The sequence below is a fragment of the Myotis nattereri genome, assembly GCF_964212035.1.
Source record: "Myotis nattereri genome assembly, chromosome: 6".
Taxonomy (NCBI): domain Eukaryota; kingdom Metazoa; phylum Chordata; class Mammalia; order Chiroptera; family Vespertilionidae; genus Myotis; species Myotis nattereri.
The window spans coordinates 13734725-13873556 of record NC_138081.1 but is presented as its reverse complement, the minus strand read 5'-3'; the positions used below and the strand labels follow the sequence as shown (position 1 = coordinate 13873556).

At 53.2% G+C, this 138832-nt stretch overlaps 6 protein-coding genes and 2 pseudogenes across 8 annotated transcripts; 6 read left to right on the top strand and 2 right to left on the bottom strand.

The window, feature by feature from the left end:
* The first annotated feature begins 56174 nt into the window (after window positions 1-56174).
* LOC308521794 (triggering receptor expressed on myeloid cells 1-like) lies at window positions 56175-63581 on the top strand. Its single transcript, XM_081094899.1, has 4 exons — window positions 56175-56247; window positions 57782-58138; window positions 59581-59749; window positions 62878-63581. The coding sequence occupies exons 1-4, from the start codon at window positions 56199-56201 to the stop codon at window positions 62981-62983; spliced, it is 681 nt and encodes a 226-aa protein (XP_080951025.1). The 5' UTR covers window positions 56175-56198; the 3' UTR covers window positions 62984-63581.
* Window positions 63582-64013: 432 nt separating this feature from the next.
* Window positions 64014-64410, bottom strand: LOC308521793 (histone H3.3A-like; annotated as a pseudogene). The gene has a single exon. The product of its transcript is annotated as a histone H3.3A-like (transcript).
* A 4793-nt stretch (window positions 64411-69203) lies between these two features.
* Window positions 69204-90787, top strand: TREM1 (triggering receptor expressed on myeloid cells 1; the record flags this gene model as incomplete). The annotated part of the gene is made up of 4 exons (XM_081093615.1): window positions 69204-69355; window positions 70504-70848; window positions 90273-90401; window positions 90741-90787. The coding sequence occupies exons 1-4, from the start codon at window positions 69277-69279 to the stop codon at window positions 90785-90787; spliced, it is 600 nt and encodes a 199-aa protein (XP_080949741.1). The 5' UTR covers window positions 69204-69276.
* Window positions 90788-104733: 13946 nt separating this feature from the next.
* LOC308521828 (natural cytotoxicity triggering receptor 2-like) lies at window positions 104734-108406 on the top strand. The gene is made up of 4 exons (XM_081094940.1): window positions 104734-104978; window positions 105177-105505; window positions 107611-107739; window positions 108079-108406. Exons 1-3 carry the CDS (start codon window positions 104921-104923, stop codon window positions 107647-107649), a joined length of 426 nt encoding a protein of 141 aa, XP_080951066.1. The 5' UTR covers window positions 104734-104920; the 3' UTR covers window positions 107650-107739; window positions 108079-108406.
* Window positions 108407-113410: 5004 nt separating this feature from the next.
* Window positions 113411-115965, top strand: LOC308521773 (natural cytotoxicity triggering receptor 2-like). Its single transcript, XM_081094879.1, has 4 exons — window positions 113411-113553; window positions 113752-114081; window positions 115127-115321; window positions 115662-115965. The coding sequence occupies exons 1-4, from the start codon at window positions 113496-113498 to the stop codon at window positions 115706-115708; spliced, it is 630 nt and encodes a 209-aa protein (XP_080951005.1). The 5' UTR covers window positions 113411-113495; the 3' UTR covers window positions 115709-115965.
* A 5981-nt stretch (window positions 115966-121946) lies between these two features.
* On the bottom strand, window positions 121947-123233 carry LOC308521712 (flotillin-1-like; annotated as a pseudogene). Its single transcript has one exon. The product of its transcript is annotated as a flotillin-1-like (transcript).
* Window positions 123234-123622: 389 nt separating this feature from the next.
* Window positions 123623-125961, top strand: LOC308521689 (natural cytotoxicity triggering receptor 2-like). Its single transcript, XM_081094767.1, has 4 exons — window positions 123623-123761; window positions 123953-124282; window positions 125313-125507; window positions 125832-125961. Exons 1-4 carry the CDS (start codon window positions 123704-123706, stop codon window positions 125876-125878), a joined length of 630 nt encoding a protein of 209 aa, XP_080950893.1. The 5' UTR covers window positions 123623-123703; the 3' UTR covers window positions 125879-125961.
* A 5776-nt stretch (window positions 125962-131737) lies between these two features.
* Window positions 131738-135984, top strand: LOC308521664 (natural cytotoxicity triggering receptor 2-like). The gene is made up of 4 exons (XM_081094740.1): window positions 131738-132030; window positions 132229-132558; window positions 134718-134846; window positions 135187-135984. Exons 1-4 carry the CDS (start codon window positions 131973-131975, stop codon window positions 135231-135233), a joined length of 564 nt encoding a protein of 187 aa, XP_080950866.1. The 5' UTR covers window positions 131738-131972; the 3' UTR covers window positions 135234-135984.
* The last annotated feature ends 2848 nt before the right edge of the window (window positions 135985-138832 follow it).

The following is a 138832-nucleotide window of genomic DNA, read 5'->3' as shown; positions in this document are numbered from 1 at the left end:
GTGTTATTTCCCTATTTGGTATAACCTTCATTCCCACCATTTAAATTTTTTTTTTTTTTTTTTTTTAGGATTTTTACTTCATTCTTCTGTTCTGAAATTTTACATATTGTACCCTAGCATGGGTCTTTTCTCCATTAATTATGCTGGATCCTCAATGGGCCTTTTAAAATCTGGCAACTCATATCTTTTAATAGAGGACAGTTGATCTCTGAGGCAGTATTCTGGTTAGCTATTGCTATGTCACAAACCACCCCCAAACTTACTGACCTAAACTCACAATAGTTATTTTATAACCTCCCATGGATCTGGGAAAAGCTCAGCAAGGTGATTTTCTCTCATGAGACTATAGTCAGATGGCAGCTGGAGCTGGGACAGAAGGGACTGGAGCAGCTGGGAGTTACTAGGCATCTCTTTCTCCTCAGGGTGTCCTATGTGACCTCTCCTCATGGCTCAGTTTGGGCTTCCTCACAGCATGGCAGCCTTAGGCAGTCACGTGACTGGTTACATGGTGGCTCAGAGTTCCAGGGCAATTTTCCTGGCAAGCAAAGCAGGAGCACTGCCTTTAATGACCTCGCTTTAGAAGTCGCCTTACACTATACTATACGGAGGAATAGTCTCAGAAGTCTTTCCAGATTCAAGAGTAAATGAGTTAGATACCATCTCCTGATGGGGGCATGGCCAAGTTCTAGAAAAGTGTATGGGTCAAGAGATGTTGCAGCCATCTTTGGAAAATGCGATCTGCTAAAACGTCCTCTCCCTTTCAGTTCTTTCATTATTTTTCTCCTAGTAGTCAGTTTTGTTCCTCTGGATAAATCCTTTACTTTTCTTATCTATTTTGGCTTATTATCTCTCACTTTATCTTTTTGTTCTACTTTCTAGGAGATTTCATCGACTTTATTGTCAACCCTGCTACTGCCTTTTACACTTTCGCAACCATTTTTAACTTGCTCTCTGTTCCTTTTTATTTTTTAAAACATTGCATCCTGTTTTTTTTTGTTTCATGGATGTAATATCTTGTTATCTTTCCGAGGCTATGAATTATCATTTGAAAAAAAATAGTTCTGTTTTCTACAATTTTCTATTTTCTCTGAGTTCTCCCCTTCTTTTATTTTTTTATTGTTTGAGTCTTTCCTTAAATATGTAATTACTCTTGGATGTTTCTGATTGGAAGAGCATGGGTGGCTTGTGGACTGGTGTGATTTGATCAGGTGGCCAGCTGGCTGTTTTTGTTTTATTTTTAAATGTAGTTCTATTGATTTCATAGATGAAGGGGGGGGGGGGAGAGCGAGAGCGAGAGCGAGAGCGAGAGAGAGAGAGAGAGAGAAATATAGAAACATATAATGAGAGAGAATCATTGACTGGCTACCTCCTGCATGCCCCACACTGGGGATTGAGCCCACAACCTGGGATGTGCTCTGACCTCCTGGTTCATAGGTTGACACTCAACCACTGAGCTATGCGGCTGTTTTTATTGGTAGTTCCTAATGCCAGTGTTGGTAGGAGAAGTCTTCTCCCATCTCCTGTGTGGGAGTCCTGTGCCAGTGTCTGGAGCTGAATGGGAAAGGGTCTAGGGCAGTGATGGTGAACCTTTTGAACTCGGCGTGTCAGCATTTTGAAAAACCCTAACTTAACTCTGGTGCCATGTCACATATAGAAATTTTTTGATATTTGCAACCATAGTAAAACAAAGACTTATATTTTTGATATTTATTTTATATATTTAAATGCCATTTAACAAAGAAAACTCAACCAAAAAATGAGTTCGCGTGTCACCTCTGACACGCGTGTCATAGGTTCGCCATCACTGGTCTAGGGAGTTCCTTACCATGTGGATTCAGCTTTGGGTTTCCTGGGCTGCTGAATGTTCCCTTTTTGGAGCCTCTCTGGTTCACTTGTTGCATAATTCCATAACCATAACCCCAGACAAGTGTAGGTCTCCTGCAGGGTTCGGGAGGTGCAACTGGCTGGGTGTAGTGGGTAGATGGGTCCCAAGAGTGGTCTCACTGCTCTTTTCTTTATACAGGGTTTCAAACAATCTCCATGTCTAGCCCTCTGCCTGACTTTGGCTTTCTGCGGTACCTGGTGTCTGCCATTTCTGACTCCTTCCTAGGCTTTCTGTAACCAATGGGTTTTCTTCTCCCTGATACCTCCTGCAGGGCTTGACTTTCCTCCTCTTCACGATGTCATGTGCCATTCTGCCATCTGCTTTCTTTCTTATTGTGCTTCAGGGATTGTGATGCCTTCTAATTCTATTGGAAGTGAGTTGTGCTTCTGTTTCTTGCTTTAAGATAGGCCCCAAGCGTAGAAAGGCCCCACATCTGGCTTAATGCTCTGCCATCACCATCTTGGAGTTTGTACTTAATTTTGAACAGGGTCCCTACATTTTCATTTTGTACTGGGCCCTGAGAATGGTGTAGACAGTTCTGTCCGCTGTTGATCTCCTGATCCATCTTTCATGCTCTTCAAGTGACTATTTTGAAATGGTTGTGCTCTTGCTCAAGAGATTTCAATGGCCCCCAAATCATCAGGATAAAGTCCAACCTCCCAGCATTGTATGCAATGTATGCAAGCCTCGTGGACACCCAAACGGACCACCATGGGGCCCACAGCCCAGTGACTCAACACAGGGTTCTATGGGTCTTATTAGTGACAACACCTTTGTGACATCATAGTAGGGACAGGGGCCTTCAATGCTTTATACTGAATGGCCTCCCATGGACTCAAAAAGATACCATAAAAGGTAGGAAAACAGAATTCCCCCCCTCTCTCCCCAATTACATCTTTCCTTTCCCCCCAGGACTTTCTTGCATTTCAGTTCCCAGGCCAAACTGTACCAAAGAGTGAGTTTGATTCCCCACTAGAGGTGTGTGTTGGGAGAGGATGTTGGGGGTGTTCTAATCCTCCAGCCACGTGCTCGCTTTGGCAGCACTTCTACTAATCCTTCAGCCTGAAGGAATCAGACTTCTTCTCCTTGTCCTTCACTCTCCATTCCCTTTCCTGGAAAGTCCTCTGGCTCACTGATATTCCTAGCCACCAGCTCCCTTACCCCCAGCGCCCTCTCTCTTTCTCTCTCTCCCCCCCCCCCACCCTTTAGAGAAAATGAAGAGATTCCCTGTTGTAGAATCCATCTCTAAGTCCTCATAAAGAGGCAAAGTGTGTATTGTATTAGGGCAGGGGAGCTCTACCCTTGTATTTCTTTCCTTCTGAGTCTCTTTTCAATTGGTGTACATTTCCTCCGTTTTAGGAAAGACTGGCACCCTAAGGAATCCAGAAGGGAGGCGGAGGAAAGCCTGGGGGCTCTGCTCTCTCGCTCATCCAGGAGTGAGCCCTGCTTCGCTGCATCCCATGCCCCTGAGCTCTGCCTCTGTGGATGCAGCCTGAGGACCAAGGCAGTGCTGCACCCCCGGCCCCTTCCCGCCTCCCGTCCTTCCTCTCAGATGCTCCCCAGCTTGCCGCCAGGGAAGAGGCATCCGTCTACTCCAGGGATTGTCTTCAGGGCTCAATCCTCCCAGAGTTCATCAGAGCCCAAGGCCAAGGCCATGTCCCCGCTGCTACCTCAGGGCAAGTCGAGAGCTTCCTGCAATGCCCTGCCACTACGCACGCTGGTGCCCATGGGTGTGTGGCCTCAGGGGTTTCTTTACCCATTTTCCAAGTCCTTGCTGGAGAAACCCCTGCCCTCCCATATCCCACGGGGAGGGAGCCGGTCCCCCAGGCTGGGGGCCATGTCCCCGGTGACACCACTTGTGGAAAGTGATAAACCCCAGCCCTTTCTACCATTCATGTTTAAGTAAAAATGTGTCTAGTCAGTGATGGTTCTCCTCTTGTGTCTCCTGCAAACAGGGCAAGGTAAGGGTCTGCTTTAACTGGGAACATGTTGTTCTCCTTTCAGTTGGACTTTCCAGGGTCCTGGTCTTAGGACCAAGGGTCTTGATGGTCTTTCAGGCATGGCTGCCTGTAACCCTGTGTATGGGGCTACTGTGACCCTTGGGTTTTTTCTTTCTTTCTTTTTTTTTTAAAAAAATATATTTTTATTGATTTCAGAGAGGAAGGGAGAGGGAGAGAGAGAGAGAAACATCAATGATGAGAGAGAGTCAGTGATCGGCTGCCTCCTGCAGGCCCCACACTGGGGATCGAGCCTGCAACCCGGGCATGTGCCCTTGACCAGAATTGAACCTGGGACCCTGCAGTCTGCAGGCCGATGCTTTAGCCACTGACCCAAACCAGCAAGGGCTGGTTTTTTTTCTATAGTGTCCAGTCCCAGTGGGCCATGGAGTCAGATCCACTTGAGTTCTATTTCCATAAACCTGATGGAATTCTGATTGGAGTTATACTGAGTTGGTAGATAGGTTTGTTGGGAACTAATATCATTAAATTATGGGTCTTCCCATTTGTGAACATGGCCTTTCTCTCAATTTATTTAGGTCTTTAAATTCTGTCAATAAGGCCTTGTAGTTTCAGTGCTGAGTTCTTGCACAGTTTTCATTCGATTTATTCCTGGACATTAGATAGTTTTGCTGCTCTTGTAAGTTGTATTTTTATAAGGAATTTTTAATTACTGGTGATGGGGTAGCATGGGAAGGGGAGCCTCTGCAAAACCTACCCTTCAGCTTTTATAAAAACACCTTCTTTGAGATAGAATTCACATACTATACAATTCACCCACTTAAAGGGGACAATTCAATGGCTTTCAGTAGATTCACAGATATGTGTAACCATCATTACAATCAACTTTAGAACATTTTATCACCTCAAAGGAAACCCCATACCCTTTAGCTATTACCAACCTACCATATTGCTTTTTATAATTATATTTTCTATTTTTTGTTGCTGGTATAGAGAGATGCAGCTTATCTGAGTGTATCACTTACATTCAGTGACTTGGCTAAACACATATTATTCTAGCAGTATGCAGATTCGTTGGGATTTTCTTTGTACAATGTCATGTCATCAATAAACAATATTTCGAGTTTCCCCATTCCAATCCGCGAGACTTCCCTTTCTTTTCTTGCCCAAGTGTCCGGGCTAAGATGGCTCATGGAGTATTGAGTAGAAATGCTGGGAGAGGACACCTGTATCTGGTCCTCATGTCAAGGAGGAAGCGTTCATTACCTCATCACTAAGTCTGATGCTTGCAGTGGGGTTTCGCTTGTTTGTAGTCTTTATCCAATCAAGGAAGTTCCCTAGAAGTTACTTAGCGTTTTCTGTCATGAATTGGCTATATCTTGCCATCCTGAGTCCAAATCCTGAGTCTTCCACTTGTTGGTCAGTCTGCTTTGGGGAAGTCACTTACCTTCTTTGAACCCGTTTCTCCATCTTAAATTGGGGGAAGGAATTTCTATTGTAGTTTCTTATGAAATTGAGGAGATTTATAAAGAACACCCGACCCCTAGTAGATGCTCCCTTTAATGTCTGGTGTAGCATTATACCTTGTCTTATTGATCCCCCCCCCCCCCCCCCCCCCGTATATAGTATATGCCCATGAGGGCTTGCTTTGCTCTGCGGTTCCCTGCTGCAGCCCTAGTGTTTAGAACGTGCCTGGCATATAGCCATTGCTTCAGGAAAGACATTTTTAGGTTAATCAAAGTTAAATCCCTCTTTTCCAGAACTCTATGGCTATGAAGCATGGTTTTAGGGCCTAGAATTATACTTGCCGCTGGAGAATCACATAATTCTCTTGGGCACTTCTGAAGTTCAGTGCCAACTTTCCTTTTGACTTTTAAAAAGTGTCATATTTTCCCCTTCTCAATTATTTAATCAATATCTGTCACCCTTGATGCTGGGCATCGAGAACAGAGTCCTAGGGTAGATTCTGCATTCCCAGCTGCACTGCGTGAAGGTGGACAGGTGCCTCCTCCTCTGAGCCCCGGAGTCCTTGGGGGTTCCCTCTGTTATGGCTTCAAGGCAGACATGATGCTCATGGCCTCGCAAATCTCCAAACCCAAGTGATTTCTGTATAGTAAACTGAACCGTAAAGGTAACTTGTGTGTGATGCTGAAGACACAGACAAAATGTTTTTCATTCCTTCTTATGTTTTATTTTGACGGCTTCTGTTGTGAAAGAAAGTTAAAATTCCACATCAGCTTTGTATGAGAATCCGATCTGCTTTATCCAAGTGTCTCTTGAGAGCAGCAAAAATCCAGGTCCAGCCCTAGCCGGTTTGGCTCAGTGGATAGAGCGTCAGCCTGGGGACTGAAGGGTCCCAGGTTCAGTTCCGGTCAAGGCCACATGCCTGTGTTGTGGGCTCAATTCCCAATAGGGGGCATGCAGGAGACAGCGGATCGATGATTCTCTGTCATCATTGATGTTTCTGTCTCTCTCTCCCTCTCCTTTCCTCTCTGAAATCAATGAAAATATATTTTAAAAAATTCCAGGTCCAGGATGAGCCTCCTAACCCGTAGTAAGTTCTGAAATTGAGGTGAATGAGGGGCGTGCAGCCTGAGACATGAAGACGGAAACAGGGACCCTCTGGGCAACCCCCAATGCCGCCCCTGCTCAGTTCCCATCAGGGCTTCCAGAACTCACCATCCTCTCTCCTGGAGAGCCTGGCCTTCGCCACCAAGTCCTCGCTGTCCCCCAGATCAAGGTTTTTGAACCGTGGCACCATGACATTTTGGACTGGATAGTTCTCTGTTTGTGGCGCTGCCCTGTGCATTGTAGGACGATTAGCAACATGTCTGACCTCCACCCACTAGATCTTAGCAGCACCGCCAGCCCGGCCCGAGTTGTGACAGCCAGAAGGGTCTCCAGACATAGCCGAGTGTCCCCTGGAGGGGAGCAGCCTCTGGCTGAGAACCCTGGCTCCAAATGGTCTCCTAAAGCCCCCTTTCCATCAGCCTCTCCCAGACCACATAGTCCCTCCCTCGGCAGGCCCTTCCCGCAGCTCCCAGCTCACACTCATCTTCCTCTGAAGGTGAGCGGCCCAGGCTGCCACACACAGGTGAGAATAGTGTCTAACATCCGTGGAGCACTTACCCTGTGCTGTTGCAAGGGCGATCTGATGCAATCTTCACAACAGCCCTGTGAGTAAATGCATATGTGGTCCTCTCCATATTTCAGAAACTAGGGCCCAGAGAGGTGAAGTCGCCTGTCTGAGGTCACACAGCTGGCAAGTGGTGGGTCTGGGATGAAAATCCAGGCTGGCTGTCTGGCTCACAGGCTCATAAACCACTCACTCACCCACTGGACGTTTCCTCAAGTGTTTCCTCCCAAACTCAACTGCAAACCCTTGAAGGGCAGAGACTCAAGTGCATTTATGGATGATCCATGGTGCTGAGTACAGGGCCGGAGGACCGAATATGACTTTAGTTATTGATTTCCTGCCAAAATTGAGTTCGGGACATGAGAATGTGTGAGTCTGTGCATGAAATTGAGAACTGGGGAGAAGGAATTTCCAAGCGGAGGCTTAAATATAATATATACCCACGAAATGCATTTAACGTAGGTGTGTGTCTCAATGAATTTTCACAAACGGAGCACACCTCTGTAACCAGATTAAAAATCAGAAGATCACCCTGGGCCCAGAAACCTCCCTCCCTTCCAGTCCCCCTCTCTTGAAGAAACCACCATCTCGCCTTCCAAGGGTATGAATTCATTTTGCTTGTTTGTGTACTTTTACTCAATGGGACCGTGGAGTATGTCGTTCTTGGTGGCTGGCTGCTTCTGCCCGACACTGTGAGCATCATCCGTGCTGCTGGCGCAGCAATGGTTCATGCTTTCTCTTTCCTCTGTAATATTCCGTGGTGTGACGCTAGCGCAGGTCGTTTACCCATTCCACTGCTAAGGGACATCGGGGAGTTCCCGGTTTGGGGCTCCTGTGCAGGGCTCCGCTGTGGAGGGGGCAAGGGGGATGGAGGTATGGCCTCCTTGGAATTTTCCAGATGACCATGCCTACCCAAGGAACCTTCTTTATAGGAGAATAACGTCAGAGATGAGAGGGCCCGTACAGATCTCAGGTCCAAGGCTTTCATTATGCACCGGGAGAAACTGAGGCTCAGAGACAAGGTGGTGGGGTTCTAGCTTGGCCTAGAAGCCAAGTTTCTGGGCGCTGGACCCCCATTTTGCTTTCTGAATACCTGAAGAGAGGTGCTCATCTGGAAGGTGAGGGGGTGGAGCTTGGTGCAGCCGGGACCCACCAGGACTATATAAAGCCGAGAGCTGAGAGTGTGTGGGGGAGGTGGGACTGGGGAGCTGTCTTGCTCCCTACATTTTCCTTGAGTCTGGGCTGAAGCCAAGGAAAACACAAGCCTGGCCGCTCCTCCCACCAGGGGAAGTCAAAGTGAGGGGCTTTACAATTAGAGTCTGGAAAATCTTCCACCTCACATCCCCCTCCCCCAGTCCAGGGGAAAGTGGGGGGTAGGGGGGGACCTGCTGGCAGTAGGGACAGGAGTTCCAAGGTCTGGAAACAAGATGGGCTTCCCCCTCAAGGGGCTCACAATCTTTGGTAAAACCAGACAGACCTTGGGCGCAGAGCTAACCCCCATTTATTACGCACTGAAATTCCATCCACCAGGAACCTGGAGGGAGCCTCGAGCCAACCTCCAGCGGAAACAGCAAAGCCCGCGACTGCCAGCTCCAGCCCGGGTCCTCACCTGGTGCCTCCGACCCACCCCGGCTCTGCGGCCCTCCAACTTCCGCCTCCCGGTCTCCGCCCACCGTCCACATCCTCCGCCCGAAATTAAGCTTCCTTCTGAGCGAAGCGGCGTGCTGAAGCCAACTTCCCTGACTTCACACCCCCGCCGCAGGCCTCCAGGTCCCCACCGGGTAGGCGAGACCTAAGAGGAGGACAAAAGAGGGGTTCCTTCCTTTGCAAACTCTTGGGGACACCCCCTCTTCCCTCCCCAGCCAGCTGCCTTTCCGCCCCGGCTCCCGCGCCGGGCTGGGGCGCCAACGAGATCTGATCAAAATGCATTGCCAAGTTGTTAAGGTATTTGAATTAAAAAAAAAAAAAAAACCTCCCAAGAAAGAAAGTATTTGATGGCTAATAATCTCATTTCAATATAATGGGACCTTCTTCTGCAGAGAGCAAGACAGGTTAAGAGATATAATTATGACTTTGCAAACTCTCTCCCAAACGCGGGAGACGCGCTGACAGGTCTGCGCGCGGCTGCGCTCGGCTCGGCTCGGGGAGGCGCTTTGTCTGCGGGGCCGTTAAAGAGCCGCGGTCCCTTTCCCCCCTCGGCCTACTCCGCGCAATTTAACTGTCAGCCGCGTCTTCGCCCCCGGGTCGGGGTGCGGGGAGGAGGGGGCGGCGGGAGGCGGGGTGGGGGTGGAGGAAGGAGGGGAGCGAGGGGCTGACCTGTCAAGCGCTGCCCGGGAACTTGGAGCTGGGCTTTCAAACCTGCTCCCTCGGGGCCTCTTTAAAGTCAAGTCTGCGGGCCGGCCGGGCGGGAGCGATGCCAGGGAAGGGGGACGGCTTCGGGCGGCGCAGGCTCATCGCCCGTCTCCAAAGTGGCCCTTTTCGAAGGAACCAAAAGGACGCATTCTTTCTTGGCCGAACTGCTCGGTGTCCGCGGGCGGAAAGGAGTTAGGAAGCTGGGAGGGATGGCGGGTGCGGTTCATGTCGACACCCCCTCCCTTACCCTCTAAGCAAACTCCCCTTCCCCTTTCACTACAATGGGGAAAAAATACCCGCTCGAAATCCAGATGGGGAGTCCTCGAGGAAAGAAGAATGTTCTCGGGTCCACATTTCGCCCCTGCACGAAAGTGTGAGACGGAATCCCGAGTGCGGGGTGTATACGTGTGTGCGTGCGGGTAGGAGGTGGAGGCCCGCGAGCAGTCCCCGCACACTTGACGCTTCCCGATGGCTGCTCGGGCCGGGACTTGGGGAAAATCAAGACCGGGAGCTCGAGAGGTGTTTGAGCTGCCGCAGCCAACCAGCCGCGCCCCGCCGCGGCGTGGGGGGACCCCGTCGCCCTCCGACTTGGAAATGCGGGCGAGTGTGTGGTTCGCGAGTGCGCACGTGTGTCAGCGCCGCTCAGGGAGGCCGCTTGGCCGCCTAGAGAGGGGGATGCAGGCACCGGGGGTAAAGGCAGCCAGAAGTCCGTGGGGCCCCGACATCACTGGTCCCCGAGTCTACGAAACAGCAGGAAGCGTTCTCGGGCACCCCCTTCTCCCGCCCCCTCCCCCGGCCCTGGGCGCAGCCCAGCTTTGAAATGAAGGAATTCGGAGGAAGCGGGTGCGCGCTGCTCCTCTCCAGTCCTCCAGGCCCCGAAAGCCCGGGCCCGCTGATGGCGGCCTGGAGGGTGCCTGCCTCGTGTCCCGAGAGGAGTGGCGCCCCGTGAATCCCTGGGTCACCCTCGCCCGGGGGGCCGCCAAGTCGGAGGCTCGGCGACCTCCTCGCCGAGTCGTGAGGCCACAGTGCCCGGCACGGGATTCCTTCTGAGTCCCGCGCCCGGCCCCGGGGACTGTTGGAGACACCTTCCCGCGTCCCCACGTACTCCCTGAAGCCATTCGCGCAGCAATACAGATGAAGGTTAGCTGTGTGTGGACTTCACGCCCAGACGCGCGCCCTCCAAGTGGTACTTGGATGCGAGCGGGTCATCCTCACGCGTCCGTCGGCTCCCCCTGGCGGCCCGGTACGCAGGGTCTTCCAGGCGAAGGACCGGGGAAACCTGGCTCCGGGAGAGGAACTTTGCTCACCGGCGGGTCATCCCGGCGGGGCACCCGCTGCAGCAGACGCTACCCCTGCAGCTTCGCCGGGCCCGCGGCGGCCTATCTCTGAAAACAGACCCCCGTCCCGAGTCACTCACTGGACAACAGTTTGCTAGGCGGGTTTCGGACACTCCTGCCCATTTTTTTTTTCCCCTCTCTCTTGGTGTTTAATGATCCCAGGACCAAGGCCTGGCGCGCGGCCTCCCCTGGGGAACGTGGCTGACAGGAGCCATGTGGCCGCGAGGAAGCGGGACTGGAGGGGGGGTTGCTGCCCGGGTGGCGGGTCCGAGTGGGGCCGGAGCCGAGCCCTGGGGGAGGGCAGTTTGGAGAGCCTAGGACGGCGTGCAGGGGTCCTGGCCCGGTGGGGGTCGCCGGGGAAGGCGGGCGCGAGGCGGGCGCGCCGCCGTCGGGGTCAGGGGCGAAGGGGCAGGCGGAGGACAGCGCGCGGGGAGCCGGCGCGGCGGCTCGGGTTACCCGGGCCCGGCCCTCCCACCCGCAGCTCGGGCGCGGAGGCCCGGCCGACTCGGCCGTCCCCCGCTGTTTGCATTTCTCTGGCAGGCGGCGGGGCTCGGGTTGAAAGAAATCGCCTCCATTTGGAACGTTGTTTATTTTTCTTAACTAGCCCGCGCCGACAGACGACCCTAGAGCGCGGCGGCCGGACCCGCCGAGCCCTCGCTGGGAAGGGGTCAGGGCTGGGGTCGGCCCGGCGAGAGGGAATGCGCCCAGGCCCCCCCGCGGCCGGGCTGGGGGAAGGGTCGCGGCGGGGCCCAGAAGGACTTTCCTCCTCGTAGGAAAACAGACTTTCTCCGGTCGCGGTTACCTTAGCTTTGACCGTGAGAGAGGCGGGCGGCGAATGGTTAAGTTTTGTGCTTAGGCGCCGGTCGGCCTGGGATTTCAGTTCCGCTTTCTCCCCCCCGCCCCCCCCTTTTTTTTTAAAAAAAAAACAAACTCCATGATCTTCAGCAAGTAGTCTTTGTGACTCAGTTTCCCCGATTCTCAAATGGGTACAACGCGGTGCTTAGTTCTTTGGGTTGTGGTAAGGACTCAATGAGACCGTTCACATAACCCCTGAGCGGGGGGCCTGGAATTTGCCGAGAGCTCGGGGGCGGCGGGTCTTTGGGGGGCTGTGGGTGGTTGATGGTGCTGGGGCCACGCGCCGGGGAGGGGGGGTAGGAGCAGCCAGCAAGTGGGCGGCCGACCGGGGAAAGGCTGGAGCTAGAGGCCCACGACTCAGGCTCTGGGGAGAGGTGCGGGCTAGGGAGAGTTCTGAGCGTTTTGACGTGAAATGAATAAAATGCAAATGATATTCAAAGCAAGATGCTAATGAGGATCTATTCTTTGAGCGTCCGCAGCCCCGCCAGCGCCCGGAACGGCGGCGGAGCCGGAGTGGAGGCTGGGACCGCGGGGTCCGGCGGCCCCGGCTCGGGGCCGGGTGTGAGTGTGAGAGTGAGTGTGAGTGAGTGTGAGTGTGTGCGCCGCGGCGCGCGCCTGCTCCGGAATGTGCGTCGCCGGCCCCGGGCGTGCTCGCGCCGTCATGAAAATGAGGTCAGGGAAGGTCGTTCCACTCTGCAGCATAAATCAAGGAGGAAAGGAGAATGGATGTGAGAGACAGTCCCTGGAGACCGCCCCGAGAGGCAGCGCAGGGCGGCGGGAGGGGGAAGTTCTGCGGCGAACAGGCGAGCAGCGGGCCCTGGCGGGTCCCCTAGCCGAGCCGCGGCGCCCCAGACCCGGACGGGATCGCTCCCCAAATCCTCCAGGCTTCCAACACGGCCCCCGCACCCACTTACATGTGCCCGGGCTATGAGTTCTTTGTGTGAACAGTGAAGATCCTTGCATCTGGCCTCTTCAGGAGCATGTAAGTGCCCAGGCGCACACGCCAGTTGCACACGTAATTGCACACTTGTTACTCGTGTTCAAAACCGCGGGGACTCGCGGAGGAGCCCCCGTCCGCGTCGTGCAGGAGCGGGCTGCTCTCCGCTCTTCTCCTGCCGCGAGTCTGCCCTCCGCGAGCGTCGTTTCTCCGCGGAGTCCCTCCCCGGGCTCGCCAACACCCACTCCCGCGGTCGTCGGACCCCTCTTGTCCTTCACCTTCTGCAGCGGAACGCGGTGCTTCAGGCCGGTGCTTCCCTGCGCGTGTCCTGTGACTCCAGCCGCGAACCCAGCCTCCGAGGCTGAACTCAGGCACAAGTCCCCGACTGGACTGCCCGGCGCTCAGAGGACGAGGGACCGGGTGCCGCAGCCCAGGACAGGGATGGAGAAGGACAGGGGCATTTCTCCGCTCCTGGCATCTTGGCGACTCCAGGCTCAGCGGGCAGGGGGCGTGCAGAGGGCCCGCCGCCCCCTCGAGCCCGTGGCGCTTTGCTGGCGGCTGCACCAGGGCTGCCTACGGCTCCCAGAACGGGGAGAGCAGGAGGAGGGTGGATAGCGCCTGCGGCCTGCATTTGGGCCCAGATCAGATACGTTTCCCACCACCTTCTCTTTATGACAGTGAAAAAAGAGATGATGCCTGAAGCCCCGAGCCGTGGGCACCACGGCGGCGCACGATAATATACGGAATTACAGGGACGAAGACCTGTCGCCACCAGTCCCTCCTGAGCCGCTGCATTTTGTAGGTGAAGCCATGAATTCATCCAACAAATGCTCAGTGAGCTCCTCCTAAGTGGCAGAGAAACAGGAGACACGGAGCCTGGCCCTGGGCACTCACATTCTCCCCGGGCTGGAGACACCCACCAGGAAACGCAGGCGCACACTGTGATGTCTAGCCCTTGTGCTGTGAGAGTTCAGGTTAAACTGCTTAGAGGGCCTCTGGAAGGAGGCCGAAGGAAGTAAGGGAATGACCGTGCAAACTTCTGGGGGGACAGGGCCCCCGGCGAGGGAGCTGGCAGTCAGTGGTGGAGATGGTGGTGGTGGTGTGTGTGTGTGGGGGGGGGGGGCGGGCAGCCTGACAGGGACCCGAGAGGAAGGCGGTACCTGGAGGTCAAGCCCAGCTCGGGTGGGGGGAGTTTGGGATTGAGCACTAGGTGTGATTGGGAAGCCACGGGAGAATTTTTTTTTTTAAAAGGGACTAACACAACTTGATTTGTGTGTGTTTTTTTAAATGATAAACAAAGACAGAATTTAACACGTTTGTCCTGGTTTCCAGGTTTGTGAGTTTCTTAACCCAGATCTCCAGTGTGTCCACAGTGTCAAACAAGCAGGCGCAGGCAGGACTGCCCAGCAGGGGCGCAGGAGATGAGGGTCAGAACGGGACAGAGGGCAGGCGCTCTGACTCTGCCAGTTCAGGAACCTGGGTGAGGGGGTGGACTCCTGGACCCCCAGCCTCGGGGTCTCAGGCGTGTCCACCTCCTGGCTCCCCACCCCACCTGTTGCTTTTGCCCTGCCTATCCTGGGCCTTTCCCGAGTGTGGAGACAGAGGCAAGAAGACTCCGAAAGGGAAGATCCAGTCTCTCTCCAACACCCCAAATCTGTTGCTTCGAATCCTTTCCCACAAATTAAATCTGGTTGCAGGCTCAGCTGGCATCGCGATCCCACACCGCCCACCAGAGGCCAAGGAAGATACTGCAGCCCGGTCGGTACAAGCTGCAGAAGCGAACCAAGGACGGCAGGGGGCGCAGGGAGAGGCTTACCGATGGCTTGCCAGGTGCCAGGTGCCAGGTGCTGTGCAAGGCCCTTCACTTGCTTTAATCATCAGAGTAACTGCGGGAGAGAGCACAGCCATTTCCCTCGTTATACAGACAAGGGAACTGGGGCCAAGGGAGGCAGTGCATTTGTCTAAGAACATATAGCTAGTAAGAGGCAGAGGGATTTACTCTCACACTCTCTCTTGAAGATGGAAACATTGGCTTCCATTCTAGGAAGCTCTGCCCCGCTCTGGCCCTGAAGACTCATCTAGAAAATGTTCTCAGCGCTAAGCTTCCAGACTTGTCTCTGGGAATGTTTCAAGGTCCTTTCTCCTCGCCCCATTTGAGCCCATTTCAGATGGGCCCATGGTCTGCAGGGTGAGACGAGTTCTGCTCTGGTCTGTCCTGCATGCGGCATGCTCCGCGGGGGGTGGGTGGTGAGTGTGTGTGTGTGGGGGGGGGGGGAGGGGGGGAGATGGGGAAGTTTTTCAGGGGTTTCTGTCCCCTCTCCGAGGTTCAGGCTGGTCGAGAAACCTCACTCCTGGGAGTGAAGTACTCTGAGTGGGGCGCTCCCGCAGCCCCAGGTTGCACGGAAGAAGGGAAGGCCTGGGGTGACTGCACAGCCCACCTCAGTGCTTCGCCCCCTTCGTTACTCCCAAGGTCGGGAGACCCCTGCTTGGCAGGGCTTCTCTCTTTTCCAAACACGGGACTGTTCAACCTGGTTTTGCACTTGCAGCCCTTTGTGTGGCAGAGGACTCCTGGGTGGGACAGGCTGCCAGCGCGGAGCCGGGACTGTTCGCCATCCTCTGCTGCCCCCTAGTGGGCTAGGGTGTGGCTGCCACGGCCAGCCTCCCCGTCTTCTCACCTTTCTTCCCTGGACAAAGAAGGGTCCTGCCTAAACCGGTTTGGCTCAGTGGATAGAGCGTCGGCCTGCGGACTGAAAGGTCCCAGGTTCGATTCCGGTCAAGGGCATGTACCTGGGTTGCGGGCACATCCCCAATAGGAGATGTGCAGGAGGCAGCTGATCCATGTTTCTAACTCTCTCTATCTCTCTCCCTTCCTCTCCGTAAAAATCAATAAAATATATATATTAAAAAAAAAAAAAAGAAGGGTCCCTCTCAGAGGCCAGATTTAATAAGAGCCTGTCATGAACATGGCTCATGAACATGGCCGTGTGAGGAGTGGGACGCCCCCTCCCACTTCATATCTGAGGAGTAAGACACAAAACAACTCTACAACCTTTTACACTTTTAAATACTTACAGATGCATAGGAGTTAGTACAGAGAAGTAGGGGTTCCCTTGCTGGCATGTGTAGGCTCTTATAGCCGAGGTTGCAGTCAAGCTAGAGAACGAGTTAGTATCCCCCCGACCCCCCGACCCCCCAGATCTCCCTCATGCTTCCACTTTACAGTCACACCCGCCCCCGCATTCTCACCCAGCGACACTCTCCAATGTGTTTCCCATTTTTGTAATTTTGTCATTCTGAGAATGTTATATAATGGAATTATACGGCATGTGACTGTGAGAATGCCTTTTTTTAGTTTTTTTTCCCCAAAATTTCACAAAATATTGAGATTAATCCAAGTTGTTGCGCGTATCCATCGTTCTTTCCTTTTTACTGCTGAGTAGTATCCATGATGTACCACAGTTTGTTTAACTCTTCCTCTGTTGAGGGACATCTGGGTTGTTTCCAGTTTTTGAGTATTAAAAACGGAGTCGCACCCAGCCGGTGTGGCTCAGTGGTTGAGCGTCGGATTCTCAGTCAGGGCACATGCTTGGGTTGTGGGCTCAATCCCCAGTAGGGGGCGCCAGGAGGCAGCCAGTCAATGATTCTCATCATTAATGTTTCTATCTCTTCCTCTCCCTTCCTTTCTGAAATCAATAAGCATATATCTTTTTAAAAAGTCCTGGCTGGTGTTTCTCAGTGGTTCCAGTGTTACTCTACCCCAGGACATACCCCCCGCCCCCCCCCCAAACAAACAAACAAATAAAAAAAAAAAACAATAAACCAAACCAAAGGGTTTTGGTTCAATTCTTGGTCAAGGGCAAGTACCTGGGTTGCAGGTTCCCTGTCCAGGTAAGGTGTGTGCAAGAGGCAACCAACTGATGTCTCTCTCCTCTCCCCTCCTACTCCTTCCCTCCCTTCCACTCTCTCTAAAAATAAAAGTAAAAATCAATGGAAAAAATATCCTTGGGTGAGGATTAACAACAACAAAAAAATGAAGTTTCCATGGACAGTCATGTATCGGTTTTTAATGTAGAAGTAATTTTTTACTTCTCTAGGACAAATGCCTAAGAGTGCAATTGTTTCTATGACAAATATATCTCTAGTTAAATGAACTATTTTCCAGAATGGCTTAGCATTTACTAGTATAGTCCCACCAGCAATGTTTTTGGTTTTTTTGTTATTCCTCACCCAAGGATATTTTTTTCCATTGAATTGTACAGGCAGTGGAAGGGAGGGGGGCAGAGAGAGAGTGGGGTGGGGTGGGGAAAAACATCCATGTGAGAGAGACACACATTGAACACACATTGTTGCCTCCTGAACGAGGCCTGACTGGGGTCGGAATCGAACCTGTGATCCAGTTACATGCCCTTGACTGGGAATTGAACCCGAGACTCTTGGGTCTTTGGGCTGATGCTCTAACCAGCGGTTCTCAGCCTGTGGGTCGTGACCCCTTTGGCGGTCGAACGACCCTTTCACAGGGGTCGCCTAAGACCATCCTGCATATCAGATATTTACATTACGATTCATAACAGTAGCAACATTACAGTTATGAAGTAGCAATGAAAATAATTTTATGGTTGGGTCACAACATGAGGAACTGTATTTAAAGGGCCAGAAGGTTGAGAACCACTGTGCACACTGGCCAGGACCCACCAGCAATGGTTGAGAAACCCCGTTTCTCTGCATCCTCATCAGCATTTGGTTTTGTCACTATTTTTAATGTTGGCTATTCTGATAGGTGTGTACTAATAGCTCATCATGGTTTTAATTTTCATTTCTCTAATGGCTAGTGATGTTGAACATTTTTTTCATGTGCTTAGTTGCCATTGTGGTGAAATGTTTGCTCATGTCTTTTGCCCACTTTTGAGCTGAATTAGTATTTTTCACTGTTGAGGTTTTTATTTTTAATAAATATATTTTTATTGATTTCAGAGAGAAAGGGGGAAGAAGAGATAGAAATATCAATGATGAGAGAGAATCATTGATCCACTGCCTCCTGCCCGCCCCCTACTGGGGGTTGAGCCCGCGACCCAGGCATGTGCCCTTGACCAGAATAGAATCTGGGACCCTTCAGTCCGCGCTTTATCCACTGAGCCAGACCGGCTAGGGCTTCACTGTTGAGTTTTGAGAGTTTTTTTATATATCGGAGATATGAGTCCTTTGTCAGATAAACGGTTTGCAAATATTTTCTACCAGTCTGTATCTTGTCTTAATATCTATCTATCTATATATATATATATATATATATTTTTTTTTTCTTACTGCTTTTCAGAGAGAGTGGAAGGGAGGGAAGGAAGAAGAGATAGATAGAGAGAGAGAGAGAGAGAGAGAGAGAGAGAGAGAGAGAGAGAGAGAGAAAGAAACATAGATGTAAAAGAGACACATGGATTGTTGCCTCTCCCACGTGCCCCCTGGGGAATGATCCTGCAACCCAGGTACATGCCCTTGACTAGGAATCGAACCCTCAACCCTTCAGTGCTAGGTGATGCTCTACCATTGAGCCACACGGGCCAGAGCCCGAGACAGAAACTTTTCGACAGTAACCTCTCTGCTCCAGCCACACGCCACTGGAAACCCAGGCCCTCCCCTCACCGGCGGCGCTGAGCCAGAGCCCAGCCACACGCTGGCGCACACCTAGAGCCGCCGGTATGTGCAGCCTGATGTATGCACAGGGGAGCCAGCGAGCTGTGCGACCCTCTGTATTGCGAAGGCCGCTTTGTGGCGGGTCTGGAGCCGCACCCCAGCGTCTCCGAGGTAGGACTGGGGTTCTTCCCCGTTCCTGGCCTGTGGTGGAAACAGATTTCCAAGTTGCATGAGCACGTGAAATGCTGCGACACATACGCCTTTATATGCCTCTTTGTGCACATGCACTGAATGTCGTGGGCACCAGGAATGATGGAATTGTTTGCAGGAAGCGGGTGCACATTGAACATTTTGACAAATCCGAGCAAACTGATTTCCTAAAAGGATGCGCTGCTGCCAACAGCTGGAGGCTGCCAGGTTTGCCGCTGGGATGACCAGCCTTTCAGATGCTTATTAATTTAATGGATGAAAACGATCCCTCCCATTGTTTTCATTAGCATTTTCCCGCGGCTCCCCTCCTCTGTGTGTGATTTTTCCACGGTGTTTCCTTGGGTTCTGCAGTTCCTGTCTTTTTCTATGGGGTTGTGACCCTTTCCTTATTGACGCCACGAGTTCTCTATGCGCTCCACTCCGGGCGTTAATCTTTGTATAACCTGTAGCATTGTCCTATGCTGTCGCAGTGTATCGCATATCCGTTATCATCCGTAAGAACTGGTTCTTTAAGCAGAAGCCCCCCAGTCTCTTTCTCCCGGCTTCTGTGTGGGGAGCTGTGTGCACGGGGAGCCAGGTAGGGTGACAGTGAAGCAGGACCAGGGTCGCCTGGGAGAGGAGGACAGGGCCTTGCTTTGTGCCTGGGTCCGGGGACTGGCAGGTCCAGAGACTTGCTGAGGCCCCTCTGCCCTTCTCCCTGGGGCAGGAGCCCGGAGTGCAGGCCTGCGGTCAGGGGCTCCCCCTGGCCTCCACCTCTTCTTGGTCCTCCTCCCCAACCCTCATGGGGCACTGCAGGCCTGGGGGAGGGCTGTTAGCAGCACCGGCAGGAGGGAAGGTCCTCCCAGCCCATCTGCCCCTCTCCTGGGGCTCCTGGGGCTCCTGAGGCTCAGGGCTCATTGCCGGGGGAGGGGCTAAGGTCCTTGGGAAATGGGTGATTCCTCAGGGCTCCCAGCGCCTCTCAGAAGGAGGGACTGAGGACAGGGCCTCCTGTGAGAAAGGGGAGGTGTGGGTGATGGCTCCATGGAAACAGAGTAGCCAAGTGGAGCCAGGAGGGCCCCTCCCCCAGGCGCATGGAAGGCCTCTGGGCCCTGAGAGGCCCCAGCTCTGCCCCCACGGGGGACCCAGGAGCTGGTCTGGGCTCCCAGAGCCTCGCTCCCATCTTCCCCATCCAGTGGGTGGGCAGACAGGGGAGAAGCTCGGAAGTCCAGGGAGGAAACCGTGCAAGGCTGCTGCTCTTGCTCCTCTCCGCACACCGTCTCCCATTTCCCGGGCCTGGCGTTACCCCTCCCCCAGAAGGACGGCTAAGGATAGCTGACAAAGCCACAGGGTCACTCTGACCCCAACCACAGTCCTTAGCCCCATTCGACCCCGTAAGCCGTGCACCCAGGTCTAGCTGGTGGGCCAGTGACGGGTTCCACCCCGGGAGGTGTGGGTGCTGAGGGGCGAGGGGAGGGGAATTGGCGGTGCAGGGAGGGTACAGGGCAGAGGGCAGCGGGGAGAGGAGCGCTGGGGTCAGAGCTGCCTGTACAGGCCTCGAGGGGCCGCCTACAACGGTGCCCAGTGAGGGAACTGGGGATAGGAAAGGGTGATGATGGGGGAAACGGAGGACAAGGTTGAGAAACTGGTCTCTTGGCAGAGCTTTAGAGCTTGAAGGAACTCAGGAAACAATGTACACTCACATAACGTCAGTGTCCCCGAGGCTTGTTTGTAAACACCTTGGTCCGCACAGCGTGGGGGTCATATCCATCTCCCCACTCGCCAGGAGGCAGGCCCAGGGAAGGCCAGTGGCCGCTGGAAGTAGTGGTGGCTGTGTGGTGTCCGGGCCCCTGAGTTCCGTCAGGGTTTCGTGTCCTGCCTGCAGTCAGAGCGGGGAACCAGGAGGGCGGGCAGGGGCAGCTGCACCCAGACCAGAGGCAGCCCCTGCCCATCGCCTCACACACCAGGTTGGTGGGCACAGCCTCCCCACAAGGAGGGGGCTGCCTGGGCCACTGCGGGCCAGAGAGTGGTGTGGGTGAGGGCACGTGTTTTGGGCCCAGGTGGGTCAGTTTCGTCGCCCTGATCCTCTCCCGTGTGTCCCTCTGCTGTCCACGGGGAAGAGGAGCTTGCCTCTTGTAGATTCCCAAGTCCACCCTCTGCCCCACGGTTCCCTGTCCCTCCAGCCGAGATCAGCGCGGAGTCCTCTTTCTACTACCCTCACTCCTCTAAAGCCAAGCACCTGCCAGTGGCCCCACCTGGAGGGTGTTTTACGAATACATCGTCCTACTTAATCCAGGTAGCTTGGCATGTGGATAAGATCATCTGTTTGGACCAACGAGGAGAGTGTGTTCTCCAGGATCCTGTAGCCAGTGGGTGGGCAGGAAAGGGAATCCTGGCGGGAGTGGCGGAGAGTTTGGCGACACTGCCCCCTGCGGCAGGTGTGGGGAGTGGGAGATGGGCCTGATGAAGGTGGGGATGGGGTGGGGGGGGAGTTGCGAGTAGCTGAGCTCTCCAGGCCCAGAGTTGAGGGTGCTGCCTGCAGTTGCTCCCCGTGGCTGTTGTGAATGTGGAAGGAAGGGAGACATGGCAGACAGGGCCACTGAACACCCAGGAGCTGCGCCTGGCGGCTTTGAACACCCTTAGCCTCTCCAGAGAGCACGGATGCTGGAATCAGATCCAGGGCAGAGGATGTTGTGGGGAGCCGGCTCGGCCGTGGCATACTCAGCCCCAGGGCGCCTTATGTGCCATGCCAGCTCAGCTTGGTTCAGTGACCCTGAGTGGGGGGGTGAAAGGATTGAGAAAAGACAGACAAGAGAATGGAAGCTGGGTCTCGGTGGGACGCTGCTCCCTGATGAGGAGACAGCGCCAGCGCCCACAAGCCATGTCTTTATTTTATAGCAGATGCCACGAGGCAAAGCAGGGGCGTGATCACATTGTTTACAGCATTCTCGTGAGCTCCAACCTCACTCAACTACATGCACCTGAACTCTAGCACAAGGCACGTGGGGTTACATGTTCAGACCATAGGTTCAAGTTTACAACCACAGCCATTAGCTATGATTGTGCTGGGGGGGCCCTGCCCTCCAGCTGGGACTTGCATGTGGCAATGAGAGGAACTTGTCCTTTCATTAGTCCGAGGCTTGAACCTGGCCAGAACACTGTAGCTGTGCCCCACAAGGATGAACGTGGGGAAACAACGGGATGTGACTCAGGAGGTTCCCAAAGGCACTGGGACCTCCCCCCCTCACGTGGGTGGCTACTCGGGGCAGCCGGCTCCCGTGTGTGAAGAAAGGCCCACCTGGCTAGGAACTGAGGCCTTGGTCCAACCGCATTCATGAGCTGTCCTGGAAGTGGCCCCGCAGTCAAGCCTCAGGGGCCCGTGCTTCTTGCTGACAACGTCCTGTGGATTCTGCGAGGGAGACTGAGGCAGGAGCACCCAGGCCAGAGGTCCCCTGGGCCCTCCCGGAGCTGGAAGATGGTGCAATGCGTTTCGTTTGTTGTTTCAAGCTGCTCTTTGGCAGCATCAAACAAGTTAGGAGAAAACCACCTTTTTAATGAATGAATGAATGAATTTTTTTGCTGGAAGCGAAGGGAAGAAAGCATTTCAAGAAGGAGGGAGTGACAGATCACACTCAGTGTGTCCCTCTCCCCAGTCTGATGGCATGTGCCCTGGATTTAGCGGTGTGGGAGTCACCGGGGAGTGACAGATGTTTGGGGAGTGGCGTAAACCAAGGCCGGCCTGGAGAGGGTTCAAGAGAGACTGGAAAGAGAGCTATTGGAGGCTGTGAGTGTGTCCGGTCCTTCCCTGGGCTTTGCTGCAAGTGGAGCAGTAGCTGGAGGTGCTATGGGGGCAAGAGGAGGTTTTACTCTATCACAGCCCACTTACCTTCTGGTGGCCACAGCACGTAGGAGAGGGGACCTATGATGCGGGAGAGAGGGGAGAGCTTCTGCAGCAATTTCCTGTGTAGACAAGAGAGGGCGGGACTTGGGGCCGAGCTGGAGAGGTGGCCTGAGATGAGAGCAGGGAGGTGACAGGAAGAAACAGTCCGTGGGGGTACACAGGTGCGATGACTGGCAGGTGTGGTTGGACCTTTCTCAGGTTCCCTTTTTGTCCTTGAGTTAGATGCAAGGACAGCGGCTGGGCATGAGGGGAGCGGAGGAGCATTGGGTTTGAGGGCCCGGAGGATGGTGGGAAATGGAGGTTTAGAAGGGGGTTCCTGTGTTTCCAGTAAGACAGCTCAGCATGTCCCGCCCCCCCCCCCCTCCCTGATCCAGCTTCCCTGGGCACTGGGCAGAGTGAGTGGAAAGCCGGGTTCAGCCCGGGCTGGCGTTTTGCCAGGGGGGTTTCAGGAAAGGGGAGCGGGGACATTGAGACTATGAGCCTAAGAGGGATTATAAGGCCGGATCATGGAAGCCGAGAGAAAGGAAAGCACGAGTGGGGCTGGGGGACAGGTAGGGTGGCAGGACTGGGGGATCCCGGACCCCAGTGGCGTGGAAGGGGTACAATGTCCAGGTTAATGTGATGGAGCTGGAGAGTTAGGTGATGGTGGAAGGTGCATATCTCAGAGTTGAGACTGAGGAAAGGAAGCCACTATTCTCTTTTATTTCCAAATTAATCCTCACCCGAGGACATTTTGTTCCATTGATTTTTAGAGAGCGGAAAGGGGGGTGGGGTGGGGGGGGGGATAAACATCTATGTGAGAGAGACACATTGATTGGTTGTGTCTCATTCAGGCCCCCACCAGGGCTGGGGATCAAATCTGCAACCCAGGTACATGCCCTTGACTGGGAATAGAACCCGTGACTCCATTGCACAGGCCAATGTTCTAACCAGTGCGCAACACTGGCCAGGGTGAAGCCACACTTTTTGCTAAGCATCTGAATGGGCGGCTGAGGCAGGGATGAGGATGAGATTGTTGGGAGAGAGAAGGTCAAGGAACTGAGAGGCCAAGAATTTGGAAGGATTACCTATGAGCCTGCACGGGCCCAAGTTCGCCAAGGGTCCAGCAGGAGAGTGAGGGTGAGCATGAGCCAGGGGCCAAGCCCGGCAGAAGGAGAAGGAGAGGAGCGCTCCAGGCCGTGTGGGATCTGCGGCCACGATGGGTCCTCCCGGGACAGTCTCAGGCAGGAAATCCAGTGGCGGGCTGCTTCCCGGAGGGCAGGAAAACAGGAAGTGGCAACGAGGCATCAGGAAGAGGACTCCAACCCCACCCTCAGGCCTAGGGGCGGGAGATGGACAGAGCAAAAGCCGCCACTTGCCAGAACAGAGCGAGCAGTGTTCTCAGAGCCCAGGCAGGTTCCAGTGCGGGAGGCGATGGTAGAGAAGCTGAGTGGAGGGTGGGTGCTGCTCACTCCGCTTCAGGGCGCAGAGAGCAAAGATTTCGGGATTCAGGGAGAGTGGGACCTGGGGCTAAGGGAATGGATGTGTAAGGTCTGACTGAGATAGGGTTCTGGGGAGAGAGAGGGCCTGGGAACACTGGGCATGCTGGAGCGGCTAGAGTGAGCTGGAATAATGAAGAGGCTGGTCTGGGGGTCTCCATGCCGATCCTGGGGTGAAGGGGGAGCCAGGAGTCTTTGCAGCAGCAAGTGGAGATGGGAGGTCTCTCTCACGCCCCGCCATGGTGGTGGGCCTGGGAGGGGTGGTTGAGGGAACACTGCGGGTTCCTCCCTCCTCCCACTGTGGAGGTGTGGAAACTGTGGGGAAGGGGCTGTAAGGGGGTAAAAATGGTGGAGTCCATCAGGGTAAAGAGAAAGCCCCATAGCAGTGTCCAGGCTGGGTAACAGCTGGATGGCTTAATGGGCCATAGGAGAGGGGGTGGGAGAAATCAGACGGATGGTTTCACTGTAGAACCCAGAAAGCCTGGGATGGGGGGCCGGGGTATCTCAGAAGGCGGAATAGAAGTGGGGCCTGGAAACCTGGGATAGGCTGGAAGGCTGCTTAAGAAGCAGTTAACTCAGAGGCTCTCTGCCTCCAGAGGCTGAGTGGGCTGGCTGCCTCATGCTTTCCTTCTGGCCTCACTCACTGCCCTGCAGGGACCTGAGCTCAGTCTTTGATGAGGTGAATCACAGAGACACTGCTCAGGGCACTGGGCAGGACTGGAGGAGAGTGTGCTACATTTGGGGGGGCGTGGCAGTGAGTGCAAGCAGGCAGAGGGGGTGAGTGAGTGCAAGCAGGCACTAGGAGGGGTGAGTGAGTGCAAGCAGGCAGAGGGGGTGAGTGAGTGCAAGCAGGCACTAGGAGGGGGTGAGTGAGTGCAAGCAGGCAGTGGGGGTGAGTGAGTGCAAGCAGGCAGAGGGGGGTGAGTGAGTGCAAGCAGGCAGAGGGGGTGAGTGAGTGCAAGCAGGCAGTGGGGGTGAGTGAGTGCAAGCAGGCAGAGGGGGGTGAGTGAGTGCAAGCAGCCAGAGGGGGGTGAGTGAGTGCAAGCAGGCAGAAGGGGTGAGTGAGTGGAAGCAGGCAGAAGGGGTGAGTGAGTGGAAGCAGGCAGTGAGGGTGAGTGAGTGGAAGCAGGCAGAGGGGGTGAGTGAGTGCAAGCAGGCAGAGGGGGTGAGTGAGTGCAAGCAGGCAGAAAGGGTGAGTGAGTGCAAGCAGGCAGTGGGGGTGAGTGAGTGGAAGCAGGCAGAGGGGGTGAGTGAGTGCAAGCAGGCAGAGGGGGTGAGTGAGTGCAAGCAGGCAGAGGGGGTGAGTGAGTGCAAGCAGGCAGAGGGGGGTGAGTGAGTGCAAGCAGGCAGAGGGGGTGAGTGAGTGGTGAGTGAGTGGAAGCAGGCAGAGGGGGTGAGTGAGTGGAAGCAGGCAGAGGGGGTGAGTGAGTGAGTGCAAGCAGGCAGAGGGGGTGAGTGAGTGGTGAGTGAGTGGAAGCAGGCAGAGGGGGTGAGTGATTGTAAGCAGGCAGAGGGGGGTGAGTGAGTGCAAGCAGGCAGAGGGGGTGAGTGAGTGGTGAGTGAGTGGAAGCAGGCAGAGGGGGTGAGTGAGTGGAAGCAGGCAGAGGGGGTGAGTGAGTGAGTGCAAGCAGGCAGAGGGGGTGAGTGAGTGGTGAGTGAGTGGAAGCAGGCAGAGGGGGTGAGTGATTGTAAGCAGGCAGAGGGGGGTGAGTGAGTGGAAGCAGGCAGAGGGGGTGAGTGAGTGGTGAGTGAGTGGAAGCAGGCAGAGGGGGTGAGTGAGTGGAAGCAGGCAGAGGGGGTGAGTGAGTGGTGAGTGAGTGGAAGCAGGCAGAAGGGGTGAGTGAGTGGAAGCAGGCAGTGAGGGTGAGTGAGTGGAAGCAGGCAGAGGGGGTGAGTGAGTGCAAGCAGGCAGAGGGGGTGAGTGAGTGCAAGCAGGCAGAAAGGGTGAGTGAGTGCAAGCAGGCAGTGGGGGTGAGTGAGTGCAAGCAGGCAGAGGGGGTGAGTGAGTGCAAGCAGGCAGAGGGGGTGAGTGAGTGCAAGCAGGCAGAGGGGGTGAGTGAGTGCAAACAGGCAGAGGGGGGTGAGTGAGTGCAAGCAGGCAGAGGGGGTGAGTGAGTGGTGAGTGAGTGGAAGCAGGCAGAGGGGGTGAGTGAGTGGAAGCAGGCAGAGGGGGTGAGTGAGTGAGTGCAAGCAGGCAGAGGGGGTGAGTGAGTGGTGAGTGAGTGGAAGCAGGCAGAGGGGGTGAGTGATTGTAAGCAGGCAGAGGGGGGTGAGTGAGTGCAAGCAGGCAGAGGGGGTGAGTGAGTGGTGAGTGAGTGGAAGCAGGCAGAGGGGGTGAGTGAGTGGAAGCAGGCAGAGGGGGTGAGTGAGTGAGTGCAAGCAGGCAGAGGGGGTGAGTGAGTGGTGAGTGAGTGGAAGCAGGCAGAGGGGGGTGAGTGAGTGTAAGCAGGCAGAGGGGGTGAGTGAGTGAGTATAAGCAGGCAGAGGGGGTGAGTGAGTGAGTGCAAGCAGGCAGTGGGGGTGAGTGAGTGCAAGCAGGCGCTAGGAGGGGTGAGTGAGTGCAAGCAGGCACTAGGAGGGGTGAGTGAGTGCAAGCAGGCACTAGGAGGGGTGAGTGAGTGCAAGCAGGCAGAGGGGGGTGAGTGAGTGAGTGAGTGCAAGCAGGCACCAGGCAGTGGGGCCCCTTTGCTATAGTTGGTGCCAAGAGCCCTGGCATCCTGCCTTCTACTCCCAGGAGAACCGAAAAGAGCCATTTTTGGAGAAACTGAGCACAAAGAGGAAAAAGGAAACTGTTTCTCTTCGTGCATTTGGGCGGCTCTATGTAACAATGTACCCCTGAGACCGGGTGGCTTAAACAGCAAACATTTCTTCCCACAGTCTGGAGGCTGGATGTCCAAGACCAAGGCACGGGCAGCCCGTGTGTGGCAAGGGCTCTTCCTGGCCCATATCGGGCTGTCCTCTTGCTGTGTCCTCACGTGAGCCAGGAGCTGGACTGCTCCCTGGGGTCTATTTTTAAAGGGTACTAATCCCATGCACCTCCCAAAGGGCGCCCCCCCCCCCCCCTCCCAGCACCTGCAGTGTGGGGGTAGGGTTTCACCATGTGAATTTTGGGTCCACAGATTTGTCCACTGGGCGGTGCTGGCCCAGCATGTGAGCAGGTAGTGGGCCCGGGCTGGAGAGGAGGCCTGGGCTGGAGAGGAGGCCTGGGCTGGAGAGGAGGCCTGGGCTGGAGAGGAAGCCTGGGCTGCGAAGTCCTCAGCGTGCAGTGGGCGGCCGAGGCTGCTGGGGGAGTTCTGGGAGGCTCCATGCTTTTCTTCACAGGGATGCAGAGTTCAGAGGTCAGGGGTGTTCCTGGGGGTTGGGGAGACTGGCCATCCTTGGATCCCAAGGCTCAGCAGGAAACACCCCCAGGGGCCTGGGGTCTGGGCTGAGCTGGGCGCACATGTCAGCTCTTCAGGCCTTGAGGTGGGAGTGGGGAGAAATGAATGAAGTCACCCAAGTCCACTTTGACCCCAGTACCCTCTCCCTAGGCTTGTGCTCCTCCAGCCAGCCTGCTCCCCAATGCCCTAGTCCTGCCCCCTCCTCCAGCCTGCTCCCCAATGCCCTGGTCCTGCCCCAGCCTGCTCCCCAATGCCCTGGTCCTGCCCCCTCCAGCCTGCTCCCCAATGCCCTGGTCCTGCCCCCTCCTCCAGCCTGCTCCCCAGTGCCCTGGTCCTGCCCCCTCCTCCAGCCTGCTCCCCAATGCCCTGGTCCTGCCCCCTCCTCCAGCCTGCTCCCCAATGCCCTGGTCCTGCCCCCTCCTCCAGCCTGCTCCCCAATGCCCTGGTCCTGCCCCCTCCTCCAGCCTGCTCCCCAGTGCCCTGGTCCTGCGCCCTCCTCCAGCCTGCTCCCCAATGCCCTGGTCCTGCCCCCTCCTCCAGCCTGCTCCCCAATGCCCTGGTCCTGCCCCCTCCAGCCTGCTCCCCAATGCTCTGGTCCTGCCCCCTCCAGCCTGCTCCCCAATGCCCTGGTCCTGCCCCCTCCAGCCTGCTCCCCAATGCCCTGGTCCTGCCCCCTCCAGCCTGCTCCCCAATGCCCTGGTCCTGCCCCCTCCTCCAGCCTGCTCCCCAGTGCCCTGGTCCTGCCCCCTCCTCCAGCCTGCTCCCCACTGCCCTGGTCCTGCCCCCTCCTCCAGCCTGCTCCCCACTGCCCTGGTCCTGCTGCCCATTTCCAGATCCTTTTCACTCATTTGTGGTCCCTGCACCCTCCACCAGCCCCTTCTACATTTTTCTGCTGTGTTCCCTTCTCCCATGATCTGTGACTCTCTACCTCCTGTGTAACATCCCCCCCCACCCCCCTCTCTTTCATCCTGGGCTGGTGGCTCTGGGTAGGTGTTCCTGGAAGGGCAGGCGGTGGGGGGACTTCCTGTAAGGTCAGTGACAGAGGTGGGCCTGTGATGAACACGAAAGACGCCTGCATTCAGAGCAGGTTAATTTGGACAGTCTGTCAATTACAATTTTCCTGCTTCTGCGATCTCTGGCTGAGCCCCCCGCCGGCCCTCTGTCCAGGGACACAGCAGTTTCCTGCTTCATTTTCTCCAAATTCAACCCAAACCCCACTCGCCCGGCCAGCAGGGCTGACAGTGCCAGGCTCTTGGCCAGGAGAAGCCCACAGGGCATGGGGCAGGGCACCGGAGGCTGGAGTAGGGAGTGGAGTTTTGTTTCCTGGGACAGAGGGACAGAAAGGGGAGGGGACTGGGCTGGGTGGCAGGCTCTGTCTGTGGGCCCCTGAACCAGGCCTGCATGGATGAGGTCCCACCCTGGACTCGCTGTGAAGGGGTGGCGATGGTAGAAGAAGCCCTGGGGACCACTGGCTCTCCCAGTGGGGGGCACACAGTTCTGGGTCTGTGACAGCCCAGATCCTGAGGAGCCCAGCAGTCTGCGTGGAGGAGGGGCTGCTGGGAAAGAGAAGGGGCCTTGGTTAGTGGGCAGCACAGCCCCCAGAAAAGCTGGAACAGGGAACTGGGGGGACTGGGGACAGCAGCCATCAGCTTGGGGAGAACTAATTTGGGGTGGGGAGTGGGCGGTGACGTCTCCTGGCTCCGGATTAGACAGCCCCACAGCTCAGGCTCTATCTGGTCCTGTGGGGGTATCACTGGGTCCAGGGGGAGCACTCGAATAGGAGTCTGGAGGCCTGGGCCTCCCTCCAAGCCTTTCTACGGCTTTGCACGGCCCTGTCTACCTCTGAGGCCCCTCTAGTGTGGACACAGTCCCAGTCCTTAAGCCTCTCTCTTCTCTGATGTCCATGCCGTGTCTCACACGCCCGCCCAGGGCTGTTTGGGAGTGGGACCCCTTGCGGGAATTTCAGGGGCTGCTTCCACAGCCCTGTCCCTTTGTTCTGTGGTGGGGCTAGGGCCGGCTGTAGGAATTCACTCACCTCCGCAAGGCGTGGGTAAATACCTCCCCGGGCGCCTCTTGATCTGGAGACTTGGTGAGCTGCCTGCCCAGTAAGACCCAAACCCACCTGTGCTCAGAGCCCGTGGTGGAGGCTCTTGAGAGTAAAGACTAAAGAGAGGAAATGGGTGCTGGGGGCGGGTGGCAGTCCCAGGAGGGAAAGAAGCGGTGTGCGCCCCAAGGCTGTGATGGGAAGTGGGGACTCTCAGTGTCCTCAGCTAGGTCTGCGCCCCTACCCGGGGCTCTACCCGGGGCCGTGAGGGGAGCACTGTCCCCTAATGTTGGGAAAAGAGAGGGGTAAGGGCTGGGAGATGCCTGCAGGAGAGGGTACCTGGGAGCCGGGGCCACCCTGGGAGGTCTCCTCTGGAGAGAGCCCCAGGCCATGGGGATGTGGACAGGATCCTGTCCCCCAGGAGCCCTCTGAATGAAGACCAGGAGCCACCCACCTGGCCAGCCTGGAGGAGGTCCTAGGGACACGTGGGGAAATTCTAGTCCTGAGCTATGGGCTGATCCTGGTCCACAGATTGTAACTGCCTACAACAAGGCACTAGAGGAATTGGGATTAGGGATTTAGAAACTTTCACATCAATTTGACATTGCCTCATGGTCCAAGAGCGTGGTTAGTAAACTCGTTTTGTCTAGTTGAACAGGGTGCAGACCAGTTGGGTGTTGTCAGATGTCATGGGGAGCTGCATATGGAGCAAGCTTTGTCCTAGCCACACACAGTAGGACTGTATTCCAGCACGTGACACGACTTTAAGGTTACTTAGTCAACTATAACCCCAAAGTGTAGAAACACCTGGGAAATTTATTTTTATAATTTGTTAGCTTGACAGTCATTTATTTTTCCAACCCAACCTGTTCTTTTTTGTAAATTTAGAGTTTAACATGATTAGCCAATTCAAGTACTAATTCACAGACAGCAATGATAGCAAAAGAAAAGTCATGAACTTTTCATCAAGAAAAGACATGTCTTTTCTGAACATAGCAGTGATAAGCCAAGCGATGACAGTGGGATTGATTTCAAAGAAATGTTTCCTTCTGAAATTGTTCCAAAGATTTGTACTGGTTTTATATAACCACTAGAAGCCCGGTGCATGAAATTCATGCATGAGTAGGGTCCCTAGGCCTGGCCGGAGATCGGGGCCCATCTGTGGGGTGAACGGCAGGGTGATGTGGGGCGGGGGGGTGCGGAGCCCGGCTGGCACCCACCTTGGCTAACCTGGGTCCTGCGGGCTGGGGGCAGCTCCTGCGTTGAGCTTCTGCCCCCTGGTGGTCAGTGTGCATCACAGAGACCAGTTGTTCTGCAGGACATTCCACTGTTCAGTCGATTTGCATATTAGGCTTTTATTACATAGGACGTATTCTCTGCCCAGCTGGCATGGTTCAGTAGCTGAGCATCGACCTATGAACCAGGAGGTCACAGTTCAATTCCTGGTCAGGGCACATGCCCGGGTTGCAGGCTGGATCCCCAGTGTGGGGCGTGGAGGAGACAGCCAACCAATGATTCTCTTTCATCATTGATGTTTCTATCTCTCTCTCCCTTTCCTTTTCTCTCTGAAGTTAATATATATATATATGGAACAGAGGTTCCCAACGTGGGGCACATGCCCCACAGGGGGGCAATTTGATTTTTAAGGGGGGCAATTAGAGAATGAGTTATTAACAGTGAATTTGTTGCATTTCTTATGGTTCTAGGTGCCTAATATACAGTATATAAATATATATTGTGACATATTTATGAATTTCAGTTCTCTATTATATGTTTTGAAACTTCATTTGCTATTTTTCATATTACTTCATATCATTATTTATTTTTTTAAAATATATTTTATTGATTTTCTACAGAGAGGAAGGGAGAGGAATAGAGAGCTAGAAACATCGATGAAAGAGAAACATCGATCAGCTGCCTCCTGCACACCCCCCAGTGGGGATGTGGCCGCAACCCAGGTACCTGCCCTTGACGGAATCGAACCTGGGACCTCTCAGTCCGCAGGCCGACGCTCTATCCACCGAGCCAAACCGGTTTTGGCTACTTCATATTATTATTTTAAACAATTTCTTAGTGATTTCTTCCTCAGTACTTCACGTCCCTTTGTTCTTTTATTTTTCTCTTTCATGGATGCTGTGTTGTTTGGAAGCTTGTTTAGACCTAGTTAATGGCCTTTTAGGCTTCCTCCACGTGAGTAGGAGTTCACTTTTTGAATAATGAGAATTATATGTCGGGGGGGGGGGGGGAGGGGGGCGGGGAACATCAGGGTTTTAGAGATGCTTAGGTGGGGCGTGGCCAAGAAGGGGTTGGCAACCACTGCTGTAGATGCTGGGAAGCTCAGCGAGAAAACAGGACCCCAGGCTCTGGGCTGGTGGCTCAGGTGGCAAAGGATTGTGGGTTTGATTCCGAGTCAGGGCACATACCGAGGTTTCGGGTTCCATCCCCAGTCGAGGTGCATATGGGAGGCAACTGATCGATGTTTTGAGTGATGTTTCTCTCTCATGTCGATGTTTCTCTCTCCCCTCCTTCCTCTCTTTCCAAAAATCAATAAAACACACACACACACACACACACACACACACACATCTTCAGGTGAGGATAAGAAAAAGAAAAGAAAAGAAAGCAGGACCTTGGTCCTATAGCTACAAGGAACTGAATTCTCTGCCCGAGACCTGAATGAGCAAGAAATGAATTCTCCCTAAGAGCGTCCAGAAAGGAACGCAGCCTGCTGACGCCTGGGTTAGTCCACTGAGGCCCCCACTGAACGTCTGATCCACAGAACGGCGAGGACGTACCCAGCATTGCTTTTGGCCAGGGCAATTGTGGTCTTTTGTTATGGCAGCTCTAGGAAACGATGACTCTCATAGGATGTGTCTTGTAGTTATAAATAATGGTGAGGACCAGCCCCATGAGCTATTGCTGAGATGCAAACACATCATAAAAACAAGGGGTGTTTACATACAAAAAGCCATAAAAACACAAGTTCAAAACTCTCTTTTTGGAAATAAAAGCAGATTGGGTTAAACAGCTTGAGAGTGGTCGGTATTTCACATATAAACTCGAGTGTTCCGTGGGCTTCTTGTGAAGTAGCCCTTTGTGTTTTAAGACTAAAAATTGATCTATAATTGCCAAAACATGATTGAAAGACTATAGCAGTGTCTTTGGCCTCACAAAGCTGGTTAATTTGTGGCAAAGAAGAAAGCCTAAATGTCATTTTCCATGGCCTCTTAGCCTGATGTATTTGGGAATTGGCTAATGGTGTGGAAGTCCTAGAAAGAGAAAGCTGGCAAAGAATTTTTCATGGTAACTTGAGACATGCACATATATTGCTAGCAGCTATTCCTTTACTAGATGTGCTTTTGTTGTTGTTGTTAATTCTCACCTGAGGATATTTTCCCATTCCTATTTTTTAGAGTAGAAAGGAGGGGGAAGAGAGAGAAATATCGATGTGAGAGAGATACATCAATCGGTCGTCTTCCACATGGGCCGCTACTGGGGCCAGGGATCGAGCCTACATCCCAGGAATGTGCCCTTGACCAGAGTTGAACTTTTCAGTCTGCAGTCCGACTCTTTATGTGTAATTTGAACATGATGATATATAGGAATTCCTCTGTATCTTTTAGCTTCATTGGCAAAAACACAACTAGCACTGGAATGTATAAAACCACGAAGAGCTGTTATCCACAGGTGGTCTGGGTGCAAGTTTTACGTGGGAGCATGTTCTGAAGGCTGCAGCTGCTCTAGTGGACATTCTGGTCTAGTCCTTCAGATCAGGGAGCGCTGGGTACTGCCTCCTTCCCCGAGAACGTTTTGCTATGAAAAATACATCAGCTGAACTACATAGCGTGCCTACCAGTGTGGAAAATGATGAATTACACAGAGATGAATGTGCTGGATTTGAAATTATTCTCTTTATTATGTGATCATATGGCAACACCATCAACAGTTGCTGTTACATGCCAATTTGCAATGATTCCTCAAGGGAAAGTTCCGTGGAGAATGCTTGATCTACGGAAAGAACTCCTAATGTTTTGGCAAGAGGGGGACCAGTTTAGCAGAGATGTGAGTTGCACAGTGAGACTTGTTTATATTATAGCCTTGATGTTAGTATTTCTATGCAAGGAAAGAATGCAGCATGTTTTCCAATGTTCAATAAAATGGAAGGGCAAAAGCAAATGTTAGAAGCTTAGAAGAATAGTTTATAGAAGTTGTTATGACATGTTCTTAATTTATCAACAATTATTACCAAAATAGGCGGGTCTTGGTATTGTATATCTCCAAAAGGACTCATAAAAATTAATAATTTAATAAAATGTTTTGAATTTTCTTTTCTGTCAAAAGAGGATCATGCACAAGAAATCCATAGATCCAGAATCCACTTTTTCACACAAAGACAATTTAAATATAACTATGATCTCATAGGATAACTAGCTATTGGTGGAGGATCGAAGATGCATTTAGAAAATACAGCATCGTTTGCTTCCTTTTGTAAAAGTTAAAAATAAAAATATGGAGCATGTTGAAATTGCATTAAAATTCCTTCTTGTATTTCTGTCAGCATCACTCTGTGAGATCAGTTTTCTACTATGAGTGTTATTAAAACAACACATCAGAACAGTTTCTGTATACATTCCCCCTGAGAGTTATGGTGTCATTAATGTCACTCAGAGTAGGTAAGTTAATGAGCAAGAAGAATGTTCATTGGCTACATTAAAATCTTTAACTGTGGAGATACAGGGTATTTGTTCCAAGTGTAAATACTGGCATTTAATAAGCACACTTTCACTCTTGCTTCTAAATTTTGTTTAGTTATGACTGAGGAACAACTAAGCCACTATATTTATCACTTACAGCAAGCATGTCAAACTCAAAGGCTACCATGGGCCAAATACACAACGTTAAGTTTATGTGGGCCAAAAAAACCCCCAAAGCATCAATTTTCATAGAAATGTAGATTTATTTTGATAGAGACATGCTGAATTCAAAGGGCTGAAATAAATGAGTAATCGTTACCATAAAATAATAGAACATTTTAATAAAAATTAATATTTCTTTAACATTAACCTACCAGACATTGAATAACTGCACAAATTAATAAGTGTAACACAAATAAACCTATTTTTCTTGTTCTCCAAAAGCAAAATAGTTCCTATTGCACACACTAAACAAGTCAGACCAAGACTAATGATGTGGCAATCACCTGCTAAAATATTCGCTGCTGGTATTAGTGGAGAGAAATGGTGCGCCTGCGCGTAGGCACGTAAGGGAAATGAATGCAACACGATTATAGTCATCAGTCATTAGGGAACGTTGTAGTTTGTCATTAATAATTATGTATAACAGGATATTGTAAAAATTAAATTATGAAATTTTTATTAAAACGTTTCTTATATACCGTTACATTGTCTGGGCTGCAAAAATATTCATTGTGGGCCGCATGTGGCCTTCAGGCTGCGAGTTTGACATGCTTGACTTACAGGCGGACTTTCTATGAGCAATGCGTGTAGTTTTTATAATTTAAAAATTTCCCCTGTGTTTGGTTTATTCTGATTGTATTTGTTGAAATGTAATTTTATGTATGTCTGTTTTTTTGTTGATCTAGTAATTTTTTTTGTATTTTACCAAAAAATAGTTGTTGATAGATTGGAGATTTTTTCCTAAAACAAAGGCCCTCCAGCCCCAATTGGTTTGGCTCAGTGGATAGAGCATTGGCCTGTGGACTGAAGGGTTGTGGGTTCAATTCCGGTCAAGGGCACATACCTTGTGTGGGAGGCAATGGCAACCAATTCGTCTCTCTTGCATCTATGTTCTCTCTCTCTCTCTCTCTCTCTCTCTCTCTCTCTCTCTCCCTCTCCCTTCCACTCTTTCTAAAAATCAATGGAAAAAATATCCTTGGGTGAGGATTAACAAAAATAAAAATAAAGCAAAGGTCCTCCACCTTTGTTTTATTCCACTCAGACTGCTCTAAGTACCACAGACTGGACAGCTTATAAACAACAGAATTTTATTCCTCCCAGTTCTGGAGGCTGGAACCTGAGATCAGGATGCCAGCATGGTGGGGTTTGGGTGAGGGCCCTCTTCCAGGTTGTAAACTCACTTGGTGGAAAGAGGATAAGGTCTCAGCGTCTCTTTTATAAGGGCACTAATTCCATTCCTAAGGGCCCCACCCGCATGACATAATCATCTTCTAGAGGCCCCCCTCCTAACACCATCACATTTGGGGTTAGGATTTCAACATATGACTTTGGGGAAGACTCAAACATGCAGTCCATTGCAACCACAGATACTTTGAGAAGCTCTGATTTAGGCTAAGGTAGGCAAGTTGGAGGATCAGCGAGTGACCACTTTAGGCTTTGGGGCCATATGGTCTCTGTCACAGCTACTCAGCTCTGCTGTGGTAGCATGAAAATAGTCGTAGATAATATGTAAACAAATGGGTGTGGCTGTGTTCCTAAAAAACTATACTTACAGACTGAAATTTTAATTACCTGTAATTTCCATCTGTCACAAATTTTTTCTTTCAATTCCCCCCCGCCCCCCATCATTTAAAAACCATCTTTAACTTTCAGATTATAGTTTGCTGACCAGTGATCTGGACCTGGAGGACAGGACAGACCAACATGATATCCACATGGTGGGGGTGGATTTTGGCCAGTGGACACACAGTTACTAAGCACATCCTATGTGCCAGACACTATGTGCCATTTCCAAAGATGCTGGGCAGTCTTGGGCTTCTCTCTGGACATGTCATACAAGCTGAGACCGAGCAGCAGCCCAGCTGATCTTTTTGAGCACCTTTGAGGAGGCTTGTAAATCACTGAGACAGTGTGTGTGTGTGTGTGTGTGTGTGTGTGTGTGTGTGTGTGTGATGTGTGTGTGTGAGATGTGTGTGTATGATGTGTGTGTGTGACGTGTGTGTGTGTGACGTGTGTGTGTGATGTGTGGTGTGTGTGTGTGTGACGCATGTGTGTGTGTGTGACGTGTGATGTGTGTGTGTGACGTGTGTGTGTGTGTGTGTGTGTGTGTGTGATGTGTGGTGTGTGTGTGCACGTACACATGGAGGCCCCTGGGCACATGTTCCCAGCAGCCTTCCCAGGAGGCCAGGAGGGGGGTGGGGGGGGTGAGGGAGGCTTCATTGACTAAGAAACCAGGAGCCACCAAAGGGAGCGAGGGGACCCCAGGAAAGGGCTCACCTGGAGACACCGCTAGATAGAAGTCTGCGGCATTAGAGGCAGCGTTGCGGGAGGGCGGTGGGTTCTGCACCACTCGTGCCCTGTGTCTTCCGCCTCCGGTGAGTCACGTGACCGTGAAGAAACTGGTGCCAGGCTGTGCCAGTTTGAGAGTGAGAATCCTGTGGGGTCTGGAGCTGGTGACTAGGCGGAAGCTCCTGAACCCTGGCCCGCCTTTCTCCGTGTGGGGCCAGGCCTTGGTGGGCGCTGGCACCGCAGAGGGCATCTGCAGCTGCGGGGCGTGATGGTGCCCATGAGCCGGAGGGCACGCGGCAGGGCAGGGCCACGCTTGCCTGTGCCCCACTGTCCCAATAGTCCCCACACCCCTGTCCCCCTCTCCGTGCCCTTCCCTCTCTCCTCACCGGGAGCAGCAGCGCTGGGAGGGGGCTCCCCAGGCCATAGGCCCTTTCTGTGTGCTGGGGGCAGGGGCATGGGGGCTGGCTGGGGAGGGGGAGACTGAGGAGGGCCGATTCTGCGGGCAGAGGGGAGGGGCCCTCCCGCTGCAGCTGCAAATGTTCCCCCACATCCCACCTGGTTCAGGGTTCAGGATCTGGAAGAGGGGCCGCCCACAAATGGAAGAGACAAGACAAGAAATAATTTGGAAATATGGGGGGCCAGGCGGGCAAGCCCAACTCAAGGGGAAGGACTTCCACCGGTGCCCAGGCCTCGCCAGCCTTTTATTCAACTTTGGATACACATAAAGCCCTTAGGCAGGCAGGCAATTGCGGTAGCGGACAGACTATCTTAAAGGTCAGTAAATATCGGAAGGATTTACTCTGAGACGATTTGATCAGGAAATAGCTTGAGCCCCCATTGTCTGGACTAGACAATCGGTGCTTAACTCTGGCCCTTGCCGTGGGTTCAAGGTTCACCAGCCTTCCGGGCTCCTTGTTTGCACTTCTCTGCTAGTGAAGACGATGGGCGGCTTCCCGCAGCAGTGGTGGGTCTGGCCTGCTGGTGGCACCCGGCTCCAGGGGGGTGGGGGTCTACAGGCCTCTGTGCCCAGCTGCCTGGCCCCCACCAAGACCTGCCCTGGGGGAGGAGCAGAGAGGCCAGGAGGAAACTGTGCCCAAGCAGTGGGCGGCCCGCTCTTTCTCTTCTCACCCTCTGTGCACCTTCCCTGCTTGCAGGGCCCTCCCTGGCTCTGCCCCTCCCAGGGAAAGTCGTGTGGAAGGCGGGTGACACGTTCAGGGCACTAGAGGTCTGAGGGAGAGCCCTGAGCCCCGCAGCCCCAGGAGGAGTCAGGAACTTCACGCCCAGGCCCGTGGGTGGGTCCGGGACTGTTTCCCCCTGCGGAGGTTTTGTGGGTGCTGGAGAGGAGAGGAGGCAGACATTCAGTCCCAGGAAGGAAGTGGCAAAGGAGGGGCAGAGGGGAGCTTAGAGCACAGAGAGCAGGGTCCTCGGAGGGGCTGGGGGAGGGATGGATGGGTGGGTGGGCGGGAAGGGGGTGCAGGGGCCTGGACGGGGCATCACCACTGCACCCTCAGCTCCCACCACCTGCGGACACTGGAGGAATATCTGTGCAGTCACCACATACACAGATGTGGCCATTACATCCTTCTTTAGTGAGTGCTGTACTTTTCAGATTTATTTTTCTAAAAGATGCAATTTGCAAAGACAAAGATATTTTAGATATATATATATATGTCCAATAATATATTTTATATACTTAATAAAATATAGTACTCAATAAATACAGTATTTTAAAGTATGTATTTAATAAATATATTTTTACATTTAATAAATATGCACTGAGTGGCCAGATTATTACGACCACCCCATCAGTACTCATTGACACTTCCAAAAATACTGAATATTGAAAACTTCCTAAGCAAATACTCTCAAGGTTTTATTATTTTAATTGTTATTTGCATAACTAATTCACTTCATTGTACTGATGCGGTGGTCATAATAATCTGGCCCAGCTGTGGGCAAACTACAGCCCGCGGGCCAGATCCGGCCCGTTTGAAATGAATAAAACTAAAAAAAAAAAAAAAAGACCGTACCCTTTTATGTAATGATGTCTACTTTGAATTTATATTAGTTCACACAAACACTCCATCCATGCTTTTGTTCCGGCCCTCCAGTCCAGTTTAAGAACCCATTGTGGCCCTCGAGTCAAAAAGTTTGCCCACCCTCTGGCCACTCAGTGTATATTTTCATGTATTTAGAGAGAAAATTGGGGGCTGTGTGTAATTCCAGCAGCAGCCACCAGGGGCCAGCCAGTCTACCGCCGCAGCGGGGGCTCTGTGTGGGTTAGGCTGAGAAGGAAATTTGGAGCCGTCAAGGGGGCTTGGTTGCAAGTCCACTGCTCTGCACCTAACCCCCCGCACCTTAGAGTCCTCCTCCTCCAGATCGCCTCCTGCTTCCAGTTCATAAGCCCAGGCGTCCGCGCCATCAGCTCTGGTTTCCTCTGGCTTCCATCCGTGTCGTCCTCTCCCTTCAGGCTGCTCCACCTCACACCACATCTGTGTGTCTGTCCCCACCTGGTCCCCTCCCCACTCTCAGCCTCTTCCCCTCGGCGTTTCTGCAGAGGGCTCCCGGTTTATTCCTCCTGGGCAATCCTGACATTCCACACCCCCTCTCAGAAGCCTGCCGGGACTGCCACGCCACAGGGAATTCATTCCAGCCTCCTCGAGGCCAGGCCTGGTGTGCTGTCCCATCTCTGCCACCTCCGGCTCATATTCGCCTCTGCAAACCCAGCGAAAACCCCACTGTCTTGAAAAGGCAGGTGGGGTGTGTTCCCGCCAGTGCGTGGATTTTAGCAGCTGCGCATCCTCACGTCTGGGTGCGAAAGGGTCAGGGCCGCTGGCATTTCTCCCTTCCTGCCCCCAATCTTTGTAAAAGGCAGAAAACAAATTTCAAAAGAAGCTAAATCCAAGTTAAATGAGAGAACTGACCAGCAACAGAGGTAGGGTTTGAGTTCTTAAAAATTAATATGAGGGTGGGGGAATAGGACATGTTTAAGGGTAGAAATGTGCAGCAAGCAGTGGTAAGCCGTAGAGATCTAATGCCAGCACAGTGAAGGTGGACAGTATTGTACCACACTTGCTAAGAGACCAGGACTTCATTATTCGAACCGCTAAACAGAAATGATAATTACATAACGTGCCAGAGATGCTAATTATAGCTACAATGGCAATTGTAACAATATAGAAATGTATCCAAGTCACATGTCACACACCTTAAATACACAATGTTACATGTCAGATATATTTCAATAAAAAAGGAAGGTCAGAGAAATTAGTATGTCAGAAGCAGAAAGCTCAGCAGCCCAAACGACAAGCAGGAGAATATGCCTGCGGTCCCGTTGTTCATTAACACTCTTTGACAATCGAATAGCCCATGCGTTTGAGGAAAATTAACAGTGTGATGGTAACGATTTAACACAAGCACATAGAACGCCCGAATTTAGAATTGATGGCAATAATTCATGGAATGGGAGAGAAACTTTAAATAATGGCAATAAATGCCCTCAGAGGTATTTACAAAGACATTGCACCGTCTTACTAACCAGGCCTCTACAAACTAAAGCACGTTGCGCTAATATTTTAATTCATTAATTTGACAGATATTTCAGAGGACTGCTCACACCCAGTTGGTGAGGATGTGGGGAAGCAGGTGCTGTTGCAGGTTCACGGTGGGAATAGAACTGTTCGGCAAAATGAAGGCGAATCGGAAGAAGCCTGTAAGGTTTCGTGTGTGCATCGTCTGAAGCGCTGATTCCACTTCTAGGAACAGCTCTGGTACCTGGGAAATACACACACAGGCACAAGCGGGCTGGACAGAGACGCTCAGCGCCAGTGTTGTCATTGCAGCCCCTGTGGAGAGCTTAGCCAAGCTGCTCCACGGTATCACTGCCTTGGCACGCATGGCGTTTGGCTGGGTGGCTTTGCGGGACCTTCATCAGACATCGCCCCCTCATGCAGGCGCACGGCACAGGTAACCGGCAAACGTAAGTTCCCCATCTGACTTCCCCACCGCCCTTGTGATCAAGTCCCCCGCCTCCCAGGGCCCTCCTCCTACCACAGCCCGGCTCTTTGGGGTTTGAATGGACCCTCTGGCCTTAGCCTGGGAACCCCGAAGCGCTGCACCCACATGTGGCCCCAAGTCTGACCCGCTCTGTGCCTTGCCTGACCTCCCGGGTGACTACATTTTAAACATGATATTATGTTAGAAAGCATTTTCAATGGCAAGGGAGGTAGGATGGGGACATGGGCAACACGCAGACGACCCCGCAGCCTGTGGCCCCTGAGCCAGCACTGGAGGGGCGTGGTGACAGCCCCCGGTGCGGATGGCAGCGTGGTTTCCCTGTGCCCTGCAGAGCGGAGGGGCTTGTCTGACAGTCTGTGAAGAAGGTACAAGCTGAACAAAAGCACCGGGGAATCAGGGAGGACTCGCTGCTCAGGGTAAGCCCGTGGGGAGGGGCTTTAGACAAACTGGCGGCCAGGAAAGTGGTCAGGACTAGAGCCCCGATGGCTGGTGCGGGGCTGGTGAAGGGCGTGGCCAGTGTCTGCCGGGGCTGCACCTGCAGAGAGGACCCCACCGTGGGCAGAGGACATCGCCAGCCCTGCCCAGGCCCCGAGAAATCTCCCAAGATCCTCACACACCCTCCGACCTGAGCCGGGCTGGTCCAGACCCCTGCAGGACCACCCTGTGCTGTCCAGTCCCTGAGTGGGAGGAGGCTGGTCTGCCACAGACGCCCGTCATTGCTGTTTTGGGGTCCGAGGTGGGGCTGCCTCCAGGCGCTCATCCTGGGGACTCCAGGGCAGGCCAGGGCCAGGGCGGCTAAAGTGCATTCATTTACGTCAGCTCACCAAGGCCCAGGCACCGAGCCACTGAGCACACATATGGAGCCAGCAGACTTGCGGCTTAACTCCATCACCAGCAAAACAAGGAAGACAGGCCCTAGCCGGCTTGGCTCAGTGGATAGAGCGTCAGCCTGCAGACTGAAGGGTCCCAGGTTCGATTCCGGCCAAGGGCACATGCCTGGGTGGCGGGCTTGACCCCTAGTAGGGGACGGGCAGGAGGCAGCTGATCAATGATTCTCTCTCATCAGTGATGATTCTATCTCTCTCTCCGTCTTCCTTCCTGTCTGAAATCAATAAAAATATACTTAAAAAATATGGGGAAGACAGTATATCTCTCACCAAATCATTGTGAGGATTGAATGCAATAATGTATGGAACAGCTTGGTGCTTAATAAATATTAGCTATTATTAAAAGTCAAGGAATTTTGGCTTTTCATTTCTGAAAAACACTTATTTCTGATCTATTATGGGAGGTACCGCACCTCGAACGTTTATGGTCCCAAAAGGGTCCCATCATTTTAAAAATAGCAGTTAGGCAGCCAGTCAGGCATGTCAGAGGCTTCTCTCCTCGGGTCCTGGACTTGTCCCCACAGTGGGGTGGAGGGGTATCCCCTGGGGGTACCTCACACTCATATCTACGCGCCCCGATTTCAGACTTCACGGCATCTAAGTTGTAAAACCTTGCTGTGAGGGACCTGGGCCCTCGAGGCACACACCCTATTTTGGGTCCGAACCTGCCTCTTTGGGACTCTGAAATGTCCGACAGATTACTACACTTCTAAGAGTCTCAGCTCCCTCCTTTCTTGAATATATAGAAGTGGATCCCTGCTAGCATTATCCTGGGAGAAAGTGAGCAAGGCCTAAACATTTACAGAAGTGTCTGCTTCATGGCATCTCCCCATTAATGCCTGTCATCATTAGTAACCAACATCCACAACCTCAATCTGCTTGGCTTTGAATTATATATATATGTGTGGACGTGAAATAGCTGTACAGAAAGGTTCCAAAAGAAAATAAAAGACATGTAATTTTTTGGTGAAGGAGAGCTTTCAAATCATGATCCCAAAGCCAGAAATTGTACAGGGAAAAATGGTAGGTTATACCACATGCAAATGAAACCGGGATGTTGTAAAAAGACATGATAACATTTAAAAGCAAATCACCATTATGAACGAACGTTTCCTCCCTACTTAGCAGATAAAGGGTTATTAGACTTCATATAAAAATAAATATTAATAAGGTAAAATGAATATTTCATTAGAAAAAGGGGCGAAGGCTAGGCGCAGGTAATTTTCTAAAGGAGAAATACAAATGAACAGTGTTAATAAAATATATTCAAAGGGATAGAATTGAAATAAATGCAACACCACTCTTCTCACCAGATTGACAAGAGTTAAAACAAATGACGGTAACCAGGGTTGGGGGAATTTTAAGGAAAAGGCAATTACATATTCTGCGAGGCAAAAATAATTGATACCGCCTTTCTGAAAGTCAGAGGGTTGGGATTCATCAAAACCCACTTTATAAAGAATCATCTTTGACTCAACAATGCTCAACCTAGGAATTGACAGAAGGTACATGGCTGTTGCAGTATTATTTTGTTTTAAAATTTCATCAAAACAATGCACATGTCTATCTTCAAAACGTCTAGGTTACAAAACTCATATTAATAAAAATGTAGCAGGTTTGTGCTCCAACACTCTACACCCCCCCCCCCCCGAACCCGGAACCCGGTGAGGCATTTCCGGGTTTATTCTTATAGCGACACTTTCCTGTTTTACAGTGTTAGTATTATCCGTTACATGTGTGCTGTGGAGGCCAGAGTGCTTTTCTTGCCCATCACTCTCATGCCTGCCCCTTCCCCCTGCCTTTATTCTCCCCAAGCTATTGACTCGATGGGAGAGAAGGTGTAATATGCCTACTTTACAGACCCCCATGAGTGCTGGCTCCCAGGGAGAGCGAGGAGGCCTGCCCAGGCACTGGGCTCCTGCAGGGCCCGGGGAGGATGGGACCCAGGCCCCCGTCCTCCAGGATCAGAGATTGTCCGGGCTCCTCTGTCTGTCTCTGCATCATTTGGTCGCTACAAACCACCGTGTCCTTTGACCTTCAAATGCAGGCCGTGGGCCATGTCCACCAGCGCAGCTGGTTGCCCAGACTTGAGGCTGGTCCCAGGCGGCTCCCATAGCTAGCCCTCAGGTGTGCACGCGGACATATGGACACACACACGCACGCACACACACGCACTTACAGATCTTCATCGCCTCCAGCAGAGACCCACCTGCACACCCAGGATCCCGGCTGAGGGGGCCCCCGACCCCCCCGGGAGGGGCAGCGCCTCAGCCTCCAGAGCTCCACCCCAGGACCTGGCTTCCCTGTAGCCCCGAGGGGAGGGGTGGGGCGAGGAGGAGGATGGCGGCACCTGGTGAGGAGGAGAGAGTGTAAGCAGCCAGGAAGGACTGGGGTGGGGAAGAGAAGGCGCGGCACAGTCAGTGAACGCACATCACCTCTGCCCGGCCGTGTGGCTCAGTGGTTGAGCGTCGACCCATGAACTGAGCATAGTAACCTCCGTCTTGTATAAAAACTGCTGTTTGAAATTCTCTGCTGTTGTTAGATAGTCCCTTGTTCTGTAAGCTCTGTCATTTTTAGACAGTCTCCTATTCTATAAAATAAGTGTTTTAGTTTGAATAATAGAAAAAGGTGAAAACTTAACTGTCTGACCTTGCAAGCTAGCCATCTAACGTAACGGAGTAATACTGATGATAATTCCCATATTCATATGCCAAATGTTTGTTCTTTATGTACCCAAGATTACACACTGTCTGTAACAATAACTCACACAGAGCTCTTTGAAAAATCTGCAGACAAAGAAGCTCCAAAGGTATAAATATGGGAAACGTCCTGTGTGACTTTGCTCAGAGATTTGGAAGAGACACCTCCCTCTGGGCCACGTGCAATAAACGACTACTAATTAATTGGCTCATTAAGGCGTCTTGTATCACACTCGCTGATTTACGATACAACAGAACGAGGACGTCACGGTTTGACTCCTGGTCAGGGCAAGACCCCAGGGCCCAGGGGCATCCTGCTTCCTGCTCCACTGAGATGCAGGGCCTCTGAGGGAAAGGCCATCCCTCTGCCACTGGAAGACACCTCCCAGCACCTGAAGCCACTGCTGTGGCGTCACCTCCACCCCCAAAGCTGAGGACCCCCAGACTGCCTTCTCTAAGTCCATGTCCTCAGAGCTCGGGCCACCACCTGCGGGACTCTCCCTGGGCATCTGGGCCGCCCTTCTCCCCCCCAGCTCCCCCCCAGGACCAAACCCATCTGGCAGGCCCCCTCCCCTCCCCTCCCCTCCAGGGTTTCCTGCTTCTTGTCAGCCCACAAATCCACAGGTGGTCAGCTTTGGTTCCTCTTTCTCTCATTAAAGGAACTACCATTAGTTCATACCATATAAACACGTAACATTTTGTATTTCTAAAAACGGCATAAATTTAGGATATGGCAATGTGGGAAAAATATTTCCACCCTAAATGGCAGATGAAAGCTGTAGTACATAAACATCTCTCTCTCTCTCTTTTTTGATAAATAAGAATCAGGCAAACATTTCAAAAAGGGCAGAGGATATGAACAAGTAATTCATTACAGAATAAAGAACAAACAATATGTATGAACACGTGTTCAAAATGGCTGATAATCAAAGAGATGTGAAATGAAGTGAGACCCCGAGCTTGGCCCATCAGTTCAAAGAAGATTAAAATAAATGATAATCATATTCCGAGGTGCGGAAGTGTGGGGAAAGGGGGTTCTGGGGACTTGTGGGAAGGACATAATTGATGGCCTCTTCCCGGGGGCAATGTAGTGATGAATTAAAAGGCAGAAGTAATTTATTCATCATCTCACCACCATGGACATTGGGGTTGCTTCTAATTTTTTGGCTGTTGTGAAGAAGGCTGCTGTGCACATTTTTTTTTTTAAAAGAGAGAAAATTAGAGAAGAAAGACTACAGCGTAAAAGTAATAGAAAATCTGTGTGTGTGTGTGTGTGTGTGTGTGTGTTGCTGAGTGTTGGATTTTGCTATGGAGTTTCTCAGCTTTGGTACTAGTGACGCCTCGAGCCAGATGATTCTCTGTGGCAGGGTGTCCTGGGCACTGTAGAACCTGCAGCAGCACCCTGGCTTCCACCTGCTATGCCATCAGCCCCTCCCCCTCGGGTATGACAACCCCAAATTTCTCTAGACCTTGTCGAAGTTCTTCTAGAGGGAAAACCACCCCCAGCTGAGAACCACTGATCTAGAGCAATCAGGCGAAAGCCTCTGCGCTTTTTGAAGGACCCCCAGCTCTCGGCATCTGTAGCACTTTTCTCATGAACTGGTCATCTCTCTCCCTCCACCCCCAACCCCGCCCCAGAAATGAGTCCTTTAACATTCTGTCTGGGTGGGGAGAGGGCCGGAGCCTCGCTGCGAATATGCTCGAATCCCAGTTGCTGCTGTGGTAAGTCAGCCTTGGCAGGAATAACAACTTTTAGAAAATCTCCCGGAATGCAGAGAGAAAGAGTAATTTAATTTAAAAGTGGTCTACAAAACAGTGAGGAGTGGGGAGGCGGCAAACGCACTCGCCTCATTCTGAAGGGCAGGCCAGAGGAATGAGAGTAGAATGACTGCGGGTGGCCGAGGAGGAAACTCCCTTGGAAGGAAGGAAAGTGTGTGCTGATGGAAGAACTGACTGCTCCCCAGACAGAGTCAGGGGAGGAGATCTGTATCCATGGGGGCAGGCTCGTTTCTGCGGGAGGAACTCAGTGACCTCAGCGACAAGAGCTTACTTCTCTTCCGCGCTGTCTGCCCACGTCCGCCCGGCAGACTTGCAGGGCGCTGTCCTTCCAGGGCGGCCCTCCGTCTCATGGCCTCTCCAAGTCACCAAGGGCTGCCACAGCAGCGGAAAGGGTGCTTCCAGAGGCCTTAGTACAAACTAAATCTTAATTTCAGTGGTTTCAGCGTTTTCTGCTGCTGCACTAAATGTTAGAAGACAACAAATTAGCCTCTCTTGAGAAGGGGCGGGGGCGGGGGGAAGGAGAGAAAAAGATATTTTGATTCAGTAATTAGATGCCTAATTAAATTGTCTTAATTTAGTAAAGACAATCCAAAGAGTTTTCACATGAAAGAACCTATGGTAGCTTTCTTTAAAAAATATAGATAGAAAATTTACTTCAATTCACTGAGGTAAAGTAAAAAAAGTGAGCCCTGGCCAGTTTAGCTCAGTGGATAGAGCGTCAGCCTGCGGACTGGAGGGTCCGGGGTTCCTTTCCAGTCACAGGCTTGATCCCAGTCAAGGACACAGACCTTGGTTGAAGCCTCCATCCTCAGCCCTGGTCAGGGGGCGTGTGGGAGGCAACCAATCGATGTGCCTCTAGCACAGCAATGCTTTTCTCTCTCTGTCTCTCCCTCTCCCTTTCACTCTCTCCAAAAGTCAATGGAAAAATATCTTTGAGTGAGGATTAATAAAAACACAGAAGCAACATGCAACTTTCAACAATAAAGAATTAAAAAATAAATTTTATTCCCTCAAGAGAAACAAACACACACACACACACACACACACACACACACATAATCAGAAACCAGCTGTCTCTTTATTTACTCATTTACTTACTTATTTATTTTTGTCTTTCATTTCTCTGCTGCTCCCATTCTTCCTCCCTCGCCCCCTCCTTCTCTCTCACTCTTATTTCTGGGAGAGGTCCTCGACTGCATCCTCCAGTCCTTCCAAGGAAATTTTAGCTTCTGCTCTCACATGCACAGATGTTTAAATCCGCCCGGGCTGCTTTGCTTCTCTGAATGTCTCCTGGAAAAGCTTTTCCTGTTTTTATTCGTGGCTCCCGAGGTGGCTCCGGTTTCTTCCAAGTTGCTTCCTCACTTCTGCTCGGTGTCTTTCTTGCCTCTTTTACTTGCGAGCTTTCCCTCGGATACACAGGAGGTTAGCTGGTCAGATTCTGAAGATCGCTGGGTGCTGGGAGCCACGGGGGTCTGTGTGCTGGGAGCCCTGGGAGGCCCGCGTCCTCTGCTGTTCGCTGCGGAAACACCCTGTGATGTCGTCCAGGCTCCCCGCTCTGGCTGCTCGGATTCCCAGGAAGGCTGTCCAGTCTCTTGTCTGGAGGAAGGTCTGGCTGCCAACTTTCTGAGAAGAGGGCGGGGGGCTTCCCAGCCGCAGTGCTCACTCCTCAGGCCACCCCACCCTCAGCCACTCCTCTTGCCCAGAACCCCCTTTGTAACCGCTCCAGGGGTCACTCCCAGCCCCTTATCCAAGGCGAGGAGAGGCCAGCCATCGCCTGCAGCCAGTGGGCCTGGGATCCCTGCTTCTTAAGGGCTTCCTACCACCTCTGCGTACCGGACGCCCCCATGGCCCCTCCGCGGCCTCCGCCACGTTGGGCATCCTGCAGAGTAAATATGCTTCCATTCCTATGTGCCTCAGTTTCCAACAAGGATTCGGTTTTCTCAGTTCTGCTAAGCCATTTCCCACGTGTTCGTATCCTTTTCAGCTCCCTCCATTTGCTCTCTTTTATCTTCTAGTTCCCTTCATCTCTGAGTTGTTCCCATTTTGAGGGTTGCAGGGGAGAGCAACAATAAGGGTGTGTCCCATCGGCTGTCCTTACGGGCGAGTCTGCATGTTGGTCGTGGGCCACTGGGCCTGTGGTCATAAATCAATGGGCTCCTAGCCTCTTGTCATCGGTTCCTCGTGGGGGTGGAGTCCGTGCTGGTTGGGTCACAGAAATGGCAAGGGCAGGCTGTCTCTATTTTTCATTTCCTGGTCTAAGTTGTATAAATCAGGGACTATCTATACTTTGAAAATTCTTTTGGGCCTGGGATTGCCTATCCCTCCCCAGATTCCATGATAACGATATGTTTGGATTTTGATTAAAAAAAAAAATTATTGATTTCAGAGAGGAAGGAAGAGGGAGAGAGATACAGAAACATCAGTGATGAGAAAGAATCATTGATCGGCTGCCTCCTGCACGCCCCCAACTGGGGATCGAGCCCACAACCCAGGCATGTGCCCTTGGCTGGAATTGAGCCTGGGACCCTTCAGTCCACAGGCCGACGCTCTATCCACTGAGCCAAACTGGCTAGGGCCGGATTTTGATTTTTAAGTGGTGGTCTATCACGTGTCAAAGCGCAGGTCCTCGGATGCCCGGTATCAGACGGAGAAGATGTGAGAAGTCGCAGGCAAATACAGTCAGAGAGACTTTACTGCAGAACACGTAGGCATTGCTGACAAGGCGCCATCGGATGGACCTGTTCTTCAAAGCAGCCTCGCAAAGCGGCCGCGGGGCTGCCCGAAACCTTGCTAATGCTGCCCATCGGCCTTTCCCGTTTTTGCCCATCCCATGGGCTCAGATTATATTTCGTCGTTGTTTGATTTTGCATCGTTTCTGTTTTGAGGAAGAATGGTCCTCGTTTTTGAACATTGACAGACTATTTGCATTGCTTTTCCCCGTGACCTGTTTCTTCATGTCCTTTGTGCTTTATTTTTTTTAAATCAGGTTATTGGGCCCCAGCTGGTTTGGCTCAGTGGATAGAGCATCAGCCTGCAGACTGAAGGGTCCTGGGTTCGACTCCAGCCAAGAGCACATGCTCACGTTGAGGGCTCGATTCCCAGTGTGGGGCGTGCAGGAGGCAGCCAACCAATGATTCTCTCTCATCATCGATGTTTCTATCTCTCTCTCCCTCTCCCTTCCTCTCTGAAATCAATAAAAAGGAAATAAAAAAGTATTCTCTAAAAAGAAAAAAAAATCAGGTTATTGGCCTTTTTCTTGCTGATCTCTTTGAAGTTCAAGTGGTTTCAAATGACGAAGTAATGCCAAGAGACACGCTTCAGGGAGATGGGGTGGGAACTGTGGGATCAGCTTCCGGAGGCTCCGACGTGGGTCTGCTGAGAGCTGACAAGGGGGTACACGGCAGGAAGGGACAGGAGGGCGCAGGGCGTTAGGCCGACACAGAACTGCTGGTCTTGGCGGAAACGGGGTGTGGGAGAGGAGGGAGAGGACCAGGAACCTCAGCTGACGCCAGCAGTGGCTGGGGCCCGTGCAGAGAGAGGGGGGGGCCCCTGGAGGAGGGAGGTCCGGGCTGAAGGGGGGGGGGTCTGGGAAGTCCTGGGCCATGAGCCCTGAGCCCTCAGTGCTGGGGGCAGGGAAGCCCCTCTGGCCGCAGATGGTGACTTGCCGGGTGTGTGTGTGTGTGTGGGGGGGGGGCAGTGAAAGATGGAGCAGGACAATCAGGGCCACGTAGGGCCGAGTGCGGGGTGTGAGTCCCTTAAGAATGGAATGACTGGTGACTGGTGAAGCGCCTCCAAGCCTGGGAAGAGGAGCCGATGACAAGCTTTGATACCCTTTCGGATGCTCTAGGGCAGCGGTTCTCAACCTGTGGGTCGCGACCCCTTTGGCGGTCGAACGACCCTTTCACAGGGGTCGCCTAAGACCATCCTGCACATCAGATATTTACATGACGATTCATAACAGTAGCAACATTACAGTTATGAAGTAGCAACGAAAATAATTTTATGGTTGGGTCACAACATGAGGAACTGTGTTTAAATGGCCAGAAGGTTGAGAACCACTGCTCTAGGATCTGAAAGGAAAGAGAGAGAGGCCTGGTCCTACTCCCACCACCACCAGGATGTAAGTTCAAGGCTAGGACATTCCTTTAGACAGAACCACAGCTCCCAGGAGTGTGGATTCCTCAGACCAACAGCATTTCATGAAACATGTTATATAAAATATGTTACATAAGGCCAAGTTCTTATTTTACGAAAATATTACTTCCATTTTCTATGGCCATCATTTTCATGAAAGAAAAGGGATTATTTTTGCACCTGTTATTATTTTTTTAAAAAAATATATCTTTTCTTTTATTTCAGAGAGGAGCGGAGAGGGAAAGAGAGATAGAAACATCAATGGTGAGAGAAAATCATTGATTGGCTGCCTCCTGCACGCCCCCTACTGGGGATCAAGCCCGCAACCTGGGCATGTGCCCTTGACTGGAATCGAACCTTGGACCCTTTAGTCCGCAGGATGATGCTCTATCCACTGAACCAAACCAGCTAGGGCTGTACCTGTTATTCTTTAAATGAAATTTATTGGGGTGACATTGGTTAATAAGATTATGTAGGTTTCAAGTGTACATTTCTATGACACATGGTCTGTATACTGTGTTGTATGTCCACCACTCAAGTCAAATCTCCTGTCAGCATATATTGGACTCCCTTTATCCTTTACTGCCTCCCTCTCCCATGCCCCCTGGAAACCACCATACTGTTGTCTGTGACTATGAGCTTTTGTTTGTTTTGTTCGTTCACTTGTTGCTTTCAGTTTTACATCCCACATATGAGTGGAATCATGATTCTTAGCTTTTTCTGACTTATTTCACTTCACATGATATTCATGTTGTTGCAAATGCAGTATTTCATCCTTTGTTATGGCTGAGCGGCATCTATACCATTGTATCTATACCATAGCTCCTTTTATCTGATCATCTATTGAAGACACTTTGGTTGTTTCCATGTCTTGGCCACTGTGAATAAGGCTGCAATGAACGTAAGGGTGCATATATTTCTATGAACCAATGTTTTGAAGTTTTTCAGTTAGATACCCAGAAGAGGGATTGCTGGGTCATGTGGTAACTCTATTCTTAAGTTTTTGAGGAGCCTGCATACTGTTTCCCCTAGTGGCTGTGCCAGTTTCCATTCCCACCAGTAGCGAACGAGGGTTCTTTTCTCTCCACAACCTCTCCAGCACTTGTTATTGCCTGTCTTGTTGATAAGAGCCATTCTAACAGGTGCGAGGTGGTATCTCATTGTAGTTTTGATTTGCTTTTCCCTAATAGCTAGAGAAGTTGAGTATCGAAGAAAAGGGATTTTGAAGTTGTGAATGTGGCCTTGGATTATGAGCATAAGAACAATTGGGTGATGGCAGCCTATTGAGCTGGAAGAAGCCCGAGACTGAGAACTTTGTGGAGCACAGACTCACCCACCCCTTCGTCAGTCTAGCTCTGGGTTTCACACAAGATGGAAATAAACTATAGCTATGATAAGCGCTGTTATTCATAGTTTTTCTATTCTTTATAGCTGAGCCTAATCCTAAGGAACACAGCAGAGTTTTGTTGGGTTTACCATTTTAGTCCAACAGTTAATTTTCCTAAGCATTTTGGTGACACTATTCTACTACCTTCCAGGTTGCACTGTTGTAGTTGAAAAGTCTGCTGTCCAAAGTTCTTCCTAAGTGATGGCTGCTTCCTCTCTGTTCTGCAATTTCTTTTCCAGATGCGGAGACGAGGGTTTCTTTCTGTTTCTGTTGGCGGGTTTATGATAACCTGCTCTTGTGGCTTGATGACTTTCCATTGCTCTGAAAAATTCTCAGCCATTCCTCACACACGGCCTCTCACATTCAGTGCATGCCTAGGATTTTGAAAGCTCAAGGGAGTTCTGCTCTCATCTGACCGAGAAGGAAAAGCCAGGCAAACTTTTCCTGAACCTACAAGAGAGCTGAACTTGTAAGGCAACCAAGTGCACTTGAGATCTGAGCACTGGCTCACCTCTTCACAGAAAGGGAGGAAGAGACGCAGCATGCCAAACACGGTGGGATGGCTGGCGCTCCAGCAGTCATCTGGGCCACACGATGACAGAAGTGGGAAGCCGTGAACTGGGATGGTGGGATGGGGAGTAGGAACCAAGTCCCGATGATGAACCGATAGCCCTGAAATGCCTATCTCTGAACTTTTTTAGTGAGAAATAATAAACTACTATTTTGAGTAAGCCACTCTGATTTTTTAAAATATATTTTATTGATTTTTTACAGAGAGGAAGGGAGAGGGATAGAGAGTTAGAAACATCGATGAGGAAGAAACATCGATCAGCTGCCTCCTGCACATCTCCCACTGGGGATGTGCCCGCAACCCAGGTACATGCCCCTGACCGGAATCGAACCTGGGACCCTTCAGTCCGCAGGCCGACGCTCTATCCACTGAGCCAAACCGGTTAGGGCTGATTTTTGTTATATTTAGCCAACTAATTCTAACTGATGAGAGCCAGGCATACACTCATGTATAGAGGATCCTCTTGTCCCTGGGACCTTCCTAGAACATAAAGCCTGTATGTAAACCAAGATTCAGCTAGACCAAAGGGCAATCTTGTGCTTCCATGGGTAGACCCTCTTTAAAAATAATAGCTGCTATAAAATTAAAAAATTATTCCAGGCTAAAATTACTTTAGTGTGAAAGATACTAGCAGGATAAAATATATTACCTTTCGAGAATTGAGGGGTGAGGATAAGGAGTCTAAAAACTAACGGCCTCTTAGAATGCCACCCCCACACCCCCACTTGATTAGGAGTATGAAGTGACAGAAGCTCATCCAAAGATAAACCAGGTATATTGCTCCCTCTAGTGGTCAGTTTAGCGACCTGAGCGTTCTGCTTTTTCTTGGGGACAAAAAACAAATAAAAAGTAAAAAACCAACAAAAAAGGAAAAAAACAACAACAGCAAAAGACTGCGTTTGGACATTTATAACTTATTTTTAAAACTATTTTTCTTTAAAAAGTGACTTTGTGTTCCTTCCATTTGATAATAGTGCAGTTACGGTGGAATGAATGGCAGTTCTTTCATACAAGGCTAATGGTTTCTGTTATAATTATTTTATAAAAAATTTAAAAGTTGCCCTTGTATAAACGGTGTCTACATAAATTGGCTTTTGTAATTCATATAAAAATGAAAATTGTGTGTTTATTGTATAAGTGATTGGTGTCTATATTAATTGGTTTTTGTAATCCATCTAAAATTGAAAATCAGTGCTATCATTCCACTTGGGTCTTTTTTCAAGTATAATATTTCTATAATAATTCTTCATATAATTGAGTGGATTATTGATCATACCCTAGTCATATTTTATAAGATTATTAATAAACTTTAGATTAATGCAATACTGGGGCAATAAATATCTCTAAATATTTTTTCAAATATATGCATTTTTATTGATTTCAGAGAGGAAGAGAGAGGAGAGATAGAAACATCAATGATGAGAGAGAATCATTGATTGGCTGCCTTCTGCATGCTCCTACTGGGGATTAAGTCGAACCGGAGCATGTACCCTGACTGGGAATCAAACCTTGACCTCTTGGTTCATAGGTCGATGCTCAACCACTGAGCCACACCAGCCAGGCAGATCTTAGCAACTTTCAAACATTGTTACCTATAGTTGCCATGGTGTACTGAAAGTTTTTAAAAATATATACATTTTAGCCTCATTTATGTCCCATTATTCCATGTTATACTTCAAGAACATCTCTTATTTCACCCAGCTGGTGTGGCTCAGTAGTTGAGCATTGACCTATGTATGAACCAGGAGGTCACGGTTAGATTCCCTGTCAGGGCACATGCTCAGCTTGTGGACTCGATCCCCAGTAGGGGGCGTGCAGGAGGCAGTAGATCAATGATTCTCTCTAATCATTGATGTTTCTATCTCTCTCCCTCTCCCTTCCTCTCTAAAATCAATTTTTAAAAATTTAACAAAGAGAAAAGAACATCTTTTATTTCCAGATTATTTGCAGGTTGCATTTCTATGACTTGTCCTCCACTCTACTTCTGAGCTCTTCAAAATGTCTTTATTCATTTTTCATTTGGGAGCATTTCTTTTTTTTTTTTTAATATATTTTTTATTGATTTTTTACAGAGAGGAAGGGAGAGAGAGAGTTAGAAACATCGACAAGAGAGAAACATCGACCAGCTGCCTCCTGCACATCTCCCACTGGGGATATGCCCGCAACCCAGGCACATGCCCCTGACTGGAATCGAACCCGGGACCCTTCAGTCCGCAGGCTGACGCTCTATCCACTGAGCCAAACCGGTCTCGGCTGGGAATCTTTTTTTTTTTTCTTTATTTTTTTTAATTTTTTTTTAAATTAAATCTTTATTGTTCAGATTATTACATTTGTTCCTCTTTTTTCCCCCCATAACTCCCCTCCTCCCAGTTCCCGCCCCACCCTCCGCCCTCACTCCCCACCCACTGTCCTCATCCATAGGTGCACGATTTTTGTCCAGTCTCTTCCCGCATCTCCGACACCCCTTTCCCCCCCAAGAATAGTCAGTCCATTCCCTTTCTATGTCCCTCATTCTATTATAATCACCAGTTCATTCTGTTCATCGGATTATTTATTCACTTGATTCTTAGATTCACTTGTTGATAGATGCATATTTGTTGTTCATAATTTGTATCTTTACCTTTTTCTTCCTCTTCCTCTTCTTAAAGGATACCTTTCAGCATTTCATATAATCCTGATTTGGTGGTGATGAACTCCTTTAGCTTTTCCTTATCTGTGAAGCTCTTTATCTGACCTTCAATTCTGAATGATAGCTTTGCTGGATAAAGTAATCTTGGTTGTAGGTTCTTGCTATTCATCACTTTGAATATTTCTTGCCACTCCCTTCTGGCCTGCAAAGTTTCTGTTGAGAAATCAGCTGACAGTCGTATGGGTATTCCCTTGTAGGTAACTGAGTTTCTTTCTCTTGCTGTTTTTAAGATTCTCTCTTTATCTTTTGCTCTTGGCATTTTAATTATGATGTGTCTTGGTGTGGTCCTCTTTGGATTCCTTTTGTTTGGGGTTCTCCGCGCTTCTTGGACCTGTAAGTCCATTTCTTTCACCAGGTGAGGGAAGTTTTCTGTCATTATTTCTTCAAATAGGTTTTCAATATCTTGCTCTCTCTCATCTTCTGGCACCCCTATAATTCTGATGTTGGTACGCCTGAAGCTGTCCCAGAGGCTTTTGGGAGCATTTCTGATGTGAATCTTCTCTCTACTCATTAGAGTTTTCACACCACCAAAGCTGTCATCTATTGCTTCTAGAATGGAACCTACCGAGTTTCCCCCCTTTTTTCATCACTGTAATGACATAGCACCCTGTTTTCTTTCTTTCTTCCCTTTGAAATCTAAGTCTATTCTTTTTTTAAAAAAATATATATTTTATTGATTTTTTACAGAGAGGAAGGGAGAGGGATAGAGAGTTAGAAACATCGATGAGAGAGAAGCATTGATCAGCTGCCTCCTGCACACCTCCCACTGGGTGTGTGCCCGCAACCAAGGTACATGCCCTTGACCGGAATCGAACCACTGAGCCAAACCGGTCAGGGCCTAAGTCTATTCTTATTTGATGGTGGCTATATCCTCTCAACGTGTGTCTGGGTTTCCTATACCATGGCCATGTCTAGTACAGAATGCTGAGGGCAAGTGCCAGGTGTGGGCCAGTCTAGTGATGAAGAGGGCATATCAGAAAAAGCCAAGGGTCCTAGTCAGCGTGGCTCAGTGGATAGAGTGTCGGCCTGCGGACTGAAGGATCACAGGTTCGATTCAGGTCAAGGGCATATGCCTGGGTTGTGGGCTCTATCCCCAGTAGGGGGCGTGCAGGAGGCAGCCGATCAATGATTCTCTCTCATCATTGATGTTTCTATCTCTCACACTCCCTCTCCCTTCCTCTCTGAAATCAATTAAAAAAAAAAGCCACGGGAAACAGGGTGGGGTGAATAGGGACAGGATGTAGACACACTGTGTGTGAGGTACCTCACTGCGCACTTTCCCCATGGACCTAATTTAGTCCTCAGACAGCCCCTAGCAATATGGTATCGAGACTCAACTCGTCCGCGGTGTGCCTGGCCCTCTCACTTCTGAGGACTGGATGGGATGGAGAGTGGGCCTTAGAGAGCAAGGTGGCTCTCTCATCCACTGATAACGTTCACACCTCATTTTTGTTCACACAAAAATATTATTCTCATGACAATTTCATGAGATAGTTGAAAAGGTCATTGTCATTATCCCCAGAGAACAGGAAGCTGGGGTTTGGATAAGCTCAGTTAAGACTGGAGCCCTGGTTCTGGACTCTTGCGTTGTCTCTGACGTCTGGAGCCGAGGCAACCAGTGATGGAAACAACAGATGCAGAACCTCCCAGCAGCAGCATCATATCCTGTTGTGCAACTTTCGAGAGCCATTAGGTCAGACTGTCACCTTATAGCTGTCCCAGGAGCCACGCTGGCAGTTGGAGTTGGTGCCCATGAAGGATGAGGAAGGCCAGGCTCTGGGGGCTGCTGTGGACGTCCTTCATCTTAGGTAAGGCGAGGAAGAGGAGGGAGCAGGTGAGGCCTCTGCCAGGAGCCCGGGAGATCCCAGCATGAGAAAGGTTTCCCTTTTCTTTTAAGTCTCCAGGAGCTATGACCGCCCAAGTTAGAGCTGACCAGTAGTCATGTCAGGCTGGCTTTGGCTACACAAATTTAGCAGAATCAGGGGTGATAATCCAGGTGGGCAGGTGGAGTTTGGCTTTCATGAACCAGTGCATTTCATGTTTTTCAAAAGGAGAACTGGGAGAAGAGGGTTGTGTACTTGCCATGCCCTATGGCGAAGGCTTGGGGTTAACTAAAAGCTCCTAGTAGCTTCTGTGTCCAGGGAACAGAGTCACCAGGCACCCATTCACACTTGGGCTGGGACTGCTGATTGAAACTAGTGTCAGTGGAACCCAAGGGATCTCAACCTTGGTATTATTGACACTTTGGATCGGATGATTCTTTGTTCACGGGACTGTTTTGTGCATTGTAGGATGTTTAGCAGTATCTCTGGCCCCTACCAAAATGTCTCCAGGCATTGCCCAATGTCTCCAGGGGGCGCAAAACTGCCCCTGGTAGAAATATAGCAATTGAAGTTCCATATCCCACTGACCTGTCAACTTTAGCAAGAAAGAGCATTCTTCTCAACAGTTACAGTAGTCTCAGGGAGAATTCTAATTGGCTCAGCTCCAGTCACGTGCCCATTCCTAAACCAATCAGAGTGGCCAGGGTGATGAGATTCTCTGATTGGCTAAGCCTGTGTCGTGTTCCATCCTTGAGCATGTGGGCAGCCCCAGGAGTAAAGCCACATAGGATCGGTCCCCTGAGAGAGAGGTGCTTTGCTACCCAAGGAAGGCGCAGAGGAATACCAGCCAGTCAGATACCTATGTCCGCCATGTCCTCAAGATGGTTCCCTCGCTGTTTATTCAATAGTTTCTCGAACTGATCTCTTTTCCTGACTTAGATGAAGTTCCTCTAGCTGTTGGGAGGAGTCCATCTCTGCTAGTAGAGTGTCCACGCATCCACTCTTCACTCTGTTTGTCTTTCTCTATAATCTTTCCCTCCCATCATGCCCTCGTCATGCATGGTCTTAGCACGTGTCCCATGTTCTGTCTTTAATCAGGTATTTCTTCCTCTCAAAAACAATCTATAATAATAAAAGCATAATATGCTAATTAGACCGGACGTCCTTCCAGACCTCCTTCCTTCCGGACAAAGCTGCAGGTGGTGGGGGCGGGGGCCGAGGCAGAGGAGGCAGAAGCCCCCGGCCGCTGTGGCAGTGGCCTTTGCACGAATTCCGTGCATCGGGCCTCTAGTCATTCATAAAAGACCATTTGCAAGAACCATCTGCAGTCTAGCTGGTGTAGTTAAAAAACAAACAATCAAACAGAAGCTACTCACAGTGAAAGTTGCCTCTTTGCTGGAGGCCATACGGATCTTGTCTGAAAGAAATGGGTGGTTGAACAAGAAAAAGAGGCGGTTCCTCTCGTTCTTCCCAAAGAGAGGACAACTTACAGAGCCTGCCTCTGATTCCCTGCTCACAGAGCTCCAAGGTGCGCCCAGATCAGAGGAGATAAAGTATACTCAGACGGAGGGCCAGAGCCTGAGTGAGAGCTGTCCCTTCAATGTGATGAAGTACTTCAGCGTCCGGAAGGCGTGGCAGAGGCTGGGCGACAGAGGGGAGATCCAGACACTGGCCATAACAGACAGGGTCTCCGGGCTGAGCTCCAAAGTCCATGTGGACAGGTGCTCCCTAGAAGACATCCCCACTGAAGGCATACTGCATGTCCATATGACCGACCTGCGAGTGGAGGACTCGGGACTGTATCAGTGTGTGATCTACCAGCCTCCCAAAGCCCCCGTCCTGTTGCACCATCCCATACGCCTGGTGGTGACAAAGGGTGAGTGGCCTGGGGCTGGGAGGTGGAGCGGGAGAGCCAGGCTGGGTGGGGGCAGGGGCTGTGGTGATGGCACCTGCAGGGCTGTGGCCCAGGGTTTCCAGCAGCCTGTCTTTCTCCCAGAAGTTCCAGGTCTGTCATTTGAGGTCCCCGTGAGGCATTTGGTCCAACAGTGAGAAAGGGTTTCTATGTATAGGATTCCTCTTGGGTTGCAGAGTCTAATTTGGGGTGCTCTTATAGGAAGAGGGGTACAGTGAAAGGTGAGTGGTAGACTTGGGATAATTTTGTCTCTTATTTTTAAAAAATATTTTTATTTTTATTTATTTCAGAGAGAAAGGGAGAGGGAGAGAGTGATAGAAACATCAATGATGAGAATCACTGATCAGCTGCCTCCTGCATGTCCCCTACTGGGGATCAAGCCCACAACCCAGGCATGTGCCCTTGACCGGAATTGAACCCAGGACCCTTCAGTCCGCAGGCCAACACTCTATCCACTGAGCCAAACCAGCTAGAGCTTGTCTCATTCTTTAGAATTCATGTAGTTGGGACCCGCTCTCCCCCTCCTAAAGGTGCATTTGGTGGCCCTCCTGTGTGCGTACAAAGCAGTGCTTCTTAGACCTCCTTGTGGGCACAGATCACCCGGGATCTTATTTCAAATACAGAGGATTCGACAGGTCTAGGGTGGGACCTAGATTCTGTATCTCTGATCTGCTTAGAGATGATGCTGATGTGAGGTCCATGGCTCCCATTGTGGGTAGCAAGGCTCCTGGGCTCACTTTGCACCCCCTTTCACGGACAACACTATCTCACTGAGTAGCAGTGGCTGTTCACTTACCTGTCTCCCCTATTTATCTCTGAGCAGTGTGAGGGAGGAGCCTGCGCCTGGCTCAGGTCTGTATCCCCAGCAACTAATGTAGTCTGGTTAATGCAGTGCGGGGCACACAGTAGGTCTGCAATAGGTGTTGATCTGATGAATTAAGGAAGGAAGAGGAAAGAGAGACAGGTTCAAGTTCCCAGCACCTGGGGAAGCCTAAGCCCAGGGAAGACAGGTAACGTGTGAGATACATTAATGAACAATGACTTGTGAAGCAATAGGCCGCAGGTATAGGTGAGTGCAAGGCAGAGGGAATGGTGAGAGCTGGAGGAGTCAAGGATTATTCTTGAAGAAGGTGGGGGCATATGGATTGGTGAAGAGTAGCAGGCAAGTGCATTTCCAATGACAGGAACAGAAAAGTCCTTCCTCCTTCTCTTTCGTCCTCCCTTCCTTCTTTTTTTTCCGGTCTCTGACCCAGGCTGACCCTACACATTAAAAAAAAATCTTAGCAAAAGAAAACCTTGTGTCATGAATGTCAAAGTTCATTTCCCTCCTCAGATCCATTTACCCTATGACCCATCCGTCCGTCCGTCCGTCCGTCCGTCCATCCATCCAATGTGTCTTCTTGCAGATCCTGCCCAGGATTTGGCTCAGAGGTCCACTCTTCCTCCTGTTACCACCAAGGCCCGGGTCAAGACTCATACCAACCCCAGTCCTGTGACCCAGCTCCTGCCCATGTCGACTGCCGGCCTCGGAGTCAACCCCACACACGGGATGGATGTCCTCAATGTGGAGCCCAGGTCTCTCCGCGGGGGATGGGTGGCTGGCTTGGACCCCTAGCCCTTTGATTCCCAGTTCCTGTCCTGAGGGGATGTGGGGAGTGAGGGAAGGGGAGGTGAAGCCCAGGAGATCTGAGTCACTTCCATCTGGTCGGACTTCCCAGGGAGGAGGGAGGTGGAGCTGGAGGGAGGAGGAGGCTCTGGTGAGGCTGCATCTCCCCGTTCACCCTCGCTTTCCTGGGGAGCCAGAGGAGGGAGGGAAATGGCATCTTCGCTGAACTCCAATGCTTATTTCTGTTTGTACATATTTTAACACAGTGATATTTCTACACGTTTTCATTAATTTTCCGTGCGAAAACTCTTCTCTGATGTTGCTACCTATTCTTCCTAATTATAATTTCAACGAAAGTATGCTTTTGTATTAACAGGGAAACCATAACTTATGTAATCACTGGCCTGTTTTTAGATGTGGAGATTGTTTCCATTTTCTTTATAGACTTAACTCTGAGATGGACATACTTTTGCAGATGTCTTTTCTTGAAATCATTTATTGAAACAAAACTCCAGTTGAGAGAAGTGGAACATTTGTACCGTTCTGTATGCCCAATGCTCCTCCAAAGGTGGGGAGCGGTGTGACCATAAGGCACAGCGGGCGCGGTGGCTGCCGGCGGGCCCCGGGGACTTAGTGTTTCGGAACCGGTCCTGCCCACAGCGGTGCGAACTGGAATGTCCCTGTCACTGTGGGTGGTGAGCTCGGTGCTGGTAGTGCCTTTCCCTCTTGGATTGTTTCAGTGGCACCAGCCTAAGCGCCTGGCACGTAGTAGGTGCTCATTAAATCTTTAGGAGCAAAATAAACTAAGTGATCTAGTGAGAGTCAACCATTTTTAAAAAATATTTTCATTGATCTTTGAGAGAGAGAGAGAGAGAGAGAGAGAGAGGAAGGAAGAGGGAGAGAGAAAGAGAAATATGATTGTGAGAGTGGAACATTGATAGGCTGCCTCCCACAGGCCCTCAATGAGGGACTGAGTCCGCAACCTGGGCATGTGCCCTGATCTGGCATTGAACCCACAGCCTTTTGGTGCATGGGATGATACCCAACCAACTGAGCCACCCTGGCCAGGGCCAACATTTTTATCCACAACTTTTAATTTCTAGTATGTTAATGAGTGTGCATAACCTTTGCCCACATTCCTACTGGAGCCAGCACCTGCACCGCTTTTAACTATTCACTTTATCTATAATTAATTATAAGCTAGTTTCTCAGAGTCCAGGCAGGAGAGCCGAAGCCACCGAGCTGTTTGAAAACAAGGCAGTTCAGTACAGGGAGCGTTTTCCCGGGTGACGGGAGCGTTTTCCCGGGTGACGGTGCTGAGTCTGGGGGAAGACGGAGAGGCCCTTCGGAGGAAGCCACTTGTCTCCCTGTTGGGGGTGGGCTCCCCAGAAGCAGGCTGTGGGGAACGTCTTGTGCAGAAGATTTAGGAAGCTGCCGCAGATAAACCCATTAGGGAAGTGGGACCGGGGAGAGGGCAGCCTGGCAAAGGCTGTGGTAACCAAGCTGAATACCGGGAGGGGTGGGTGGGGTGGAGAGAGGGGTGGAACTCTGGCTCAGTCCTGCAGAGGGTCCTGGGGACTCACAGGTCACACCTAGAGCTGTCTGTACCAGGGCCAGAGAGCTGGAGTATTTCTGTTCCGGAATTTCCAGCCCCCAGTGAGGGCGGCCCACGGACTCCCAGGCACGGCAGAGGTCTGCCCTGCGTGCAGTCTCTTCTCCGAAGGGCTGCGTGCTGGCCCGGGAGAGTGACCCCCGCTAGGAGATCCGGTATAAGGAACGTGTTGTAAGGTTGGGGGGATAAGGCGGGGCACTGGCAGCAGAGACTGGAAGGAGGCGGAGTTATAGGCGCCCTAGCTGGGGCCCTTCGGCAGCAGGGCTCCAACCCAGGCCCAGGCCACAGGGAGGCACTGGCTGGGCTGGCTGGCCCCTGCCCCATGCCCCACCAGCCACCAGCTCCCCTGGTGTCTGAACTTGACCAGGCACCTTCCAATGTCGTTTCTGGTGATTCAGGACAGTTTCACAGGCAGGGGGTGGATGAGGAGGCCGCAGGTTTGTTTCCCATTATCTAAAGCAACCGTGGGCAAACTACGGCCCGCGGGCCGGATCCGGCCTGTTTGAAATGAATAAAACTTAAAAAAAAAAAAAAAAAAAAGACCGTACCCTTTTATGTAATGATGTTTACTTTGAATTTATATTAGTTCACACAAACACTCCATCCATGCTTTTGTTCCGGCCCTCCGGTCCAGTTTAAGAACCCATTGTGGCCCTCGAGTCAAAAAGTTTGCCCACCCCTGGTCTAGAGCCATTATGTCCTTGGTCACCTTGCTAGTTTGTACATTCGGTTGTTAGTTTTGTGTAGGCAAATGCCAATTCTAGACTGACGGCTTTGTTTTATTCCTTACTTGTGCCTGAGTCTATTTCCTGGTGACTTTTCAGTTACTTAAAAATGTCAAATTTAAATTTTAAATTCTTAGGTAACCTTAGATCTGCCTCCGGATGGCAGTGTTTCCTGCTACCTTTCCTCCTGTGGCTCCGTGTCTTGTCATGCAGGCTCTGGTGCTGTGATCTATTCCCCTGTCTACTGAGTGCAGACGGGCCACGTTCCTCACGCAGTTCTATCCCTTTCTCCTGCTGTCTAATGACATTTACCCAGGACATTTAGAATCAGTTTTGCTAAAAATCTCTACAAATTCATGATGGGATTTTGATAAGAATTGGATTCTTCTCGGCTGATAGAGGAGGAAACTGACGCCAAAGAGGCGAGGGACGTTTTGCAGAAGTAGGTCCTGATTCTGGGAACAGAAACTGGGCTTCCGGGCTCTGGGCCGCTCTCTCTAGTCATCCCAGCGGAGGAAGAGGAGCTTGCTCAACCTGCCTCTCCCCTCGCTGCCTCTCCTGGCCCCGTGTTCTCTACTAAACCTACGTCAGCAGGTTTGGGCCATGGGACAGACTAGAAGCACAGAGGCAGCCAGTGTGGGCAAAGGCGCTGGGAGGCCCCACGCTGATAAAACAGCGTGTGAGGAGCCTTTGTGGAGTAAAGCTCAAGTGGGAGGGGTGTCACGGCCAGCAGCAGGGTTAAATCTCCTTTCTTTCCCAGGATCTCCGTGATCAGCACCGTCACGATCGTGGCGTGTGGAATCCTCAGTAAGAGCCTGGTCTTCACTTTCCTGTTGATCGCCACACAGAGATCATTTGGCCGCTAAGTCCATGACCCCCGGAGAATGCCCTGTGACCGCCATCCGCGTCCATCTGGTAGTTGTGCCAGAAGAAGCATGTGAAAGCGGAGGCCGGGGGGGGGGTGGGGAGGGCAAGGACTGAGTTGAATCTGTGACACAGGTTATTTCTAAGGCTCAGGCCCCACCTTGCTGGGCCTGCTGACTCCCCTCATGTCACTAACAACCGTGGGTGTGTGCTCTGCCCCATCAGAGGAGAAGATACAGCCCCTGACGTGCCCTGGGCCTCCATTCCCCGAGAGGCCCGGGGTTTGCATTAAATAAAGATGGAGTACAATGCTTTTTTAAAATTATTTTAATAGCAAACTTACCGGAATAGCACAGAAGACAGACAACATTAAAAACATGTACTTGCACCTTGGCTGTTTTGGCTCAGTGGATAGAGAGTTGGCCTGTGGAGTGAAGGTCCCAGGTTCGATTCCGGTCAAGGGCATGTACCTTGGTTGGAGGCACATCCCCAGTGGTGTTTGTGCAGGGGGGAGCTAATCAATGTTTCTCTCTCATCGATGTTTCTAACTCTCTATCCCTCTCCCTTCCTCTCTGTAAAAAATCAATAAAAATATATTTTAAAAAACAAACAAAACATGTACTTTCATGTAGGACAACTAAGTTAGAAAAGTATAGTGAATGGATGGAATCTACTGTTTGATAAAAATGCTACAAACACCATTTCATTGCCATCAATAAGGAATTGACTTGTTTTTTTAAAAAAATCCAATTGCTGACATTGCCTAGAAAAATTTAACAGGTTTATTTATATTGTTATAAAGGTGAACTGCTGAAACTTGTTCACTGAAACATTTGACTTGCATTCATGCTTTATGTCCCCGCATTTATACTGCCAAGTTTCTGTCGCCTATTTTTAACTTGCGATCATATACTTAGGAACCTTTTGACCCCATGGTAAAAAAACAACAACAACTCTAATGTTCAGAACTACCAATAACAGGAAGAAGAGAAATCTTTTAAAAGAATGAAATGTTTCCCAGCATAGTGGATCTTAAGCACGTTCTCCAGGTGTGCGGCGTGCTGGCTCGGCGTCTTTGGGCGTAACTGTTACACGTTTGGCATGAAGAGCGCACAGGTCGGGGTCTTCACAAGGCCCCCCAGACAGGCTTCCCTTGCCTCCTGCAAAGCACCAATCGCTGCATATTGGAGCGCAGGTCTGTGTTGAAGTTCTGAGCCATTTCTCGCACCAGACGCTGGGAGGGAAGGTTGTGAATCAGAAGTTCAGTGGACTTCCGACAATGTCTAATTTCATGACCAGGCCTGTAAAGATGATGTTGCTTCACCCCTCCAGTAGAGGGCGCACTGTTTCGAGAGCCTTTGGTAGCCAGTTGCTTCCTGGGTGCTTTACCCCCAGTGGATTTGCAGGCAGTCTGCTTTGTAGGAGCCATGGTAGAGAGACCACTTTACTTACCCCGCTTCTCCTTCGGCTGGAGCTCGGGGAGCTGGAGGCGGCGCAGGCGTTAGAGAGCGAAGGGTGGCTGCGAACAGCCCAATGCTTTTCACTGTCACTTGCTGTCTGTCCTGTGGGGTCATGGGGTACAGAGGGCACAGCTGCTAAATCTGCCTTGGTCCTTGCCCTGGACCACTGCACTGGGGCCGGACCCGGGCACGGCGGCACCACAGAAGCATCCTGCTCTCTCAGCCACGGCCACGGGGGCCTTCCTTTCTTCTAGAATCAGACGCTTGGGTTCCTCCCTTCCGCTGCGGCCTTTCCAACACTCCCAGGAAAGGGTGTTGAAAGCCACGGAATGGGGAGAACACAGGACGCCACGGGGAGAATTCCCCTTTGGGGAAGAGAAACCAACGAACCAGAAGGCAGCCTCCGGGGACAGTACTGGGAGGAGGAGAGAGGCTTTGAAGGATGAGACTGGCAGAGAATGTCACTGACAGAGAATATCACGTGTCTATTGTGTGCATCGTCCCTGGACCCTCAGAACAAGCCCGGGAAGGCAGGGCAGAGTGTGGCTGGAATGAGGCCACAGGAGTAGAAAGTCATCGCTTGTTGGCAGGAACAAAAATTAAAGCGTCCCTTTCCTGAAGACTCCGCCCACAGAGAAGAGAACAGCCAGGAGCTCTCCTGGGATGCCTCCACGTGTCTCTTTCCCGTGTATCTCACAAGGGCAGGGATGGTGGCATGACAAGACCTCAACATTAGGCTTCCGGAGGCTCTCCCCTGTGCGCACTCCCGACTCCCCACTCTGCCTTCCTCTTCCTCTCTGGGCCTGCCCCTGAGAGTCCCCTTCAGCTCCCACGATCACCCATGCAGCAGGTGTGCAGGCCCACCTGTGACTTCCAAAATCCAACAGATTTAAATCGGGACTTTCCAATCTCCTACCTCTTTTGGCTCTAAAGGGGGAAGGGTCCCCCATCGGTGGGGAAAAAATTGATAGGTCCTCCTACTCCAATTCAGCAATGGCCAAGGCTAATCCTATATAATAAAACCCTAATATGCAAATCGACCAAATGGCAGAATGACCAGAGGAATGACCAGTCTCTATGATGTGCACTGGCCACCAGGGGGCTGACGCTCAACACAGGAGCTGCCCCCTAGTGGTCAGTGCGCTCCCACAGGGGTAGTGCTGCTCAGCCAGAAGCCAGGCTCATGGCTGGCAAGCACAGCAGAAGTGACAGGAGCCTCTCCCGCCTCCACTGCAGGCGGGCGGTTAAGGAGCAAGGGGTCCCGGACTGCAAGAGCCCCAGACTGCAAGAGGGATGTCTCACTGCCGTCAGAGGATTGGGCCCAAGCCGGCAGGCGAACATCCCCTGAGCAGTCCTGGACTGCAAGAGGGCACAGCCCGGGCTGAGGGGACCCCCCCTCCAGTGCATGAATTTCATGCACTGGGCCTCTAGTTTCATATCAGATTCCCCAAGAACAAACACACCTTCCAGCTTACGTTAGGAAAACATATTCCTACCTTCAGCCTGGTTGTCCCCTCTGCTGTGGGAAAAAAGACACCTGAGTGCTGAGTACAGTCCTGCCCCACCCATCCTGATCACAGGGCCCTCATACAAGGACTTCTGCATCAACATGAGAGCAGCCGCTCTGTCTGAAGCCTCCAGGAGGATGGCACTGACCCCAGAGAGACTCTCTCTCATCCCCCAATTTTGAGTCCATCAGAAAATGTGCAAAGGGAATTCTTGTCTCTGAGAAGCACTTCTTCCAGCAACTGTTCATCTTGGTGCATCTATTTTCCTCCCTAAGGGAGCCGAGCAGCTCAGAGGTAGTAGCCACAGGACATGCAGTGTTTGCTTTCTGAGGTTGCTTGTCTGGTACCTGCAGGCCAGCAGGTCCAATGCTGTTCCTGTTCACGAAGGGACAAGGGAGGTGCCATTGCTAAGTGTTAACCAGGAGAAGCAGAACACGTTAGTGCAGCATTTCTCAAACTCTAGTCCTCCTGCATCAGTGTCTCCTGGAACATCCTATAGAATGAAGAGGTAATATGAAAATTGACCATCACACCCTCATAAGATGGCTGCCTATGACCAGGCCAGCAGGGGAGTTAGTGAGAAACAACCAAACGACTGAACAAGCAGGATGCATGGGGCAACCAGGCCAGCAGGAGGGTTAGTGAGGGATGAACAAATGACTGAACAAGCAGGCTGTGTGGGGTGACCAGGCCAGCATGGGGGCTTTTGGGGGCGGCCAGGCCAATAGGGGAGCGCAGTTGGGGGTGACCAGGCCAACTGAGGGGGGCAGTTAGGAGTGACCAGGCTGGCAGGGAGGGGGCAGTTGGGGGTGACCTGGCCAGCAGCATGGGGCAATTAGGGGCAACCAGGCCGGCGGGTGGAGGGGCACTTAGGGGTGATCAGGCTTGCACGCAGAGGCAATGAGGGGCAATCAGGCCGGCAGGGTGGGGGGCAATCAGGCTGGGGGGCAGGGGGGGGAGTTAGGGATGACCAGGCAGGGAAGCAGGTGAGCTATTAGGAGCCAGTGGTCCAGGATTGTGAGATCGGGCCTAAACCGGGGATCGGGCCTAAACCGGCAGTCGGACATCCCCTGAAGGGTCCCAGATTGGAGAGGGTGCAGGCTGGGCTGAGGGAACCGCCCCCTCCCCATGCACGAATTTCATGCACCAGACCTCTAGTTTGTTTATAAAGCAGATTCCAGGGCCCCTCCATACCTACTGCATCCCAGCACATGCGGCTCTCTTTTGGTGGTTCTCAAGCTTGTTTGTGAGATAGAGTTCCAAGAAGTCATCAAGCTTCTTACCAAACACCACGGCACGTTCATAGTAGAGGTAACCAGCTGCAGGAGTTCGTGTGCTTGTGTGCTTAACGTAATGATAGGTTATGTAGTGTTTAAGCCCAATATATTAAACTTGCCTGAGAGATCATGAACACTGAATTGGAAGACAAATGGTTGTGCTGGACACTCTTCCGTTTGTGCCTGTAGGCCCACTCTCCATCCTTCCCTCCCTGGCCAACTAGCTTCCAGTTGGGTTTCACTCATGGGCAGCATGAAAGCAGGGCAGAGGATGGGAAGATAATGAGGACAGGGATTTTATCCTCTGGCCTCCTCTGTGGAATGGAGGCCCCTTCATGCCGCTGACCAGACAGCAGCTATCTCCAAGTTCAGGCAACTGCTCCATCCCCCTGCCCCTTCAGGCCTAGAGGTGGTGATGACTCACCACTGTCAGCAGCCTCAGGGTACTGCAGTATCCCTTACTGATTTCCCCAAGTCCCACCACACTTTTGTCAAACACGGCTCATTGACTCGGTGTCAGTGAGCCACCTGTCTCCTGCTGGACGTTGGCTGGCACTACAGTGCTATGTGGTTCATTACACAGCCTTGGAAGTAAGCAACGCCCAGGGTGAACCCCAGCTCCACAACGTCCTTGAAGTATGTCTGACCTTGAAAGACTTTGTGCATCTCTCTGGGCCTCACCCTGAGTCACTCCTCATTGTCTCGTGGACCAAATAACCAACGCCAGTCATGCTTCTTGCTGCCAACAGCTCGATGCAAGCCCGGCTGTCTTGAGCCGCAAAGGAATTGAGACAGAGGCCAGTGGCTCACAGACTCAGTGAGAAGGCTGGAGGACCAGGCTTAGAAAACAGCAGAAGCCAAGAGGGAGTGAGCAAGAGGCCACAGCTGAGGTTAGAGCATGAGGTCGTCTAGTGGTGAGCTTGCCATTGATGCTACAGCCCCTCCCCTGCACACTTGAAGCCACTCGAACCTGCCACCATGCTGTTCATGGGCTTTGTATGTGCACTCATCTCCAACTGGCCCCACATCTTTCATCACAGGATCATGCGTTTGGCCAAGCTTAGGTCAAGTCCCAAGCCTGTGCCATAGGCGCTAAGGAGTGGAAGGCGGGGGGGGGGGGGGGGGAGGGGAAGTTTGCGTCCTTGTGAGACCCACACATTGGGGAATACCCCCCAAAAAGAAAAGGCACTGGGGGCTGGATACTCAAAAGATGACAAATATTCCCTACACAGTCTCCCGAAGCTGGTAGGATGACGTGAGATCACCTGGTAAAGCACCTGGCGCACGCGGGCCTTCAGTCCATGGCCATTAGTCACTCCCAGCACGAGCACCGTTACAACTGTGGTCTCCATGCCCCGTGTCTAGACTGGGGCTCCCGGAAGCGCTCACCTCAGACGCAGGCTGAGGACCCTGGGACGTCTTGGGGCCCCTCTGACCTCATGCAGAGCTTTTCCAGGCATCACCATTGGGACCACTTGCCTCACAATCACCTGTGCTGCTTGTTAAAATGCAGGTCCTGGGCCCTCTCTAGACTTCCTAAACTGGAGTCTCCGGGGGTGGAGCCCGCGCCTGCGTGTGTTTGCCAGCCTTCCCACACAATTCAGCCACATGCTCATACTTGAGAAGCGTGGTGGGGAGTGAGATTAAACAAGGCATGTCATCAGGAAGGTCTGAACCAGACCCTGAAGGGCAAACCGAATGTGAATGCACCAGCGAGGTTCGGGGCTGCTCGGGGAGGATGTCTCAGTGCTCTGAGGAAGTGAGTGGAGCAGAGGTGGGACGTCCGGTGGGTGGGTCAGGGCTTGCTGTGGTGGAGAATGGGGGGTGCTGCCCCACAGGCTATGGCATAATGGGAGCGGGAAGGAAGATGTCACAAGCCCAGTGATCGCTCTTCTCCTTCTGCAGTTCCTGAGCGGGTCCCTCTCATTGCATTTCCCTCAGGGTTTCTCAATTGCAAAGGAACAGGTAATCCTCTCAGAGAAGGTGGAAGACACCCACATGGGGCAACATCCTCCAGCAAGCGCTAGAGCACTGGGATGGCCAGCGCCTGATGGATAGAATGGACAGGATGGGGCTCTGGGGGCGGCCACGGCTGCTGCTGCTGCTGCTGCTGCTGCTCTGGGTCTCAGGTGAGGAGAGGAAGGGAGAGGGACGTAGATGGCCAAGGGAGGTACCTCCTAAGAGGGGTTTTCTCTCCCTCCTTTAGGGGGACTGGTCTGGGATCCAGGTATGTGTTGGAGACAGGAATGGGGAGAGAAGGAAATGAAGGCAGACTGTGCTGCCCGGCCCCGACCCAGGGGGCTGGGTGACCAGTGGATGCTGGAGGTTCCTCCAGTGCATCTCCAAGTTGAGAAAATGATATGAAGTCACCAAACAGCCGCTCCTCGCCGTGCGGACACCCTGGGAGATGAAAAGCAGTGCAAGGCACAGTCCCTCCTTAGAGGAACATCCAGGGGCCGAGGCAGACGAGCAAAGAGGTTCCGGAAGCAGACAGAGCTGGTTCCAATCCTTTTCTGCCACTTTGTACAGATGTGACCGTAAGAAGTCCTCTGCCTCCTCTGAGCCTCAGTTCCTCATTTGTAAACAGCGCCTACTTCGGAGGGTTGTCCGAGGAGCCACACAGCCGATGGATGTGAAACACTTGGCTCAGTGTTTAGGGCTTATTAAGTGCTTAACGAAGCCCAGGACCATGATGCTGGAGACGGAGCAGGTGTGGGGTGGCCAGTGGGCTGAGGGTTGCAGGGAGACTAAGGGTAGTGGCAGCTGGAACTGCTCAGTAGACTCCTCTCTGGGACCTAATGGGATGGATATGGGTAGAGAGGAGTGGGGACCCCATCTGGCTTGGGGACCCCAGGGGGTAATGCAAGGCACTGTGTCCCTGAAAGCAAGGTGCATGCCTGGGAACCACAAGTAGAAAAGAACATGGGTGGCAAAACTGGTTCAGTTCTCTTTCTACTTGAAAAATAAAAAGCTTTTTACTATGGAAATATTTCAATTTATAAAGTACAGTATAGAAAAAATAGTCACCATAAATTCATCTACTAGATTCAAACACTGAACCAGGATCAGTATTTTGCCCTCTTGGCTCCATATGTGTGTATATTGCTAAAGACGCTGAGCCATCTCACAGAGTGCACGGAAATCCCCAATGACTCCCAAGGGCTTGAGGGAGCTACCAGGACTCCCGCCTGGGCCCTGGGCTCTGCTGTGTGCTCTGTGGCTGTGGGGACGGTGGGAGGAAGGCTGCTCAGTGAAGCTCTTCGCCCTCTCATTCTAGGACTCCGAGGCGAAGATGAGGAGCAAATGTGCCTGCTGGAAGGCAGCAACCTGACCATTTCCTGTTTCTACACCAGGCAGTATGCCTCCAGCCTGAAGGCCTGGCAGCGGGTGAGGAGCCAGGGGCCCCCAGAGACACTGGTACGCACAGATACCAGGAACGCGGACCTGAACATGGCCCAGGCCGGGAGATACCTGCTGGAGGACGACCCCACCGAGGTCATGTTCAGAGTCACCGTGCGGGAGCTCCAGAGGCAGGACGTGGGGCTCTATCAGTGTGTGATTGACCTCTCACCCCAGACCCCCATTGTCCTGCCTCCTCGGATTCGGCTGGTACCATGTGAAGGTGAGCAGCCCAGACAGGGAAGGTTGTGGAGGCTGCGCTCCTGAGCCACAGGCTGGCATGTCTGCCTCTGGGGGGCTTTGGAGAGAGAGCGCAGAGTCATGGAAAGCCCTCCATCCGAAATCAGAGCACGTGGGTCTTCTTGTCTCGCGCTTTGTGACTTTGAGAGCCATAGCTCCTCTCTGGACCCCAGTTTTCTCACCAGTTAAGGCAAGAAAGTTAGACTAGGTGTCAAAATTTCTCTCACTCTGTGCAGAGTGCCGCTAGGAGGACCGGGTAATGAACACCGGCTGCATGGCCAAGGTTATGGCTGTCTCCACTGTACACGGGAAGAAGGCTCAGGGAGGACACGGGACTCACTGTGTCTTTCAGCCGTTACATGGAGCGGCTGGGATCCGACAGAGACCCATTGGATCCGATGGTCCTTGGTGGATGCTGGAAGGGGCCCAGTGTGGCCAGTGAAACTGTTCCCTTTCTCAAGGGATTTACCTAGTAGCAAACAAGGAATAGGTGTTAGACAGCAAGACGAAGGGCGTCTCAGGTCCTTGAATTGCTTCTCATGGGTGGAGGCCTGCTAGTTCTCCCCCTCTCTTCTCAGAAAGCCGGTCTACCCACCTAACCCAATACTTCTGCCCCGAGCTCCCCAATAAACCTTCTCCCTTTGAACCAGAGTGTTGGAGAGGCTTCCACCACACAGGACCCTGCTCTCTACTTCCTGCAAATCCCAATATGTAAATACTAGAGGCCCAGTGCACGGATTCATGCACATTGAAAGGAAATTAATTAGAAGGTGTCTGGTGGAGAAGGACTGGGGGAGATGGGCACAACATGCCCTGGAACCAACCTCCCGCCATCCCTCACCTGGCCGACCACAATGGGGCGAAGCTGGGACTCGAAGGAGCTGGAAGGGTGTCTGCAGAGTGAGCAAGGTCCCTCAGCCTGGCCTGCAGGGAACAGGCTGAAACCAGCAGTCGGACATCCCGGAGGGGTCCCAGAGTGTGAGAGGGCACTATGCAAATTGCTGTTACATGGCAGCTCCTGCATTGAATGTCGGCCCCCTGGTGGTTGGTGCGCGTCATACCTACTGGCCAGTCTGCTGGTGTCTTAGCCTTTTATATATATAGACTAGGGGCCCGGTGCACGAAATTCGTGCACTGGGTGTGTGTGGGGGGCGGGGGGGGGAGTGTTACTCAGCCCAGTTAATTTGCATATAGCCCTGATTAGCCAATGAAAAGGGTAGCATCGTATGCCAATTACCATTTTTCTCTTTTATTAGTGTAGATTAGGCCAGGGTGGAGCTAGAGTCAAACTTCACAGTAATGTCTGGAAATAAAGAGTTGACCAAGCAAAAGGAAGGTGCTATAGGCAGGAGTGGAAGGAAGCTACTGAGCCCACATAATAGGAAAACATGCCCCAGGCCTTTAGGAACGCCCAGGGATGCCCAGGAATGAAGAGACTGGTTACAAGTGATCTATGCAGTCGGTGAAGCAGTTCCACTGCCCTCTCTACACAGGAGCAATTTAGTAATTTGGTCTCAGTACCCGTACACGTGGAAGTGCTGAAACGGTTGCTGGTTGCAAAGGTAAGTGGTGCCGTCACAGGATAATGAAAGGTGCACGGGCCTGGTTTCCACTCCTCCTCAACCCAGAACCTACTCAGTGACCTTGAGAATGTCCCTTGTCCTCCTCCAGGCTTCCTCCATGGTGATGTTCAAAGGCTCCAATTCTCCGGGGTTCTCTATGTTTAAGTTCAGAGAAATAGGCTTTATTTACACATTTGGCAAAGTTTGCCCACTCCAGTAGGCAGATTGGACCCACCAGGTCTGATTCCATCAGTTACAAGCTGCCTGGTTCTTTAACGCAAACCTTAATAAAGACAATAAGGGAAATTATTGGGAATGACTGAACCCGTCTTATTGAATGAGAATGATATCAAGTTTAATACAGGATAAATGTGAACGTAATTATTTTCATCAAACCACAAATAGCGGGCAGTGGAGTTTCACAGCAGCTTCCTCTTTCTCTCTGCAGCAACTGGAGAAAACTTTGGCTGCTGTAGCTAAGGAAACAGAGTCTAGCACAGCTTGTTTCTGCCTGAAGGACTTACAGGTCTCCCAGGGGAAACAAGAGCGCAATCCTCTGTAAGGACACCTGTGGTAACATGAGGTGGCCTGGGAGGGGTGGCAGCCAGGCGCCGTTTTCAGTCAGGTTAAAACAAATGAATGGAGACTTCATTCTGGAGTGGTGTTAGGCCTGCCCCGATAAATGGACTTACCCTCAGTGAACTGTTGGGAATTGTCGGCGTTTTCCTCCACTTTTCCAGGCAGGGGAGGGCATGGCAGCAGATGCCCACAGAGAGAAACTTACATAATGTCATGCTGTTCGGAGGTGATGGATGTTGTCCACCCAACCCTGCCTTAGGAAGAGAGGCCTGAAGTGGGAACTTAGGGAGAGAAGGGGGCGTGGGAGGCAGGAGAAGGGTCAGAAGTGAGAGCAGGACTTGTGGCCTGGTGAGCAGGCCACTTGACTGTGAAGGGCTGGGTGGGCCTGGGAGCCAAGAGCTAAAAGATTAGGCCAGGCTCCCTGGGCAAGACTCTGAAGGCTGAGACCAGCAAATGTCACAGAAATACACGGCAAGGAGACATGGGACCTAGTGCGGCTCTGCTGATGTCTACTGAGTGGCCTTGGACACTCCCTGTCCACCCTGCTCCTTAGGGCTTAGGTTGGATGGTATTGAATGCTTGCTTTCACCTTTGACCTTCTAGGACTCTGTGAATATTTATCCCCCAAATATAGTACAGTCCCATAGCAATGAACTTGGGACATAGTTGCTCAGCCTGTGGAAGAAAAATGGTTCCAAATATCTTGGAGGTCCCTCTCCGGTTCAGGGTAAGTCAGACAGGTTGTCCAGCAGACTGGCAGCCTCAGGGAATGCAGTCCCATCTTCATCAAGCATTTTCTGGGCCCCCAGGTGTCAGTCAAAGAGAACCAACCCTGAAGGGTAATCAGGATTCAACATCAGTTGAGTCTGAATGAGGGTCGCTGCCCAGAGGCCACAGCAAAGTAGAATGATACTTTGGGGTCATTAGCTGGGCCCTCAGCTCAGGCCTAACAGGTGGGATCCAGTGAACTAGGCTAGACCACATGGAGGCCTGTCTCCTGCTCCAGGTAGGTGAGGGAGTCCTGAGCCCCTGCAGGCAGAAGGACCTTCACTTCTATTTCTCTTCTGAAGCCCTCACACAAGCCTTGAATGTGACTGCCTCAAGGCAGCACAAGTCCCATCAACCAGCCACAGAGGAAAGGAGCTGGGGTGGGGAGCTATGATTACAAAGGTGTTTCTACGGCTGATGACAGAGCATCACCTAGAAAACGTGGCCCAGGGCCCAATGGATTTGAGCAAACTTCCTTGGAGTTGAAGGAAGGGGATGGACAGAAACCCTCTGCACAGAGCTGCTGGGCCATGGGGCCCGAGGGGTGTAGAGAGCACCACCTGGAGGAGGAGAAGCTGTGGAGGTAGCAGAGGAGTAACACCTGCAGAAGGGGGTGGCCGCCACCAGGAGCAGGTGGGGACATGCTCTCACCGAGTGTCAGCGACACATGGAGACAGTGGGGCTGAGTGGAGAGGAGATGGTGAGGCTAAAGCAGGGCCGGTGGTGGATTCAGACTGCGAGAGCCTTGGGCGCCTGCAGCCTGTGCACTTTGTTCTGTAGCAATGGGAGCACGAAGGGCTTTCCCTGGCGCCTTGAGAGGGAGAGGGAGGGCTCAGTGCAGAGTGATTGATGCAGGAGCTGTGGGCAGGAGCTATGCAGAAGGGAGATATTAGGGGCTGGAGACCAGGTAGATCCCTTTAGGGTAGTGGTTCTCAACCTTCTGGCTATTTATTTATTTATTTATTTATTTATATTAATTCTTTATTGTTCAGATTATTACAGTTGTTCTTCTTTTTTCCCCCATAGCTCCCCTTCACCCAGTTCCCACCCCCCCTCCTCCCTCACCCCACCCACTGTCCTCATCCATAGGTGCACGATTTTTGTCCATTCCCTTCCCGCACCCCCCACATCCCTTTCCCCCACCCCCCGAGAATAGTCAGTCCACTCCCTTTCTATGCCCCTGATTCTATTATATTCACCAGTTTATTCTGTTCATCAGATTATTTATTCACTTGATTTTTAAGAGTCTCATGCTCTACCGACTGAGCTAGCCGGGCGCCCAATTCACTTGATTTTTAGATTCACTTGTTGATAGATGTGTATTTGTTGTTCACAATTTGTATCTTTACCTTTTTCTTCTTCTCCTCTTCTTAAAGGAAACCTTTCAGCATTTCATATAATACTGGTTTGGTGGTGATGAACTCCTTTAGCTTTTTCTTATCTGTGATGCTCTTTATCTGACCTTCAATTCTGAATGATTGCTTTGTTGGGTAAAGTAATCTTGGTTGTAGGTTCTTGTCATTCATCACTTTGAATATTTCTTGCCACTCCCTTTTGGCCTGCATAGTTTCTGTTGAGAAATCAGCTGACAGTCGTATGGGTACTCCTTTGTAGGTAACTGACTGTTTTTCTCTTGCTGCTTTTAAGATTCTCCCTTTGTCTTTTGCTCTTGGCATTTTAATTATGATGTGTCTTGGTGTGGTCCTCTTTGGATTCCTTTTGCTTGGGGTTCTCTGTGCTTCCTGGACTTGTAAGTCTATTTCTTTCACCAGGTAGGGGAAGTTTTCTGTCATTATTTCTTCAAATAGGTTTCCAATATCTTGCTCTCTCTCTTCTTCTGGCACCCCCATAATTTGGATGTTGGTACGTTTGAAGTTGTCCCAGAGGCTCCTTACTCTATCTTCATATTTTTGGATACTTTTTTCTTTTTGTTTTTCCTGTTGGGTGTTTTTTGCTTCTTCGTATATCAAATCTTTGACTTGATTCTTGCGATCCTCTAGTCTGCTGTTGGATGTCTGTATAATATTGTTTATTTCAGTCAGTGTATGCTTAATTTCTAGTTGGTCCTTTTTCATAACCTCAAGGGTCTCACTAGATTTCTTGAGGGTTTCACTAAATTTATAGGCCGTTCCTAGAAAATTCTTGAAATACCTTAAAAATGTGGTTTTGAACTCTATATCCAGTAGTTTGCTTTCCTTCATTTCTGTCATTTGTGACTTGTTTCTTTGTCTTCGCATTTTTTATGCTTCCCTGTGTTGATAGAGTGTCTTTCTGTGCTAGGTGTCCTATAGGGTCCAGTAGCTCAGCCTCCCCAATTAACTGGGGTGGACACTCTTGGTGCACCCCCTTGTGGGTTTTGCGCACAGTCTTGTTGTAGTTATGCCTTGATTGTTGTAGGTATCACTGGGAGGAATTGACCTCCAGGCCAATTGGCCGTGAGAATCAGCTGTGTCTGCAGTGGGAGAACTTCTGTGCTGAAGACACCCTTCTGGGGCAAGACTTGCTTCAGTGGGGCTTTGGTGCTCACTGAGTCTGCCCCCTGAGTGTGTCCCTTATGGATCTGAGGTGTTGTAATCTGAATGGTCCACTCTGACCACTGGGTACACTGGCTCTTGGATCTCTAAGGAGGTGCTAATTTAGCCTCTTCCTGAGGCTACCCAGCAGAAGCTATGGAGAGATCTGCAGATTCCTCTTCTTTGTTTGAGGTTTGGAGTTGCCCAGATGAGGCCAAGCTATGAAACAATGCAAGCTGCTATGGGGCCTTGGGCCTTCTTTTGGATGTTCTGGGTCTCTCTGACCCAGCTGCAGTTTGTTAGGTAATTTTCAGATTGCAAAGGGCCAGGGCATTCATATGCAAAAGCCTCTGGGCACAGCTTGGGTGGGGCAGGGCCTCAGGGGAACAACAGGGCAGAGCAAACAGCTATGGCTGCTCTTCAGTCCTACCCTAAGAGGCATCTCGTCTCAGTGTCTCGGTAATCGCTGCATGTACCTCTGAGTTCCAACCACTTCCAGACAGTCCAGTTTCTCCCCGTATGAGTCTGGGTCCCTAGAGACTCGCCCGGAACTGGAGTTCAGAGCAGTCCGGAGCTAGCGACACCTCCCGATTGAAAAAAACAACCATGTCCTCAGTTGCCAGCCCTTTCCGCGTGCGCCCCCATACCTCTGCACTTTACTTCCGCACCTCCTCTGGGTCTCAGTGTGCTTTTCTCTTTCCTTCTAGTTGTAGAATTTCCACTCAGCCAGCCTTCCTGTGGTCCTGGATGATGTCTGTTTTGTCTTTTAGTTGTATTTTTGAAGAGGTTGTGCGAGGCAGCAATTTCTGGAGTTTACCTATGCCATCATCTTGGCTTTCACCCCCTTCTGGCCCTTTAAATATGGTTCCTCATGTTGTAGTGACCCCAAACATAAAATTATTTTCTTTTTTTTAAATATATTTTTTATTGGTTAAGATATTACATATGTGTCCTTATCCCCACATTAACCCCTACCCCCTCAGCCCCCCGATCATGTCCTCACCTCGCCCCCCCCCCCCCCCGTTTTCCGTGTCCATTGGTTAGGCCTATATGCTTGCATATAAGTCCTTTGGTTGATCTTTCCCCCTTACCTCCACCCTCCCCTAACTTCCCTCCAAGGCCCGACAGTCCAATCAATGCCTCTCCGTCTCTGGATCAGTCCTTGTTCATCAGTTTATGTTGTTCATTATATTCCACAAATGAGTGAGATCATGTGGTATTTATCCTTCTCTGACTGGCTTATTTCACTTAGCATAATGCTCTCCAGTTCCATCCATGCTGTGGCAAATGGCAAGAGTTCCTTTTTCTTCTTGCTCTTCTTAAAGAATACCTTTCAGCCTTTCATATAATGCTGGTTTGGTGGTGATGAACTCCTTTAGCTTTTTCTTATCTGTGATGCTCTTTATCTGACCTTCAATTCTGAATGATAGCTTTGTTGGGTAAAGTAATCTTGGTTGTAGGTTCTTGTCATTCATCACTTTGAATATTTCTTGCCACTCTCTTCTGGCCTGCATGGTTTCTGTTGAGAAATCAGCTGTCAGTCGTATGGGTACTCCCTTGTAGTTAACTGACTTTTTTACTCTTGTTGCTTTTAAGATTCTCTCTTTGTCTTTTGCTCTTGGCATTTTAATTATGATGTGTCTTGGTGTGGTCCTCTTTGGATTCCTTTTGCTTGGGGTTCTCTGTGCTTCCTGGACTTGTAAGTCTATTTCTTTCACCAGGTAGGGGAAGTTTTCTGTCATTATTTCTTGAAATAGGTTTTCAATATCTTGCTCTCTCTCTTCTTCTGGCCCCCCTATAATTCTAATGTTGGTACGTTTGAAGTTGTCCCAGAGGCTCCTTACACTCTCTTCATATTTTTGGATTCTTTTTTCTTTTTGCTTCTTCGGTTGGGTATTTTTTGTTTCTTCGTATTTCAAGTCTTTGACTTGATTCTTGGGATCCTCTTGTCTGCTGTTGGATCTCTGTATATTATTCTTGTCTGTGAAGCTTCTTATTTCCCCTTCAATTTTGAATGATAGCCTGGCTGGATAGAGTATTCTTGGATTCAGTCCTTTGCTTTGCATCACTTTGTAAATTTCCGTCCATTCTTTTCTGGCCTGATGTGTTTCTGTTGAGAAATCATTTGATAACCTAATGGAAGATCCCTTGTATGTAACTTTCCGTCTCTCTCTTGCAGCCTGTAAGATTCTCTCTTTGTCCTGAACATTTGCCATGGTAATTATGATGTGTCTTGGTATGGGTCTTTTCGGGTTCACCTTGTTTGGGACTCTCTGTGCTTGTTTGACTTTTGTCTTCCCCACCTCAGGGAAGTTTTCTGATATTATTTTTTTGAATAGATTTTCTAGTCCTTGTTCCTCTTTCTGTTGTTCTGGCACCCCTATTATTCGTATGTTGTTTCGTTTCATGTTGTCCCAAAGCTCCCTTAGGCTCTCCTCCTGTATTTTAATTTTTTTCTCCAATTGCAGTACAGTTTGGGTGTGTTTTGCTTCCTTGTCTTCTAATTCACTAATTCGGTCCTCCGCTTCTCCTAGTCTACTGTTGATACTTTCAATGGTGTTTTTTATTGTAGCTATAACACTCTTCATTTCTTCTTGGGTCTTACTTAAGTTGTTGATTTTTTCATCTGTTTCTTCTTGCTTCTTGCATAAGTAGTTGATTTTTTCCATCTGTTTCTTCTTGCTTCTTGTATATGTTATTGATTTTTTCCTCCATCCGGTTTATGCACTCTAGGACCCTTATTCTGAATTCTTTTTCTGTCATGCTGCATGCCTCGGTTTCACGTAGCTGCTTTTCTGGCGAGTCCTCCTTTTCTTTCCTTTGGGGGTTTCTGTGTCTACTCATGTTTGATCTCACTGACATATCTAGACATTGAGTCATTCAGTGGCTGCTCCCTGAGTGGCAGTGGCTCCTTGGGCTGTGGTTGCTCCTCGGGTGGTTGCGGTAGCAGCTGCTCCTCAGTTGGCAGCAGCTCCGCTAGTGGGTGCTGTTCACAGCTTTGGTGGCTCTTCTGGCTGGTGGGGGGAGGCTTAACGTACAGCTGCTGATCCTCAGAGGGTGTGGTGATCAGGAGGCTGCTGTTGCTTGGATCTGCTTTCCAAGGGAGCTCTGCCCTTCCCGGCTGCAAACCGTCTCACCAGCTGAGTAATTTTGCCAATTCGGGGTGGGTGTTATTAGTTTCAGCTGCTTACTCCATCTACTCCGGGACAAGACCTGAGACGCGTCTGCCTATATCGCTGCCATCTTGTCAAATCCCTCTGCATATTATTCTTTATTTCAGCCAGTGTATGCTTAATTTCTAGTTTGTCTTGTTTCATATCCTCCAGGGTCTCACTAAATTTATCGGCAGTTTCCATAAAATTCTTGAAAAACCTTATAAACGTGGTTTTGAACTCTATATCCAGTCGTTTGCTTTCCTCCATTTCTGTCATTTGTGACCTGTTTCTTTGTCTCTCCATTTTTTATGCTCCCCTGTATTGGTAGAGTGGCTTTGTGTGCTAGGTGTCCTGTAGGGCCCAGTGGCTCAGCCTCCCCAGTTACCTGAGGTGGACACTCTTGGTGCACCCCCTTGTGGGCTTTGTGCACAGTCTTGTTATAGTTATGCCTTGATTGTTGTAGGATCACTGGGAGGAATTGACCTCCAGGCAACTGGCAGTGAGAATCAGCTGTGTCTGCAGTGGGAGAACTTCTGTGCTGAAGACAACCTTCTGGGGCAAGACTTGCTTCAGTGAGGCTTTGGTGCTCACTGAGTCTGCCCCCTGAGTGTGTCCCTTATGGATCTGAGGAGTTGTCATCTGGATGGTCCCAATCTGACCACTGGGTACACTGGCTCTTGGATCTCTAAGGAGGTGCTAATTTAGCCTCTTCCTGAGGCAACCCAGCAGAAGCTATGGAGAGATCTGCAGATTCCCCTTTCTTTTTTGGAGTTTGGAGGTGCCCAGAAGAGGCCCAGCTGTGAAGCAATGCAAGCTTCTGTGGGGCCTTGAGCCTTCTCTTGGAAGTTCTGGGTCTGTCTGGCCAAGCTGTAATTTGTTAGTTAATTTTCAGGTTGCAAAGGGCCAGGACATTCATATGCAAAAGCCTCTGCCGCAGCCTGGGTGGGGTGGGGACTCAAGGAATCAACAGGGCGGAGCAAGCAGCTATGAAAGATCCTCAGCCCTGCTCTAAGGGGCCGTGTGTCTCAGTGTCCCGGTAATTTAATTGGTGCAAGCACCTCTGAGAGAAAGCTGCCCTTGAGTTCCGAGTTCTGCCCGCTGCCAGACAGTCCAGTTTCTCCCCGTATGAGTCCTGGGTCCTCAGAGACTCGCCTGGAACTGGAGTTCAGAGCAGTCGGGAGCTTGTGACTCCCTCCCGATTCAAAAAGACAGGCGCGTCCTCAGGTACCAGCCCCTTTCCGCATGTGCTCGAGCCTCCGTACCTTTGCACTTTACTTCCGCAGCTCCTGACTCTCAGTGTGCTTTTCTATTTCCTTCTAGTTGTAGAATTTCCACTCAGCCAGCAATTTCCAATACTTCCTGTAGTTCTGGATGATGTCTGCTTTGTCTTTTTGTTGTATTTGTGAAGTTGTTGTAGGAGGCAGCAAGTTCGGTGTTTATCTATGCCGCCATCTTGGTTTCTCCATAAAATTATTTTCGTTGATACTACATAACTGTAATGTTGCTACTGTTATGAATCATAATGTAAATATCTGATATGCAGGATGGTCTTAGGCGACCCCTGTGAAAGGGTCGTTCGACCAACAAAGGGGTTGTGACCCACAGGTTGAGAACCACTGCTTAAGGGTGAGAGCCAGCTCAGAGGATTATGGGAAAGTAAGGCCCAGCCTCAAAGTCCCTGCTTGGCTGCTGTGGTGGCCGGGAGGCAGGGAGCAGGCTGAGCTTCGGAGGAGATCATCCGGCAGACACCCACCCTCTCAGACTCAAAGGGTCAAACCTAGGACTCCAAAGCTGTGCTTGACCTTCCAGGCCGGCCGCCTGCCCGGGCCCTTTCGGAGCCGCAGGTGATGGCTATTGTTCTGACTTGCGGATTCGTCCTGAACAAGGGCCTGGTGTTCTCAGTCCTGTTGGTCCTTCTCCGGAAAGCCAGGGCCTCAGGTGAGTGGGGGCCGAGGCCAGGTTTGGGGTGGAAATGAATGAGGGACCCAGATGGTAGCTGCAGACAAGAGCTCAGAGGTTCCCCAGAGCTTGCCCCCTGAGTTTGCCCAATTCTTTGCCCAGGAGGCAGGTCCAGCCCCGGAAACCCTGTGAATGGCGCTGGGCTGGGCTCACCAGGACAGGAAGACCTGGGGGTGGGAGCGACCAGCATGGTTTTGGCTGTTTGGCAATCAGTCTTTTCTTCAGAGGAGGGAGGGAGGCTGAAGCCGGGACTGGCATGGATGGATCACTTGCAAATGCTGTCTATTTCTCTCACTCCTCAGGGGAGCCAAACCCAGGGGAGCAGCAAAGTCACCCTTCCAGGACCTGACGGGCATGCCTTCCTCCTCTAGCAAACATCACATCTGCTCTCTGTACCCCAAACGAACTAACAAATAAACTGATCTCTCAGGGGAGTAAAAGGCTTCAGAAACTCCTTTTGTGAGGTCTCTGCCCAGCCCCTTTCTCATTGAGAGAAACGTACTGAGCAGAAAGTGTGGGGAGCTGGGAGGAAAGAGACCCACTGAACTAATCAGAGGCCAAGAAAATGGCAATCTATCTTTTATAAAAAAATAAAAGCATAATATGCTAATTAGACCGGACAGCCTTACAACCTTCTGGACGTCATTCCAGACATCCTTCTGGATGAAGCCATGGTGGCATGGGGCAGAGGCAGAGGCAGTTAGGGGTGATCAGTCAGGCAGGCAAGTGGTTAGGTGCAATCAGACAGGCAGGCAGAGTGGTTAGGGGTGATTAGGCAGGCAGACAGGCAGGCAAGCGGTTAGGAGCCAGCGGTCCCGAATTGTGAGAGAGATGTCCCAGATGGCGAGAGGGTGCAGGCCAGGCTGAACGACCTCCTCCACGCCACCCCCTATGTACGAATTTCGTGCATTGAGTCTCTAGTCTTTTATAAAAAGTAAATACAACAACTGGGACTCAAAGAATCATCCAAATGAACCTGTGCTTGTTCCCTTGCTGCTGTTCAGACGCGCTCTGCTGGGGCGTGTCTGGCCCTCCAGTGAAGCCTATGGCAGACCCATCACTCTCATGGTCATTTTAAAGACATATTATTTTTAAATTAAATGTATTGTGGTGACATTGGTTAATAAAATTATATAGGTTTCATTTTCTGGGTCATTTAAAAAAAATAGACTATTTTTAGAGCAGTTTTAGGTTCCCAGCAAAATTAAAGACACAGTACAGTTCCCATATGTCCCTGTCCCCACACATGCACAGCCTCCCTGCTATCAGCATCCTAGTCCACGCACACAGTCATCCATGGACGCAAGTCACCGTTCCTCTGGTTTTAAGGAATTTATTTTTTTCCACCTCCATCCCCTAGCTGCACTTCCTACCCGATGCCCCATAGGTATCCTCTTAATATAGTTAATGCATATGTCCTTTCACTCTACTTTCCATACATGTATTTACATTTGTGCGGGTCCTTGAAAACACATAGAAGTGATTCATGTGCTTTATTTTATACACATTTCCCTCTGAGATTTTGGGAATGACTCTCAAAGCCACACTTTTCCATAAGAACGTGTACTCCCATAGAAAACTGTATCATCTCTAGAACATTCTTCCTGGTTCTTTGATTCTGATTCAATGACAACTATTTTATAATCAGAGGCCCAGTGCATGAAATTCATGCACAGGAGGCAAGCGGCCCCTCAGCCCGACCTGCTCCTCTATAAATCTGGGGCCCCATGGGCGATGTCGGGCCTAAACTGGCAGTCGGACATCCCTCTTGCAATCTGGGACGCTGCACGCACCAGTGACCACACTTTTCATACAGGTGAAAGGCATCTTGCTGTTAATGGGCAGCTACACTTTTTTACCCTGATTATAAAAAGCAGTACATAACATGATGCTTCTGAGGCAGTAGTGCCATTTTCCCCATCTTATGGGTGAAAACCTGAAGCAAAGAGAAGTTAAGTAATTGGCTTTGTCACACAGTTATAAGTGTCAGAATCAGGGCTGACCACAAAATGTGCAAGCCAGGGTCCATGCATGTCATCACTGCATCATCCTGTTTCTTTAGTGTTAGTGTTAGAGTAGCTTTGCCAGGTTTGAATTTTTAAATCTAAGAGACAGTTCCCAATATAGAGGGTAGGGTCTCTAGGCCTGGTCTGCAATCAGGGTAATCTGTGGGGCGACCGATGAGTGGGGTGAAAGGGGGGCCCCCCACCTGCACCCACCTGGGCTGGTTTCCTGGGTTGCCCACTGGCCAGCCCTGCTCCCTGATTGCTGCCGCCAGTGACCTCCCTCTCAGGGGGCAGTGCACTTCATCGCAACCAGTCATTCTGCCGGTTGTTCCACTGTTCAGTTGATTTGTATATTAAGATTTTATTATATAGGATTCCGCAAATCATAGGTAATTGATAGACATAAAAATTCTGTGTTTCTTCCTCTATTGTGGGAGGGATGAAAACCCCACACTGGTGAGTCTCCTCATGCAATTCATTTCAACATTTCTTTACTCCATATAAGAAGTTTTCATGTGTATTCTTAAGAAGGCTAAATGCTCAGCCGAACAGCTGAGGGGAGCGGGGCGTCCAGCTGCCCTTTCCCCACCAGGAACCTGTGTCCTCTGCTGCCCCCTGCTCCCCTCCAGCTTCTCCATGAACGTGGGGAAGAAAGTCCCAGAGGCAGCGGGGTCCCAGCGGTTGCCCTAGAGGAGGGAGAAAGTGACTAAGAGCTGGGGGTCCCAGAGGCATCGGCAGCAGGGCACCCAGAGCTGTCCACCCCGGCCCTGCGGCCATGTACCCTTCAACTGACCTCCCATGTGCCCTGGCCAGGCTGCTGGTCCCTCATGTCCTGGGAGCCAGCAGAGCCCACCCTCTCACTGCTGCCACCTGCCGACCAGCCCCTCCTGGGACAGGTGTGAAGGGCAGCTGAGAGCCCCCTCAGCAGAAGGACCAGCCTGACCCCTGACTGGGGTGCAGAGGCTGAACTCAGGACTATCTCCCCTATCCTACCTGGGCTCCTGGTTTGAGCCCTTAGAGCAGTGGTTCTCAATATTCTGGCCTTTTAAATACAGTTCCTCATGTTGTGACCCAACCATTACATTATTTTCATTGCTAATTCATAACTTTTATGTTGCTACTGTTACGAATCAGGACCGGGACCAGGGACCAGGGCTGCCACCTGTCCCGTGTGACCCTGTGCAGGTCACTAACCCTTCTGGGCCTCAGGTTTCCGCTCCTGTGAAAGGGGGACTCTCATTCCTACCTCAAGACTTTTCAGAATAAAACGAAACAACACAAACTTTATGCAACTGAGCAGGTGCGTTGTGGTTGCTGGCCCTCAAGTTCTTTTCAAGTTATACTATTGTGTAGTCATATTCTATGTTTTCAAAGACTGCTGGACCCCACTTCTCTGTTTTGTCCTCGATTGTAAGGGGAAGGGATGGCGGAGGGGGACATGGTCCCCAGGTGGTGGGTGCAGGACCAAGGCAGAGGCCAGGGTGTGCCCTAGTGTCAGGCAGGGTGGCCACCGACACTGCTTGCCCAGGTTTTGGGGTCCAGCCCCCGCACGTCCAGGGGTTCCCAAAGCTGTGGACGGAATCAACGAAGAAGGAATGACATGGAGGCAGCGTTCAGTTGATCAGCATAGCCAGGTTCTCTCTCCAGGTTCTCCAGCCAAGTTCTGTCTTTTTTCTCCTGTGTCATTGGTATTTATACCAGTTGGTTTTAATCCTATCCATTCTATTCCAAAGGTTAGGGCATTTGTTATCTTCATTCCAAGGTCACTACTCTACTGTTCTGCTAAGCTACAAGGAAGTAACTGAAGGAGATTATCCTACGTAAAGATTATGTAATGGAAGCATGATTGTTCATAGTTAAGGTGATTAACTACCGGCCTGGTACTTAGTTAAGGGGTTTTATTGATTTATTCCCTTCCTTAGTCCTGTTAATCCCTAACTCCAGGGAAACATTCCCACCTGGGGAAACAAGCTTTCTCGGAGAGGTGACCCTGGTTAGAACACAAAGCATTAAGAAGGGGAGCAAACATATTAAGAACAGTATGCCATATACGCCAGGTCCCTTGAAACATATGCTGTGCAGATGTTTCTTCCCTGCAGCGACTGTGTCAAGCAGAAAGGATGGACCGGCTTCTGGCACCAGGATCAGGGGCTCCTGGAACAGGCCGACCCGTGCTCGCTGCCCATCTGTAGAGCCTGCTCCCACACGACCCCATGGCAAGGAAGGACACAGCTCCTAGACTCGGAGGTTCACACCCGGCCCTGGGTCCTCAGCTGCCAGGGACCTGGTGGCCTCTCTGGAGCTTTGATACATCTTCCCCCAGGTCCCAGCATCTCATTTCCATCTGCCTCTCCCACCCTTGTCCCCAAACTCCAGGGGACCAGGTCCCAGCATCTTATTCCCATCTGCCGCTCCCACCCTGCTCCCGAACTCCAGGGGACCAGGTCCCAGCATCTCATTCCCGTCTGCCGCTCCCACCCTTGTCCCCAAACTCCAGGGGACCAGGTCCCAGCATCTCATTCCCATCTGCCGCTCCCACCCTGCCCTGAACTCCAGAGGACCAGGTCCCAGCAGACCCAGGGCAGGGGTGTAGGCAGGGCCTGGTGTCAGGCATCCCTAAGGCCGTGGCTGCCTCAGGCGGTGAGAACCGAGCTTCCTGAGCAAGGGGCTGAGACGGGGTGCCCTGTGGGGGTGACCTGTGGTGGCCACGGGAAGGATGGACACAGAGTCCCCGGCTCCCCTGGCACATTCGATGTTTGACCCGAGGAGCCAGCAGGTGGGCCTGCCACCTTCCATTCTGAGGTAGGCTGGCAAGCCGGAGGCGCCCAGCTCTTGCAAATGCAGCACACCCTGGGTCAGGCAGTCCTCCTGCAGGGCTGATGGACTCGCCCCACTGCTGGGAGCAGGGAGGGTGGAAGGCCCTCCCCAGGCGACCCCTCCCACGGCAGCCCACCCCCCTGAATGGGAAGCAGGGAACCAAGGTCCTGAGGGGCAGCCTGTCCTCAGAGGATGGTCCGAGCTTCCTGGTGGCTGAGGGCTGCTCCCGCCCTTGCCTGGTCCCAGCACTGTGTCCCTCCCCACCCCCACCCCCGTGCCAGTCTCCGCCACAGGAGTCTGCCCCTGTCAGCCCCACAGGCCGCACTGCACACGTGCAGGGCTCTCTGACTTGGTTGTCTGTCTATTGACTATAAGCAGCCGTGACAATGTTTTCCTGTAGCTCCTCTAATAACACATTCTTTTCTTTTATATTTTAATTTTTATTTTTCAGTTCCAGTTTGCATTCCGTGTGATTTTGTGTTGCTTTCAGGTGTACAGCATAGAGGGGGACAGTCACATACTTTACAAAGTGGTTGCCCAGCATGTCAGTGCCCCCTGGCACCACACCCAGTGACTGCAATATTGCTGGCGAGGTGCCCTGTTAGTCACCGGGATGTAAAGTACAAATTATTTTCTAAAAGCGCTTGGTTAGTATGGCCTTCCAGCAAAGGCTTAAGGAGTGATGATAGTGGCAGCTGGGAGCTGGGGACACAGAGGGCAGAGACCCCCTTTCTCCCCTCCTCCAGCATACATCTCCTGGCCCACCAAGGTCTGCTTTGCTCTCCCACCCATGTCAGGGACCTTCCCTGCACCTCCTCCCCTGGAAATGACTCCCCACTTCCTCCTATCCCTCCAGTCCCCACAGGACACCCCAATTCCCAGCAGCCAGGGCAGGAGGCCTCTGAGCACTGGGGCCTCCAGAGGGTCCCCTGCCTCCATCACTCACCCTCAGCCCTGCTTCTCTGGGTGGCCAGGAGAAAGGTGAGGTGAGGACAGAGAAAGAGGGAGGAGGAATGGCTTCTTATTTCACCACCATTTCCTCTGGGGCTTTCACCCATTTCCCCACGACCCAGGGGAGGGAGCAGCAGGCAGGCTTGGCCCAGAGAGCCCCCAGCCAGGCCCAGAGGCAGCAGGACAGGGGCAGGTCCTGCATAGGCAAGGCCTCCCCTCCGCCCTGACCCCTCCCCACCTGCAGTCTTTGCTTTCCTCAGCTCTTCTTCCCAGACAGGCTGGGCGGCTGCTGACCCCGCCAGCTCTGGCACCCTCTCCTCAGGGCAGCCGCTGCCACCCAGCTCAGACAGAGGGCCATGGCCTTGGAGGCCCCGCACCTGCTGCCCCTTGTGCTGCTGGTGCTCCTGGCCTCAGGTGAGGGCGGAGTCAAGCAGAAGAGGAGGAGGGATGGATGCTAGTGAGGTGGCCTGAGGGGCATGCGAAGGAGGGGCGAGGTGGTAGGAGGCAGGTGAGCTAGGGACGGAGTGGGATGGGGGGGGGCACTGAGTGTAGCAGAGAGGACTTCCAAAGGTGGGGGCCCCTCTCAGCTCTGAGGCAAGTAGGGGGCTGCCTGACCTGAGGGTTTATTCTCAGGCTCCTGGGAACAGCAGCCACTGCTGCTGCAGAAACTGGAAGGAGAAGAAGTCTTCGTAAGGTGCGATTATCGACCCCAGAATAGTTCAAAGACAAAAACCTGGTGCAGAGTAACATCAGCAGGCACTTGTACCATATTAGTCAACCAACCCAGGTTTGGCGAGGAGCCTGGAAACCCACGATACATCATCAGGGATTACCCCGGAGAGGGGTACTTCACGGTCACCATGACTGCGCTGGCAGAGAAGGACTCGGGCTTGTATTCCTGTGGACTCCATGAATCTTCCTGGATCAACATTCTCAGAACCATCAGTCTGGCGGTCTCTCGGGGTGAGTCCTTCCCTCTGTGTGTGCTTCTCAGGGTCGCTGAACCACAGGAAGCTGATGCTGGAAAGGACCTAATCAGGTCCCCCAGCTCCCGTGGCTGAACCCCGGGCCCCTTCCAGAGGTCGCCTCTGGTTACAGGCAGAACCAGCGCCAGAACTCAGACTGCCGGCTTTGGTGGCTTCTCCCTTCCCCAGCGCACACACTTCTCTGAACACTTGTTGTTGCTCATAGGACTCTCCTTCGAGTCCTACCGATCATCAAGGTGCCTCAGGCTTGCGCAGGCCTGGCTTATCGGTCCATTCTGGGCACCCTTCCTCCTGACCTTAATCCCACCTTCTCTCCAAGGGCTGTGCTTGAGACAGGTCACAGGTGACTGTGAGGGCCCAGGGAATGCGGACAGGCAGGGGACAGACACAGTGAGCAGACATGTGACTGCGGGGTGAGGCTGGGAGCTGCAGGGGCCAAGGCTCAGAGGGCCTGGGTCCCACCCTGCTCCCGCCCCTGATACATGAGTGATCTTCAGCCTGAGAGTGGGAAGCTTGAGGCTCCTCCTAACCCTGGGCTCCTCCACCATATGCCTGAGAAAGCTTCGGAGGTGCACAGCCCCCCTACATTTCCCCGTGATGGTCAAGGGTTAAACAGTACCTTTGAAGACCCTGCCTGGCTGCCACGCCTGCCCCATTCCCTGTTCGGTCAGCTGGGGACCTGGTGCACATACATCAGCTGCTCGGTCATTCTCGGCCCAAGCCTGGGCTCATTGCCCACTGCATGTCGGGCACGGGGCGAGGCCCTGGAAGGGGAATGGAACCCTGAGACATAAATAAAAGGCTATGATGCAGGGAGTGGGTGGCATAATGGAGTCATGTTGGATGGAGGCCCAGAGGAGGGACTGGGCCAGGTTGCTGGTGTGGCCAGGAGTAAGGCCTTGCCTGCAGGACTCCCCAGAAGAGGTGACACCACAGCCCAGCCTTTGGGGATGGGGTGGCAGTAGGGGGCGAGCAGGTCGGCAGGGAGGGGCAGGTGGGTGGCGAGCAGGTAGGCAGGAGGGGGGTAGTTGGGGGGCGAGCAGGCCCCCGGGGGGAAGTTCGGGTCTATTTCTCTTCTGAAGCCCTCGCACAAGCCTTGAATGTGACTGCCTCAAGGCAGCACAAGTCCCATCAACCAGCCACAGAGGAAAGGAGCTGGGGTGGGGAGCTATGATTACAAAGGTGTTTCTACCCCTGATGACAGAGCATCACCTAGAAAACGTGGCCCAGGGCCAATGGATTTGAGCAAACTTCCTTGGAGTTGAAGGAAGGGGATGGACAGAAACCCTCTGCACAGAGCTGCTGGGCCATGGGGCCCGGAGGGGTGTAGAGAGCACCACCTGGAGGAGGAGAAGCTGTGGAGGTAGCAGAGGAGTAACACCTGCCGAAGGGGGTGGCCGCCACCAGGAGCAGGTGGGGACATGCTCTCACCGAGTGTCAGCGACACATGGAGACAGTGGGGCTGAGTGGAGAGGAGATGGTGAGGCTAAAGCAGGGCCGGTGGTGGATTCAGACTGCGAGAGCCTTGGGCGCCTGCAGCCTGTGCACTTTGTTCTGTAGCAATGGGAGCACGAAGGGCTTTCCCTGGCGCCTTGAGAGGGAGAGGGAGGGCTCAGTGCAGAGTGATTGATGCAGGAGCTGTGGGCAGGAGCTATGCAGAAGGGAGATATTAGGGGCTGGAGACCAGGTTGATCCCTTTAGGGTAGTGGTTCTCAACCTTCTTGCCCTTTAAATACAGTTCCTCATGTTGTGGTGACCTCCAACCATAAAATAATTTTTGTTGCTACTTCATAACTGTAATTACGCTGTTGTTATGAATTATAATGTAAATATCTGATATGCAGAATGGTCTTAGGCGACCCCTGTGAAATGGTCGTTCGACCTCCAAAGGGGTCGCGACCCACAGGCTGAAAACCTCTGCTTTAGGGTGAGAGCCAGCTCAGAGGATTATGGGAAAGTAAGGCCCAGCCTCAAAGTCCCTGCTTGGCTGCTGTGGTGGCCGGGAGACAGGGAGCTGGCTGAGCTTCGGAGGAGATCATCCGGCAGACACCCACCCTCTCGGCCTCGGGATGGTCAAATCTAGGACTCCAATGCTGTGCTTGACCTTCCAGGCCGGCCGCCTGCCCTGGCCCTTTCCGAGCTGCAGGTGATGGTTATTGTTCTGACTTGCGGATTCGTCCTGAACAAGGGTCTGTTGATTTCAGTCCTGTTTGTCCTTCTCCGGAAAGCCAGGGCATCAGGTGAGTGGGAGCCGAGGCCGGGCTTGGGGTTGAAATGAATGAGGGACCCAGATGGTAGCTGCAGACAAGAGCTCAGAGGGTCCAAGTACCAGGGGTTCCCCAGAGTTCGCCCCCTGACTTTCCCCACTTCTTTGCCCAGGAGGCAGGCCCAGGCCCCAGAACCCTGTGAATGGCGCTGGGCTGGGCTCACCAGGACAGGGAGACCTGGGGGTGGGAGGGGCAGCATGGTTTTGGCTGCTCTGCAATCCAGTCTTTTCTTCAGAGGAGGGCGGGAGGACGAAGCCGGGACTGGCATGGATGGATCACGAACAAATGCTGTCTATTTCTCTCACTCCTCAGGCGAGCCAAACCCAGGGGAGCAGCAAAGCCACCCTTCCAGGAGCTGAGGGGCATGCCTTCCTCCCCTAGCAAACATCACATCCTCCCTCTGTTCCCCCAAACGAACTAACAAATAAACTGATCTCTCAGGGAAGTAAAAGTCTTCTGAAACTTCTTTTGTGAGGTCTCTGCCCAGCCCCTTTCTTCCTGAGAGAAACGTACTGAGCAGAAAGTGTGGGGAGCTGGGAGGAAGGAGACCCACTGAACTAACCAGAGGCCCAGAACACGGCAAACTGTCTTTTATGAAAAGTAAATACAACACCTGGGGCTCAGAGGGTCACCCAAATGAGCCTGTGCTTGTTCTCTTGCTGCTGTTCAGACCCGCTCTGCTGGGGCGTGTCTGGCCCTCCGGTGAAGCCTCTGGCAGACCCATCACTCTCCTGGTCATTTTAAATACATTTTATTTTTAAATTAAATTTACTGTGGTGACATTGGTTAATATAATTACCGAGGTTTCATCTTCTGGTCATTTTTAAAAGTAGGCTATTTTTTAGAGCAGTTTTAGGTTCCCAGCAAAATTAAGGACACGGTACAGTTCCCATATGGCCCTGTCCCCACAGGTGCACGGCCTCCCCGCTATCAGCATCCTAGTCCCTGCCCACAGTCACCCATGGACACACTTCACCGTTCGCCTGGTTTTATGGAATTCATATTTTTCCACCTCCATCCCCCTCGCTGCACTTCCTACCCGATGCCCCATTGGTATCCTCTTAGTATAGTTAATGCATATGTCCTTTCACTCCACTTTCCATACATGTATTTACATTTGTGCGGGTCCTAGAAAACACATAGAAGTGTTTCATGTGCTTTATTTTATACGCGTTTCCCTCTGAGCTTTTGGGAATGACACTCAAAGCCACACTTTTCCATAAAAATGTGCACTCCCATGGAAAACTGTATCGTCTCTAGCACATTCTTCCTGGTTCTCTGATTCTGATTCAATGAGAACTATTTTATACCAGAGGCCCAGTTCGTGAAATTCATGCACAGGATGCGAGGGGTCCCTCAGCCTGAACTGCTCCTCTCTCACTCTGGACCCCATGGGGGATGTCGGGCCTAAACTGGCAGTTGGACATCCCTCTTACAGTCTGGGACGCTGCATGCACCAATGACCATACTTTTCATACAGGCGAAAGGCATCTTGCTGTTGTATGGGCAGCTACATTTTTTTTGCCCTGATTATAAAAAGCAGAACATAACATGATCCTTCTGAGGCAGTAGTGCCATTTTCCCCATCTTATGGGTGGAATACTGGAGCAAGGAGAAGTTAAGTAATTGGCTTTGTCACACAGTTATAAGTGTCAGAATCAGGGCTGACCACAAAATGTGCAAGCCAGAGTCCATGCATGTCATCGCTGCATCATCCTGTTTCTTCAGTGTTAGAGTAGCTTTGCCAGGTTTGAATTTTTAAATCTAAGAGACAGTTCCCAATATATAGGGTACAGTCCCTAGGCTTGGTCAGCAATCAGGGCCATCTGTGGGGTGACAAATGAGGGGGTGATAGGGAGGCCCCCCACTGGCACCCAACTAGGCTGGTGGCCTTGGCTGCCCACTGGCCAGCCCAGTACCCTGATTGCTGCTCCAGGTCACCTCCCTCTCAGGGGGCATGCGCATCATCGCAACCAGTCATTCTGCTAGTTGTTCCACTGTTCGGTTGATTTGCATGTTAGGGTTTTATTATATAGGATTCCGCAAATCATAGGTAATTGATAGACATACAAATTCTGTGTTTCTTCCTCTATTGTGGGAGGAATGAAAACCCCACACCGGTGAGTCTCCCCATGCAAATCATTCCAACATTTCTTTACTGCATATAAGAAGTTTTCATGTGTATTCTTAAGAAGGCTAAATGCTCAGCCGGCCAGCTGAGGGGTGCGGGATTTCCAGCTGCTCTCTCCCCACCAGGACTCCATGTCCTTAGCTTCCCTCCGCTTCCCCCCAGCTTCTCCATGAACGTGGGGAAGTGCCAGAAGCAATGGGGTCACAGCGGCCGTAATGGAGGAGGGGGAGAAAGTGACTAAGAGCTGGTGGTCCCAGGGGCATCGGCAGCAGGGGCCCCAGAGCTGTCCACCCCGGTCCTTTGGCCATGTCCCCCCTGACTGACGTCCCATGTGCTCTGGCCAGGCTGCTGGTCCCTCATGTCCTGGGAGCCAGAGGAGCCCACCCTCTCACTGCTGCCACCTGCCGACCAGCCTCTCCTGGGACAGGTGTGAGGGGCAGCTGAGAGTCCACCTCAGCAGAAGGACCAGCCTGACCCCAGACTGGGGTGCAGAGGCTGAACTCAGGACTGTCTCCCCCATCGTACCTGGGCTCCAGATCTGAGCCTTTAGAGCAGTGGTTCTCAACCTTCTGGCCCTTTAAATGCGGTTCCTCATGTTGTGACCCAACCATTAAATTATTTTCATTGCTACTTCATAACTGTAATGTTGCTACTGTTATGAATCGTAATGTAAATATCTGATATGCAGGATGGTCTTAGGGGACCCCTGTTAAAGCGTCGTACAAACGCCAAAGGGGTCGCGACCCACAGGTTGAGAACCACTGCCTTGGAGGGAACTGAAGGCTCTTATGAGTCCCCTGAATTGGGGGGGGGGGAGGGAACAGCTCAGTGAGGGGTGATTACCATCACCCACAGCCCCTCCCCAGGGGAGGGATGAGCCACTGTGACACAGGGAGCCAGATCAGGGCTCCCACAGCCCAGGACTGTCTGGTGCCGGTGGGCGGGGCCAATGGGGCGGATGCAGCCCAGGAGTTGGCCTGGGTGGCCTGGCCCCTCCTGCAGGGAAGGCTGGACAATCAGGGCTGCATTTGTCCCCTGAAGACGGGTCTGCAGCCTGGACGGACTGGAGAACAGGTGGGTCTAGATGCGGCATCTCTACTCGGCCCTGGGACAGGGACCTCTCAGGCGGGCGATCAAAGGTCATGGTCAGGGAACAACACAGCCAGGGCCTCAGTGGGGCCACTCCAAGATGGATATGGGGAGAGAAGGGGGACTGGGGCAATCCTATGGGACCATAGAGAGAAGGCACCTCCTCCCAGGGTCCAGGAGAGGGCGCCAGAGGGGAGACTCAACTGGAACTGGCTGGCCTGGTGCACACACACACACACACACACACACACTGACATCTGTCCTCCCCACCAGGAAGGTGTGGCTGCCACCTGCTATGCAACTTGGAGGGAGTTGAACTCCCCTGAGGAAAACGGGTCCCCAGCAGCTCCCCTCCATGGACCCTGACAGCAGCCAGACTGCCCTGTCTCCTTAGAGGGCAGGCTGTCCCGGGGAGAGCGCTGCACAGGGCTCAGGACCGGGACCAGGGACCAGGGCTGCCACCTGTCCCGTGTGACCCTGCACAGATCACTAACCCTCCTGGGCCTCAGGTTTCCTCTCCTGTGAAGGGGACACTCATTCCTACCCCAAGACTTTTCAGAATAAAACGAAAGAACACAGACTTTATGCAACTGAGCACGTGCATTGTGGTTGCTGGCCCGCAAGTTCTTTCCAAGTTATAATACTGTGTGTCATATTCTATGTTTTCAAAGCCTGCTGGTCCCCACTTCTCTGTTTTGTCCTGGATTGTAAGGGGAAAGGGAGGGCGGAGGGGGACATGGTCCCCAGGTGGCGGGTGCAGGACCCAGGCAGAGGCCAGGGTGTGCCCTAGTGTCAGGCAGGGTGGCCACCGACCCTGCTTGCCCACGATCAGGGCTCCTGGGCCAGGCAGACCAGTGCACGCTGCCCATCCATAGAGCCTGCTCCCACACGACCCCGTGGCAAGGAAGGACCCAGCACCTAGAGGAGGTCACACCGGCCCCAGGTTCCCAGGTGCCCGGGTCCTGGTGGCCTCGTTGGAGCTCCAGGCTCTGGGACATCCTCCCCCAGGTCCCAGCATCTCACTTCCGTCTTCCTCTCCCACCCTTGTCCCTGAGCTCCAGGGGACCAGGTCCCAGCAGACCCAGGGCAGGGGTGCAGGCAGGGCCGGGTATCAGGCAGCCCAAGGCCATGGCTGCTCAGGCGGTGAGAACCGAGCTTCCTGAGCAAGGGGCTGAGACGGGGTGCCCTGTGGGGGTGACCTATGGTGGCCAGGGGAAGGATGGACACGGAGTCCCCTTCACCCCAGGCACGTTCCGATGATTGAACTGAGGAGCCAGCAGGTGGGTTTGCTACTTTCCACTGTGAGATCAGCAGGCAGGCGAGGCTCCCAGCTCTTGCAAATGCTGCACACCTTGGGTCAGGCACTTGGTGGGGGTTAGCCACCCCCCTTCCCGCCCGCCCCCCCCGCACCTCCTCCTGCAGGGCTGATGGACTGGCCCCATTGCTGGGAGCTGGGAAGGTGGGAGGCCCTCCCCAGGGGACCCCTCCCAGGGCAGCCCACGCCCCTGAATGGGAAGCAGGGAACCAAGGTCCTGAGTGAGCTTCCTTGTGGCCTAGGGCTGCTCCTGCCCTTGCCTGGTCCCAGCACTGTGGCCCCTCCCTCACCCCAGGCCAGTCTCTGCCTCAGGAGTCTGCCCCTGCCAGCCCAGCCGGCCACACTGGGCATGTGCAGGGCTCTCTGAACTGGTTGTCTGTCTGTTGACTATAAGCAGCCGTGACAATGTTTTCCTGTAGCTCCTCTAATGACAGATTCTTTTCTTTTATTATTTAATTTTTATTTTTCAGTTCCAGTTTGCATTCCGTGTGATTTTGTGTTGCTTTCAGGTGTACAGCATAGAGGGGGACAGTCACATACTTTACAAAGTGGTCCCCCAGCATGTCAGTGCCCCCTGACACCACACCCAGTGACTGCAATATCATTGGCGAGGTGCCCTGTGGGTGACAGCGATGTAAAGTGCTAATTACTTTCTAAATGAGCTTGGCTAGTATGGTCTTCCAGCAAAGGCTTAAAGAGTGATGATAGTGGTGGCTGGGGGCTGGGGACACAGAGGGCAGAGACCCCCTTTCTGCCCCTTCCTCCCCTCCTTCCGCACCCATCTCCTGCCCCCCCTCCCAGGTCTGCTTTGCTCTCCCACCCTTGCCAGGGATCCTCCCTGCACCTCCTCCCCTGAAAATGACTCCCCACCTCCTCCTGCCCCTCCAGTCCCCACAGGACACCCCAATTCCCAGCAGCCTGGGCAGGAGGCCTCTGATCACTGGGGCCTCCAGAGGGCCCCTGCCTCCATCACTCACCCTCAGCCCTGCTATTCTTGGTGGCCAGGAGACAGGTGATGCGGGGAAGGAAGTGGTGGGACACAGAGTACTAGGCAGGGGGAATGGCTTCCTATTTCACCACCATTTCCTCCGGGGCTTCACCCATTTCCCCACACCTGCCCCAGGGGAGGGAACAGGGGACAAGCTTGGCCCAGGGAGCGCCCACCCAGGCCCAGGGGCAGAGGGAAGGGGAGGGTCCTGCATAGGCCCAGGCCTCCCTCCTCCCTGAACACCTCCCCACCTGCAGTCTTTGCCTTCCTCAGCTCTTCTTCCCAGACAGGCTGGGCAGCTGCTGACCCCATCAACTCTGACACCCTCTCCTCAGGGCGGCTGCTGCCACTCAGCTCAGACAGAGGGCCATGGCCTGGGAGGCCCCGCACCTGCTGCCCCTTGTCCTGCTGCTGCTCCTGGCCTCAGGTGAGGGCGGAGTCGAGCAGAAGAGGAGGAGGGATGGATGCCAGTGAGGTGGCCTGAGGGATGTGGGGAGGAGGGGCGAGGCGAGGGAGGGGGTCGGCAGGGGGACACTGAGGGTAGCAGGGAGGACTTCCTGAGGAGGGGGCCCCTCTCAGCTCTGAGGCAGGCAGGGGGCTCCCTGACCTGAGGGTTTATTCTCAGGCTCCTGGGAACAGCAGTCACTGCTGCTGCGGAAACTGGAAGGGGAGGAAGTCTCCATAAGGTGCGATTATCCAGTCCAGCCAGGTTTGAGGAGGAAAACCTGGTGCAGAGTAACACCAGCAGGAACTTGTACCTCATTAGTCACCAGTCCCGGGCTCAGCCAGGAGCCCAGAGACCCGCGATTTGTCATCAGGGATTACCTCGGACAGGGGTACTTCACTGTCACCGTGTCTGCGCTGGCAGAGAAGGACTCGGGCTTGTATTGGTGTGGATTCTATGAATCTTCCCGGATCAACATTCTCAGAGCCATCCGTCTGGATGTCTCTCCGGGTGAGTCCTTCCTTCTGTGGGTGCTTCTCAGGGTCCCTGAACCACAGGAAGCTGATGCTGGAAAGAACCTAATCAGGCCCCCCAATCCCTGTGGCTGAACCCAGGGCCCCTTCCTGAGGTCGCTGCTGGTTACAGGCAGAACCAGAGCCAGAACTCAGACTGCCGGCTCTGGTGAGTTCTCCCTTCCCCAGCGCACACACTTCTCTGAACACTTGTTGCTTCTCACAGGTCTCCCCGCTGACTCGTACCCATCACCAAGCTGCCTCAGGCTTGCGCAGGTCTGGCTTATGGGTCCATTCCGGGCACCCCTCCCCCTGACCCTAATCCCACCTTCTCTCCAAGGGCTGTGCTTGAGGCGGGTCACAGGTGACTGTGTGGTCTCAGGGAATGGGGACAGGAAGGGGACAGACACAGTGAGCAGATATGGGACTTTGGGGTGAGGCTGGAAGCTGCAGGGGCCAAGGCTCAGAGGGCCTGGATCCCACCCTGCACCCGCCCCTGATAGATGAGTGACCATCGCCTCAGAGTGGGAAGCTTGAGGCTCCTCCTAACCCTGGGCCCCTCCCCCATACGCCTCCTGAAAGCTTCAGAGGTGCAGAGCCCCCCTGCATATCCCAGTGATGGTCAAGGGTTAAACAGTACCTTCGAAGACCCCGCCTGGCTGCTGAGCCTGTACCGCTCGCTGTTGGGTCATCTGGGTACCAGGCGCACACACATCAGCTGCTCAGTCATTCTCGGCCCAAGCCTGGGCTCATTGCCCACTGCATGTCGGGCACGGGGCGAGGCCCTGGAAGGGGAATGGAACCCTGAGACATAAATAAAGGCTATGATGCAGGGTGTGGGGGGCATAATGGAGGCATGTTGGATGGAGGCCCAGAGGAGGGAGGGGGCCAGGTTGCTGGTGAGCCCAGGAGTATAGACTTGCCTGCAGGACTTCCCAGAGGAGGGGACACCACAGCACGGTGGTTGGGGTGGGGGCGGCATTTCGGGGGCGAGCAGGTCGGCAGGGAGGGGCAGTTGGGGGTGAGCAGGTCGGAAGGGAGGGGCAGTTGGGGGGCGAGCAGGCCCCCGGGGGGAAGTTCGGGTCTATTTCTCTTCTGAAGCCCTCACACAAGCCTTGAATGTGACTGCCTCAAGGCAGCACAAGTCCCATCAACCAGCCACAGAGGAAAGGAGCTGGGGGTGGGGAGCTATGATTACAAAGGTGTTTCTACCCCTGATGACAGAGCGTCACGTAGAAAACGTGGCCCAGGGGCCAATGGATTTGAGCAAACTTCCTTGGAGTTGAAGGAAGGGGATGGACAGAAACCCTCTGCACAGAGCTGCTGGGCCATGGGGCCCGGAGGGGTGTAGAGAGCACCACCTGGAGGAGGAGAAGCTGTGGAGGTAGCAGAGGAGTAACACCTGCAGAAGGGGGTGGCCGCCACCAGGAGCAGGTGCGGACATGCTCTCACCGAGTGTCAGCGACACATGGAGACAGTGGGGCTGAGTGGAGAGGAGATGGTGAGGCTAAAGCAGGGCCGGTGGTGGATTCAGACTGCGAGAGCCTTGGGCGCCTGCAGCCTGTGCACTTGGTTCTGTAGCAATGGGAGCACGAAGGGCTTTCCCCGGCGCCTTGAGAGGGAGAGGGAGGGCTCAGTGCAGAGTGATTGATGCAGGAGCTGTGGGCAGGAGCTATGCAGAAGGGAGAAATTAGGGGCTGGAGACCAGGTAGACCCCTTTAGAGCAGTGGTTCTCAACCTTCTGGCCCTTTAAATACAGCTCCTCATGTTGTGGTGACCTTCAACCATAAAATTATTTTTGTTGCTACTTCATAACTGTAATTATGCTATTGTTATGAATTATAATATAAATATCTGATATGCAGAATGGTCTTAGGCGACCCCTATGAAATGGTCGTTCGACCTCCAAAGGGGTCGCGACCCACAGGTTGAAAACCTCTGCTTTAGGGTGAGAGCCAGCACAGAGGATTATGGGAAAGTAAGGCCCAGCCTCAAAGTCCCTGCTTGGCTGCTGTGGTGGCCGGGAGGCAGGGAGCAGGCTGAGCTTCGGAGCAGATCATCCGGCAGACACCCACCCTCTCGGCCTCAGGATGGTCAAACCTAGGACTCCAACGCTGTGCTTGACCTTCCAGGCCGGCCGCCTGCCCGGGCCCTTTCGGAGCCGCAGGTGATGGCTATTGTTCTGACTTGCGGATTCGTCCTGAACAAGGGCCTGGTGTTCTCAGTCCTGTTGGTCCTTCTCCGGAAAGCCAGGGCCTCAGGTGAGTGGGGGCCGAGGCCGGGCTTGGAGTAGAAATGAATGAGGGACCCAGATGGTAGCTGGAGACAAGAGCTCAGAGGGGCCATGTCCCAGGGGTTCCCAGAGTTTGCCTCCTTACTTTGCCCACTTGTTTGCCCAGGAGGCAGGCCCAGCCCCTGGAACCCTGTGAATGGCGCTGGGCTGGGCTCACCAGGACAGGGAGACCTGGGGGTGGGAGCGGCCAGCATGGTTTTGGCTGCTCTGCAATCCATTCTTTTCTTCAGAGGAGGAAGGGAGGCTGAAGCCGGTACTGGCATGGATGGATCACGTGCAAATGCTGTCTGTTTCTCTCACTCCTCAGGGGAGCCAAACCCAGGGGAGCAGCAAAGCCACCCTTCCAGGAGCTGAGGGGCATGCCTTCCTCCCCTAGCAAACATCACATCCTTTCTCTGTTCCCCAAACGAACTAACAAATAAACTGATCTCTCAGGGAAGAAAAAGGCTTCAGAAACTCCTTTTGTGAGGTCTCTGCCCAGCCCCTTTCTTCCTGAGAGAAACGTACTGAGCAGAGAGTGTGGGGAGCTGGGAGGAAGGAGACCCACTGAACTAACCAGAGGCCCAGAACACGGCAAACTGTCTTTTATGAAAAGTAAATACAACACCTGGGGCTCAGAGGGTCACCCAAATGAGCCTGCGCTTGTTCCCTTGCTGCTGTTCAGACCCGCTCTGCTGGGGCGTGTCTGGCCCTCCGGTGAAGCCTCTGGCAGACCCATCACTCTCCTGGTCATTTTTTAAAAAACATTTTATTTTTAAATTAAATTTGCTGTGGTGACATTGGTTAATATAATTACCGAGGTTTCATCTACTTGTCATTTAAAAAAATAGACTATTTTTTAGAGCAGTTTTAGGTTCCCAGCAAAATTAAGGACACAGTACAGTTCCCATATAGCCCTGTCCCCACAGGTGCGCGGCCTCCCCGCTATCAGCATCCTAGTCCCTGCCCACAGTCCCCCATGGACACACTTCACCGTTCGCCTGGTTTTATGGAATTTATTTTTGTCCACCTCCATCCCCCAGCTGCACTTCCTACCCGTTGCACCATCGGTATCCTCTTAATATAGTTAATGCATATGTCCTTTCACTCTACTTTCCATACATGTATTTACATTTGTGTGGGTCCTTGAAAACACATAGAAGTGTTTCATGTGCTTTATTTTATACGCATTTCGCTCTGAGCTTCTGGGAATGACTCTCAAAGCCACACTTTTCCATAAAAATGTGCACTCCCATGGAAAACTGCCTTGTCTCTAGCACATTCTTCCTAGTTCTCTGGTTCTGATTGAATGAGAAGTATTTATAACTAGAGGCCCAGTGTGTGAAATTCGTGCACAGGAGGCAAGACCAGCATGTGTCCTCTCTCAATCTGGGACCCCTCGGGAGAGGTCGGGCCTAAACTGGCAGTCAGACATCAGTCTCACGATCTGGACACTGCATGCACCAGTGACCATACTTTTCATACAGGTGAAAGTGTCTTGCTGTTGTATGGGCAGCTACATTTTTTTCCCCTGATTATAAAAAGCAGTACATAACATGATGCTTCTGAGGCAGTAGTGCCATTTTCCCCATCTTATGGGTGGAAAACTGGGGCAGAGAGAAGTTAAGTAATTGGCTTTGTCACACAGTTATAAGTGTCAGAATCAGGGCTGACCACAAAATGTGCACGCCAGGGTCCATGCATGTCATCACTGCATCATCCTGTTTCTTCAGTGTTAGTGTTAGAGCAGCCATGCCAGGTTTGAATTTTTAAATCTAAGAGACAGTTCCCAATATATAGGGTAGAGTCCCTAGGCCTGGCCAGCAATCAGGGCCAGCTGTGTGGTGACTGGTGAGCAGGGTGATCAGGGGGGTGCCCCCCCCCGTGGCACCCACCTGGGCTGGTGGCCTGGCGCCACCCACTGGCCAGCCCAGCATCCTGATTGCTGCTGCAGGTCACCTCCCTCTCAGGGGGCAGTGCACTTCATCGCAACCAGTCATTGTGCTGGTTGTTCCACTGTTTGGTTGATTTGCATATTAGGGTTTTATTATATAGCATTCCGCAAATCATAGGTAATTGGTAGACATACAAATTCTGTGTTTCTTCCTCTGTTGTGGGAGGAATGAAAACCCCACACTGGTGAGTCTCCCCACGCAATTCATTTCAACATTTCTTTACTCTATATAAGAAGTTTTCATGTGTATTCTTAAGAAGGCTAAATGCTCAGCCGAACAGCTGAGAGGAGCGGGGCGTCCAGCTGCCCTTTCCCCACCAAGACCCTGTGTCCTCTGCTGCCCTCTGCTCCCCTCCAGCTTCCCCATGCACGTGGGGAAGAAAGTCCCAGAGGCAGCGGGGTCCCAGCGGCCCCCCTGGAGGAGGAGAAAGTGACTAAGAGCTGGGGATCCCAGAGACATCGGCAGCAGGGCCCCCAGAGCTGTCCAGCCCGGCCCTGCAGCCATGTACCCTCCGACCGACCTCCCATGTGCCCTGGCCAGGCTGCTGGTCCCTCAAGTCCTGGGAGCCAGCAGAGCCCACCCTCTCCCTGCTGCCACCTGCTGGCCAGCTTCTCCTGGGACACATGTGATGGGCAGCTGAGAGCCTGCCTCAGTTTACAGGACAAGCCTGACCCCAGACTGGGGTGCAGAGGCTGAACTCAAGACTGTCTCCCCATTCCCACCTGGGCTCCAGGTCTGAGCTATTGGAGGGAACTGAAGGCCCTTCAGAGTCCCCTGAAGGGGGGGCCACAGCTCAGCAAGCAGGATGCCACACCCCTCCCCCCCCTCCCTGGGTGTCCTCCCCTGGGGTGAGAGGAGCCACCGTGACACGGGGAGACAGATCAGTGCTCCCACAGCCCAGGACTGCCTGGTGAGGGTGGGTGGGGCCAATGGTGCGAATGTAGTTCAGGAACCTGGCCTGGTGGCCTGCCATGTCTGCCTGCCTCACAGGCTCCTGGCTCTGACCTGGCCCCTCCTGCAGGGAAGGCTGGACAATCAGGGCTGCATTTGTCCCCTGAAGACGGGTCTGCAGCCTGGAGGGACTGGAGAACATGTGGGTCTAGATGCGGCATCTCTACTCGGCCTGAGACAGGTACCTCCCAGGCGGGAGAGCAAAGGTCATGGTCAGGAGACCAACACAGCCAGGGCCTTAGTGGGGCCACTCCAAGATGGATATGGGGAGAGAAGGGGGACTGGGGGAATCCTATGGGACCATAGGGAGGAGGCACCACTTCCCTGTGTCCAGGAGAGGGCGCCAGAGGGGAGACTCAACTTGAACTGACTGGCCTGGTTCACACACACACACACACACACACACACACACACACACACACTCACACTGACATCTGTCCTCCCCACCAGGAAGGTGTGGCTGCCACCTGCTATGCAACTTGGAGGGAGGTGAACTCCCCTGGGGAAAACGGGTCCCCAGCAGCTCCCCTCCATGGACCCTGACAGCAGCTGGACTGCCCTGTCTCCTTGGAGGGCAGGCTGTCCCGGGGAGAGCGCTGCACAGGGCTCAGGACCGGGACCAGGGACCAGGGCTGCCACCTGTCCCATGTGACCCTGCTCAGGTCACTAACCCTCCCGGCCTCAGGTTTCCTCTCCTGTGAAGGGGACACTCATTCCTACCCCAAGACTTTTCAGAATAAAACGAAAGAACACAGACTTTATGCAACTGAGCACGTGCGTTGTGGTTGCTGGCCCTCAAGTTCTTTCCAAGTTATAATACTGTGTGTCATATTCTATGTTTTCAAAGTCTGCTGGACCCCATTTCTCTGTTTTGTCCTGGATTGTAAGGAGAATGTGAGGGCAGAGGGGGACATGGTCCCCAGGTGGCGGGTGCAGGACCCAGGCAGAGGCCAGGGTGTGCCCTAGTGTCAGGCAGGGTGGCCACTGACCCTGCTTGCCCATGATCTGGGCTCCTGGGCCAGGCAGACCCGTGCACGCTGCCCATCCTTAGAGCCTGTTCCCACACGACCCCGTGGCAAGGAAGGACCCAGCACCTAGAGGAGGTCACACCGGCCCCAGGTTCCCAGCTGCCCGGGTCCTGGTGGCCTCGTTGGAGCTCCAGGCTGTGGGACATCATCCCCCAGGTCCCAGCATCTCACTTCCGTCTTCCTCTCCCACCCTTGTCCCCGAGCTCCAGGGGACCAGGTCCCAGCAGAACCAGGGCAGGGGTGCAGGCAGGGCCGGGTGTCAGGCAGCCCAAGGCCGTGGCTGCCTCAGGTGGTGAGAACCGAGATTCCTGAGGAAGGGGCTGAGACGGGGTACCCTGTGGGGGTGACCTGTAGTGGCCAGGGGAAGGATGGACATGGAGTCCCCGGCACCCCTGGACATTCGGATGATTGAACTGAGGAGCCAGCAGGTGGGTTTGCTACTTTCCACTGTGAGGTCAGCAGGAAGGCGAGGCTCCCAGCACTTTCAAATGCTGCACACCCTGGGTCAGGCACTTGGTGGGGGTTCAGCCACCTCCCTCTTCCCCCCCCTCCTCCTGCAGGGCTGATGGATTGGCCCCATTGCTGGGAGCAGGGAGGGTGGGAGGCCCTCCCCAGTGGACCCCTCCCAGGGCAGCCCACGCCCCTGAATGGGAAGCAGGGAACCAAGGTCCTGAGTGAGCTTCCTTGTGGCCAAGGGCTGCTCCTGCCCTTGCCTGGTCCCCACACTGTGCCCCCTCCCTCACCCCAGGCCAGTCTCTGCCTCAGGAGTCTGCCGCTGCCAGCCCAGCTGTCCACACTGGGCATGTGCAGGGCTCTCTGAACTGGTTGTCTGTCTGTTGACTATAAGCAGCCGTGACAATGTTTTCCTGTAGCTCCTCTAATGACAGATTCTTTTCTTTTATTATTTAATTTTTATTTTTCAGTTCCAGTTTGCATTCCGTGTGATTTTGTGTTGCTTTCAGGTGTACAGCATAGAGGGGGAAGTCACATACTTTACAAAGTGGTCCCCCAGCATGTCAGTGCCCCCTGACACCACACCCAGTGACTGCAATATTATTGGCGAGGTGCCCTGTTCGTCACAGGGATGTAAAGTGCTAATTACTTTCTAAATGAGCTTGGTTAGTATGGTCTTCCAGCAAAGGCTTAAGCAGTGATGATAATGGCGGCTGGGGGCTGGGGACACAGAGGGCAGAGACCGCCTTTCTGCCCCTTCCTCCCCTCCTCCCGCACCCATCTCCTCCCCCCTCCCAGGTCTGGTTTGCTCTCCCACCCATGTCAGGGATCCTCCCTGCACCTCCTCCCCTGAAAATGACTCCCCACCTCCTCCTGCCCCTCCAGTCCCCACACACACCCCAATTCCCAGCAGCCAGGGCAGGAGGCCTCTGAGCACTGGGGCCTCCAGAGGGCCCCTGCCTCCATCACTCACCCTCAGCCCTGCTTTTCTTGGTGGCCAGGAGACAGGTGAGGCGGGGAAGGAAGTGGTGGGACACAGAGTACTAGGGAGGGGGAATGGCTTCCTATTTCACCACCATTTCCTCCGGGGCTTCACCCATTTCCCCACACCTGCCCCAGGGGAGGGAACAGGGGACAAGCTTCGCCCAGGGAGCCCCCAGCCAGGCCCAGAGGCAGAGGGAAGGTGAGGGTCCTGCATAGGCCCAGGCCTCTCCTCCTCCCTGAACACCTCCCCCCTGCAGTCTTTGCCTTCCTCAGCTCTTCTTCCCAGACAGGCTGGGCGGCTGCTGACCCCGCCAGCTCTGGCACCCTCTCCTCAGGGCGGCTGCTGCCACTCAGGTCAGACAGAGGGCCATGGCCTTGGAGGTCCCGCACCTGCTGCCCCTTGTCCTGCTGCTGCTCCTGGCCTCAGGTGAGGGCGGAGTCGAGCAGAAGAGGAGGAGGGATGGATGCTAGTGAGGTGGCCTGAGGGATGTGGGGAGGAGGGGCGAGGCGAGGGAGGGGGTCGGCAGGGGGACACTGAGGGTAGCAGGGAGGACTTCCTGAAGAGGGGGCCCTCCTCAGCTCTGAGGCAGGCAGGGGGCTCCCTGACCTGAGGGTTTATTCTCAGGCTCCTGGGAACAGCAGCCACTGCTGCTGCGGAAACTGGAAGGGGAGGAAGTCTCCATAAGGTGCGATTATCCAGTCCAGCGAGGTTTGAGTAGGAAAACCTGGTGCAGAGTAACATCAGCAGGAAATTGTACCTCATTAGTCACCAGTCCCAGGCTCAGCCAGGAGCCCAGAGACCCGCGATTTGTCATCAGGGATTACCCCGGAGAGGGGTACTTCACTGTCACCGTGACTGCGCTGGCAGAGAAGGACTCGGGCTTGTATTGGTGTGGACTCCATGAATCTTCCCGATCAACTTTCTCAGACCCATCCGTCTGGCTGTCTCTCCGGGTGAGTCCTTCCATCTGTGGGTGCTTCTCAGGGTCCCTGAACCACAGGAAGCTGATGCTGAAAAGGACCTAATTAGGTCCCCAAGTCCCTGTGGCTGAACCCCGGGCCCCTTCCTGAGGTCGCTGCTGGTTACAGACAGAACCAGCGCCAGAACTCAGACTGCCTGCTCTGGTGAGTTCTCCCTTCCCCAGCTCACACACTTCTCCGAACACTTGTTGCTTCTCACAGGTCTCCCCGCTGACTCGTACCCATCCCCATGCTGCCTCAGGCTTGTGCAGGTCTGGCTTATGGGTCCATTCCGGGCACCCCTCCCCCTGACCCTAATCCCACCTTCTCTCCAAGGGCTGTGCTTGAGGCGGGTCACAGGTGACTGTGAGGGCTCAGGGAATGGGGACAGGAAGGGGACAGCCACAGTGAGCAGATATGGGACTTCGGGGTGAGGCTGGGAGCTGCAGGGGCCGAGAGAGCTCAGAGGGACTGGGTCCTACTCTGTACCCGCCCCTGATACATGAGTGACCATCAGCCTCAGAGTGGGAAGCTTGAGGCTCCTCCTTACCCTGGGCCCCTCCCCCATATGCCTCCTGAAAGCTTCAGAGGTGCAGAGCCCCCCTGCATATCCCAGTGATGGTCAAGGGTTAAACAGTACCTTCAAAGACCCCGCCTGGCTGCTGAGCTTGTACCGCTCGCTGTTCGGTCATCCGGGTACCAGGCGCACACACATCAGCTGCTCGGTCATCCTTGGCCCAAGCCTGGGCTCATTGCCCACTGCATGTCGGGCATGGGGCGAGGCCCTGGAAGGGGAATGGAACCCTGAGACATAAATAAAAGGCTATGATGCAGGGTGTGGGGGGCATAATGGAGGCATGTTGGATGGAGGCCCAGAGGAGGGAGGGGGCCAGGTTGCTGGTGAGGCCAGGAGTATAGACTTGCCTGCAGGACTTCCCAGAGGAGGGGACTCACAGCCCGGTGGTTGGGGTGGGGGCGGCAGTTGGGGGGCGAGCAGGTCGGAAGGGAGGGGCAGTTGGGTGGGTGAGCAGGCCAGCGGGGGAAGTTCGGGTCTATTTCTCTTCTGAAGCCCTCATACAAGCCTTGAATGTGACTGCCTCAAGGCAGCACAAGTCCCATCAACCAGCCACAGAGGAAAGGAGCTGGGGGTGGGGAGCTATGATTACAAAGGTGTTTCTATGGCTGATGACAGAGCGTCACCTAGAAAACGTGGCCCAGGGCCCAATGGATTTGAGCAAACTTCCTTGGAGTTGAAGGAAGGGGATGGACAGAAACCCTCTGCACAGAGCTGCTGGGCCATGGGGCCCGAGGGGTGTAGAGAGCACCACCTGGAGGAGGAGAAGCTGTGGAGGTAGCAGAGGAGTAACACCTGCAGAAGGGGGTGGCCGCCACCAGGAGCAGGTGGGGACATGCTCTCACCGGGTGTCAGCGACACATGGAGACAGTGGGGCTGAGTGGAGAGGAGATGGTGAGGCTAAAGCAGGGCCGGTGGTGGATTCAGACTGCGAGAGCCTTGGGCGCCTGCAGCCTGTGCACTTTGTCCTGTAGCAATGGGAGCACGAAGGGCTTTCCAGGGCGCCCTGAGAGGGAGAGGGAGGGCTCAGTGCAGAGTGATTGATGCAGGAGCTGTGGGCAGGAGCTATGCAGAAGGGAGATATTAGGGGCTGGAGACCAGGTAGATCCCTTTAGAGTAGTGGTTCTCAACCTTCTTGCCCTTTAAATACAGCTCCTTATGTTATGGTGACCCCCAACCATAAAATTATTTTTGTTGCTACTTCATAACTGTAATGTTGCTACTGTTATGAATTATAATATAAATATCTGATATGCAGGATGGTCTTAGGCGACCCCTCTGAAATGGCCGTTCGACCTCCAAAGGGGTCGCGACCCACAGGCTGAAAACCTCTGCTTTAGGGTGAGAGCCAGCACAGAGGATTATGGGAAAGTAAGGCCCAGCCTCAAAGTCCCTGCTTGGCTGCTGTGGTGGCCGGGAGGCAGGGAGCAGGCTGAGCTTCAGAGGAGATCATCCGGCAGACACCCACCCTCTCGGCCTCAGGATGGTCAAACCTAGGACTCCAACGCTGTGCTTGACCTTCCAGGCCGGCCGCCTGCCCGGGCCCTTTCGGAGCCGCAGGTGATGGTTATTGTTCTGACTTGCGGATTCGTCCTGAACAAGGGCCTGGTGTTCTCAGTCCTGTTGGTCCTTCTCCGGAAAGCCAGGGCCTCAGGTGAGTGGGGGCCGAGGCCGGGCTTGGGGTGGAAATGAATGAGGGACCCAGATGGTAGCTGCAGACAAGAGCTCAGAGGGGCCATGTCCCAGGGGTTCCCAGAGTTTGCCTCCTTACTTTGCCCACTTGTTTGCCCAGGAGGCAGGCCCAGGCCCGGGAACCCTGTGAATGGCGCTGGGCTGGGCTCACCAGGACAGGAAGACCTGGGGGTGGGAGCGGCCAGCATGGTTTTGGCTGCTCTGCAATCCATTCTTTTCTTCAGAGGAGGAAGGGAGGCTGAAGCCGGGACTGGCATGGATGGATCACGTGCAAATGCTGTCTGTTTCTCTCACTCCTCAGGGGAGCCAAACCCAGGGGAGCAGCAAAGCCACCCTTCCAGGAGCTGAGGGGCATGCCTTCCTCCCCTAGCAAACATCACATCCTCCCTCTGTTCCCCAAACGAACTAACAAATAAACTGATCTCTCAGGGAAGAAAAAGGCTTCAGAAACTTCTTTTGTGAGGTCTCTGCCCAGCCCCTTTCTTCCTGAGAGAAACGTACTGAGCAGAGAGTGTGGGGAGCTCTGGGAGGAAGGAGACCCACTGAAATAACCAGAGGCCCAGAACACGGCAAACTGTCTATTATGAAAAGTAAATACAACACCTGGGGCTCAGAGGGTCACCCAAATGAGCCTGCGCTTGTTCTCTTGCTGATGTTCAGACCCGCTCCGCTGGGGCGTGTCTGGCCCTCCGGTGAAGCCTCTGGCAGACCCATCACTCTCCTGGTCATTTTTAAAAAACATTTTATTTTTAAATTAAAATTACTGGGGTGACATTGGTTAATATAATTACCGAGGTTTCATCTACTTGTCATTTAAAAAAATAGACTATTTTTTAGAGCAGTTTTAGGTTCCCAGCAAAATTAAGGACACGGTACAGTTCCCATATGGCCCTGTCCCCACAGGTGCGCGGCCTCCCCGCTATCAGCATCCTAGTCCCTGCCCACAGTCACCCATGGACGCACTTCACCGTTCGCCTGGTTTTATGGAATTTATTTTTGTCCACCTCCATCCCCCAGCTGCACTTCCTACCCGATGCCCCATTGGTATCCTCTTAGTATAGTTAATGCATATGTCCTTTCACTCCACTTTCCATACATGTATTTACATTCGTGCGGGTCCTAGAAAACACATAGAAGTGATTCATGTGCTTTATTTTATACGCATTTCCCTCTGAGCTTCTGGGAATGACTCTCAAAGCCACACTTTTCCATAAAAATGTGCACTCCCAGGGAAAACTGCCTTGTCTCTAGCACATTCTTCCTGGTTCTCTGGTTCTGATTGAATGAGAAGTATTTATAACTAGAGGCCCAGTGTGTGAAATTCGTGCACAAGAGGCAAGACCAGCATGTGTCCTCTCTCAATCTGGGACCCCTCGGGAGAGGTCGGGCCTAAACTGGCAGTCAGACATCAGTCTCACGATCTGAACGCTGCATGCACCAGTGACCATACTTTTCATACAGGTGAAAGTGTCTTGCTGTTGTATGGGCAGCTACATTTTTTTCCCCTGATTATAAAAAGCAGTACATAACATGATGCTTCTGAGGCAGTAGTGCCATTTTCCCCATCTTATGGGTGGAAAACTGGGGCAGAGAGAAGTTAAGTAATTGGCTTTGTCACACAGTTATAAGTGTCAGAATCAGGGCTGACCACAAAATGTGCACGCCAGGGTCCATGCATGTCATCACTGCATCATCCTGTTTCTTCAGTGTTAGTGTTAGAGCAGCCATACCAGGTTTGAATTTTTAAATCTAAGAGACAGTTCCCAATATATAGGGTAGAGTCCCTAGGCCTGGCCAGCAATCAGGGCCAGCTGTGTGGTGACTGGTGAGCAGGGTGATCAGGAGGGTGCCCCCCCCCCCCCCCCCCCCGTGGCACCCACCTGGGCTGGTGGCCTGGCGCCACCCACTGGCCAGCCCAGCATCCTGATTGCTGCTGCAGGTCACTTCCCTCTCAGGGGGCAGTGCACTTCATCGCAACCAGTCATTGTGCTGGTTGTTCCACTGTTCAGTTGATTTGCATATTAAGATTTTATTATATAGCATTCCGCAAATCATAGGTAATTGGTAGACATACAAATTCTGTGTTTCTTCCTCTGTTGTGGGAGGGATGAAAACCCCACACTGGTGAGTCTCCCCACGCAATTCATTTCAACATTTCTTTACTCTATATAAGAAGTTTTCATGTGTATTCTTAAGAAGGCTAAATGCTCAGCCGAACAGCTGAGGGGAGCGGGGCGTCCAGCTGCCCTTTCCCCACCAGGACCCTGTGTCCTCTGCTGCCCTCTGCTCCCCTCCAGCTTCCCCATGCACGTGGGGAAGAAAGTCCCAGAGGCAGCGGGGTCCCAGCGGCCCCCCTGGAGGAGGAGAAAGTGACTAAGAGCTGGGGATCCCAGAGACATCGGCAGCAGGGCCCCCAGAGCTGTCCAGCCCGGCCCTGCAGCCATGTACCCTCCGACCGACCTCCCATGTGCCCTGGCCAGGCTGCTGGTCCCTCAAGTCCTGGGAGCCAGCAGAGCCCACCCTCTCCCTGCTGCCACCTGCTGGCCAGCCCCTCCTGGGACAGGTCTGAGGGGCAGCTGAGAGCCTGCCTCAGTTTACAGGACAAGCCTGACCCCAGACTGGGGTGCAGAGGCTGAACTCAAGACTGTCTCCCCATTCCCACCTGGGCTCCAGGTCTGAGCTATTGGAGGGAACTGAAGGCCCTTCAGAGTCCCCTGAAGGTGGGGCCACAGCTCAGCAAGCAGGATGCCACACCCCTCCCCCCCCTCCCTGGGTGTCCTCCCCTGGGGTGAGAGGAGCCACCGTGACACGGGGAGACAGATCAGGGCTCCCACAGCCCAGGACTGCCTGGTGAGGGTGGGCGGGGCCAATGGTGCGAATGTAGTTCAGGAACCTGGCCTGGTGGCCTGCCATGTCTGCCTGCCTCACAGGCTCCTGGCTCTGACCTGGCCCCTCCTGCAGGGAAGGCTGGACAATCAGGGCTGCATTTGTCCCCTGAAGACGGGTCTGCAGCCTGGAGGGACTGGAGAACATGTGGGTCTAGATGCGGCATCTCTACTCGGCCCTGGGACAGGTACCTCCCAGGAGGGAGAGCAAAGGTCATGGTCAGGAGACCAACACAGCCAGGGCCTCAGTGCGGCCACTCCAAGATGGATATGGGGAGAGAAGGGGGACTGGGGTAATCCTATGGGACCATAGGGATGAGGCACCACTTCCCTGTGTCCAGGAGAGGGCGCCAGAGGGGAGACTCAACTTGAACTGACTGGCCTGGTTCACACACACACACACACACACACACACACACACACACTCACACTGACATCTGTCCTCCCCACCAGGAAGGTGTGGCTACCACCTGCTATGCAACTTGGAGGGAGTTGAACTCCCCTGGGGAAAACGGGTCCCCCCAGCTCCCCTCCATGCACCCTGACAGCAGCCAGACTGCCCTGTCTCCTTGGAGGGCAGGCTGTCCCGGGGAGAGCGCTGCACAGGGCTCAGGACCGGGACCAGGGACCAGGGCTGCCACCTGTCCCATGTGACCCTGTGCAGGTCCTAACCCTCCCGGCCTCAGGTTTCCTCTGCTGTGAAGGGGACACTCATTCCTACCCCAAGACTTTTCAGAATAAAACGAAAGAACACAGACTTTATGCAACTGAGCACGTGCGTTGTGGTTACTGGCCCTCAAGTTCTTTCCAAGTTATAATACTGTGTGTCATATTCTGTTTTCAAAGTCTGCTGGACCCCATTTCTCTGTTTTGTCCTGGATTGTAAGGAGAAAGTGAGGGCAGAGGGGGACATGGTCCCCAGGTGGCGGGTGCAGGACCCAGGCAGAGGCCAGGGTGTGCCCTAGTGTCAGGCAGGGTGGCCACCGACCCTGCTTGCCCATGATCTGGGCTCCTGGGCCAGGCAGACCCGTGCACGCTGCCCATCCTTAGAGCCTGTTCCCACAGGACCCCGTGGCAAGGAAGGACCCAGCACCTAGAGGAGGTCACACCGGCCCCAGGTTCCCAGGTGCCCGGGTCCTGGTGGCCTCGTTGGAGCTCCAGGCTGTGGGACATCATCCCCCAGGTCCCAGCATCTCACTTCCGTCTTCCTCTCCCACCCTTGTCCCCGAGCTCCAGGGGACCAGGTCCCAGCAGAACCAGGGCAGGGGTGCAGGCAGGGCCGGGTGTCAGGCAGCCCAAGGCCGTGGCTGCCTCAGGTGGTGAGAACCGAGATTCCTGAGGAAGGGGCTGAGACGGGGTACCCTGCGGGGGTGACCTGTAGTGGCCAGGGGAAGGATGGACATGGAGTCCCCGGCACCCCTGGACATTCGGATGATTGAACTGAGGAGCCAGCAGGTGGGTTTGCTACTTTCCACTGTGAGGTCAGCAGGAAGGCGAGGCTCCCAGCACTTTCAAATGCTGCACACCCTGGGTCAGGCACTTGGTGGGGGTTCAGCCACCTCCCTCTTCCCCCCCCTCCTCCTGCAGGGCTGATGGATTGGCCCCATTGCTGGGAGCAGGGAGGGTGGGAGGCCCTCCCCAGGGGACCCCTCCCAGGGCAGCCCACGCCCCTGAATGGGAAGCAGGGAACCAAGGTCCTGAGTGAGCTTCCTTGTGGCCAAGGGCTGCTCCTGCCCTTGCCTGGTCCCCACACTGTGCCCCCTCCCTCACCCCAGGCCAGTCTCTGCCTCAGGAGTCTGCCGCTGCCAGCCCAGCTGTCCACACTGGGCATGTGCAGGGCTCTCTGAACTGGTTGTCTGTCTGTTGACTATAAGCAGCCGTGACAATGTTTTCCTGTAGCTCCTCTAATGACAGATTCTTTTCTTTTATTATTTAATTTTTATTTTTCAGTTCCAGTTTGCATTCCGTGTGATTTTGTGTTGCTTTCAGGTGTACAGCATAGAGGGGGAAGTCACATACTTTACAAAGTGGTCCCCCAGCATGTCAGTGCCCCCTGACACCACACCCAGTGACTGCAATATCATTGGCGAGGTGCCCTGTTCGTCACAGGGATGTAAAGTGCTAATTACTTTCTAAATGAGCTTGGTTAGTATGGTCTTCCAGCAAAGGCTTAAGCAGTGATGATAATGGCGGCTGGGGGCTGGGGACACAGAGGGCAGAGACCGCCTTTCTGCCCCTTCCTCCCCTCCTCCCGCACCCATCTCCTCCCCCCTCCCAGGTCTGGTTTGCTCTCCCACCCTTGCCAGGGATCCTCCCTGCACCTCCTCCCCTGAAAATGACTCCCCACCTCCTCCTGCCCCTCCAATCCCCACACACACCCCAATTCCCAGCAGCCTGGGCAGGAGGCCTCTGAGCACTGGGGCCTCCAGAGGGTCCCCTGCCTCCATCACTCACCCTCAGCCCTGCTTTTCTTGGTGGCCAGGAGACAGGTGAGGCGGGGAAGGAAGTGGTGGGACACAGAGTACTAGGCAGGGGGAATGGCTTCTTATTTCACCACCATTTCCTCCGGGGCTTCACCCATTTCCCCACACCTGCCCCAGGGGAGGGAACAGGGGACAAGCTTGGCCCAGGGAGCCCCCAGCCAGGCCCAGAGGCAGAGGGAAGGGGAGGGTCCTGCATAGGCCCAGGCCTCCCTCCTCCCTGAACCCCTCCCACCTGCAGTCTTTGCCTTCCTCAGCTCTTCTTCCCAGACAGGCTGGGCGGCTGCTGACCCCATCAGCTCTGGCACCCTCTCCTCAGGGCGGCTGCTGCCACTCAGGTCAGACAGAGGGCTATGGCCTGGGAGGCCCCGCACCTGCTGCCCCTTGTCCTGCTGCTGCTCCTGGCCTCAGGTGAGGGCGGAGTCGAGCAGAAGAGGAGGAGGGATGGATGCCAGTGAGGTGGCCTGAGGGATGTGGGGAGGAGGGGCGAGGCGAGGGAGGGGGTCGGCAGGGGGACAGTGAGGGTAGCAGGGAGGACTTCCTGAGGAGGGTGCCCCTCTCAGCTCTGAGGCAGGCAGGGGGCTCCCTGACCTGAGGGTTTATTCTCAGGCTCCTGGGAACAGCAGTCACTGCTGCTGAGGAAACTGGAAGGGGAGGAAGTCTCCATAAGGTGCGATGATCCAGACCAGCGAGGTTTTAGAAGGAAAACCTGGTGCAGAGTAACACCAGCAGGAAATTGTACCTCATTAGTCACCAGTCCCAGGCTCAGTCAGGAGCCCAGAGACCCGCGATTTGTCATCAGGAATCACCCCGGACAGGGGTACTTCACTGTCACCGTGACTGCCCTGGCAGAGAAGGACTCGGGCTTGTATTGGTGTGGAATCTATGAATCTTCCCGTATCAACATTCTCAGAGCCATCCGTCTGGCAGTCTCTCGGGGTGAGTCCTTCCCTCTGTGGGTGCTTCTCAGGGTCCCTGAACCACAGGAAGCTGATGCTGGAAAGGACCTAATTAGGTCCCCCATCCCCCGTGGCTGAACCCAGGGCCCCTTCCTGAGGTCGCTGCCGGTTACAGGCAGAACCAGAGCCAGAACTCAGACTGCCGGCTCTGGTGAGTTCTCCCTTCCCCAGCTCACACACTTCTCTGAACACTTGTTGCTTCTCACAGGTCTCCCCGCTGACTCGTACCCATCCCCAAGCTGCCTCAGGCTTGCGCAGGTCTGGCTTATGGGTCCATTCCAGGCACCCCTCCCCCTGACCCTAATCCCACCTTCTCTCCAAGGGCTGTGCTTGAGGCAGGTCACAGGTGATTGTGAGGGCTCAGGGAATTTGGACAGGAAGGGGACAGCCACAGTGAGCAGACGTGGGACTTCGGGGTGAGGCTGGGAGCTGCAGCAGCCGAGAGAGCTCAGAGGGACTGGGTCCTACTCTGTACCCGCCCCTGATACATGAGTGACCATCAGCCTCAGAGTGGGAAGCTTGAGGCTCCTGTTAACCCTGGGCCCCTCCCCCATATGCCTCCTGAAAGCTTCAGAGGTGCAAAGCCCCCCTGCATTTCCCCGTGATGGTCAATGGTTAAACAGTACCTTCGAAGACCCCCGCCTGGCTGCCGAGCCTGCCCAGCTCACTGTTTGGTCAGCTGGGGGCCTGGCACACACACATCAGCTGCTCGGTCATTCTCTGCCCAACCCTGGGCTCATTGTCCACTGCATGTCAGGCACGGGGCGAGGCCCTGAAAGGGGAATGGGAACCCTGAGACATAAATAAAAGGCTATGATGCAGGGTGTGGGTGGCATAATGGAGGCATGTTGGATGGAGGCCCAGAGGAGGGAGGGGGCCAGGTTGCTGGTGAGGCCAGGAGTATGGACTTGCCTGTAGGACTTCCCAGAGGAGGTGACACTACAGGCTGGCGGGCTTGAGGGGGGCTGTAGTTGGGGTCGAGCAGGCGGGCAATGAGGGTATTGGGGTCTATTTCTCTTCTGAAGCCCTCACACAAGCCTCGAATGTTACTGCACAAGTCCCATCACCCATCCACGGAGGAAAGGAGCTGAGCCGGCCGCCTGCCCGGGCCCTTTCGGAGCCGCAGGTGATGGCTATTGTTCTGACTTGCGGATTCGTCCTGAACAAGGGCCTGGTGTTCTCAGTCCTGTTGGTCCTTCTCCGGAAAGCCAGGGCCTCAGGTGAGTGGGGGCCGAGGCCGGGCTTGTGGTTGAAATGAATGAGGGACCCAGATGGTAGCTGCAGACAAGAGCTCAGAGGGGCCATGTCCCAGGGGTTCCCCAGAGTTTGCCCCCTGACTTTGCCCACTTCTTTGCCCAGGAGGCTGGCCCATCCTCGGGAACCCTGTGAATGGCGCTGGGCTGGGCTCACCAGGACAGGGAGACCTGGGGGTGGGAGCGGCCAGCATGGTTTTGGCTGCTCTGCAATCCAGTCTTTTCTTCAGAGGAGGAAGGGAGGCTGAAGCCGGGACTGGCATGGATGGATCACGTGCAAATGCTGTCTGTTTCTCTCACTCCTCAGCCGAGCCAAACCCAGGGGAGCAGCAAAGTCACCCTTCCAGGAGCTGAGGAGCATGCCTTCCTCCCCTAGCAAACATCACATTCTCTCTCTGTTTCCCAAACGAACAAACAAATAAACTGATCTCTCAGGGAAGAAAAAGGCTTCAGAAACTTCTTTTGTGAGGTCTCTGTCCAGCCCAGGGGTGGGCAAACTTTTTGACTTGAGGGCCACAATGGGTTCTTAAACTGGACCGGAGGGCTGGAACAAAAGCATGGATGGAGTGTTTGTGTGGACTAATATAAATTCAAAGTAAACATCATTACATAAAAGGGTACGGTCTTTTTTTTCAATAGTTTTATTCATTTCAAACGTGCTGGATCTGGCTTGGGGGCCGTATTTTGCCCACGGCTGGCCCAGCCCCTTTCTTACTGAGAGAAACGTACTGAGCTGAAAGTGTGGGGAGCTTTGAGGAAGGAGACCCACTGAACTAATCAGAGGCCAAGAAAATGGCAATCTATCTTTTATCTACACTAATAAAAGAGAAACATGGTAATTAGTGTCACTCCACTACCCTTCCCATTGGCTAATCAGCAAGATATGCAAATTAACTGACAGCCAAGATGGCGGCCGGCAGCCAGGCAGCTTGAAACTAACATGAGGCTTGCTTGCCTCAGTGACAGAGGAAACCAACGTTCCCCGTCTGCGACTGCAGGCCTCCGAGCCTGCAGTTTAAGAAACTATGTAACAAATACCGCCGGACTTCAGCCAGTGGGATTGCAATATTGTAAGCAAAGGCCAGAAACCTACTTTCAGCAGTGGAGGCCTAAGAGCTGGAGCCAAGCCTCAAGCTAAAGCTGGCCCAGAATAAAAAAAAAAAGGAAAAAGGAAAAAAGGAGCAGTTGGGAGTTTCAGTCACCCCCAGCCTGAAAACAGCCCTCACCCAGACTGGCCAGGCACCCCAGTGGGGACCCCCACCCTGAAGGGTGTGTGACCAGCTGCAAACAGCCATCATCCCCTCACCTAGGCTGGCCAGGCACCCCAGTGGGGAACCCCACCCTGATCCAGGACACCCTTCAGGGCAAACCAGCTGGCCCGCACCCATGCACCAGGCTTCTATCCTATATAGTAAAAGGGTAATATGCCTCCCAGCACCGGGATCAGTGGAGCCGCGAGGCCTCCCGGCATTGGGATCAGCGTGACAGTGGGCGGCACCCAAACCCCCTGATTGGCCCTGCTCTGTGTGTGACAGGGTGCGGCACCCCAACCACCCCCCCCCAACCCCCCCCCCCCCCCCCCCCCGCACAGGCCCTGCTCTGTGTGTGACGGGGTAGAGCCATAACCTCCCCATCGGCCCTGCCCTGAGTGTGAGAGTGGCGACGCCCCAACCCCCTGATTGGCCCTGCTCTGTGGGTGATAGAGGTCGGTGCCACAACCCCCCCCCCCCCCACCGCCCCCCCTCACGGGCCCTGCTCTGTGTGTGACGGGGTAGAGCCATATCCTCCCCATCAGCCCTGCTCTGTGTGTGACAGTGGTGGTGCCCCAACCCGCTGATCTGCCCTGCTCTGTGTGTGACAGGGGGGAGCTCCCCAACCCCCTGATGGGCCCTGCTCTGTGCATGACAGGGGGCGGCGCCCCAACTCCCCAATCGGCCCTGATCTGAGCCCGACCAGGGGCTGCACCTAGGGATTGGGCCTGCCCTCTACCACCTGGGAGCAGGCCTAAGCCACCAGGTCGTTATCTCCCGAGGGGTCCCAGACTGCGAGAGGGCACAGGCCAGGCTGAGGGACCCCCCTCCCTCCGAGTGCACAAATTTTTGTGCACCGGGCCTCTAGTAAAAAAATAAAAGCATAATATGCTAATTAGACCAGACAGCCTTACAACCTTCTGGAGTCATTCTGGACATCCTTCTGGGTGAAGCCATGGCAGCAGGGGCCGAGGCAGAGGCAGTTAGGGGTGATTAGGCAGGCAGGCAAATGGTTAGGTGCAATCAGACAGGCAGGCAGAGTGGTTAGGGGTGATCAGGCAGGCAGACAGGCAGGCAAGCGGTTAGGAGCCAGCGGTCCCGAATTGTGAGAGAGATGTCCCGGATGGCGAGAGGGTGCTGGCCAGGCTTAACGACTCCCCCTCACCCCCCAACCAGCACCCCGTGCACAAATTTCATGCACCAGGTCTCTAGGCTTTTATAATAATTAAATAAAACAACTGGGACTCAAAGAATCATCCAAATGAACCTGTGCTTGTTCCCTTGCTGCTGTTCAGACACGCTCTGCTGGGGCGTCTCTGGCCCTCCAGTGAAGCCTCTGGTAAACCCACCACTCTCATGGGCATTTTAAATACATTTTATTTTTAAATTAAATTTATTGTGGTGACATTGGTTAATAAAATTATATAGGTTTCATTTTCTGGGTCATTTAAAAAAATTGACTATTTTTTAGAGCAGTTTTAGGTTCCCAGCAAAATTAAAGACACAGTACAGTTCCCATATGTCCCTGTCCCCACAGGTGCGCGGCCTCCCCGCTATCAGCATCCTAGTCCCTGCCCACAGTCACCCATGGACGCACTTCACCGTTCGTCTGGTTTTATGGAATTTATTTTTGTCCACCTCCATCCCCCAGCTGCACTTCCTACTCGAAACCCCATCGGTATCCTCTTAATATAGTTAATGCATATGTCCTTTCACTCCACTTTCCATACATGTATTTACATTCGTGCGGGTCCTTGAAAACACATAGAAGTGATTCATGTGCTTTATTTTATATGAATTGCCCTCTGACCTTCAGGGAATGACTCTCAAAGCCACACTTTTCCATAAAAAAATGTGCACTCCCATGGAAAAGTGTATCATCTGTAGCACATTCTTCCTGGTTCTTTGATTCTGATTCAATGACAACTATTTTATAACCAGAGGCCCAGTGCATGAAATTCATGCACAGGGGGCAAGGGGTCCCTCAGCCCGACCTGCTCCTCTCTCACTCCGGGACCCCATGGGGGATGTCAGGCCTCAACCGGTAGTCAGACATCCCTCTTGCAATCACAGGGATGTTGCATGCACCTGTGATCATACTTTTCATACATATGAAAGGCATCCTGCTTTTCTATGGGCAGCTACATTTTTTAGCCCTTATTATAAAAAGCAGTACATAACATGATCCTTCTGAGGCAGTAGTGCCATTTTCCCCAATCTTATGGGTGGAAAACTGAAGCAGAGAGATGTAAGTAATTGGCTTTGTCACACAGTTATAAGTGTCAGAATCAGGGCTGACCACAAAATGTGCAAGCCAGAGTCCATGGATGTCATCACTGCATCATCCTGTTTCTTCAGTGTTAGAGTAGCCCTGCCAGGTTTTAATTTTTAAATCTAAGAGACAGTTCCCAATATATAGGGTAGAGTCCCTAGGCCTGGTCAGAAATCAGGGCAATCTGTCGGGCGACCGATGAGTGGCGTGATAGGGAGGCCCCCCACTGGCACCCACCGAGGCTGGTGGCCTGGGCTGTCCACTGGCCAGCCCAGCCCCCTGATTGCTGCCGCAGGTCACCTCCCTCTCAGGGGGCAGTGCACTTCATCGCAACCAGTCATTCTGCCGGTTGTTCCACTGTTCGGTTGATCTGCATATTAAGATTTTATTATATAGGATTCTGCAAATCATAGGTAATTGGTAGACATACAAATTCTGTGTTTCTTCCTCTGTTGTGGGAGGGATGAAAACCCCACACTGGTGAGTCTCCCCATGCAATTCATGTCAACATTTCTTTACTGCATATAAGAAGTTTTCATGTGTATTCTTAAGAAGGCTAAATGCTCAGCCATCCAGCTGAGGGGAGCGGGGCGGGGTGGACAGCTGCCCTCTCCCCACCAGGACCCTCTGCTCCTCTCCAGCTTCCCCATGAATGTGGGGAAGAAAGTCACAGAGGCAGTGGGGTCTCAGCGCCCCCCCGGAGGAGGAAAAAGTGACTAAGAGCTGGGGGTCCCAGAGGCAACGGCAGCAGGGTCCTCAGAGCTGTCCAGCCCGGCCCTGCAGCCATGTACCCTCCGACTGACCTCCCATGTGCCCTGGCCAGGCTGCTGGTCCCTCAAGTTCTGGGAGCCAGAGGAGCTGACCCTCTCACCGCAGCCACCAGCTGGCCAGCCCCTCCTGGGACAGGAGTGAGGGGCAGCTGAGAGCCCCCCTCAACAGCAGGACCAGTCTGAGCTCAGACTGGTGTGCAGAGGCTGAAGTCAGGACTGTCTCCCCAATCCTACCTGGCCTCCAGGTCTGAGCTATTGGAGGAAACTGAAGGCCCTTCAGAGTCCCCTGAAAGAGGGGGCACAGCTCAGCGAGTAGGATTGCCACACCCCTCACCCACCTCCCTGGGTGTCCTCCCCTGGGGAGAGAGGAGCCACCGTGACAAAGGGAGACAGATCAGGGCTCCCACAGCCCAGGACTGCCTGGTGAGGGTGGGTGGGGCCAATGGGGTGAATGTAGTTCAGGAGCCGGGTCCAGTAGCCTGCCATGTCTGCCTGCCTCACAGGCTCCTGACTCTGACATGGCCCCTCCTGCAGGGAAGGCCGGACAATCAGGGCTGCATTTGTCCCCTGAAGACGGGTCTGCAGCCTGGACGGACTGGAGAACAGGGGGGTCTAGATGCGGCATCTCTACTCGGCCCTGGAAAGGGACCTCCCAGGTGGGAGAGCAAAGGTCATGGTCAGGAGACCGACACAGCCAGGGCCTCAGTGGGGCCACTCCAAGATGGATATGGGGAGAGAAGGGGGACTGGGGGAATCCTATGGGACCATCGGGAAAAGGCACTTCTTTTCTGTGTCCAGGAGAGGGCGCCAGAGGGGAGACTCAACTTGAACTGGCTGGCCTGGTGCACACACACACGCACACACACACACACTGACATCTGTCCTCCCCACCAGGAAGGTGTGGCTGCCACCTGCTATGCAATTTGCAGGGAATTTAACTCTCCTGGGAAAAATGGGTCCCCAAGACCTCCCCTCCATGGACCCTGGCAGCAGCCAGACTGCCCTGTCTCCTTGGAGGGCAGGCTGTCCCGGGGAGAGCGCTGCACAGGGCTCAGGACCGGGACCAGGGACCAGGGCTGCCACCTGTCCCGTGTGACCTTGCGCAGGTCACTAACCCTCCCGGGCCTCAGGTTTCCTCCCCTGGGAAAGGGGACACTCATTCCTACCTCAAGACTTTTCAGAATAAAAAGAAACAACACAAACTTAAGCGACTGAGCACGTGCGTTGTGGTTGCTGGCCCTCAAGTACTTTCCAAGTTATAATACTGTGTGTCATATTCTATGTTTTCAAAGCCTGCTGGACCCCATTTCTCTGTTTTGTCCTCGATTGTAAAGGGAAAGGGAGGGCAGAGGGGGTCATGGTCCCCAGGTGGTGGGTGCAGGACCCAGGCAGAGGCCAGGGTGTGCCCTAGTGTCAGGCAGGGTGGCCACCGACCCTGCTTGCCCACGATCAGGGCTCCTGGGCCAGGCAGACCCATGCACGCTGCCCATCCATAGAGCCTGTTCCCACACGACCCCGTGGCAAGGAAGGACCCAGCACCTAGAGGAGGTCACACCTGGCCCCGCTCCCCGGCTGCCTGGGTCCTGGTGGCCTCGTCACCCAGTGACTGCAATATTATTGGCGAGGTGCCCGGTTCGTCACAGGGATGTAAAGTACAAATTATTTTCTAAAAGCGCTTGGTTAGTATGGTCTTCCAGTAAAGGCTTAAGGAGTGATGATAGTAGCGGCTGGGAGCTGGGGACACAGAGGGCAGAGACCCCCTTTCTGCCCCCTCATCCCCTCCTCCCGCACCCATCTCCTGCCCCCTCCAGGTCTGCTTTGCTCCCCCATCCTTGCCAGGGACCTGCCCTGCACCTCCTCCCCTGGAAATGACTCCCCACCTCCTCCTGCCCTCCAGTCCCCACAGGACACCCCAATTCCCAGCAGCCTGGGCAGGAGGCCTCTGAGCACTGGGGCCTCCAGAGGGTCCCCTGCCTCCATCACTCACCCTCAGCCCTGCTTTTCTGTTCTTTTCTTTCTTTTTTTTTTGGCGGGGGTGGGGGGGGAGCACAGGCTCAGTGTAGTTTAAGCTGGGTGGAGTGGGATGATCAGACAGCTGGCATGGAACCCTTGGGGGACTGGCAGTCTTGGTGTTATGGGCCTGGGCAGGGGGCAAGGCACGGCTATTTGGCAAGGAGAGGTGAGCGGTGGAATCCCACTGCCCAAGGACGTGCTCTGGGAGGCCAGCTGACATGCATGCAGCACGGGGATCGTTCAGGCAGCTTGAACCATGAGGCTAGGCATCGGCGAAGGTTGAGGGCTCAGGCAGTTTCCAAAGGCTTGTGGTTCACCTCGGAGATGCTGACGCCCGTGAGTCTCTCCACGCTCTCCGGCAGGCAGCACAGGATGTCCAGTACTCTCCCCGTCACTTTGGCCGCTCCCATGGCCCCACGTCCACTCGACACCAGTGTGATCTTTTTGGTCGAGGTCAAGGGTCCACTGATCTCCTCTGCCACCTGGGGCAGCTTCTCCAGCAGCATGTCCAGCTGAGCAGCCTCCTGGTACAGCTGGAACGCTTCTGCCTTCTTGGCCATCTGTTTGGCCTCAGCCTGGGCCCAGGCCCCAAAGGCGAAGGCCTCGGCCTCCCCCCACATCCTCACAGACTCTGCTTCGGCCTCCGCCTGCATGATCTGCTGGGACTCTCAGCCTCCACTAGGCGCTCCAGCTGGTAGCGCTGTGCTTCCGGCTTCCGCACTCGGATCTCCAGCTCCTTCTACTGGCGGGCAATCTCCTGCTCCTGCACTGCCACCTGCTGGGCCCGCTCCACCACCTGCACCTGCACCTGCTGCTCCTCGATCTGCTGCTTCCTTTTGGCCACCTGAAGCTGGTAGGCCAGGTCGGCCTGCGTGCGGCGCGTGTTGACCTCAGTATCATAGGTGGCCTTCTTCAGCTCATAGTCCCTCTGGGCCTTGGCCATCTCGATCTCACCCAGGCACTGAGCAGACACGTTCTCCTGCTTGGCTTTGGCCTCCCGGATCCCAGCATCTCGCTTGGCCTCCGCTTCTCCAATCCGAGCATCTTTTGGACTTGAGCGGTCTGAGCCTTCCCCAAGGAGTGCAAGTAGTCCTGGTCATCATGAATGTCCTTCAGGGTGTAGCTGACCACACTGATGCCCATGTTCACCAGGTCTGAGGAGGCCACTTTGAAAACCTGCTCTGAGAACTTCTGCCGGTCCTTATAGATTTCCTCCAGTCATGTGGGCCATGATGGCCCTCTGGTGGCCCTCCAGCGTCTCCAGGGCATGTGGGTGATCTCAGCCTCCATCTTCCCCAGGAACTTCTGGCAGGCGGCCGCCAGCATCTCTTTGTTCTACCCCTGGATTTTCACCTGGGTGATGCTGGTGACAGAGATGGGGACCCCATGGCGCGTGTAAAACTTCTCACTCTTGACATTTAGGGTCAATGTGTTGAGAGAGATCCTCTGGATCTGCTGGATGCAGGGCAGGACAAAGACATGGCCGCCGGACACCAACGGGGGGGGGGGGGAGGGCGGCTCCGGCAGAAACCGGAGACCACCATGGCCTCCTTGGGGCCACAGGTGAAGAACATGGCTCTGAGGGAGCTGGGAGCCGAGCCACGGCCGCTGCGCACCACCTTCCTGCAAGCCCACCCCATGGCCTTCACCTGCTTGCACCCTCAGCCCTGCTTCTCTGGGTGGCCAGGAGACAGGTGAGGCGGGGAAGGAAGTGGTGGGACACAGAGTACTAGGGAGGGGGAATGGCTTCCTATTTCACCACCATTTCCTCCGGGGCTCTCACCCATTTCCCCACACCTGCCCCAGGGGAGGGAGCAGCGGGCAGGCTTGGCCCAGAGAGCCCCCAGCCAGGCCCAGAGGCAGCAGGACAGGGGCGGGTCCTGCATAGGCCCAGGCCTCCTTTCCTCCCTGCCCCCTCCCCACCTGCAGTCTTTGCCTTCCTCAGCTCTTCTTCCCCACACAGGCTGGGTGGTTGCTGAACCCCGCCAGCTCTGACACCCTCTCCTCAGGGCGGCCGCTGCCACCCCACCTCAGACAGAGGGCCATGGCCTGGGAGGCCCCGCACCTGCTGCCCCTTGTCCTGCTGCTGCTCCTGGCCTCAGGTGAGGGCAGAGGCAAGGGGAAGAGGAGGAGGGATGCTAGTGAGGTGGCCTGAGGGGCGTGGGGAGGAGGTGCGAGGCAGGGCGGGCAGACGGGGGGCACTGAGTGTAGCAGAGTAGACTTCCTGAGGAGGGGGCCCCTCTCAGGTCTGCAGCAGGCTGTGGGGCTCCCTGACCTGGGGGTTTATTCTCAGGCTCCTGGGAACAGCAGTCAGAGCTGCTGCGGAAACTGGAAGGGGAAGAAATCTTCGTAAGGTGCGATTATCCAGGCCAGCGAGTATTGAAGACAAAAACCTGGTGCAGAGAAAGATCAGCAGGAACTTGTACCCCATTAGTCACCAGTCCCAGGACCCTGGCCGAGCCTAGAGACCCGAGATTAGTCATCAGGGATTACCCCCGACAGGGGTACTTCACCGTCACCATGACTGCGCTGGCAGAGAAGGACTCGGGCTTGTATTCATGTGGATTCTATGAATCTCCCCGGGTCGACATTCTCAGAACCATTCATCTGGTGGTCTCTCAGGGTGAGTCCTTCCCTCTGTTTGTGCTTCTTAGGGTCCCTGAACCACAGGAAGCTGATGCTGGAAAGGACCTAATCAGATCCCCCAACCCCTGTGGCTGAACCCCGGGCCCTTCCCTAGGTCGCCTCTGGTTATGGGCAGAACCAGCGCCAGAACTCAGACTGCCGGCTCTGGTGGCTTCCCCCTTCCCCAGCGCACACAATTTTCTGAACACTTGTTGCTTCTCACAGGGCTCCCTGCTGACTCTACAAGTCACCAAGCTGCCTCAGGCTTGGGCAAGCCTGGCTTATGGGTCCATTCCGGGTACCCCTCCCCCTGACCCTAATCCCATCTTCTCTCCAAGGGCTGTGCTTGAGGCGGGTCACAGGTCACTGTGAGGGCTCAGGGAATGGGGCCAAGCAGGGGGCACACACAGTTAGCAGACGTGGGATTCGGGGTGAGGCTGGCAGCTGCAGGGGCTAAGAGCTCAGAGAGCCTAGGTCCCACCCTGCACCGCCCCTGATACTTGAGTGATCTTCAGCCTCAGCGTGGGAAGCTTGAGGCTCCTCCTAACCCTGAGACTCTCCCCCATATGCCTCCTGAAAGCTTCAGAGGTGCAAAGCCCCGCTGCATTTCCCCGTGATGGTCAAGGGTTAAACAGAACCTTCAAGACCCCTGCCTGGCTGCTGAGCCTGCCCCGCTGTTTGATCAGCTGGGGGCCTGGCACACACACATCAGCTGCTCGGTCATTCTCGGCCCAAGCCTGGGCTCATTGCCCACTGCATGTCGGGCACGGGGCTAGGTCCTGGAAGGGAATGGAAGCCTGAGACATATAAATAAAAGGTTATGATGCAGGGTGTGGGTGGCGTAATGGAGGCATGTTGGATGGAGGCCCAGAGGAGGGAGGCGGCCAGGTTGCTGGTGAGGCCAGGAGTATGGACTTGCCTGCAGGACTCGCCAGTGGAGGTGACACTACAGGCCGGCGGGTGTCGGGGGGCAGTTGGCTTCGAGAAGGCGGGCAATGAGGGTATTGGGGTCTATTTCTCTTCTGAAGCCCTCACACAAGCCTCGAATGTTACTGCACAAGTCCCATCACCCATCCATGGAGGAAAGGAGCTGAGCCTGCCGACTGCCCTGGCCCTTTCCGAGCCGCAGGTGATGGCTATTGTTCTGACTTGCGGATTCGTCCTGAACAAGGGCCTGGTGTTCTCAATCCTGTTGGTCCTTCTCCGGAAAGCCAGGGCCTCAGGTGAGTGGGGGCCGAGGCCGGGCTTGGGGTGGAAATGAATGAGGGGACCCAGATGGTAGCTGCAGACAAGAGCTCAGAGGTTCCCCAGAGTTTGCCCCCTGACTTTGCCAACTTCTTTGCCCAGGAGGTTGGCCCAGCCCTGGGATCCTGTGAATGGCACTGGGATGGGCTCACCAGGACAGGAAGACTTGGAGGCGGGAGCGGCCAGCATGGTTTTGGCTGCTCTGCAATCCAGTCTTTTCTTCAGAGGAGGGAGGGAGGCTGAAGCCGGGACTGGCATGGATGGATCACGTGCAAATGCTGTCTGTTTCTCTCACTCCTCAGGGGAGCCAAACCCAGGGGAGCAGCAAAGTCACCCTTCCAGGAGCTGAGGGGCATGCCTTCCTCCCCTAGCAAACATCACATCCTCTCTCTGTTCCCCAAACGAACAAACAAATAAACTGATCTCTCAGGGAAGAAAAAGGCTTCAGTAACTTCTTTTGTGAGGTCTCTGCCCAGCCCAGGGGTGGGCAAACTTTTTGACTCGAAGGCCACAATGGGTTTTTAAACTGGACCGGAGGGCCGGAACAAAAGCATGGATGGAGTGTTTGTGTGAACTAATATAAATTCAAAGTAAACATCATTACATAAAAGGGTACGGTCTTTTTTTTCAATAGTTTTATTCATTTCAAACGGGCCGGATCTGGCTTGTGGGCCGTAGTTTGCCCACGGCTGGCCCAGCCCCTTTCTTACTGAGAGAAACGTACTGAGCTGAAAGTGTGGGGAGCTTAGAGGAAGGAGACCCACTGAACTAATCAGAGGCCAAGAAAATGGCAAACTGTCTTTTATAAAAAAATAAAAGCATAATATGCTAATTAGACCGGACAGCCTTACAACCTTGTGGACGTCATTTGGACATCCTTCTGGATGAAGCCATGGCAGCAGGGTCCGAGGCAGAGGCAATTAGGGGTGATCAGTCAGGCAGGCAAGTGGTTAGGTGCAATCAGACAGGCAGGCAGAGTGGTTAGGGGGAATCAGGCAGACAAGCGGTTAGGAGCCAGCGGTCCTGATTGTGAGAGAGAGGTCCCAGATTGCGAGAGGGTACAGGCCAGGCCGATTGACTCCCCCCCAACCCCCCCCCCCCGCCTCCACCACAACCCCGTGCACGAATTTCATGCACGGGTCTCTAGGCTTTTATATAAATTAAATAAAACAACTGGGACACAACGAGTCATCCAAATGAACCTAGTGCTTGTTCCCTTGCTGCTGTTCAGACCCGCTCTGCTGGGGCGTGTCTGGCCCTCCAGTGAAGCCTCTGGCAAACCCACCACTCTCCTGGTCATTTTAAATACATTTTATTTTTAAATTGAATTTATTGTGGTGACTTTGGTAAATAAAATTATATAGGTTTCATTTTCTGGGTCATTTAAAAAAAATAGACTATTTTTTAGAGCAGTTTGTGTTCCCAGCAAAATTAAGGACACAGTACAGTGCCCATATGTCCCTGTCCCCACAGGTGCACGGCCTCCCCGCTATCAGCATCCTAGTCCCTGCCCACAGTCCCCCATGGACGCACTTCACCGTTCCTCTGGTTTTAAGGAATTTATTTTTGTCCACCTCCATCCCCCAGCTGCACTTCCTACCCGATGCCCCATCGATATCCTCTTAGTATAGTTAATGCATATGTCCTTTCACTCCACTTTCCATACATGTATTTACATTTGTGCGGGTCCTAGAAAACACATAGAAGTGATTCATGTGCTTTATTTTATACGCATTTCCCTCTGAGCTTCTGGGAATGACTCTCAAAGCCACACTTTTCCATAAAAAAATGTGCACTAACATAGAATACTGTATCATCTCTAGGACATTTTTCCTGGTTCTTTGATTTTGATTCAATGACAACTATTTTATAACCAGAGGCCCAGTGCGTGAAATTCATGCACAGGAGGCAAGGGGTCCCTCAGCCCAACCTGCTCCTCTATCGATCTGGGACCCCATGGAGGATGTCAGGCCTAAACCGGCAGTCAGACATCCCCCTTGCAATCTGGGACGCTGCATGCACCAGTGACCATACTTTTCATACAGGTGAAAGGCATCTTGCTGTTGTATGGGCAGCTACATTTTTTTGCCCTGATTATAAAAAGCAGTATATAACATGATCCTTCTGAGGCAGTAGTGCCATTTTCCCCAATCTTATGGGTGGAAAACTGAAGCAGAGAGATGTAAGTAATTGGCTTTGTCACACAGTTATAAGTGTCAGAATCAGGGCTGACCACAAAATGTGCAAGCCAGGGTCCATGCATGTCATCGCTGCATCATCCTGTTTCTTCAGTGTTAGAGTAGCCTTGCCAGGTTTGAAATTTGAAATCTAAGAGACAGTTCCCAATATAGAGGGTAGGGTCCCTAGGCCTGGTCAGCAATCAGGGTAATCTTTGGGGCGACCGATGAGTGGTGTGATAGGGAGTCCGCCCACTGGCACCCACCTAGGATGGTGGTCTGGGCTGCCCAGTGGCCAGCCCAGCTCCCTGATTGCTGCCGCAGGTAACCTCCCTCTCAGGGGGCATGTGCATCATCGCAACCAGTCATTCTGCTGGTTGTTCCACTGTTCGGTTGATTTGCATATTAGGATTTTTTTATATAGGATTCTGCAAATCATAGGTAATTGGTAGACATACAAATTTTGTGTTTCTTCCTCTATTGTGGGAGGAATGAAAACCCCATACTGGTGAGTCTCCCCATGCAATTCATTTCAACATTTCTTTACTGCATATAAGAAGTTTTCATGTGTATTCTTAAGAAGGCTAAATGCTCAGCCGTCCAGCTGAGGGGAGCCGGGCGTCCAGCTGCCCTCTCCCCACCAGGGCCCTCTGCTCCCCTCCAGCTTCCCCATGCACGTGGGGAAGAAAGTCCCAGAGGCAGCGGGGTCCCAGTGGCCCCCCTGGAGGAGGAGAAAGTGACTAAGAGCTGGGGGTCCCAGAGACATCGGCAGCAGGGGCCCCAGAGCTGTCCAGCCCCATCTGCGGCCATGTACCCTCTGTCTGACCTCCCATGTGCCCTGGCCAGGCTGCTGGTCCCTCATGTCCTGGGAGCCAGCGGAACCCACCTTCTCACCGCTGCCACCTGCTGGCCAGCCCCCCTCTTGGGACAGGTGTGAAGGGCAGCTGAGAGCCCCCCTCAACAGCAGGACTAGCCTGACCCCAGATTGGAGTGCAGAGGCTGAACTCAGGACTGTCTTCCCCATCCTACCTGGGCTGCAGGTGTGAGCCGTTGGAGCAGTGGTTCTCAACCTTCTGGCCCTTTAAATGCAGTTCCTCATGTGGTGACCCAACCATTAAATTATTTTCGTTGCTACTTCATAACTGTAATGTTGCTACTGTTACGGATCCTAATGTAAATATCTGATATGCAGGATGGTCTTAGGGGACCCCTGTGAAAGGGTCATTTGACCATCAAAGGGGTCGCGAAAACACAGGTTGAGAACCACTACCTTAGTGGGAACTGAAGGCTCTTCAGAGTCCCCTGAATGGGGGCCACAGCTCAGTGAGGGGGGATTACCATCCCCCACAGCCGCTCCCCTGGGGAGAGAGGAGCCACTGTGACACAGGGAGCCAGATCAGGGCTCCCACAGCCCAGGACTGTCTGGTGCCGGTGGGCGGGGCCAATGGGGCGGATGCAGCCCAGGAGTTGGCCTGGGTGGCCTGGCCCCTCCTGCAGGGAAGGCTGGACAATCAGGGCTGCATTTGTCCCCTGAAGACGGGTCTGCAGCCTGGAGGGACTGGAGAACATGTGGGTCTAGATGCGGCATCTCTACTCGGCCTGGGACAGGGACCTCCCAGGTGGGAGAGCAAAGGTCATGGTCAGGGAACAACACAGCCAGGGCCTCAGTGGGGCCACTCCAAGATGGATATGGGGAGAGAAGGGGGACTGGGGTAATCCTATGGGACCATAGAGAGGAGGCACCTCTTCCCTGTGTCCAGGAGAGGGCGCCAGAGGGGAGACTCAATTTGAACTGGCTGGCCTGGTGCTCACACACACACACACACACACACACACACACACACACTGACATCTGTCCTCCCCACCAGGAAGGTGTGGCTGCCACCTGCTATGCAACTTGGAGGGAGGTGAACTCCCCTGGGGAAAACGGGTCCCCAGCAGCTCCCCTCCATGGACCCTGACAGCAGCCAGACTGCCCTGTCTCCTTGGAGGGCAGGCTGTCCCGGGGAGAGCGCTGCACAGGGCTCAGGACCGGGACCAGGGACCAGGGCTGCCACCTGTCCCGTGTGACCCTGCGCAGGTCACTAACCCTCCCGGCCTCAGGTTTCCTCTCCTGTGAGGGGGACACTCATTCCTACCTCAAGACTTTTCAGAATAAAACGGAACAACAGGAACTTTATGCGACTGAGCACGTGTGTTGTGGTTGCTGGCCTTCAAGTTCCTTCCAAGTTATAATACTGTGTGTCATATTCTATGTTTTCAAAGCCTGCTGGACCCCACTTCTCTGTTTTGTCCTCGATGGTAAGGGGAAAGGGAGGGCAGAGGGGGACATGGTCCCCAGGTGGCGGGTGCAGGACCCAGGCAGAGGCCAGGGTGTGCCCTAGTGTCAGGCAGGGTGGCCACCGACCCTGCTTGCCCATGATCAGGGCTCCTGGGCCAGGCAGACCCATGCACGCTGCCCATCCATAGAGCCTGCTCCCACACGACCCCGTGGCAAGGAAGGACCCAGCACCTAGAGGAGGTCACACCGACCCCGGGTTCCCAGGTGCCCGGGTCCTGGTGGCCTCGTTGGAGCTCCAGGCTCTGGGACATCCTCCCCCAGGTCCCAGCATCTCACTTCCGTCTTCCTCTCCCACCCTTGTCCCCGAGCCCCAGGGGACCAGGTCCCAGCAGACCCAGGGCAGGGGTGCAGGCAGGGCCGGGTGTCAGGCAGCCCAAAGCCACGGCCGCCACAGGCGGTGAGAACCGAGCTTCCTGAGCAAGGGGCTGAGACGGGGTGCCCTGCGGGGGTGACCTGTGGTGGCCAGGGGAAAGATGGACACGGAGTCCCTGGCACACCTGGCACGTTCTGATGATTTAACTGAGGAGGCGGCAGGTGGGTTTGCTACTTTCCACTGTGAGGTCAGCAGGCAGGCGAGGCTCCCAGCTCTTGCAAATGCTGCACACCCTGGGTCAGGCAGTCGGTGGGGGTCCACCCACCCCCCTCCTCCTGCTGGGCTGATGGACTCGCTCTATTGCTTTGACAGGGAAGGTGGGAGGCCATCCCCAGGTGACCCCTCCCAGGGCAGCCCACCCCCCTGAATGGGAAGCAGGGAATGAAGGTCATGAGGGGCAGTCTGTCCTTAGAGGGTGGCCAGAGTTTCCTGGTCGGGGGCTGCTCCCGCCCTTGCCTGGTCCCCGCACTGTGCCCCCTCCCTCACCCCAGGCCAGTCTCTGCCTCAGGAGTCTGCCCCTGCCAGCCCCACCGGCCACACTGGGCATGTGCAGGGCTCTCTGAACTGGTTGTCTGTCTAGTGACTGTAAGCATCCATGACAATGTTTTCCTGTAGCTCCTCTAAAAACCGATTCTTTTCTTTAATATTTTAATTTTTATTCTTCAGTTCCAGTTTGCATTCCGTGTGATTTTGTGCTCCTTTCAGGTGTACAGCTTAGAGGGGGACAGTCACATACTTTACAAAGTGGTTGCCCAGCATGTCAGTGCCCCCTGGCACCACACCCAGTGACTGCAATATCATTGGCGAGGTGCCCTGTTCGTCACAGGGATGTAAAGTGCAAATTACTTTCTAAATGAGCTTGGTTAGTATGTTCTTCCAGCAAAGGCTTAAAGAGTGATGATAGTGGCGGCTGGGGGCTGGGGACACAGAGGGCAGAGACCCCCTTTCTTCCCCTTCCTCCCCTCCTCCCGCACCCATCTCCTCCCCCCCTCCCAGGTCTGCATTGCTCTCCCAGCCTTTCCAGGGATCCTCCCTGCACCTCCTCCCCTGGAAATGACTCCCCACCTCCTCCTGCCCCTCCAGTCCCCACAGGACACCCCAATTCCCAGCAGCCTGGACAGGAGGCCTCTGAGCACTGGGGCCTCCAGAGGGTCCCTGCCTCCATCACTCACCCTCAGCCCTGCTTTTCTTGGTGGCCAGGAGACAGGTGAGGCGGGGAAGGAAGTGGTGGGACACAGAATACTAGGGAGGGGGAATGGCTTCCTATTTCACCACCATTTCCTCCGGGGCTTCACCCATTTCCCCACGCCCGCCCCAGGGGAGGGAACAGGGGACAAGCTTGGCCCAGGGAGCGCCCACCCAGGCCCAGGGGCAGAGGGAAGGGGAGGGTCCTGCATAGGCCCAGGCCTCCCTCCTCCCTGCCCCCTCCCCACCTGCAGTCTTTGCCTTCCTCAGCTCTTCTTCCCACACAGGCTGGGCAGCTGCTGACCCCGCCAGCTCTGGCACCCTCTCCTCAGGGCGGCTGCTGCCACCCCACCTCAGACAGAGGGCCATGGCCTGGGAGGCCCCGCACCTGCTGCCCCTTGTCCTGCTGCTGCTCCTGGCCTCAGGTGAGGGCGGAGTGGAGCAGAAGAGGAGGAGGGATGGATGCTAGTGAGGTGGCCTGAGGGATGTGGGGAGGAGGGGCGAGGCGAGGGAGGGGGTCGGCAGGGGGACACTGAGGGTAGCAGGGAGGACTTCCTGAGGAGGGGGCCCCTCTCAGCTCTGAGGCAGGCAGGGGGCTGCCTGACCTGAGGGTTTATTCTCAGGCTCCTGGGAACAGCAGTCACTGCTGCTGCGGAAACTGGAAGGGGAGGAAGTCTCCATAAGGTGCGATTATCCAGACCAGCGAGGTTTTAGAAGGAAAACCTGGTGCAGAGTAACACCAGCAGGAAATTGTACCTCATTAGTCACCAGTCCCGGGCTCAGCCAGGAGCCCAGAGACCCGCGATTTGTCATCAGGGATTACCTTGGACAGGGGTACTTCACTGTCACCGTGACTGCGCTGGCAGAGAAGGACTCGGGCTTGTATTGGTGTGGATTCTATGAATCTTCCCGGATCAACATTCTCAGAGCCATCCGTCTGGATGTCTCTCCGGGTGAGTCCTTCCATCTGTGGGTGCTTCTCAGGGTCGCTGAACCACAGGAAGCTGATGCTGGAAAGGACCTAATCAGGCCCCCCAACCCCTGTGGCTGAACCCAGGGCCCCTTCCTGAGGTTCCTGCTGGTTACAGGCAGAACCAGCGCCAGAACTCAGACTGCCGGCTCTGGTGAGTTCTCCCTTCCCCAGCTCACACACTTCTCCGAACACTTGTAGCTTCTCACAGGGCTCCCTGCTGACTCGTACCCATCACCAAGCTGCCTCTGGCTTGGGCAGGCCTGGCTTATAGGTCCATTCCGGGCACCCCTCCCCCTGACCCTAATCCCAATCTTCTCTCCAAGGGCTGTGCTTGAGGCAGGTCACAGGTGACTGTGAGGGCTCAGGGAATGGGGACAGGAAGGGGACAGACACAGTGAGCAGATATGGGACTTCGGGGTGAGCCTGGGAGCTGCAGGGGCCAGAGCTCAGAGGGCCTGGGTCCCCCCTGCACCCGCCCCTGATAGATGAGTGACCATCAGCCTCAGAGTGGGAAGCTCTTAACCCTGGGCCCCTCCCCCATATGCCTCCTGAAAGCTTCAGAGGTGCAGAGCCCCCCTGCATATCCCAGTGATGGTCAAGGGTTAAACAGTACCTTCGAAGACCCGCCGGGCTGCTGAGCCTGTACCCCTCGCTGTTCCGTCATCCGGGTACCAGGCGCACACACATCAGCTGCTCGGTCATCCTCGGCCCAAGCCTGGGCTCATTGCCCACTGCATGTCGGGCACGGGGCGAGGCCCTGGAAGGGGAATGGAACCCTGAGACATAAATAAAAGGCTATGATGCAGCGTGTGGGGGGCATAATGGAGGCATGTTGGATGGAGGCCCAGAGGAGGGACTGGGCCAGGTTGCTGGTGAGGCCAGAAGTATAGACTTGCCTGCAGGACTTCCCAGAGGAGGGGACACCACAGCCCGGTGGTTGGGGTGGGGGCGGCAGTTGGGTGGCGAGCAGGTCGGCAGGGAGGGGCAGTTGGGGGGCGAGCAGGTCGGCAGGGAGGGGCAGGTGGGCGGCGAGCAGGTCGGAAGGGAGGGGCAGTTGGGGGGGTGAGCAGGCCAGCGGGGGAAGTTCGGGTCTATTTCTCTTCTGAAGCCCTCACACAAGCCTTGAATGTGACTGCCTCAAGGCAGCACAAGTCCCATCAACCAGCCACAGAGGAAAGGAGCTGGGGGTGGGGAGCTATGATTACAAAGGTGTTTCTACTCCTGATGACAGAGCATCACCTAGAAAACGTGGCCCAGGGGCCAATGGATTTGAGCAAACTTCCTTGGAGTTGAAGGAAGGGGATGGACAGAAATCCTCTGCACAGAGCTGCTGGGCCATGGGGCCCGGAGGGGTGTAGAGAGCACCACCTGGAGGAGGAGAAGCTGTGGAGGTAGCAGAGGAGTAACACCTGCAGAAGGGGGTGGCCGCCACCAGGAGCAGGTGGGGACATGCTCTCACCGAGTGTCAGCGACACATGGAGACAGTGGGGCTGAGTGGAGAGGAGATGGTGAGGCTAAAGCAGGGCCGGTGGTGGATTCAGACTGGGAGAGCCTTGGGCGCCTGCAGCCTGTGCACTTTGTTCTGTAGCAATGGGAGCACGAAGGGCTTTCCCAGGCGCCTTGAGTGGGAGACGGAGGGCTCAGTGCAGAGTAATTGATGCAGGAGCTGTGGGCAGGAGCTATGCAGAAGGGAGATATTAGGGGCTGGAGACCAGGTAGATCCCTTTAGAGTATTGGTTCTCAACCTTCTTGCCCTTTAAATACAGCTCCTCATGTTGTGGTGACCTTCAACCATAAAATTATTTTTGTTGCTACTTCATAACTGTAATTATGCTGTTGTTATGAATTATAATGTAAATATCTGATATGCAGAATGGTCTTAGGCGACCCCTATGAAATGGTCGTTCGACCTCCAAAGGGGTCGCGACCCACAGGTTGAAAACCTCTGCTTTAGGGTGAGAGCCAGCACAGAGGATTATGGGAAAGTAAGGCCCAGCCTCAAAGTCCCTGCTTGGCTGCTGTGGTGGCCGGGAGGCAGGGAGCAGGCTGAGCTTCGGAGGAGATCATCCGGCAGACACCCACCCTCTCGGCCTCAGGATGGTCAAACCTAGGACTCCAACGCTGTGCTTGACCTTCCAGGCCGGCCGCCTGCCCGGGCCCTTTCGGAGCCGCAGGTGATGGCTGTTGTTCTGACTTGCGGATTCGTCCTGAACAAGGGCCTGGTGTTCTCAGTCCTGTTGGTCCTTCTCCGGAAAGCCAGGGCCTCAGGTGAGTGGGGGCCGAGGCCGGGCTGGGGGTGGAAATGAATGAGGGACCCAGATGGTAGCTGCAGACAAGAGCTCAGAGGGGCCAAGTACCAGGGGTTCCCCAGCATTTGCCCCCTGACTTTGCCCACTTCTTTGCCTAGGAGGCAGGCCCAGCCCCTGGAACCCTGTGAATGGCGCTGGGCTGGGCTCACCAGGACAGGAAGACCTGGGGGTGGGAGCAGCCAGCATGGTTTTGGCTGCTCTGCAATCCAGTCTTTTCTTCAGAGGAGGAAGGGAGGCTGAAGCCGGGACTGGCATGGATGGATCACGTGCAAATGCTGTCTGTTTCTCTCACTCCTCAGGCGAGCCAAACCCAGGGGAGCAGCAAAGTCACCCTTCCAGGAGCTGAGGGGCATGCCTTCCTCCCCTAGCAAACATCACATCCGCTCTCTGTTCCCCAAATGAACTAACAAATAAACTGATCTCTCAGGGAAGAAAAAGGCTTCAGAAACTCCTTTTGTGAGGTCTCTGCCCAGCCCCTTTCTTACTGAGAGAAACGTACTGAGCAGAGAGTGTGGGGAGCTGGGAGGAAGGAGACCCACTGAACTAATCAGAGGCCCAGAAAATGGCAAACAGTATTTTATAAAAAGTAAATACAACATCTGGGGCTCAGAGGATCACCCAAATGAGCCTGTGCTTGTTCCCTTGCTGCTGTTCAGACCCGCTCCGCTGGGGCGTCTCTGGCCCTCCGGTGAAGCCTCTGGCAGACCCATCACTCTCCTGGTCATTTTTAAAAAAACATTTTATTTTTAAATTAAATTTACTGTGGTGACTGTTAGGTCGGAGAGAGCCCAGGATCGGATACATGCAGACATGACAAGATAATGGACTTCCCCTGGAATTTCTCACAGATCAAGGTTCCAGACACAAATACCAGCTTCTTCTCCCTGAATTCACATACCCCCACACAGATAAGAACTTCGTCCTGAATATTCCGCCCATTCCCTGCAGCAGAGAATTCCTCAGCTCATGTCCCCGCCCCTCACCCAACCGCAGTATAAGAAAAGCGCCCCCCTCCCTGTTGGCGTGAATCCACATGCTCTGTCCTGGGGGTACGTGGGTCTCCCGGGGACGCAGAATAAACCTTTTCCTTTCCTTTCTTTTCTGATTCACTGGACTCTATTTCTTGCGCCGCCTCCTGAGCCACCTAACCTAACAGTGACATTGGTTAATATAATTACCGAGGTTTCATCTACTTGTCATTTAAAAAAATAGACTATTTTTTAGAGCAGTTTTAGGTTCCCAGCAAAAATAAGGACACAGTACAGTTCCCATATGGCCCTGTCCCCACAGGTGCACGGCCTCCCCGCTATCAGCATCCTAGTCCCTGCCCACAGTCCCCCATGGACGCACTTGACCGTTCGTCTGGTTTTATGGAATTTATTTTTGTCCACCTCCATCCCCCAGCTGCACTTCCTACCCGATGCCCCATTGGTATCCTCATAATATAGTTAATGCATATGTCCTTTCACTCCACTTTCCATAAATGTATTTACATTCATGCGGGTCCTTGAAAACACATAGAAGTGTTTCATGTGCTTTATTTTACACGCGTTTCCCTCTGAGCTTCTGGGAATGACTCTCAAAGCCACACTTTTCCATAAAAATGTGCACTCCCAGGAAAACTGCCTTGTCTCTAGCACATTCTTCCTGGTTCTCTGATTCTGATTCAATGACAACGATTTTATAACTAGAGGCCCAGTGCGTGAAATTCGTGCAGGGAGGGGGTTCCTCTCTCAATTCAGGACCCCTTGGGGAATGTCTGGCCTAAACTGGCAGTTGGACATCCCTCTCTCAATCCAGGACGCTGCATGCACCAGTGACCATACTTTTCATACAGGTGAAAGGTGTCTTGCTGTTGTATGGGCAGCTACATTTTTTACCCTGATTATAAAAAGCAGTACATAACATGATCCTTCTGAGGCAGTAGTGCCATTTTCCCCATCTTATGGGTGGAAAACTGGAGCAGAGAGAAGTTAAGTAATTGGCTTTGTCACACAGTTATAAGTGTCAGAATCAGGACTGGGCACAAAATGTGCAAGCCAGAGTCCATGCATGTCATCACTGCATCATCCTGTTTCTTTAGTGTTAGAGTAGCTTTGCCAGGATTGAATTTTTAAATCTAAGAGACTGTTCCCAATATATATAGGGTCCCTAGGCCTGGCCAGCAATCAGGGCCATCGGTGGGGTGACCAGTGGGCAGGGTGGTCAGGGGGCCCCACTGGCACCTACCTTGGCTTGCAGCCTGGCACATCCCACTGGCCGTCCCATTCCCCTGATTGCTGCTGTAGGTCACCTTCCTCTCGGGTGGGGGCAGGCAGTGTGCATCATAGCAACCAGTTGTTCTGGCTGTCATTCCACCATTCAGTCAATTTGCATATTAGGGTTTTATTATATAGTATTCTGTGAATGATAGGTAATTGATAGACATACAAATTCTGTTTTTCTTACTCTATTGTGGGAGGGATGAAAACCCCACACTGGTGAGTCTCCCCATGCAATTCATTTCAACATTTCTTTACTCCATATAAGAAGTTTTCATCGGTATTCTTAAGAAGCTAAATTTATAACAAGGAACTGAAAGCTGTGCTAGCCCACCAGCTGTGTTGAAACAACAAGCTAGAAAGCAGTGCCCTCAGACAGAACTTCCTGGGACGATGGAAATGTCCTGCATTGTCCCCTCCAACACAGCAGCCACCCGCCAAGAGAGGCCGTGAGCATCTAGCACGTGGCCAGTGCGACCGAGGACCTGAATCTTTCTCAGGGAATTTTAATAGACTCTAATGTAAATAGGCACATGGTGAATGGCTAACCTATCAGATGATGCAGCTCTAGATGGCTGAGGTGAACTTTCACAAAACCCTGCCCTCTCAGAGGGCGCAGATTTCTGTGTTGTGGTTGTGAATGTCAAAACTGTATCTTTGTCCATTGTCTAAAGTACAATATTCAAAACATGATTTGCTTCAGATTGGGAAGGACACTTTAAAAACATCCCAGAACATAAGTCGTAAAGGGAACATGGATGGGCTTACCTACATTGTCTAACGCTGGCTTCCCAAATATCAGAAACAGAGCTTTCTCCTAGCAACAGGTTGTGTTGGGAAGCCAGTGTTCGACAGTCCTATTTTGAATGTTGTCCTTTAGCCAATGTGCAGAGATATATATTCTCATGCATTATCTGGCCAGCTGGCAAAGCTTTCAGTTCCTGTTATAAACTTAGATTCTCAACACCGATGAAAACTTTTTAGAGCACGCGGTACTTTTACACCTGGGTAGTTTGAATTATAGTTCCCATTTAATTAAAGCAGGTTTTCCTCTTAAAGAGAGAATCACACTTCTGATTTTTAAATATTCCTTTCTCAAAGAAAGGGCCCATGCCCGGCCAGTGTGGCTCAGTGGTCAACCTATGAACCTGAATATCACCGTTTCATTGCTGGTCAAGGTACATGCACGGTTTGCGGGCTTGATCCCCAGTAGGAGGCGTGCAGGAGGCAGCCGATCAATGATTCTCTCTCATCATCGATGTTTCTCTCTCTCTCTTTCCCTTCTTCTCTGAATTAATAAAAATATATTTTTAAAAAAAGAAGAAAAAAGAATGAAAGAAAGGGCTCAGTTATTTTGGTGTCTCAGTCCTTTTGCCTTTTTTCTGGAGTCTCCTCTGCTGCCGCCTTGTCCTTGGGCCTCGGCGAGGGCAAGTTCGGCCCACAGGGATGGATGATGGGGTCACGGAGGGAGCTGGGGTGGCTGGGAGCTGCTCCGCGGTGGGCAAAGCCTGGAGGTGTGTTGAAGGCAGAATTCAAATGCTCACCTCAGCTATGACATCTCTGTGAGACCCCGACGAGGCCCCGGTCTTCAATGCAGCTCAGCCTCCAGAAGGAGAAACGCTAGAGCTGGAGATGCGCTCTGGGCCCCCGCCCCATCAGACCAAGGAGCATGTGCAGACAGCGC

Excerpts from the sequence above, each read along its gene's own strand:
- LOC308521794 (XM_081094899.1), top strand. The coding sequence starts at position 56,199 with ATGAGGAAGGCCAGGCTCTGGGGGCTGCTGTGGACGTCCTTCATCTTA. Across the intron at positions 56,248-57,781 it reads GTGGACGTCCTTCATCTTAG|AGCTCCAAGGTGCGCCCAGA; the intron begins GTAAGGCGAGGA and ends CCCTGCTCACAG. Across the intron at positions 59,750-62,877 it reads GTCCTCAATGTGGAGCCCAG|GATCTCCGTGATCAGCACCG; the intron begins GTCTCTCCGCGG and ends TTTCTTTCCCAG.
- LOC308521828 (XM_081094940.1), top strand. The coding sequence starts at position 104,921 with ATGGCCTTGGAGGTCCCGCACCTGCTGCCCCTTGTCCTGCTGCTGCTC. Across the intron at positions 104,979-105,176 it reads GCTGCTGCTCCTGGCCTCAG|GCTCCTGGGAACAGCAGCCA; the intron begins GTGAGGGCGGAG and ends GTTTATTCTCAG. Across the intron at positions 105,506-107,610 it reads CCGTCTGGCTGTCTCTCCGG|GCCGGCCGCCTGCCCGGGCC; the intron begins GTGAGTCCTTCC and ends TTGACCTTCCAG.
- LOC308521773 (XM_081094879.1), top strand. The coding sequence starts at position 113,496 with ATGGCCTGGGAGGCCCCGCACCTGCTGCCCCTTGTCCTGCTGCTGCTC. Across the intron at positions 113,554-113,751 it reads GCTGCTGCTCCTGGCCTCAG|GCTCCTGGGAACAGCAGTCA; the intron begins GTGAGGGCGGAG and ends GTTTATTCTCAG. Across the intron at positions 115,322-115,661 it reads CCGGAAAGCCAGGGCCTCAG|CCGAGCCAAACCCAGGGGAG; the intron begins GTGAGTGGGGGC and ends CTCACTCCTCAG.
- LOC308521689 (XM_081094767.1), top strand. The coding sequence starts at position 123,704 with ATGGCCTGGGAGGCCCCGCACCTGCTGCCCCTTGTCCTGCTGCTGCTC. Across the intron at positions 123,762-123,952 it reads GCTGCTGCTCCTGGCCTCAG|GCTCCTGGGAACAGCAGTCA; the intron begins GTGAGGGCAGAG and ends GTTTATTCTCAG. Across the intron at positions 125,508-125,831 it reads CCGGAAAGCCAGGGCCTCAG|GGGAGCCAAACCCAGGGGAG; the intron begins GTGAGTGGGGGC and ends CTCACTCCTCAG.
- LOC308521664 (XM_081094740.1), top strand. The coding sequence starts at position 131,973 with ATGGCCTGGGAGGCCCCGCACCTGCTGCCCCTTGTCCTGCTGCTGCTC. Across the intron at positions 132,031-132,228 it reads GCTGCTGCTCCTGGCCTCAG|GCTCCTGGGAACAGCAGTCA; the intron begins GTGAGGGCGGAG and ends GTTTATTCTCAG. Across the intron at positions 134,847-135,186 it reads CCGGAAAGCCAGGGCCTCAG|GCGAGCCAAACCCAGGGGAG; the intron begins GTGAGTGGGGGC and ends CTCACTCCTCAG.